At 44.3% G+C, this 144,179-nt stretch overlaps 4 protein-coding genes across 9 annotated transcripts in view; 2 read left to right on the top strand and 2 right to left on the bottom strand.

Moving 5' to 3' along the window:
* Positions 1–853: 853 nt before the first annotated feature.
* PTCHD4 (patched domain containing 4) lies at positions 854–50,438 on the top strand. Of its 2 annotated transcripts, XR_013983528.1 has the most exons (4): positions 20,513–20,598; positions 21,088–21,568; positions 36,505–41,640; positions 47,697–50,438. XR_013983528.1 is itself a non-coding variant. In XM_080997373.1 (3 exons), the coding sequence occupies exons 1-3, from the start codon at positions 881–883 to the stop codon at positions 38,136–38,138; spliced, it is 2,664 nt and encodes an 887-aa protein (XP_080853499.1). In that variant the 5' UTR covers positions 854–880; the 3' UTR covers positions 38,139–44,739. The 2 variants fall into 2 exon arrangements, 1 of the variants encoding a protein (XP_080853499.1); XM_080997373.1 differs by lacking the exons at positions 20,513–20,598; positions 47,697–50,438 and adding an exon at positions 854–1,429 and having other exon boundaries at positions 36,505–44,739.
* A 5,355-nt stretch (positions 50,439–55,793) lies between these two features.
* Positions 55,794–77,584, bottom strand: OPN5 (opsin 5). Of its 2 annotated transcripts, XM_080997479.1 has the most exons (7): positions 77,355–77,584; positions 70,100–70,252; positions 64,279–64,398; positions 62,856–63,026; positions 58,212–58,546; positions 56,893–57,137; positions 55,794–55,991 (listed from the first exon to the last, which is right to left on the bottom strand). In XM_080997479.1, exons 2-7 carry the CDS (start codon positions 70,227–70,229, stop codon positions 55,916–55,918), a joined length of 1,077 nt encoding a protein of 358 aa, XP_080853605.1. In that variant the 5' UTR covers positions 70,230–70,252; positions 77,355–77,584; the 3' UTR covers positions 55,794–55,915. The 2 variants fall into 2 exon arrangements, with proteins under 2 accessions (XP_080853605.1, XP_080853604.1); XM_080997478.1 differs by lacking the exon at positions 55,794–55,991 and having other exon boundaries at positions 56,368–57,137.
* A 21,833-nt stretch (positions 77,585–99,417) lies between these two features.
* On the bottom strand, positions 99,418–138,255 carry CD2AP (CD2 associated protein). 4 transcript variants are annotated; one of them, XM_080997403.1, is made up of 18 exons: positions 138,122–138,255; positions 130,950–131,110; positions 125,247–125,400; positions 123,282–123,382; positions 120,812–120,932; positions 120,258–120,403; positions 118,446–118,554; positions 116,917–117,011; positions 116,670–116,774; positions 116,232–116,268; positions 115,597–115,659; positions 110,447–110,606; positions 109,494–109,636; positions 108,348–108,463; positions 107,987–108,076; positions 107,090–107,277; positions 104,710–104,773; positions 99,418–102,924 (listed from the first exon to the last, which is right to left on the bottom strand). In XM_080997403.1, exons 1-18 carry the CDS (start codon positions 138,123–138,125, stop codon positions 102,883–102,885), a joined length of 1,899 nt encoding a protein of 632 aa, XP_080853529.1. In that variant the 5' UTR covers positions 138,126–138,255; the 3' UTR covers positions 99,418–102,882. The 4 variants fall into 4 exon arrangements, with proteins under 4 accessions (XP_080853529.1, XP_080853527.1, XP_080853528.1 ...); XM_080997401.1 differs by having other exon boundaries at positions 120,258–120,445; XM_080997402.1 differs by having other exon boundaries at positions 120,258–120,445; positions 125,247–125,396; positions 130,946–131,110.
* A 204-nt stretch (positions 138,256–138,459) lies between these two features.
* Positions 138,460–144,179, top strand: part of TNFRSF21 (TNF receptor superfamily member 21) — a 32,575-nt gene continuing 26,855 nt past the window's right edge. The window contains exon 1 of the mRNA XM_080997406.1: positions 138,460–138,499. The gene's annotated coding sequence lies outside the window, so the exon portion shown is untranslated. The remainder of the gene's footprint in view (positions 138,500–144,179) is intronic.

Genomic DNA, 144,179 nt, shown 5'->3' on the forward strand with positions numbered 1-144,179 from the left:
TTTATAGAATTCATCGCCACAAGGAAGAGTGGTGTCAGCAGACATAGATAGCTTTAAAAAGGATTAGATAAATTCAGGAAATTAAGAGGGGGTTATAAGGACACAGATTTCTGGCACTTTTTGCAGAGCTTGTGAAGAGTAGCTGGGAGAAGTCAGTACTCCAAATGTTTGGCCTTTGCCATCTATACTGAGTACACGTGTGTGAGTACCGATTTGTGAATACTGCATGCGTCGTGTGCTTCTGCAAACATACCACATTGTTCGTTCATTTTACTGAAACACATTTATTTGGGCTGAAATTGGGCTGGGGAAAGCGGAAACACGGAACAGTCCCCAACAGCGAGGAAAGAGCGAAGCCGCCGGGAAGGGCCTCCGAGCCCGGCGGATCCTGGGGCGGCGAGCAGCGGGGATCCAGCCCGCAGGCAGGCGGCGCCCCGGGGCAGCAGCCCGGCCGGAGCCTGGCCGCCCGGGATGGGGCGCAGCAGGAAGGCCCCGGCTCCCTCCCCCCCCCGAAGTTCGGAGCGGCGCTGGGCCGAGCCCGGCCGAGTCCCTCGATGGCTGGGCAGGATCGCCTCGGGAGGGCCGGGGGGGGGGGCTGCTGCAGGATGCTGGTGGGGGATCCGCGCCAGCGGGCGGGCGGGCGAGAGGCAGCCAGCCAGCCAGGGAAGCCCTGCCCTCTCCCTCCCTCGCTCCTTCTCCTCCGCGCTGCTGCAACTTGCTGCAGTGTTTGAACGGCGCGGGCGCGCGGGCGGGCGGGGGGCGGCGGAGCGGGGGCGCGCGCCGGGCGTGCACGCGGCAGGCGGATCCGGCGCGGAGCCCCGCGGAAGGTGCGCTTGCCCGCTCGGCGCCGGCAGCCTGGCGCCGGCTGGGGCGGAGGAGGATGCTGCGGCAGGCGATCCACAGAGGGCTCCGCTCGTCGTGCCACCAGCTGGGCTTGTTCGTCAGCCGCCACCCGGTCTTCTTCCTGACGGTGCCCGCAGTGCTGACGCTCATCTTCGGCTTCAGCGCCCTGCACCGCTTCCAGCCCGAGACCGACCTGGAGCGCCTGGTGGCGCCCAGCCACAGCCTGGCCAAGATCGAGCGCAGCCTGGCCAACAGCCTCTTCCCGCTGGACCGCTCCAAAAGCCGCCTCTACTCGGACTTGCACACCCCGGGGCGGTATGGCCGCCTGATCGCCCTCTGCAAGCCCGGAGGCAATATTCTGCATCAGGCAGAAGGACTGCTGCGCATCCACCGAGCCGTGCTGGAAATGAAGGTGAACCACAAAGGCTATAATTATACTTTTTCCCATCTGTGTGTGTTGAGAAATCAGGATAAGAAATGCGTGCTGGATGATATAATTTCAGTGCTAGAGGATCTGAGGCAGGCTGCCCTCTCCAATAAGACAACAGCCAGGGTGCAAGTGAGCTATCCCAACACTAAATTGAAGGTATGCTCTCAACTGCATGCTTTTGCCCGTTAAAGAGGCAGCACTTCCTTCCTTGTCCTCAACAGCAAAGAGAAGCGCCGTGGTCATTTCTGGGGTAGTTTTCCAAAGACGGCACCCAATGACATACTTCTATGGGGGAATCCGGGGCGGGGGGCGGGGGCGGGTAGATGTGGGGGTGGGTGGGAATGGTGTGGAGTGGGAAATTGTCCCGTCTGCAAATAAACTGAGCATGGGGTAAAGCTCTGCAACGCTTTTCAGGCAGAGGTTAATTCATCACAGGAATGTATATGGGAAATGTCACATTTTTTGCACTCGTCATGAACTCCGCTTGGTACGGGAAGAGACCTTTGATATGGTCCAGAAGAGGCTTCCCTCGGGTGTATTTTAGGAAACCTGTGCTGTAGTGTGCTGGTGGCAGAAGTATTGCAGTAGTGATTCTAGGAATTGTGTTCGTTAGCTGCATGCCTAGGGTGGCAAGTCTGATGGCCAACCTTGCCACTGGTTATGATCTGGCATATAGGATTGCACCATCAATGCAATGCTCAAGTAAAGGCAAAATGGTGGGATATGGAAAGTTTCTGCCCAGCTAACCCTAATATTTCATATCCCAAGGCAAACAAAGGTTCCCTACCTGAATCTAAAAAATGCGACTGTGGATATGAATGCTTGGCTCAACAATTTCTCCACTGGTAGAAATTTTATTCTAGGATTCTTCTTGAGACTGCTGTGTTGCATGGCAGACAGAATTTCAGGTATAACCTGCAACCTTTTGTTATCACTGACACCACTGGATGTGCAATTTAAGCCTTAGCCACGTAGCTCAGAAACCATATCTTATTGTTATCCCTGACACCCGCCTTTAGCCCAAACATCCATTTGGAAACCCACAAAAACTTCTTATTTTTCTTCAGAAAAAAAACCCATTCATTTTTATGGTTGTGACCTACATTAGTTCAGGCTGCAGCCCTAATAGTGGGTTCTCTTGATCTACCTGGAAGTTATAAATATGAGCACAATGCAGCAAAACCTGGTCACATCTAAGCCCTACTGAGATTAAGAGGGCTTGTTTAGCACAATTAAGGCTGCAATCCTCGGCACACTTTCCTAATAGTTAAGTCCTATTGAAAGCAGGGGGACTTACTTCCAAGTAACGGTGCGCAGTGCTGTGTTGCATGTCCCATCCCATCCCATTGTTGCCAGAAGAACTTTGCCAGCATTAACTTTTGCTGAATTATACCTTACATGTTTCTTTCAGCTATTTGTGTGTGCGCGTGAATGATAATGTCCTACATGGGAAAATATCCATACTTGAAAATCTGCATGAAGTCTACCATAAGCCCTAAGTGAAGTAAGAAAAACACACTGTAGTAGTTCATTTTCTTTCACTGAAATTATTTATTTTGTGTGGGAAAGATATGACAGATGGAGTACATAATAATAACAACAGCAGCAGCAGCAGCAACAACATATTCATATGCCATAATTTATTATTTATCTACCATCCATCTGACTGGGATTTTTTCTGATTTCTATAACTGAGGGGCATTTTATGTTTATTTCTGATTCATATAAATGACTTGTCTTTGTTGGGCAGGAAAACGGCTTTGAAAACTAACAGTCAGGGAATTAAACTTTGTTCCATGCCCTTAGTGAATCTTTCTCCATGCTCAGAAACACCTAATAGACGTGCTGTAACTTTTTGCATTCTGAGAAGCCCCTCAGTCTAGAACTGTGAGTCTGCCCCATTATGTGGCAGGTCGTCCTGGATGTTCTTGACTTGGTGGAGACGGGGTCAGCTGGAACTGCGGGAGTTTGCCATTGCCATTGCACCACATCCTGGGGTGGTTTGGGCCTCCAGCTGCTGCTGTCCACCATAGGAAGAAGAGGTCAATTAGGTCCCACCCTAAAGGTTGATGGGATCTAATGTGTTCCTTTGGGCTCTCAGGGAATTTCTGGCTGGCATGGTTGGTGCTCCTGTGGAAGTCCATGTTGCTCTGTGGAATATGAAACTGTGCATTAACACCATAATTTATTTCCATGTCTCTGTGCACAGCTATTAGGGAATGAAATCTTTAGGTTTAAAGGTTCTCTTCCATAGGCCCAAGATCAGTTAACGTGGCCAAATATTGGTTAGCTTTTCACTTGCTCCTTCTAGTTGTAAAGAACCTTGAGACTCAAGAGATGCAGCTCCTGCTACCCTCTCCTTGGCTGCACTTTGGACCGCAGCTTCTTTCAGGGAGAGTGAGTTGACCCAAGGCTGGCCCTGCATTCCTCCCCTATGAAACCTTGCCAGCTCTCTGCCCTTGTGTCCCAGGGGCAGGCCAACCAACCAAACAGAGCAGAGTCCGTGTTTTGGTGATGAAGGTAGCACCTTCCTTGGTTGAGTTCACTTTTGACCAACCACCGGGCAAGAGGCCAATTCTACCACATATATGACACCCACAAGCCAAACAGGCCAAACAGAAAACATCCAAGTGCAAAAAAAGGACTTCAATCAAGGTTCAACACCAGTTGCAAGATTTATTACCACCCTGAAGATTTGATGGATTAAAAAAATATTGTGTTTAAAAAGGAATGTTATAACCTTGTAACAATGACATGTATGTTAGTTTTTCTGTCTGTCCATGTAGCAAGACTGCCACATATAACATCTGTGCATGATATACAGATACTTTTACCATAGAAATGTGTGTAAAAAAGCATATAATGTTTCTAATTTTATTGCTCCTGCATATTTTAAAATTCCCCTCATACCACTAATTGTAAATATATAAGGAAATTGTAAGAAAATCCAAAAAAGTTGCTAACCTGAAAAGAACAAAACAAATACAAAACAAGAGCTGTTTTGGACTGTGGAGGAGGGCCTCTCCTTCATTTGGTAACCCATTTGTGGGGGAGATGGTCCCAGAAGAGGAGCAGAACGCTTTGGTCCTTCTCACATCAGCCTGCTGCATGTAGTTCTTTGTTTTCTATGGATACCTTCTAAGTGCCCAAAGAGCAGACTGGGCAAGGCCTTTGGTGTGATCCAGCAGCGCTTAGCTTAAGGCACAAGAGGCCACTGTGACCTTGCTGAAACTCCTGTGTCTGGTCAGTACCTGGATACCATATATATACCAATCTGGGTTCCATGAAAAAAGAAAAATGAGACAGAAATTTAATATACAGTATAGACACACACAAATATGCTGATAGACATGGTTGTCATTCCCTTTTAACACTTTCCAAGTTGATGGCCATCGCTACATCTTGTGGAAGCAAATTACATCGTCTAACTTTGCGCAGTGTAAAGAATCATAGAATCATAGAATCCTAGAGTTGGAAGAGACCACAAGGGCCATCGAGTCCAACCCCCTGCCAAGCAGGAAACACCATCAGAGCACTCCTGACATATGGTTGTCAAGCCTCTGCTTAAAGACCTCCAAAGAAGGAGACTCCACCACACTCCTTGGCAGCAAATTCCACTCTCGAACAGCTCTTACTGTCAGGAAGTTCTTCCTAATGTTTAGGTGGAATCTTCTTTCTTGTAGTTTGGATCCATTGCTCCGTGTCCGCTTCTCTGGAGCAGCAGAAAACAACCTTTCTCCCTCCTCTATGTGACATCCTTTTATATATTGGAACATGGCTATCATATCACCCCTTAACCTCCTCTTCTCCAGGCTAAACATGCCCAGCTCCCTTAGCTGTTCCTCATAAGGCATCGTTTCCAGGCCTTTGACCTTTTTGGTTGCCCTCCTCTGGACACGTTCCAGTTTGTCAGTGTCCTTCTTGAACTGTGGTGCCCAGAACTGGACACAGTACTCCAGGTGAGGTCTGACCAGAGCAGAATACAGTGGCACTATTACTTCCCTTGATCTAGATGCTATACTCCTATTGACGCAGCCCAGAATTGCATTGGCTTTTTTAGCTGCCGCGTCACACTGTTGGCTCATGTCAAGTTTGTGGTCAACCAAGACTCCTAGATCCTTTTCACATGTACTGCTCTCAAGCCAGGTGTCACCCATCTTGTATTTGTGCCTCTCATTTTTTTTGCCCAAGTGCAATACTTTACATTTTTCCCTGTTAAAATTCATCTTGTTTGTTTTGGCCCAGTTCTCTAATCTGTCAAGGTCGTTTTGAAGTGTGATCCTGTCCTCTGGGGTGTTAGCCACCCCTCCCAGTTTGGTGTCATCTGCAAATTTGATCAGGATGCCCTTGAGTCCATCATCCAAGTCGTTGATAAAGATGTTGAATAAGACCGGGCCCAAGACAGAACCCTGTGGCACCCCACTAGTCACTCATCTCCAGGATGAAGAGGAACCATTGATGAGCACCCTTTGGGTTCGGTCAGTCAGCCAGTTACAAATCCACTGAGTGGTAGCATCGTGAAGACCACATTTTACCAGCTTCTTTACAAGAATATCATGGGGCACCTTGTCAAATGCCTTGCTGAAATCAAGGTAGGCTACATCCACTGCGTTCCCTTCATCTACCAGGCTTGTAATTCTGTCAAAAAACGAGATCAGGTTAGTCTGACATGACTTATTTTTCAGAAATCCATGCTGACTATTGGTGATCACAGAAACGCTTGGCTTTGTCTGCGCCTCTTCCCCGGAAGGCCCTGGGTTCTGGTGTTACTTTTCCTACACCACACATAGTTTTCTACAGCAGTATCCCAGCCTCCCTCCTTACTTGTCTCTCCCCCCTAAACTAAAGAGCCCCAAATGTGGTAACTGTAGCCCACAGAGGAGTTGCTCCAGCCCCTTAAACATGTTGGTCACCCCTTTCTGCCCCCTTTCCAGCTCTATAATATCCTTTTTTGGGGGTGCATGGGGTGTTTGGGGAGGGGCTCCAAGAAGCTGTCAGCATGCCCTGAGAACAGCTTTGACTGGCCAGTGAGCGGAGCTGATGGGTCTCAATCTCTCTGTGAGTTAGGGCTTCCCCTGCATTCAAAGACAGGCTCTGGTGGATTGAGTGGATGAGACCAAGAGTGGGTCCAACAGTCAAGGCGGTTTCTGCACATGCCGTAGAGTGAAGTGAGATGGGGGTTGTCAGTCTAGGAAGGTAGCCCATCTGGCCCATCTAGGAGAATGAAATCTCTGATCCTAAACCTCTGCTGCCTTGTGGGATATCTTCAGAAGAAGAAAAGGCTCAGGAGTAAACCCTTCACAAATCCAGAGTGGAGTCCCTAAGGTGGTTGGATGGCACCTGGTGTGCCTCCTTCCAGCAACTCCTGCAGATGATCTTGTGCCAAACATCTTGCTCTGCTTTCCTGTGGACCCCATCAGTGAGGCTGAGAAGGGGGTCTTGTTGTCTGGGCAGCCCAGGACCTCCAGACACACTGCCCAGGCTTGTGCCCCAGGAGAGGTCACTTTGGTGCTGCTAATGCAGCGGTTTTGCTTCACCCCTGGAGATGCACTCCATTGTCTCTCAAGACAGACGGTGGCCAAGGCCAAGGCAGTCAAGGCCAAAGTGGCCAAGCCCAAGAAGAAGAGGCTCCCTGGACCCACTGCTTGCCCTCGGCACGCGACCCCAAAGACTCTTTTAAGAGCCACCAAAAAAAGAAAGAGAGATGCCAACAATGCCCTTTTTGAGTTGTGGTTACCAGAAATGTACACAATATTCTACACATAGCCACATTTATAAGCATTTTGATTTATGATATGAAGGCATTGTGATACAGACAGTTTCATTTTCTATCCCTACCATTAAATTCACCCTTTTCATAACAGTTGCACACCAATGCAACATTTTCATCAAACTGTGACCCCAATATCTCTTTCTTGGTCAGTAACCACCAGAAACTTAGTATATTTGCCCCAATGTGTAACACTTTACTCTTGTTTACATTGAACCACAACCTGTTGCAACCCCTTTTGTCTTTTACCAACCTGAATAATTTGGTGTCATCTGCTCAATACTAACTCCAGGTCATTCATTCATGAACAAATTAAAAAGCATTAGTTCCATCTGATCCAACGTTTTGCATCACCATGTGCTTAATGACACACTAAAATAACTCTTAAAAAATTTATTTGGACAGGTCTTACCTTTTCAGAAGCCATGCTGACTTTTCTCTGTGCTTGGTAATTTTATTTTTAGTCATGCTTTCCATCAGTTTTCCCAGAACAGATACAAAGCCAACTAACGTATAATTTCTTGGACCCTTTAAAAAAACAAGCTACTGTACATATGTTTATTATTATGATGTGAACTATGGGTGAACTGAGATCTATGGATGTGAACTGTGATCTATAGATGAAGGACAATATACTACTACTGCTGCTGCTGCTGCTGCTAATTTCTTAGAGGACCAGAAATTTCACATTTGAGTTCTTTAAGAACTTTTGGATAGATGCCACCTGATTTTTAATTTGGGAGGGGGCGTCTGCTGCAGCTGTTGCCAAAAACTCCACTCCCACATACCAGTTAGATTTTTAAAAAACTTCCTATTGGGTCTAAGTCTGTTTCTTTCCTACATACTTCAGAAAATTTGTCATAAGAGCAGTTGAATTAGATCAAAATGTTTCTTTCTTTTGTGGTAGAGGAATGGCGTAGACTTTTAAGGAGCATAGCTGTCAAGTTACAACTGTAGTCTGGAAACTGACTTGCAGAAATCCTTGGTTCTCTATTATAGAAATCAACACATTGGCAAGCTGAACTTCAAAATGTTAGGTAGGGCAGAAACAAGAGTCAGACTTGATTGCAACATGTTGCCCAGTCAGGAAGCAAGGTATGAAACTCAAGATAAGGCTGGATCGCCATCAGGCAGAAATGCTATTGTTGCATCCTGCACAGAGCCGAGGTTTGGACTAGGTGACATCCAAGGTCCATTCCAGTCCTATGACTCTATTCTATGGGACACTGGGGCAGGGGTAGAACAAAATAACACATTCACACGCTTGTGCACATTTTACACAAATTTGTGCACTATTTAATCCCTGACTCCTCAGCTGTCCATGACTGTGGTCAACATGTATTATTAACTATGGGGAAATGTTGTGAATGCTCCCTTGTTTTAGGGTTAGGCTAATGTTCTGGATGTTAATGCCCTAAGATGCTCTTAGTGTTTAGTGCAGTTGACTTTACCATCAAAAACCAATATTTTTGACATTCTGTGGTTATTGAGAACTTTAACATGTACAAAGGTGAAAAAGACAGGAGATGCCATCGCTCTGAGGCATTTTCTTTGTGACGAAGCTGCCACATACACTTATTCTATATCTAACTCTCACATGTTGTTCCAAGTGCTATTCAAATGTCCTTCATCGTGGGCCCACCACACTCCAGCTCTGAACTCGCTTCACTATTGCAGTGACAGGAATACCTCAGCATGAATTTATGCTAGATGATTTCTTCCGCAGCTGCCCTGGGACCACTCTATGAAATCTAACTTACATATTTATGGGAAGAGGGAATTACCCCCCACAGAAGGAAGAGAAATTAAAAGTCAGGTTACTGCAAAACATATTGCCTGACTTTGGCAGCTTGTAAAATCGGGGCTGCTGTGACATTACGGAGTGAATCTCAGGGGAGTCGATGCACATTCCAGCATTTACTGAGTGCCATTAGCCAACCATGTATATACACTTCACCAGGTGCTTCTAAAATGACCTTTAATAGCTTACAACAAGGCCAGGTGTCCTGCCAAACTCATATTCCCCAGAAATAGAACAAAATCAAACAAATGTAGTGAAGATTAATCCAGATAAGACTGTGGCACTGTTTGTGGGTGTCTCCCTAGACTGGATGGGTGGAGCGTCCCCTACTGTGGACGGGATTAAATTCCCTCTTGAGGAGCAGCTATGTATCTTGCGGGTCCTTCTGGATTCCTTGCTGTTGCTTGAGGCTCAGGTGGCCTCCGTGGCGCAGAGTGCCTTCCATCAGCTTTGGCCAGCAGCCCAGCTATGCCCCAATTTGGACAGGGATAGCTCCACTTCTGTTGTCTGTGCTTTGGTCACCTCTAGGTTAGATTACTGCATTTGGAGACAGTTTGGAAACTGCAGCTGATGCAGATTTCAGCAGCCAGCAGGGCTGACCAGGGCAGGACAGTCTGAACATTTAGCAGCTATCCTGGCTCGACTGCACTGGCTATCACTTAGTTTGCATTGCTGGTTTGACCTACAACCCGTGATACAGCCTTGACATATAAAGTCTCAGGACTCCAATGCCTCCAGGGCTGCCTCTGCCCACATAAACTAGCCTGGACACTGCAGCCGCCATCTGAGCTCCTCCTTCATGTGCCCTCTCTGAAGGAAGTGTCAAAGATGGCGGCATGCGAATGGGACGTTTCAGTGGTGGCTCCCCACCTGCGAAAGGCTCTTTTCCAGGAAGCACATCTGGGACCATTGCTGGGTAAACTTATTTGTCCAAACTTAATTTGGAGGGTCACTGAAAGCAAGGGTAGGACTTGTTCTCTTTAAACATATTGTCAGATGAATATTTTAGTTTTTTTGCTGTTTGCATCTGATTTTTATGACTTTGTCATTTTACTTTTGCTTCCCTTGATTGCAAAAATCACTAAAAATATAATAAAGAATAATAAATATAGAAACATCATATCAGTGCTCTAGTATCTTCTCTTCATCAAAACTCTGTGCACCTTACTTAGCTCCCCATCAGTGCATATAAAAATAAAATACAGACCTTAGGTGTTTTCAGTGTGCTCTAGGTCACTTGGCTAAATGAGATTTACCTTTAATACTTTTGCTTTTTTTATGCATGACCTACTTAGCTTATGAGCAAAAATGACTGAAAATGTTAGGTTGACTGCGAACAGCACTGCTGTAGAAGTTTTTCCTCAGTTCCCTTTTAAACTGCAACCTCCTTAAGTCTGAAGTAAAAACATTTCTGGTATGGAATATACTCTGTATTCCTTATAAAATACCTCTTTGTCACACCCTAGCACGGCCAAGAAACACAATGTGGACATTCCAAGAGGAGGGACATAAGAGACCTTTGAAGATGACGCAGTGCACATGTGTACTAATGTTCTCCACAGCACTAAGAAAATTAGCTTCAGGGTGACAGTGAACTCCATGACATGTTTGCTATAGAGAGCTACCAAATGAAAATTATGCATGTTATCCGATTTTGTTGATGTAAGCTCACGTTGTTTCATATAAGAGGGTTCACTATACCTTGTCAATAGACCACTAAAATACAGGAGTGGGCCTACAAGGCAGGAAGCACAAAGCAGCAGGTCCTTCCCATCATGCCACCTTCAGCCAGGCAATAGTTGCAAACTCCTGCTCAGCACCGCAACTCAGGGTGGAGAATGGGCGAAGGCAATGCAGGTGCCCCCCGGGCAACTCTAGCTCCTGTTTTAAGCACAAATGCTTGTTTTCTGGGGTGAATCCTACCAACCCTAGCTGTGCAAATTTAATCAAGGAAGCAATTTTGGATTAGCTGTCGCAAAATAAAAATGTCCAATTGCGCATACAAGTTCTGTGCTGGTTTAAAAAAAGGTTAAGTGGTCACGACCCTTTCTGTTTCAGTTCAAGACTGACAGCTTCTAAGTGGCTCTTTACTGGCTGTGTGTAAAGAAGTGAATTAGTACATCTAGTTCCTTACCTCTCAGAGCAGTAATGATGAGGCAAGTGCACCTGCCAAATTTCTCCTCACTCCTAAAGACACAAGAGTCGCCTCTGGGCCAGGCATAGAACGTCCCAGGCAGTGCATATGGGAGAACTGAATCGCCAAATAGGAACACATTTGTGTTTCTTTGTATGCCATCAATTTAAAGGGTTCTCACCAAGTTTCCTCAGAGGTTTGTTCCACTGGTTCCTATGAGCTGCTTCCCATCTGCTTCTCACTTAGGGACACTTTTTGTCCCAGAGAGCTGTTGTGAGGGTGAGCATATATTATGAGGTTTTTGGTTATTCCAGTCTCCAAATAATCACCTGGTAATTAGAAACATGAACATGTTCTACCAAAGAGAAGAAGAAGAAGAAGAGTTTGGATTTGATATCCTGCCTTTCACTCCCTTTAAGGGGTCTCAAAGCGGCTCACATTCTCCTTTCCCTTCCTCCCCCACAACAAACACTCTGTGAGGTGAGTGGGGCTGAGAGACTTCAGAGAAGTGTGACTGCCCAAGGTCACCCAGCAGCTGCATGTGGAGGAGCGGAGAAGCGAACCCGGTTCCCCAGATAATGAGTCCACTGCTCTTAACCACTACACCACACTGGCTCTCCAGTGTGAGAGAGATTGACTTAGATTTTTATTTTATTTTTTTCATAAAATTTATGCACCGCTTGAGTGTAAAAAACCTCAAACAGTTCACCAAAGACAAAACAGTAAAATCAAGAAAAATTCATAGCCATCCTTTAAAACATACAAAAGCTAAAATATTAAAACAGATTAAAATTATCTCAACATTCTCAATGTCTGGGTAGGCTTACTTAAACAAGACTATTTTAGCTAGTTCCGAAAAGTGTGTGGTGAAAGTGCTCATTTGATCTCAATAATGACACAAAGAGAATGGTTGTCGTTGCTGCAGCAGCAGACCAACATGGTTCCTCCTCTGGCAACGGAATAATGTGTCCTCAGTCTGTGCAGGGTGCCAGTTGTGCCACTGTTAATCTCCCTTGCTCCCTCTGGAAGATTTGGCGAGTTTCTCAAACGCTCCTTTCCCGTGGTGTATCCCGTGTTGTGTAAGATAAGTGCTCCTGTTGAGGGCTGGAGCTAAGCTAGAAGAGCAGCGCTCCTGGCCTCAGGGCTTCATCAGGGACTCAGCTACACAGCTGCAAATAAAAGGTTTTAAATGTGTTGTAAAGTGTAGTATACAAATGTGGCACTAGGTGGCAACAGTGAGCTATGCCAAATTCAATGTATTTTTCAAAACATTTTGTAAAAAAGCATTTTTACAGCTTTTTTTATATGTCTGGTAAAAATAAAGTAAAAAATATTGGGAAGGAAAGAGGACAACAGCAACAAAAAAGTCCCTCCCTTTTTGGGGGGGGATGGAAAATGTGTTTTTAAGTAATATATGGATGTAATGGTAGTAATAGTAATTTAGTGAAAGGGCTGAAGACTTAGGGAAGTGGGAAAGGAAAAAAGGGGGGGTTAAAAAGGGGGTTAAAATATATGAAAGGGGGAAAGTTTTATATATTAAAAAATAGAGGATAGAGTTAATGGTAATAATATAATATTATAAAAAAATTATATATATTTAAAAAGAAGAAAAAAATAGTATAAAAAAGGAAATAAAGAATAAAAAATAGAAAAAGGTGAGGTCTTTTCCCAGCAGGTTTCCCTCTGGGTTCAGCCTGCTTCTGGTGCACTAGCCGTCCGGGTGGCCGGGCGTCCCTCTCCCCCTCTTCCCCCGGCGCGGCGGGGTTGCGCGGCCTTCCTCTTGCTTCCTCTGCCTGCTTTTGGCGCACTAGCCGCGGGGGGGGGGGGGGGGGAGGCTCGGGTCGGGCTCAGCCGCGTGTCTTTTCACGGCTCCCCTTGCCCTCCCGGTGCTCTTTCCTACCTCTCCTCCTTTCCCTTCTCAGTGGCGGCGTTGGGGACAGCAGCAGCAGCAGCAGCAGCAAGGTCGGGGCTCCGTGTCTTTCTTTGCCCACTGTTCCTCTCTCCTCTCTCCTCTTCTCGCCTGCGCCGGCTTCGGGCTCTTCTTGGTGCCAGGGTGTCGGCCGGGTGGCTGGCTGGGTGTCCTCACTTTCGTTCCCGGCTCGGCCTGCGGGGAGGGGTTGGCAGCTCCCTCGGTTGGCACACCGGGCGCCCCCAGTTCCCTGTCAGCAGCAGCAGGCCCTGCAGCCCGGGAGCCAGCCCGGGAGCCCACTTGGTTCCGGCTGGCTTCAGGAGCTGCTCACTGCCCTGGCGTCTGCCATGATGCCTCACCAGAAGACGAGTTTTTTTCCTATGTATATAGATTCCACCCAGGAGACACCTTCCTCCACCTCTCCGTTTCACACGAGGAGGGGAGATGCTAAACTCGACTTGCATCTCTCGAACCCTAATCATTTCCAAATTAATTTATTTCTATCAGGGACTTCATCAAGCTGTTTTCCCCATAACCTGTTTTCTTTTTTCTACACCCTCAGCATCCCATATCTCCTCCTTAAGCTTGCTGGGGTGAGGTGGGCTGAGTCCTTTCAAATTTACAAGCACCTATTTTTGAGCTTGCTTAGGGGGTTCTCCAGGTGTGACGATACAATTGTCTTGTCAATAGGCATAAAACCACCAAGGCTGAGATTAGAAGGAACAAGTTAGAGGCCTGTGAGAAATTGTGTGTGTGGTGCCTCTGGGTGAACTGCTGTGAAATCACTTCTTATCAGTGGCGTAGCGTGGGTTGTCAGCACCAGGGGCAAGGCAAGTAATTTGCGCCCCCTAACCCGTGGATTTTAGTAGGGGCAGAGAGCTGCGAGTGCGAGCGCACCCCCCCAGATGTTGCGCCCGGTGCGGCCGGCCCCCCCGCACCCCCCCGCTACGCAACGGCTCCTTGTAGCCCAAATGGATGAGCTCCCAGTGTCAAGTTGTGAAGCTAAGTGAGCAGGATGCACTGGCGGAGGAAGGCGGATGCGGGGGGTGCAGTGCGCACCGGGTGTCAGCCGTGAGGGCGGGTGACATTGCCGCACCCCCACTCCCCGCTTGCTGCGCTGGCAGCTGGCAGGGCTTCCCCTGGCAGGCAGATAGGGATGCTTGCCGTGCGGGTGGCTAGCCCCGCCCCCGCCCTGCTCTGGGTGCCAGGGCACATAGTTCCGCCCCTGGCAGGATGCTGCCTATGTGGTCTGGAACTAGAATGGATACAATGTGAAGGAGGTTATATTTGTGGGAGAGTCTCATGACATGGATCTCTGGCCCTGCTTTCATCTTTCCTCCTAGACAACAGAAATATTGCCAGGGGCTAAAAGAGAATTTGGAGCATTTCCCCTCTGCTCCTAATTCATCACCCCACCAGGAGTTGACTGTTAACTGTATGTATATATTGCACAGCTCTTGGCTCAGCTTCAAAGAGGTCAGGCCCTTAAAAGTTCATTACATTTTGGACTGGTGGGAATTAGGGCAGGGAACTCCATTTCTCACCCTGCACATTCCCCAGCCACAACTCCACACAAACCCTCCAGGATATTGCAAGTTACCAGGGGCTCAAGCAGACCATTGTGTGCCCTCCTACTGCCCCCCCCTTGGAGAACAATGAGCATGTTGAGTACTTATTGGGCTCTTATTTGTTTGTTTACAGAATCATACTCAGGAAGCCCTCGAGGGACTCTTCTCTCCATGTGGTCCTGCTTTGGTGCTCTGCTGATAGATAACTCAATAATTGTGTTCCTGCAATAAAATGTTGCAGTTTATTTCCAGCTTCTAATAGAGAACAGTACACCTGCTCAGGACTAGCATGTTTGTTTGTATGTGGAGGTGGGGGTAGAGAGATATTTCATCCAGAATTTTCCCCTCACTGTAGCAATAATAGCCCCAAACTTGAGCACCTTCATAAAATTGTAGAGTTGGAAGGGATCCCAAGGGCTATCTAGTCCAACCCCCTACAATGTGGGAATCTCCGCTAAAGCATCCACGACAGATGGCCATTTAACCTCTACTTAAAAACCTCCAAGGCAGGGCAGTCCACAACCTCCCGAGGGAGACCGTTCCACTGTCCAACAGCTCTTACTGTCAGAAAGTTCTTCCTGACGTTTAGTTGGAATCTCCTTTCTTGTAACTTGAAGCCATTGGTTCAAGCAAGAGAAAACAACCTTGTTCCATCTTTCATGTGACAGCCCTTAAGATATTGGAAGATGGCTATCATATCTCCTCTCAGTCTCCTCTTTTCCAAGCTAAACATATCCAGCTCCTTCAACCGTTCCTCATAAGGCTTGGTTTTCAGACCCTAGTTGCCCTTCTCTGCACATGTTGCAGCTTGTTAACATCCATCTTAAATTGTGGTGCCCAGACTTGGACACAGTATTCCAAGTGTGGTCTGACTAAGGCAGAATAGAGTGGTACTATGACTTCCCTTGATCTGGACACTAGACTTCTGTTGATGCAACCTAGAATAGCATTAGCTTTTTTTTTGCTGCTGCATCACACTGTTGACTCATGTTAAGCTTGTGGTCCACCAAGGTCCCTAGATCCTTTTCACATGTACTGCTAGTAAGCAAGGTGTTCCCCATCCTATATTCGTGCATCTGCTTCTTCCTACCTCAGAGAAGAACCTTACATTTATCCCTATTGAAATTCATTTTGTTAGCTTGTGCCCAGTTCTTCAGTCTGTTAAAGTCCATATTGATTCCTGATTCTGTCTTCTGCGGCATTAGCTATCCCTCCCAGTTTGGTGTCATCAGCAAATTGTATGAGCATCCCCTCAATTTCTTCATCCAAGTTGTTTATGAAGCCATTAAACAACATGACAGAACCCTGCAGCACCCCACTGGTCACTTTTTATAGTGACCACCCTTTGGGTTCAGTCAGTCAACCAGCTACAAATCTACCTAACAGTTACCTTGTTTAACCCACATTTTATCAGCTTTCTCGCAAGAATATTGTGGGGAACTTTGTCAAAAGCCTGACTGAAATCAACATACACTATGATCCGCCAAGCTTGTATCTACTCCATCAGTTACAATGTCTGGAGCTGCTTTAAAGAGTGTGATCTGGGAGGGACCCAGCATTTAAAAAACTCCGAGGACTTTCCATAGCCTGTAAGTGGAATATTTCAACACATGCTCATCATGCAGAACGTCCCATGTCCTGTCTCTGGCACCTACAGCCAAAATGATCGAGTGGCAGGTGCCACAAACACTTCTCTCTTGAGAGCCTGGGAAACTGGTGCCCACTAGAAGTCACAACCCTAAATGGGCAATTAGTGTCAGACCGTTCCCTAACGGAGCCAGAAAAACTGCAGTTTGTCTGGTAAAGCTTGCAAATATGGTGAGAACCCCAGAAGACAGACAGCCTGATAACGGCTTTGTAGAAAAACGGAGTCTCTTTGTAACCTACTGCTCTAGCAAGATTCAAGGCAATATAACCCATTTATTAAACTCATAACTTTACTTTGATTTTTGAAACCTACAGTAACACACACTTTGGTCTAATTTAAAATCTCCATCTTGCCATGTTAGAGGGTTAAAAGCTTAGTTGCATCTGCTTGAAAATGATTCCACATTTGCATTTCACTTGGCTTTGGTTTCAAGAGAGTGATGGAGATGGCAATTTAATTAGATTTATGCTGGCTGCAAACTGCGGTTTGTTCTATGGTGGGTAGGATCTCTTTTGGTAGAAGTTCATAACACACCAACAGAAAGGATCAGGTGCTGTACAAGGAAGGATATAACATCAACTGCAATGTTATTAAGCACTTTAACAACCCTGATTATACAAAACAAATTGGTACATTATTTTTGCATTTAATCTATATTCCACCCGATTAATAAAATAAGAGTTTATACTGCTATTCTGCTCAGACATGTCAATTATATATTTTTACAATTTTCTAGATAATTTTTAATTTTCTTCATAAGTGGGACAGAATTAAGTTCTAAAAAGTTTATTTAGATTTTTAAATATGCTTACTCCCAGGTACTGTATCTTATTATTTTGTTTATTACTGGCAGCTGTCCAGTCCTTTACTAGTTTTTGTTCTGCTTCTGAAAGTGCAAAACATAATTGTTCAGACTTTCTGTAGTTAATATCCAGTCTTGCAATAATCCCATATTCATTAGTCAATCTAACTGTCTCAGGTAGTGAGTGTTCAGGCATTGATAGGGAAAAGATTGTATTGTCTGCAAAAAGTCCACACTTATATTATTGACCATGAAAAGAAATACCTTTGATTGGGTTATTATCTATTATATGGGCCAAAGGTTCTGTGGAGGAGGCTTGTAGAAGAGGAGATAAGGAACAACAGTGTTTGGTGCCCCACTCCAGACTGGAAGAGTCTGATATTGTTTACTCTAAAACTGGCTTTATTGTTTTTGAGACATTTAATGAAAGAGTAAGATAAGGAATTATTATTATCATTATTATTACATAGTACATCAGATTCAATGTTTTGCATATAGGAGCCTCAATATGCTTAATTTTGACATCCCTCCCATCAGTATATTTGGCAGCCCTTCTATGCAAGCATTCTGCCAAGAGGCTTGTCAATAACTTGGCATATCAAACTTACAGAATAAGCTGAATCAGCATCTCCCTAGGTTTTAAAAATCACAATTATTTTAGGCATCTCTGTAGTTTGTCCTTCCATCATTTCCCCTAGCAACCAAGATGCATTCCCCCAAGGTGGGTTTGTCTAAGATCAGGTACTCCCTAGAAGTTATTTTCTGCAACTTCTTCTACTCAGTAAATGTAAGTGTATGTTAAAGATTCCCCCTCTCCCCAAAAGCCAAATGTGAACATTTTGCAACGAAGCTAAAGTAAGTCTCCAGCTGTGCAGCAGTTAAGGGCAAAGTTCTCACTAAAAATTCACTGTATAGTTAACTTACAGTACAGTGTCTGCTAAATAGTAAAACTGTGCTTGATGTGGCAACCTGGACTCTGGTTCAGAGTCGGCATTGGGGGGAACCAGGGTTTGTGCCTTTAAGAGCTGTATGGCAGACAGAAATCAAACAAGTTAAGCCTTCTATAGGATGGAAATACATTGTGGGGAAAGCTTCACCGTGATTTTACTCCCTCTAATTTTGTGTTTTGCCATGCCCCTGCTTGACACCCATGTTTTTAAGGACCTGCCCCCATGGCAGCCATTTTGTGACTGGCACCCGCAGCACTCTCTCAAAATTCAAAATGATTTGGCCTGAAACATTTTGGAAGCCACCTGATTTGCTTCAAGTCAAAATCTGAATCCCAATTAGAAAGTAAAAACAAAGGATGATATCCAGTGTTGATTATTTTAATGGATCTGGTCAGAGTATGAGTAGATCATACCCATTTCCTCTGCTTAGGCAGGCGTGGCCAAACTTGGCCCTCCAGCCATTTTGGGACTACAATTCCCATTATCCCTGACCACTGGTTCTGCTAGCTAGGGATCATGGGAGTTGTAGTCCCAAAACAGCTAGAGGGCCAGGTTTGGCCATGCCTTGCTTAGAAGCTCAAAAGAGCTGTCCCTCCCCCCACCCCCCGGCATTTCTTCCTTGTTTATATGACAAGTTTGGGGGACAAATGTTTCAGTTTTTGCAGACACACTTTCTGCATGGTTTTCAAATGCCCAAATCACTTAGGAGCCCCTCCTTTGGTTAGGGGTGCTGAAGAGAGATTCTGCTTTGGCTCAAACAGGCCTCAAATCTGCCCCAAGCAACCCCCTTCAGATTGCAGTTTGTCCGAATCCACTGCTTACCCTCATTGCAGTGCTTTGCTTAGCAAACTGTCACATTTGAGGAATGTTCTAAAAGAAAGAGGGCTTCTCTGAATACTCTGAAACTCATTAAAAAGTGAAAACTGTCAGATCTGAAGAGTAAAGCAGTGGGAAGCTTTCAGGATGTTACTCCTTTTTAAATTGTTAATAAAATGGACCCCTCGTCCAGTATGTCTGCTGTCACTGGTGGGGAACAATTCAAGTTTAATCCCATTTTGATGGAATGTGCTGTAATGAATGTAAGAATGAAAAACAAATGAGACATCAAATGGGAAAGGAAACTAAAAATTTCAGGTATGCATTGCTGTATTCAGAGTGATGGGGAAAATACAATTGATTAGAAAATGAAAATCATTTCATTCAGCAATGGCTAAATTTCATGGTGTTAAGTTTTTACAGGCAACATTTGGGAGAAAATATTCATGAAAAATAAATATCTATATTCTATTTTAGGTCTTAAATATTTGAATTTTGAATAAATACTCTTTCAGTCTGTTAACTGAATCACAGAATTGCAAAGTGGACACTTATTTATTTCAACTTCAACTTATTATGATAAAATGCAGCAGAGAATAGCAGCTCCGTCGACAGCCAGTTGTAGCAATGGCATAGAATAATTTACATGCAAGAAGAAAATGAAAGAGACGGTGTTCCTAAACTTAATTCCCTGGGTCAACAGGGTTTTCTAGTGTGCAGCCCCTCCCTTCCTGCTTTGGAAGACTGACCCATTTCTGCCACATTAAGCCACCGAGGCTGCAATCCTATATGCACTTACCTGGTAATAAGCGCAGTTGGACTCAGTGGGATTTATTTTTAAATATCCACAGGGGCGTAGTGTGGGTTGTCAGCACCCGGGGCAAGGCAAGTAATTTGCACCCCCTAACCCGTGGATTTGCGCCCCCTAACCCGTGGATTTGCGCCCCCTAACCCTAACCAGTGGCGTAGCGTGGGGGGTGCCAGGGGGGCCGGCCGCACCAGGCGCAACATCTGGGGGGGCACGCTCGCTGCCTCCGGAGTCGCCGAAGAGCCTCGGGCGCAGGCTGTAGCAGAGCCCCATGTCTCGTGGAACCGACGAGCTGTGCGCGCGCCCGGGCTGAAGGCGTCCGGCAGGCAGCGGCTCTCAGCCCCGCGCGTCAGGGCCGCGGAGGACGTGCCAGGCAGCCCCTCCTCACAGCCCCGCCTCCGCTGCTGCTGCTGCAGCTGCTGGGCCATGTTGCATTTTCCTTGCCTCTCTGCCCCCCTCCTCCTCCGGGCAAGCGGCGTGGTTTGGGCGGCAGCGCCAGCAGCAACTCGACTCAGATCGGCAGGTTAGGGGTTGGGGGGGGGGGCAAATTACTTGCCTTGCCCCGGGTTAGGGGGCGCAAATTACTTGCCTTGCCCCGGGTGCTGACAACTCACGCTACGCCGCTGACCCTAACCCCCAGATGTTGCGCCCAGTGCGGCCGGCCCCCCCTGCACCCCCCACGCTACGCCACTGAATATCCATGTATAGGATTACACCGCAAAAGGATGATAAGGAGAAGGACACATTGTGCAAATGTATCAGATCAGCACAAAGATGTCAGAGCAGGGAAGTGCCACACTTTCTCTTTATCCTCCGGTGGCCCCCCATGAAATTTTCTTTAAATGGGGGCATATAGAGACACAAGTGTTTCTTGGTGAGCTTTGCAGACCTCATCGGAGGCTGGCTCAATCTATGGTTGTGGCTGCACTACAGGTTTAAAGTTTTTTAATCAAATTGCCTACGTGTTTGGGGAAACTAGAAAGACTGTAAGACTAAACACATTTACAACTGTTGGGCTTTTCTAAGGTGGAGAGTTCTATGGTTTGGGTTAATGGGAGGAAAGTGCAGCATTCTAACCAACTTCTAGTGATGCTTCTGAAACTTGACATTGAGCAGTTTGTAAGTCAAATCTAGTATGCTTACAGTTCTTGAATGTATGGCAAGCTCTTATTTCAATCCAATTATTCCAATAATCCAAGAAGATTCAGATTATGTGTTAATTTATATGTTATGTGTCTGCATTGTTTGCATGTGTGAGAGTCGGTGGTGGGGCTTCTCAGTAAACTTGCAATAATACAAAGTGGCCCAAGGGCTCTTCAGCCATTTTCTTCCTTATTTTCGCCTCCCTGCTATGTGCACAAGTGGCCGCAGCTGCACTTCCTGTCCTCTCTGAGAGGCTCTTACCTCTAAGCAAGCGAACCAAAGAAGAAAATGGTTTAACAGCCCCCAGACAACCTCATATTATTCTAAGTTTAAAACAGAAGATACTTTGAACTCTCATAACAATGGGACTTTTAACAGAATTTTATGGCATGAGTAAATTGCAAATTACTGTTGGGTTGGTTCACTTACCACTTCTTTTGCTTTTTAAAATACTTTCTTCTTCAGGATGGAAGAAGCAGTTTCATCGGCCATCAGCTTGGTGGGGTCATGGAATTGCCAGGCAGCAAGGACCAAAGGGTCAAGTCGGCCAGAGCCATCCAAATCACTTACTACCTCCAAACCTACCATTCTGCAGTACAGGACCTCATTGGTGAAAAATGGGAGAATGAATTTTGCAAACTGATACACAAACTGCAGCTGCACCAGGAGGACCTGCAGCTGTATGCTCTAGCCTCCTTCAGCCTCTGGAGGGACTTTCACAAGACCAGCATCCTGGCCAGAGGCAAGATTTTGGTGAGCTTAATGCTGATTCTGCTGGCTGCCATCCTCTCAAGTTCCATGAAAGACTGCCTGCGCAGCAAGCCCTTCCTTGGCCTCTTGGGAGCGCTCACGATCTGTATCTCCAGTGTCACTGCGGCAGGGATATTTTTCATTACTGATGGAAAATATAATTCGACTCTGTTGGGAATTCCTTTCTTCGCAATGGGTAATTATTTATCTTCATAATAATAGGATTAGCATGGCTTAATGACAGGATTGTAGAATGTGTCCTGAGCTACAAAGATGCAGTGTTTAATTTATTTATTTACCTTCAACTTTTTTAGCCTGTTAAATTGCTCCATCCACTTACAAAGGGGGGGGGGATGCCAAACAAAGGAAAAGGGTAAAACGACTGTGTTTATAACCTCGGCCAATATGAGAGATGTGTTTTATTGATCCAAGTTACAAAACGAAGGAGAAATTGTTATTGAAAACTAGTCTAGTCAGCAGAGAAAATGAAGACTTGCTGAACAGACTTTGATGCAGGACTGGGGAGATGGGCCAAAAAAGGGAATCAGAAAGACTTGGAAGGAGGCTTTTTAAAAGGGGAAATGTGCACAGCATCCTGTCTGGCATTCCTGCCCCCCCCCCCCCATTTACATAGAGGGAGAATAATGTAATTTGGAGAGGAAATCAACTTTCTGTTCCTATAAAGGTAGATGTGGAAGATAGTTGTTCTGAGTTTGGTAGGATTTACTCCTTGACAGTATTATCATGTGCATGTTTACACAGAAGCAAATTCCCCAACACTCCAAAGTGAGTGTGGGCAGGATTGAGACCAAAGCCAGCAGTCCTAATGACCCCTGCCCAAGTTAAGTCCATTAGCTCTGCTCTTGACTGCCGCCCACTGAAACGAGTGACGCTTCCTTTGGAGTAAATGGGCCATAAATGCCAAATGTTTGCAAGAATGTAAACAAAGGGACGTTACAAACCTTGCCCTAATATTTGCAAGAGACTGCAGTCTGGTGCCATTCATTCCACCTAAATAGCAAGCATGATATTTTTGATAAAGTGAAATTGATTTGGGTGAGTTTTCTTTTGTATTATTTAAACTAATTGATCACAAGAAGTAACTAAACAAAATGTTGATTCTAATCAGAAGAGTGGGTTTTCTAGATCCTTATCCTTATTTTCAGATGTGAACGAGGTAGGTTTGTATCCCAGAGGCTACAATATCCACAATATCCTTGTGGAGAGGTAGCCAGAATTTTGCACCGTATTCCAAGTCTGGTCTCCACATAAGCAATGCTAAAAACTGATAAATGAACACTAGGAGCTAAATGGCACCTTAAACCTAGGTTATGGGCACAACAACGAAATGCCTAGGCACACTTTTTGTAACAAAAATACAAAGTTGAAAATGAATGAACTGCAGTTAAAGTATTATGTTCATTTTTCACATGGTCTAGTCCTACCCCTGCCCACCCCCCTAATATCTGAAGAAGGTTTCTTCTCCAGTCTTCAGAGAGTAGCTGGAGGCAGAAAAAGGTCCGCCTTTCCTTCCACTCTATAGTTTTAATCTGAAATCTTAGGCGCAGGACTGCGCCCAAAGCTCAGAAACTGCTCACGCTGAAGAAATTCCCTGTCGCAAAATGCACCTAGAACAATGGGAGTTTTGAACACTGCCCATAGGTTTCTATTAACAAGCCTACGGTTAGCATTTGTATTTTCCTAATGATCCCAGGAATGGAACTAGGCATTTTCTCAGCTGCCACATGCTGGGTCAGCATTTTCACTGTGCTTTCCGCTGTGGCCACAAGGTGTCATTCCTGGCCATTTCAGACTCTGTGAACGTATTTATGAAATTGAGATTTTGTTTTGCCCTGACATGCATCACTTTATTCTTGTTTATAATGAATTGCATTTACCATTTTACTGCCCCTTCATTCCGTTTGAAAAGATCCCTTTAGAGTTCTTAACAATCTCTTTTTGTTTAAACCACCCTGATCAACTGGGTATCATCAGCAAATCTGGCTACCTCATTTCTCACCCCAAACTTGAAATATTTTATGAACAAGTTAAAATGGCGCTCTTTCCTTGCTGCTCCTATATTCACACATGAGAAAATGGAATACTGGTGCCTTTGTGTAGTATTGTGGGGACACAGGATTCAGGCAGTTGCTGATAGGAAGAGGAGTATCTAGCCTGGAAATACATAGCCTTGGAAATACACTGGGATAATTTTTTTGCAGCGTTATTTTGTACATAGCAGTTTGCAATCGTACTCAATTTCACACAACAATATAATCTAAAACAGCAGCTACTATCCCTGTTGTCTGTACACACAGGTGGACACGCTTTCAAATTAGTGCACAATGTGTTATTCATTCCCCTCCCCTCATCAGACCTTAAAAAAAAACACCACAAAACATTTTTTGCAGTCTTGTGGTTGCTTTTTACTTGTGCCTCTATGTGGTGGGGGTGGGGTGGGGGTTGTAGTACTTGCTTCTCAGCACAGTTGAAGGTGGTTCTCTCTCTCTCTCTCTCTCTCTCTCTCTCTCTAGTGCTGCTCTGTGTTTAAACCAAATCTGGGAGTCTACCTGATTCCAAAGATTCCCAAAAGAAAGTTAGAGGGTTCCTGGTGACAGAAATTAGAATGTGCTGTATTTGTTGTGTTCAGATATACTCAAAGTCTGGTCTTATTTTTGTACTTTCAGAGATGGTGTGTATTCCAGCATCATCAATGCACATGACACTGATAGAGTGCTGTGAGCAGAGCTTGATCCTGCCTCAGCACTCTGACGGTGGGATCCGCTAACAACGTGAATGGAGGCAGAATGCCTTTTACTTTATTCATTTTAGCTATTTGTATCAGCAACTTTCTCCTGGCAGTCATGCAACTAATCAAATAAGTATAGCAATCAAACATATCTGATTTTGGCATTCCTTGTGTGCTCAATTTGTACAGCAGTCAAAACACTATATTGCATTGTGTTTTGAGAGGTAAATGTACTTTGCTCTGCATACACATCTCCCTGTTACTTGGGATATTCAGACTTACGAAAATAGGATGTTGTCCTTGCTTTTCTCCAACCTAGGCTATGCAATTTTTTGTTGATCTGTTTTCTTTAAGTAGCTGTCCCAGATCAGCTGCTACTCTGGGGTTGGTTTAATTTATGAAAACTGTCACCCTTATATTTAAAATGTAGCAGTGCATATCATATTAAGCACAAATTCATTTAGGCTGAAAGGAGCATGCTTCACAAGAGGGATGATATAGTATTGTATGCACATCATCCTTTGTAGGAGACTGCCAGATATAGCCATGAACTCTTCCAAAAGCTAGCAATTCCGCAGCAGATCTTCAGGACACCAGAAGATCTTGTTGCATTGGGCCAGAGGCATTCTGCTCTCACCATGGCCCACCAGATACCTATGGGAAGCCGACAAGCTTCCTTATGGTGGCAAAAACAGTTGCAATAAGAGGATGAAGAGAAGCCTCTGCTGTTCATTACAAATGAAGTCCTTCAACACTGAAATTGGAAATGTTTTGCCAGCCCACAGAAAATAGTGGCTGTCACCACCTGCTTTCTGTTCCCTTCCTCTACATCAGGGGTCAGCAAACTTTTTCAGCAGGAGTTCGGTCCACTGTCCCTCAGACCTTGTGGGAGGCCGGACTATACATTTTTTTTTTGGGGGGGGGGGAAATGAACGAATTCCTATGCCCCACAAATAACCCAGAGATGCATTTTAAATAAAAGGGCACATTCTGCTCATGTAAAAACACGCTGACTCCTGGACCATACGCGGGCTGGATTTAGAAGGCGATTGGGCTGGATCCAGCCCCCGGACCTTAGGTTGCCTACCCATGCTCTACATATATGGTAAAAAGTTCAGTTTCGAACTTTTGACACAGCACTAGGAAATGACATCATTCATTGTAATACATCACCCAGGCATACAGCAATGCCCTCTTAGTTGCCAAAAAAAAAGAGTGGCAAGCCTATACGAAGCACTAACAGGTGGCCAAACAGACTCTTCGGTCATTGTTTTCCCTAACTCAATACTTGGTATGCTGATTGTCCATTGTTCTCAAATAATTTGGAATTTAATTGGGGGAGATAAGTCCTCAGAGAATTTGGAAGAAATTACAAACTCGCTGCCAACAACCAAAAATGCTGTCCCTGGAAAACTGGTGGAAAGTATTGTTAAAGGTAAAATAACCAGTCTTATAGAAGAACAAGGCTCACTGCAGCAGAGTCAGCATGGCTTCTGCAAGGACAAACCTATTAAGAGTTCTTTGAGAGTGTCAACAAGCATATAGATAGCGGTGATCCAGTTCTTGGACTTTCAAACGCTTTTGACAAAGAACCTAACTGGAAACTCCTGACTAAGCTTGGCCGTCAAGGAATAAGAGGAGAAATTCTCTTGTGGATCAGGAATTGGTTGCAGGAAGCAAAGAGTAGGCGTAAATGGACAGTTCTCCAAATGGAGAGAAATAGAAAGTGAATCCTCCCAAAGACTTAGCTGGTCTAGCCTGAAAACTGCTTCTTTCCATTCTGCTTGTTGTGGCCATCACATACTTTTAACTCGCAGCAGCAGCCAAGCTGAAAGAAGAGGGCTGAGAAAATGCCTCTTTGGTCTGAGCCAGTCGAGCTGTCCAGGAAATGAATAAAGGCTACACAACTGAGGAGCAGAGGTCCAAGAGGAACTGAGAAAATATCTCCTTGCTTCTGTGCATGAACCATAAGAACAAAATACTTGAGAATGATTTCCACAGACCCATTTCCAAAGAATTTGTGGAAGATGTTTATTAATCTTTTGAAAATAGTAACAGTTTAGGGGGCGGGAACCTATGGCACTCTCATTGTTCTTCACTGGATTGATGCCCTGTGGCAGTTTTAATGTTCCTGTTATTATAATCCGATGGGATCCAAATTATACAGAAGAACACTGCAAGCTCATCATTTAATGAAGATAGCTGGTTGCCAACTATATACTCAGCCCAAAATTGTGATCAGCATTTAAAACAAACCTATTCTAAAATTAAAACAAAGTTTGTACACTTGTGGAAGCTTGCTACCTGTCATACATTTCACCTATTCAATCAGAAACAAATACTTCATTCCCATCCTTTGTTTCTCATTGTAATCCTTAGCTATATATTAGCATTCATTTTCCAATAGAATAATGGCCTGCTATGGTACACTGCCAGAAAGCTTCAATATGTTTCCAACTTAATTTTGTTAATATGCCGTAGATTGATGCCAGCAGAGCCACCATATTGCCGTCAACTTCTGTGGTTTATATCCAACTCAGCTGCCAGCAAAGCTTCCATCAGTGAAATGGGAAAGAAAGCAATTTCTGGCAGTTCCTCTTTACCTTTCAGCCTCTTCCTCCTCCCCATATATAACCAACGTGCTTAAGTCTAATTAATGCATTAAGGGGTTAATACCATATAGTAAGCTGTCCTGCTAGGCTTAGTGAGGTCACTTCCCCTTACTTTGGGAGGAATGGGTAATGAAGCCTTTTGGCCAACTTCTAGTCTACCTGAGAAATGTGGCATCTAAAGAGGTTTGACCTGGTTGCTCCAGCTCAGACTGCCTGGCTCTCACAAGCTACTCTTGAGTTCCTACACCAATAATTTAGGGACTTTTACCACTTTGTAACTAAGCCAAGTTTTACTGCCTGTGAAACTTTTTCTGAATGCTCTGTGGAAAATGCAAACAATGCCTAGGTGACGCCATCACACCCAGGGCTGGCCCAAGACATCTGGGCACCTGGGGGGGCCCCCCCAAATGGCTTCTTCCTGCCTGCCAAAGAAGAAGGGGTGAGAGAAGATCTACATCAGGAAAAAGGAGGAAGAAAGATTGATTGATATCGGGGTCTGCTGCCTGAGGTGGTCCCCTCACCTGCCTCATGCGTGGGCCGGCCTGATTACACCTTTTAAGGAACCTTTGATCCCAAGACAAGCCAGTCTTAGCAAATTAACCCCACAATCCCCAAACTTGCAATAAGTACAGTACGTCCAATACAGTTCAGAGCATTTCCTTCACAGGCGACATTTCCATTTTACCTCAGTTTAGTCTATCATTATATTTATCATTTATTATTATTAGCAATAAATCCTTTGATCATTCAGACATTTTGTTAGCCCTTATATTCATTGTTAGGGTGTACATGCATTTTATTGAACTAATACGTGCAAATGGGAAGTAACTAAAGCTTTGTAACAACAACAACAACAACAACAACAACAACAACAACCAATAAATTTATACCCCGACTTTTCCCCTGATGGCATTCAAGGCAGCTTATAGGTAAAAAGAAGGACCATTACAAGCAGTGGGCAAAAAAGAAAAAAGGGGGGGCTGTTTAAGGAGGAGAACCCGTGGGACACATCTTTGCACGGAAATGCTGGAAATGACAAGGAAGGGTAGCTTGGAGGTGATGTCACCGTATACGTGAAAGATGACAGAGTCAAACCAGCTTGAAATCCCAGAGGGGCAGACTATATTAGGGAATAAGATAATGTGCAAGAGAAGCAAATGTCTTATAAACCAGAAAGGGAAGTTGGGGGAAGTCGTGGGGTGGGGGATATTTTGAAACTTAGTTTGGGATTATATTATCAGTAGTGATTGTGTTAAAATTTGTTGTAAAACCTAATAAAAATATTTTTTTAAAAAATCCCAGAGGGGCAGAATCCAGCACATAGTGTTTTTAGTAGCGTGGCAATAGACATTTCGAGGATACACTATCACCCCCCTGACCCAAATCCCCAGAGACAATCCTGAGATGGAGAATAAAGTTAAAGAGGCGTCCAAAAGAGAAGAGTTGTTGCAAAAGCTGAGTTCAGCTACCTTCACATTGACTGGGTGTTCCTGTTATGATAAAGAGGTAAAACTTACAATCTAAATGAGCATGCCCCAGAAGAGCTGCTCCTGGAACCTTCCAGAGGACAAGTAAGCATAGAAGTGGATCTGGTGCAAGATGGAAGTATTTGTGGAACTGATTTGGAAACTTGAACCAATTCAGCATGTATGTCAGAAGACAATCGCCAGCAAAGTCAAACACAGTCACATTTGACTCCCAAAGAGAAAAATTCTGAAAAAAGGAAGTTGAAAAGGAAAGTAAAATCTCTCCAAGCCCCAAGAGGATGCCAGCACAGGTAACAAGCAAAGTCAAGGATGCTCTTAGGAGGCAAGAAGGCAGCTGTCAGAAAATGGAAATCTTGGCCAAGTGAGCAAAACAGAACAGAACACAAACCTTGGCAAAAGAAATGCTTGCAGACAATAAGAGATGCTAAAAATAAAATACCAAGAGTCATGTACAAAGAAGCAAGTCCAAAAATAAAAAAAACCCTTTAAATATTTTGGGGTTAGGACAGGGAAAGCTCTTCTGCCCAGGAAGTGATTGAAGTTGGAAACCAGTATGTAGAAGTTTATTCCCCTCCTTGTGGGAGGCTTCTGAGAAACCTGGGAGCTTGGATTGCAAGCCAGGCTCAGGTGAAGTGCTGGTCCATCTCTAGCAAGGTTTAAACTCTTCAAGCGTTGCTAACAAAATGATGTTACTATCAATCTTTTTGTTTGGGTGTTTGGCAAACCAAAATGCAACTTTTAAAGGTTGTAACTCTTTGTAGGCATGTTGGCTCAATTCTAATCTCTTTACAGGACACATTTACTTTTGTGTATCCCAGTGTGTGTGTGTGTGTGTGTGTGTGTGTAGTATCTCCTGCAAACCTCTCCTTGCCATCTGTTCCTGTGTAGATAATTCCTGTTAAGGTGACACCGTAGAATCATAATCCAGAGTCTCCTTTTTACCTCTTTGTGTTTGCTAAGCCTGTTCCTCAAACAGTCAAAACACAAATAATCTTCTAACTGACAACTAAGGCCTCACAGCTATTCCCAAAGGAAAAGCTGCAAAAGTTGCATCCTGGCACACAGCCCACAGGAGTGTGCTGCAATTGATGTGGAAAAGGGAAGCAGGAGATGTGTGTGTGTTGTGTGTGTGTGTGTGTGTGTGTGAGAGAGAGAGAGAGAGAGAGAGAGAGAGAGAGAGAACATGACCCTACTCTTCTTTTGAATGCCTAGCAAAAATAATAATAATAAAAGAAACAGTTGGGTAAGGGGCAAAAGAAAATGAGCTCCACAGTATCAGGCTCCACAGAACAGGGCACAGCAGTTGCAAGAGCAGCCCTAGAACTAGAAGAGTGGAGCAGGGTATACTTTTCAGGCTGGAGGTGCCCCATTCAAGTCCTGAAAAGCATTTTCAGAACCCACACTATCAGAAGACACAGCGCATAGGCCAATAGCCCAGTTCCTTTGTGGACCCTCCAACTCTTTTGGCGCACTCATACCCCTGGCAACCTACGATTCCTTTGCCCCTGTGTTGTCTGCTAGGCCAGCCCTTCTGGTTAGCATCCAGGTGAGCTCAAAACCTCTTCTCCTCTTTCTGCCCTTTTATACCTTGGCAGCATACCTTAAGGATGGCCTCTCCCCATACAGACTGACCCAGACCCTGTGCTTGTCACCCAAGGCCCTTCTCTATGCCCCCACCTGCCTAAGAGGTTTGGGGGGGGGGTCACATGAGAATGGGCCCATTTGTAAAATGCTCTCCTCAGAGGCATCATTGCATGCCTTTAGGCACCAGGCGAAAACATTACCCAGACCTTCGGTTATTAAACAATTGATGGCCTTTTAAAGTGGAGGGGGGGCTGTTATGATTTTCCCCCTGCAATTGTTTCATCATCATCATCATCATAGGCCATAGCACCCATCCCACTTGGGAGCTCTGGGATGCCTGCCAGCTTACAGTTCAGGCCATTGGCCCTAACCCTATCAAGCCCACCCCAAGGCCTGGTGTTTCCAGCTTGTTCTAGAATTTCAATGGCTTTATTGAACAAGCTCTGAGATGGAGGTAACCCTGAAAGGAAAGGAGCCCATAAAAAGCTATTCACGATGGTTTATTATTGGATAACTGCAGGTATTTCTCCTATACATTAATACACTTTTGTCTTAATGTATTACAGATGAGAAGTGGTGGCATTTTTCGATAATCTTGTGTTTCATTCAGGAGATGCTGTAAATTTAGTTTTAATCATGATGAAAGCATGATTAAATCAGGAACACCCTAAATCAATATAATCCAGCTTGCAAAGCTCAAGGATACAGATAGAGTCCACTCCACATGTACTTTGCATTTGAGAGTGTTTGAAAGCTGCTTTCTTTTCTAAAATATCTCTCATTAATATTGTAGCCCTGACCAGCATGAAAGAATTAATGAAGAATTCTTCAAGAGCTCATCAAATGTGAAGGATTTTTTTTAAAAATGCTATAACAAAGGAGAGCCTTTACAGTAGAATAACAAATCCTCTACAGTGGTACCTCTGGTTACGTACTTAATTCGTTCTGGAGGTCTGTTCTTAACCTGAAACTGTTCTTAACCTGAGACACCACTTTCGCAAATGGGGCCTCCCGCTGCCACTGCGGCGCTGCCACATGATTTCTGTTCTCATCCTGAAGCAAAGTTCTTAATCTGAGGTACTATTTCTGGGTTAGCAGAGTCTGTAACTTGAAGCGTATGTAACCTGAAGTGTATGTAACCCGAGGTACCACTGCATAGTTCTCAAAGCCAACTTCCTCCAGAACTAATTAAGTGGAACTAAGCCAGAGAAGATGGTCTGGGCCACTGAATTTTGCTGTTTTGCATGATGCTGTAAGCTTAGGGCACTTCATTTTTGGTAGACTTACTCTGAATTTTCACAAGACGAATTGTAATCCTTATTCTTTTGCACCAATCCTTCCTTTTTTGTTGAGAACCTGCTTTGCCTAATAAATTTCCTGTTTGCCTTGAGGGTACAAAAAAACAAATGTTCTGAGGTTCTGTTTGTTTAAATTATGTATTTTCCTCTTAATAGAATTCCTGTTTGGGAACTCCCTAGTGCATCAGGCTAGAAGAAGAAGAAGGTTCCTTCAGCACAATTCAACTCAAGGGAAAAGATGCTCCATTTATAGTTGTTGTTTTCCTTTCTTTCCAGGGAGGCAGTCTGTATTCAGAGTACTTCCTCCAGCACTTTGTATACAAACTATTCCCGCAGAGGAGAAACTGCTCTGCTTTTGTGAGCATCTCTTCATCTGCTTCCTGTATGGACAATCAAATGATTGTTGGTTGCACGGAGCTTCTTATTTGAACTTTGACAGGTTTCTGTCATCTGATGTTATTATAGCATGCGATTGACAGGTGGGCAGGATCACCAACCTGTCAAAGTTTTCCTGTGAGGGGAAAAGGATCTGGCCTGCTGGTCACAGAGGCACAAATGCTCCCTCTCTTAAGAGCTTTCCTTAGTGCATCTCTCACATAGGTAAGTGCAGGCGCAGAAGAGAGGCCAAGGTGCAGACAAACTAGTACTCTCTCTGCCCCTCCCCTTCAATATTTCCAAAGAGCATTAAAAAAAACCCTTTTATTTAAATTGAACATTTAAACATGTTGCACTTATTACAAAGGCATTTTTAAGGACTTGAACCACAAGTGGCAGTCCTTATAATTTATTATTATTAATTAATCTCTTTCCCATCCTTCTTCCCAAAGGAGCCCAAGGAGCCAAACACCAAAGTGGGGAAAAATACAATTAAAAATAAAATTAAAACATATTTTAAGACATTGAGAATATTAAAAAAACCAAACCCATGTCACATACCCGGTCACATACTCTCACAGCTAATAATTTCAAGGTTGCCAGGAACCATGTATTTCAGCCATCAAATGCCTGGATAAACCTGAATGAAAGTTAATAAAGATGTTATGCACGTTTCATGTTGCGCTTCTCCTTGACGCCTGCAATTATTAGTTTAATAATATCTTTCTGCTATATTGTTAGCACTAAGAATATAATGAAAGGACATCACAAGAGCCTTCTTGGATTCGACCAAAGGCCCATCATGTGCAGGGTGTTGTTTCCACAGTGGTCAAAGAGATGCCTGTGGGAAGCCCACAAGCCACACCTCAGAGCCACAAGGCAATTCCTGCTTAGGGTCCCCAGTCCATGGTGCTCAGTCCCCCCTCAGCCAGGTAGCCCAAGGCCAGTCACTGCCTCTGAGCCTGGCCCACCTCACACAGTTGTGGGGGGGATAAAATGGGGGTGTGGAGCCCTTTGAGCCCCTTGGAGGAAATCAGTCAGTCAACATCATGACTAGCGACTGTAGATAGCTTTGTCCTCGATGAATTTGTCTAGTCCTCTTTGAAGGCCATCAAGGCTGGTGGTCACCCCTAAATCTTAAGTAGTTGAACTATGAGCTTTGAGAAGCTTTGAGTTGTGTCTGTTACCTGCATCTGGGTAATGACGCCCCATCCTCACCCCTGCAGTTTGGCTGCAAAGGCTTTCTTGAGCAGGGCTGGGTTGAGGGATTTCACTCTTCAGGAAACGGGCAGCGGAGGAAGGCAATGTTATCCTCTAGCAAGGTTGTTGCAGCCTCAGACATCCATCATTCCTTTGCTTCTGGACACAGCGGGATGTTGGCTCTCCAAGGAGATGCCATTTATAAACACAGCAGTGTTTGTGTGATCAATCATTAGGTGACCATTTTTGCTGTCTCGAGAGATGGCCTAGAGTCATGCACAAAGGGCCAAAGGAGTGTACCTTGCAGCAACACCTCCACTGCCCTGCCTCCTGCCAGGTGGCACAATGGGTCTGTGCATCTGGCTGTTAACCAGAGGGTTGGTGGTTTGACCTCCCCAGGGACGGCTTGCAGGGGGTTGGACTAGATGGCCCTTGGGGTCCCTTCCAATCAATTATTAATTAATTGAAAAGCCAGTCAAGGAGGCTGGGCTAGGCATGCACAATTTGCAGGTGCTTTATAGGTTGAAAAGTAACAGCCTTCTCTTAGGCACATAACCAATTGCTTTGTTTGTACCCACTCCTCTCATTCCTTCTTTTTGGCAAGTATAAGCACAGCCTCCTTTTCATTTCCTGCTGTTCTCTTGCTGTGCTTGTTGGCCTGGCAAAAAGCAAAGTTAATTAGAACACCTCCCCAGGCACAATGGGAACTGCATTTAGACAGAAAGCAGGAAAACGGAATGCTGCAGGCTTGTGCCTCCTGCCCTGTTCCTGTAGACATCGAGAGCCAAGCTCCTTTAACAGAAGATTGCAGCCCTGTGTGTGTAGCAGCACAGACATGGCCAGTAGATTAAAATACAGCTTCACATGTTTCTTGGTAAATAGACTAGAAATATTTAGTTCTTTGAGAGTCATCAAACAGTCCACTTTGCTGTGCCTTGTGCAAGTTCTGTTTAAAATAGTTTGCATTTATTTGTTTTATTTCATGTTTTATTTCAGAGTTATTGGCTGATGTTTCCTTTCTGATTTTTAGAGGGAAGTGGCGGGGAGAGCTCAAATACAACATTTAAATTATACAACATTTATATTTTTAGTATAAAAGCCAACATTTAGGAAAGTATTATTTTGGCCAGTAAGATGACCACTTTAAATTCCCCAGCCAATACATTTAATTTTTTAAAAAACGAAGCATTAATGATGTTAAGTTGTGGGTGAACATATCAGACGACACAGCGATTCTCCAAACAGCTCTTGTTTATTCAGAGGCCAGAACAGAACTGAACTGAAGGGTTCAGCCAGCCTGCTTATATAGAGCTCCTCTAGAACGCAACAGTAACCATTTTCTGTAACTATCCAATCACTGAACATCACTTTCGATCCCTTATTTGCATATGTGGACCTGAGTGAAAACTATCTACAGTATCCCCCTGCTGGCCCAGGGTGAGAACTTCAGTACATAACAAATGATATTTCCCCCCAACATCCAGTCCTTTCATACCTTTCAACATTTTTTTTGCATGAGTTCTTATAGGCTAATCTACTTTGATTCACTTCCACATGCTAAATCACTGAACCTCTCTGCCAATGTTCTGTGCTTTATTTTTTATTCAGAATTCATTATATACAAAGAAGGAAAAACAAAACAAAAAAGGTTAGCACTTTGATGTTCATTCATTGCATTCTTTTGATGACCTAAGTCCCTACCAAAAGAAATGGATTAACTCGTACACATTCTTAAACCTTGAACTTCATATGGCTGTAAGGAATGGAGCAGGGGGTTAAATGCCAAGTGTATCACGGCAGAGACTGTTGTGCTTTAAGAAACAGCACAACTGTTTACACCTGCAGGGAGGAAGTGCAGATCTTACAGTATGGCCCAAAGCATTGTGGGCAACCTTCCCTCTCCCCTGCCAAGATGGATCTCAGCCCTTCTTCCTCCTCCTTTTTCCCAGGAATCCCTGCTTCCAAACTCCCTTTTCCTGCCCCCCCTCAAACAAACACACCATCTCCTTGGTAACATCTCACTCCCCAGGTGAAAAGATTTCTCTCCTCTAGGCCCTTGCTTGGCCACGCTGGTTTGCATCATCTAGCCCAGGAATTCCCTGTCTGGCACAGTTCTGCACTTCAATCCATATCCCAATTAATCAGAACCCTGGCATTTATTAATTTAGAGGGTTTACACCATGTTACTCCCAGATATGTGGGCACAGGAGGGCAGCCTAGGAGGCTTTGGTTTAGTGTTGGCATTAGGGGAAACAAAGTTCTTGTTCTTTTCACACAACATATCTCCACAGCCAGGAGCAGCAAGAGAGAGTTGACTGCCCATGGGGATCATGAAGTTGTCTCTGGGGGCAGGACCAGCAAGGGCTAGACTCTCTCTAATTTTATGTTATGCTTTGCCCACATGGCAGCCATTTTGTAACTGGTGCCCACAATGCACTCTCACAGTTCCAAATGTGGCCACGAGTCCCAAAATGTTGGCAGCTCTTGAGTTCCATGGAAGCACTGAGTGAGCTCACTGGGCAATTTGGACTGGGATGACCTCCGCAGGCTTATCACACTGCACTCTATTTCTCTGTGTCATATGAATCAAGTGAGGCTGTTCAGGTTCTGGGATGGTGCTTGTTTAAAAATGTAGAACTGCTACCTTGAATCAAGGTTAGGATCAGTTTGGGGCACAGAAATTACTTGGTTGCTCTGTATGATGACCTCTGACAGAAGAGGGATGTGTGTGTGTCCGCCCTTGTCAATCCTCCTTGATCTGTCAGCAGGTTTCAGTACCATTGACCTTGGTATCTTGCTGAAATGGCTGTCCAAGTTGGTGGGCAGCGCCACTTGGCAATGGTTCCAGTCCTGTTTGGATTACCATATTCAGAGATGTTGTTTGACCTTGTGAGCCCTCAGCATAGGAGTCAACTCCTAGGGGCCATGGGCGCTTTGGCCCCCACAATAATATATTTGAGGGGGCTGGGCCCCCACAAAGTTGATGGGCGTTCCAATTCAAATAGTGGTGTGTGCATTGTGTCATGTGATTGATTATGCAGGGCAGGACTTACCTGGGCCCCCACAATATTCTATTCAAGTTGTCCCCCTGGCCCTCAGTGAGCCACAGGGTTTGATCCCCCCTTGCCCCCCCCCCGCTGTTTAACATCTACACGAAACCACACTGGGGTCATCCAGAGTTTGGGAGTGCAGTGACAGCAATGTGTAGTTCTGTTTCTCCTTTACATCTGCAGGGTTTGCCGTGGATGTGCAAGACTAATGTCTGACCTCAGTCATGGACTGGATGAAAACCAACTGACTGAAGCTTAATCCAGATAGAGTGAGACATTGTTAGTGAGTGGTTCCCTAGATCAGATGGGTGCAGAGGTGGACTTTGATAATACGACACCCTGTGCGAGGCTAAAATTTGGCATCCCCCAATGGATCTTCTCCATTTTGCATCCCCTCCAATCAGCACCCTTGATGGGGAACCACCTGTACTGCCCTAAATCTGGTGCTGGGTGGGTGTGGAAGGGGTGCACTGCCTCTTAAGGAGCAGCTGTGTAGCCTAGACCCACTATTGTCACTTGAGTAGCCTCAGTGGTGGTCCTGCTATGCCCCTATCTGCACAAGGATAGCCTCACTTCTGTTGTCTAGGCTCTGAAGCTCAAGATTAGATTTCGGCAATGTGTTCTGGAATATAATAAACCTAAATAAATATATTCTGTGTGACATTTTGCATCAGTTATATGTAGAGATATCAAGATCATTCATAAGTACAGTTAGAGAAAGAAATGTGATAATCAATGAAAAGAAATTAATAGATGGCCCTGTTGTCATTGCTATAGGTCATGGAACCAAAGGAGTGTTTGAACTTCTGTCAGGATGGCGCCGGACCAGAGAGAGCCTGCCGTTCAAAGACAGGGTTGCCGACGCCTACTCTGATGTGATGGTCTCCTACACCATGACAAGCTCCTTGTACTTCATCGCCTTTGGCATGGGTGCTAGTCCTTTCACCAACATTGAGGCTGTGAAAGTCTTCTGCCAGAATATGTGTATCTCCATCCTGTTGAACTACTTCTACATCTTCTCCTTCTTTGGTTCCTGCCTGGTCTTTGCTGGACAGTTGGAGCAGAATCGGTACCACAGCATCTTCTGCTGTAAAATCCCCTCAGCAGAATACCTGGAAAGGAAGCCTATTTGGTTCCAAACCATGATGAGTGATGGCTACCACCACTCTTCTCACCACGAAACTGATCCGTACCAAAACCACTTTATTCAACATTTCCTGCGGGAGCATTATAATGAATGGATTACTAATATCTATGTTAAGCCCTTTGTGGTGATACTGTATCTCATTTATGCTTCCTTTTCCTTTATGGGCTGCTTGCAGATCAGCGATGGAGCCAATATTATCAATCTTCTCTCCAGCAATTCTCCAAGTGTCTCCTATGCTGTCGTTCAACAGAAGTACTTTAGCAACTACAGCCCAGTGATAGGGTTCTATATCTACGAGCCCCTTGAGTACTGGAACGGCACCGTCCAAGATGACTTAAAGAAGCTGACTGAAGGTTTCAACACCCTGTCCTGGATTCAACAGTATTACCAATATCTGAAAGCTGGGAATATTAGTGCCACCAACAAAAGCTATTTCCATAGCATCCTGCAAAGCTCCTTTTTAAGAAAGCCAGAATTCCAGCACTTCAAAAATGATATCATTTTTTCCAAGGCTGGAAATGTTAATAGCATAATTGCATCCCGCATGTACCTTGTGGCTAGGACTAGTGAAAAAACACAGAGAGATGTTATCGAGTTACTGGAGAAGCTGAGACCCCTGTCTCTGAAGCAGAGCATCAAGTTCATTGTGTTCAACCCCACCTTTGTCTTCATGGACCAATACAGCCTCTCTGTAACCATGCCGGTCTTGATTTCAAGCTTTGGCATCTTACTGGTGTTGCTGCTTACCTTCTTCCTGGTGATCCATCCTCTAGGGAACTTCTGGTTAATTCTCACTGTCACCTCAATAGAGTTGGGTGTTCTTGGCTTGATGACTTTGTGGAACGTTGACATGGATTGCATTTCCACACTGTGCCTTATTTACACTTTGAATTTTTCCATAGATCACTGTGCACCCCTGCTTTACACATTTGTACTAGCAACTGAGCACACCCGAACTCAGTGTATCAAAAGCTCCCTCCAAGAACACGGAACAGCAATTTTGCAAAACGTTACTTCTTTTCTTATTGGGTTGGTCCCCCTCCTTTTCGTGCCTTCAAACTTGACCTTCACACTGTTCAAATGCTTGCTGCTCACTGGCAGTTGCACACTTCTGCACTGTTTTGTAATCTTACCTGTCTTCCTAACATTTTTCCCACCCTCCAAAAAGCACCACAAGAAAAAGAAACGAGCCAAACGAAAGGAGCGGGAAGAGATTGAGTGCATAGAAGTTCAAGAAAATCCTGATCACGTGACAGCAGTCTGAGTCACGCAGAACTATATGGTTTTTAATTGCGAAAAGAAATGCTACACTGAGCTGGAGGGAGAGCAAAGAGCTCCGCTGCTTGCGCTGGCCCACACGAAACAAGTCTAAGGAAGCCCAAAAAGGAGTATTTGTGGCACATGGAGGTGAAAGTGTTGTTAAATAATAACCAGAGGTGTCCCCCCTTTTAATGGTAGAGGAGGAAAACAAGCCCCAAACTTCCCCTATGATCCTCTCAATTCACTGAGGGAAATGTTCCACAATACCCTATAATACAAATGGAAGTTTCTGGGTAATATCTGTTGGTGTCCCTCTGCTGATGGAAGACACCCCTCAGTGGAATGGGAAGAGAGGCCTTTGGGGCCATTTCCCCTCCCCTGCAGCCTTTGCTAAATCTGCTGTGTAGGGTTGTGGGGCTCTCTAGAACAGATACAGGGGCTGGGCAAGGGGCTGAAGGGGGAGGCAGAATAATGGACTAGAATCCCGCTCTCCCACTGATGGATGTCTTTCAACAGCACAGAGACCCCCCTGGGCACCACTCCATATTGCCAAGTTCCATTACCAATAATTTTCAAGCCAGAAAAGGTAACAAAAACAGAGGGGAAGTAGTTATGGTCATAATAGGGAGCATGTTTATTTTAAGAGATTGGTCTAAGTAAAACCTATGCAGTTGGAAAGAAAATGTTCAGTAAATCAAAGCCAAAGTACTTCCCTATGTGCCACCATGAAAAACTGTGCCATTTGTTCAGAGAGTAAACCTATGCTCCCCTAAAATTAATTGGAGAGAAATTGGCTAAGCAGACCTTTGGCGATACTCCCAGGGCACTTGAGACCATCAGAGGCAGCCCCACGGATGTCAACCTGAATTCTAAGAGAGGCTCCTGGCTGCGCCACCTGTAATTTTTGCAGTGCTGTCCTTTGGCTTCCCACACATTCTCTGTACCAACATTAGATCAGAATACTAATTAGGCAGATGTGTCCACCGTCACATAGCTCAGGCTCCAAAGACACAGCATGGAGATCACTTTGTGCCTGAATCAGAAGTATTGAGCACAGAGCAAAGGGAAGCTCCACTGGTGAAGTTCAAAGTGAAATACCATTTCCCTGCCCTGAAATATTCTCTAAACTGCGCATCTTGTGTTTCACATCTTGGCAAACTGATCAGTTAATGATGCCTTTTGCCACAAAATATAATAATAATGAGAGTTATTAAACATAAAGGCACCAGCTGCTTGGAAAATGGGTTTTTATGCAGCATTACTATAAAATGCCTGATAGAATGTCTGAGGCAAAGCAAAGCTTTATGGCTGTTGAGAATTATAGATGAACGCAGTAAATTTGTCTCTTACTGCATGAGATTAGAGTTATACCATTACAAAAGGGTAGTCTCTGCTTTACAAAGTATACAAGCTTAGAAGTGCAAGAGAAGGAATGGAAAGAGAGTGAGCCAATAATACTCAGAGAGGGTGATATTTTGCCCTGAGTTAAGCCACGTATTTCTCTCTTCCAAAAAGCATTCTAGAAAGTGTTTGCTTCCTGCATTCTTGAATGCAATCTAGCCTTGCATAAACAATGTCTTCCTGCAATATATTCCATATGTTACAATCACTGTTTAAAACAAATGTCAAAGAGAGTGTGAGGAAGGGGTTCTTCCCTTTCGAAGGAGGTTCAGACCGCCTGCCCAGTCCTTCCATGCATGTGGCTGTGTTTGTAAGAGGGGACTGACACACCGTTCAGTGGAGTCCTCCCCTCCTTCCCCAGCTGCCCCTTCAGTAAGGTGGGGTGAGTAAATCCTAAGCAAAATCCTGGGGATGAGGTGGAAGTGCTCACGATTCTCCCACGGAAAGTAATGACAAGCCCAAATATTGGCAATGCAGGGGAGAAAGAGGGCTTCCATGGCCCACATGCAGCCACATCCCATGTTCTTGGTTGTAGCTGCTATCTTAACTTCCATGACACCAATGCTGTAAACAGATTCTGATTAGCAAATGTGTCTGATCCAAAGCCATATTCTGTAAAAACACACACCATATTATGTCATATTGAGTCAGACCATCTAATTCTTATTCTGACTGATGGTAGCAATTTAAGACTGAAGGCAGATTTCCTTTTAACTGGAGATGCCAGGGATTTAATCTGGGACGTTCTACATGCAGAGGATGCATTCTAACAAAGCACTGTTATGTCTCCACAGCTAAAGTGTTGTGGATAACTATTACCCTGCTTATACATTTTCCATCTCCATTGATTTTATTTTATGAAAAGCATATCCTAAAAAAAGGTAACTGCTCTCAAAATCCCCATATATGCCATCTGCTGCCACAAAATGCTAACATTTTTCACTTATTTTCTCTGTTGTCAACATCAGTATCTGAAATGTTTAAATCCAAACAGAAAAGTTTAACTTAGTGTGGAATTTGTCTGCTCTTAATCTGGACGTTCACCATTTGGTTGACATATTCTCATTGGCAGGTCTTTGTCTACAGCATTTGAAGACTCAAGTATTCTCATCTGGTAAATCAGCATTTTAAATTATGAGCAACACCTTAATGTCACATTTTGGTACATCAAATCTTTTGAAACTTGATTTTGTAACAGGCTACATTTTAAAATCTTGTCATGCCAAAATCAGGGATGGGTAGGAAGAAGATGGGCATTGCAGCATTTGTCGAGGACTCACATACTCATTCATCACAATCTCTTGTCTTCCTGAACCCATTCAGATGACAGCAGGTGAGGTCCAAGCATGGTGAGAAGGGAAGAGAGGATACTTTACCTGAGGCCGGCTGGGGGAAGGCCAAGGCTACTTGATCGCCCATTTGATTGCCCTATGGAAATGATCAAAGTTATGTGTTAGATGCTTTAGGTGGCACCTCTCCTGTTCCATCCCCACCATCAGGCCTCAGTGCCCTTCACCTGTTGGAGGTTGAAGGTGTGCAGCAAGGAACCCAGTAAACTTGTGCGGTCTTCCAGCATGATTTAGATGATTGACTCTGCAAGGTTCTTGAGCACTTGGAGGCTTTAATGGGGCCAAGAGACAAGGATGCAGCTCACGGCTATCGAGCATCCCTGCTTTGCCTCTCTTTGTGCCGGGACAAGGACAATTGGACAGAGTTTATATTGTTCTATATCTTTATGGTGATATTTCCTGGAGCCAAACAGAAGTAGTGTTAGAATGTGTATGCATGTTTGTGTTTGTTTGTTTGTTTGTTTGTTTGTTTGTTTGTTTGTTTGTGTGCCTGTGTGCGCGTGTGCAGATAGATAGGTAATGTGCTTGCTTGGGCAGGAAACTCTAGGAACTGTAGATTGAAAAAGTGGTACACCTTTCCATCTCTCTCTTGTGACATAATCTGTCAAGCACTAAAAGAGATCCTTTGTTCTTCATTCATTTCCTACATTCATAGGCAGGAGGAGACTGCAAGGTATGGTAGTAGGAATGAGGGACTAGCACCATAAGAATGTGGTAAATGGAGGGCCAAACTACAAGTGTTCACACTTAAATCGTGTGAGTATATTTTACAGTTACAAATAGCAGCCTCCCAGGGAGAACAGGGTTAAGGCCATTGTGCCAGGGAGGAGGAACGAAGAGCTACTACCACAGTCCCAAAGAAAATCTCCCCTGAAGCTGCTGCTTGAATTACAGTAGTAGGAATCCCACTGCTACCGAAGGGTGCTTTCCTCCCAATGCAAACAGCAGCTTGCGGGGAGACAGTTTGCATGAGAACCATGGCATGGGAGGACTGGATTAACTCCCCTACTACAGGCCATGGCCCTAGTCATAGTTGCAACTACTGTTTGCAAAAAGGTTATCTTGCAAGTTCTAAAAATCCAGGAGGCCTTCTCTCTCCTTCTCCTCCACCTCTTTATCTCTGTCTCTGTTACAGTTTTTTACTGAGCCCATAGAAATGAGCTTGGGCACTTCACACAGAAAGAGGCAGACACCTCCTACCTTGCAAATCATTCATTATACAAAGACTATGCCCATTCTCACCTGTTTCCAGGCAGGTTCCTTCCACAGTGCTTTGAAGGCAGGGGCGTAGGAAGGGGGCCGGTGGGGGCGGACTGACCCAGATGTCATCCCAGAGGGGGGAGACAAAATCCCCCCCCCCGGGCAGATCACCGCCACGCCGATCACTGCCCTGGGCGGATCGCCCGGCCCCCAGGTGCACGGGGTGTGCGCTGCTCCGGGTGCCCGAGCGGCTGGCTCTGCCGCTGTTTGAAGGCGGTTTCTTTTCTTATGCCATGTGATAAAGGAACAACTATAGAGACAAAAACAAACCCCTGTGTTGCAATACAGAATAATCTGCTCAAATGCAGCTGCAACACGTGGCTAATGAATATAGTAAATGTGTTATTATTAGTAGTAGAATGTCATCCAGAATTACAATTCATCAACTTCAAAATAATATATATATCAGTCCATAACCAAGAAGCAGTCGACAAAATGAATTGCTGGCGGGGAACACCATGATGCCTTTCAATGGATGAAGTCCAAGATAGTATATCCGGATTGAATTAATTGTTTCAAAGATGAATCTTCTTCAGCTGATGATAAAATTGAATACATCGCATACAATGAATGACTTCTTGGTTACGGACTGATATATATTGTATACACTGGAGCAGCCTTTGGCTATAAGCAATAAACTTGACTGACTGACTGATATATATATTATTTTGAAGTTGATGAATTGTAATTTTGGATGACATTCTACTACTAATAATAAAACATTTACTATATTCATTAGCCATGTGTTGCAGCTGTATTTGAGCATGTGATAAAGGAAGGCAAGAGGAAAACATTTTGAGAGGACCTGAAATGCCCCTTTCAAGATACCACTGTAGCTTATCAATGTATTCATTTTTTTGCATTCATACTGTATCTCTGTTACACACCATTCTTGATCTGTCCTTTGGTTACAGCAGAGCTGTAGTCCATAGACCTTAGTCTGCAGGAATCAGACTAACTTTGGAGACAACTTTGGAGAGTTGCTATGTTCTTTTGCTGTTTGTGTTAGCCACCCAAGGAATACATGTGATTTAGACTAGACATATATAGTAACAGTGAATATATAAATGTCTACTCAGAAATAAGCCCCAGGATAGCAATTCTATGCTCTGCAACTAGGTCTGGAATGATAACAACAATTTTTGGGGTGGTAGGGGCAAGAATAAGGGGGACATCAAACCCCCCCCTTGTTTTGTTATAAAAAGCACATCAGAGATGGTCTGCATCAAAATGTGGCTACAAACCAATATTTAAAGAGCTCAAAAACAATTATATATTTTTCTTTGTTTATCAGTCAGCCAGTAAATACATACTTTAGTAATTACCTTCAATATGTGCAGATGTAAGCAAATATGTTCATCTCTGAGGTGCTACTTCATGCTATAAAAGAAGGGGGCGGTAGAAATGGTAGCTGTTTGGAGGCTTGGTTGTGAGTTTGTTTGTGGGGGGGCATGTGCTCAGCTAGAGTGCATGGTATGAGTGGGAGGGGCTACTGCTGAGAGGAAGCCAGGCTGGAGGAGGAATCAGAATTGTAGAGTTGGAAGGGACCCCAACGGTCATCTAGTCCAACCCCTTGCATTGCAGTAAGTGAGTTGTGGAATGATTTAGCAGCCAGCAGCAGCTTGACTTAGCTGCTTGCAGTCTCTGGGAGCTCGTGACCAGGACACCTAAGCAGGGGCCTTGTGAGGGAGAGGGCTGGAGTGTGGTCTCGTGGTGGGCATAGGACCAGGAGACTGGGGGCTGAGGGAGCTGCTGCAGCGCCCGGAAGCGCCGGTGCCGTGTTTGCCTTCCTGCCTGAAAATGTGCAAAACTGCACCTGCATCAAGTGCAAGCACTTGCAGTAGGAAAAGGCACAGCAATTGAGGCCTTCCTATCTGCACTTGGCAAGATAGGGCAAGTTGAGGGATTTCTTGATAGAGCAGAGCGGTCTGTCCAGGATGTGTGCACTTGTGAAGGGATCCGTGACCTGGAGCATAGAAGGCAGATGGAGAGTACAGTGGTACCTCAGGTTACAGACGCTTCAGGTTACAGACTTCACTAACCCAGAAATAGTACCTCGGGTTAAGAACTTTGCTTCAGGATGAGAACAGAAATCGCACAGTGGCAGCGGGAGGCCCCATTAGCTAAAGTGGTACCTCAGGTTAAGAACAGTTCTTAACTGGATCTCCAGAACGAATTAAGTTCTTAACCCGAGGTACCGCTGTATATGGGTAAAAAATGTAGGAGAGAAAAAGACCAGTGACCTTATTGTGGGGGTCTGCTATATAGACCTCCAAGCCAGACTGAAGACTTGGATGATGCCTTCCTACAGCAGGTTACTAAACATTCAAAAAGGAGAGATATAGCAGGCTTAGTCATTGTTTGAGGGCTATTCCTGCCTCCAAGTCTGGTCCTGACCGGAAGGATACTGGAATCAGCAAGGGAAACCCACATGACCTGAAAGTGTTGCTGTGCAATGCCAGGTCAATGATGAATAAAGCCACTGCCATTCACGACCTGATTGTGGATTTGACCTGGCATGTGTGACAGAGACCTGGTTGGATGAAGCAGATGGGCCTGACCTTGCCACTGCTTGACCCCCCCCCCCAGGTTTCTCTTATGCACAGCAACCCAGGTCATGTGGGCGGGGAGGGGGCGTTGCAGTGATTTTTAGGAAGTCATTAGTCTGCACCAGGCGTCCTATTGGGAAGACCCAGTTTTCTGAGTGCATGTTCTGGAAGTTGGGCAATAAGGGCAGTACAGGATTCCTATTGGTGTACTGACCTCCCCGCTGCACCAAGGATTCCCTGCCCGAGCTGCTTCAGGTCATGGTGGATGTTCTCCTGGAGACACCTAGTTTGGTTGTCCTAGGGGATTTTAAAATCCATGCCGACACGACCTTACAAGGGACTGCTCGGGACTTTGTGGAAAGCATGGTCTCCATGGGGCTGTTGCTGAATAAGTTTGGTGATCTGACACTAACTAAAAGTGAAACAAAAGAAGTGCCATGGTGAGATCACTTCCTGGTGCAACTGGACTTCTCTGCAACCCTTCCCCTCTGCAGGGAGGTGGGACCGATTCGGATAGTCCGCCCCTGCTACTTAATGGATCCAGTTGGCTTCCAGAGAGTGGTAGGGGATGTTTTATCCCAAGTTGATGGCCTTTCAGCTGATTCCCTGGTGGCCCGCTGGAATGCGGAGTTAACCAGGGCTATTGACTGTCTGGCTCTGAAGCGCCCTCTTCGATTGCATGGAGCCCGGACAGCCCTGTGGTTTTCCCCAGAGCTGAGGGCGATGAAACAATAGTTGAGACGGCTAGAGTGCCGGTGGCGGAAAACTCATTCTGAATCAGGCCAGACACAGGCTAGAGCTCAACGTCGAGCCTACCAAGTGGCAATGGCGACGGCGAAGAGGGCCTTCTTCACCGCCTCCATTGCATCTGCAGAAAACAGCAGCAGGAGACTTTTTCAGGTGGTTCGCGATCTATCAGAACCACCTGCACCACCAGGGCCTGGTAGGGACCCCAAGATCTCCTGCAATGCTTTTGCAAAGTTTTTTGCAGATAAAGTCGCTCAGATTCAGAAGGAGGTAGACTCCACCGTGGGAGCAGGGCCAGGGCGGGAAAGTGCTAGAGTTCTGTCTAGTCCTGTTACATGGGATCAATTCCAATCTGTTACCTCCGAGGATGTGGACAGGCTGCTTGGACAAGTGAAACCAACCACTTGTCTCCTTGATCCTTGCCCGTCCTGGCTGATAAAAGCGAGCCGGGAAGGGCTGGGCAATGGGCTCTGCGGGGTGGTGAATGCTTCCCTCTGTGAGGGAGCCTTCCCAGACCCGCTGAAAGAGGCGGTCATTAAACTGTTTCTTAAAAAAACATCTTTAGACCCGGCCAACATGGCCAACTATCGCCCAGTCTCAAATCTACCATTCTTAGGCAAGGTGATTGAGCGGGTGGTTGCTAAACAACTCCAGGAACGCCTGAAAGAAGCAGACCATTTGGATCCCTTCCAATCGGGATTCAGGCCTCACCATGGGACTGAAACTGCCTTGGTCGCACTGGTTGATGATCTCCGTTGGGCTAGGGACAAAGGTGAGAGCTGTTTCCTAGTTCTGATGGATCTCTCAGCTGCCTGTCGACCATAACATCCTTCTGGACCGTCTTGAGGAGCTGGGAGCACAGTGGTTCTGCTCCTTCCTCCTGGGCCGTGTCCAGAAAGTGGTGTTGGGGGATGAGTGTTCAGACCCCTGGGCTCTCACTTGTGGGGTGCCTCAGGGTTTCGTCCTCTCCCCCATGCTTTTTAATATCTATATGAAGCCGCTGGGAGAAATAATCAGGGGGTTTGGGCTGGGTGTTCATCAGTATGCAGATGACCCCCAGCTCTACCTCTCCATTAAATCAGACCCAGTGAAAGCGGTGAAGGTCCTGTGTGAGTGCCTGGAGGAGGTTGGAGGATGGATGGTGGCTAACAGATTGAGGTTGAATCCTGACAAGACAGAAGTACTGTTTTGGGGGGACAGGGGCAGGCAGGTGTGGGGGATTCCCTGGTCCTGAATCGGGTAACTGTGCCCCTGACTGTCTACCAGCTCCACCTGGTACGCAGGCTAAGACCCTACCTGCCCGCAGACTGTCTTGCCAGAGTGGTGCATGCTCTAGTTATCTCCCGCTTGGACTACTGCAATGCGCTCTACTTGGGGCTACCTTTGAAGGTGACCCGGAAGCTGCAATTAATCCAGAATGCAGCAGCTAGACTGGTGACTAGGAGTGGCCGCTGGGACCACATAACATCGGTCCTGAGAGATCTGCATTGGCTCCCAGTACGTTTCCAAGCTCAATTCAAAGTGTTGGTGCTGACCTTTAAAGCCCTTAACTGCCTCGGTCCTGTAAAACTGAAGGAGCATCTCCACCCCCATTGTTCAGCCCGGACTCTGAGATCCAGCGCCTAGGGCCTTCTGGAGGTTCCCTCATTGCGAGAAGTGAGGTTACAGGGAACCAGACAGAGGGCCTTCTCACTAGTGGCACCTGCCCTGTGGAACACCCTCCCTTCAGATGTGAAGGAAATAAGCAGCTAGCCTGTCTTTAGGGAGGTTTTTAATATTTAATGCTGTACTGTTTTTAACACTTGATTGGGAGCCACCCAGAGTGGCTGGGGAAACTCAGACTCAGCCAGATGGGTGGGGTAATAATAATAATAATAATAATAATAATAATAATAATAATATGGGGGACTTCAACTTCTCCAGTATTTGTTGGAACTCACACTTTGCCAGGAATGTAAGGTCCAAAAAATTCTTCCATTGCCTCACTGACAATTTCATTTCCAAGAAGGTGGAAGAAGGAACAGGGGGATCATCATGTTTTGGACCTGCTCCTCACCAACAGGGAGGAACTGATTGATGAGGTGGAAGTACTGGGAACCTTGGGAGGAAGTGATCGTGTTCTCATATTTGCTTCAGTGTCGACATGGTTTTGGGATGTCAAACCAATGGTACAATCTCAGGCCACTTTTATACTAACATCTTCCGGTACATTTTTTGAAGTTGGTGGAATTCAATATCCATTGTGTTCTCTTCCAGCTCTTCCTTGAGGGTTTTCAAGGAAGTATAAATCAGGGATGGGGAGCCTCCATCTATACTATTGATGGACTGCTTCCATTAGTGACTGCACAGATGTTTTCATCCATACTGCGTACATTTCTCAGAGAGCCATCCATCCCATCTCTGCCGCTTTGAAGGATGTCAATTTTGTAAGTACATTACGAATATTGGCATGGGACGTCCATGAATTTTTTTGCCTAGCGTCATAGATGTGTCTAACATGTCATAGCCATCTTCTGGGGAAATCACTGTGCTTGGTCTGTTTCACAGGACTACATTTCCACTGGAATGTAGCTTCATGGAGATTTTTCTGCGTGTAGTCAACTGAAAGGTTCTGAAGAATATTTGTCCATTGCAAAATAAATAAATAATAAATCTTTGCAGAATGGGATGCACGGTGACTGTGTCAGTCTTCCTGGGCTGGATTGCCTACAAAATTGTCTTACAGCATTTGCTAGTGGGCTCATCCATGCTTCAACTTGTCTGTCCCACTGCTTCCCCCCACCCCACCCCAGGGAAAGCAGCTCTTACTGCTCATGCAGAGCAAACGGCAATTTGGGTTTTCTCTGGATTGCTGTTTGTTCCAATTTAGAACTAAAGAATGAATTTTCCATTCCATGGGAAAGGAGTGAGGCAAGGGGGAAACCGCTCATGCCTAGGAAGGGTGGGTCAAGTGGGAAACTGCTTGGTCCCCTGCTTTCTGGGCTTGGGAGAAGCAGCAGTGTGGACAAAGATCTTAGAGTCTCATATCACTCTTTCACTCAACCCAACTTGCCTTTACGGGTGCCATCTTGATAGCAACCTCTCTCCCATGATGCCTTGTGCCTGCTGATGTGCTTTGATGCGCTGCCTGTATGCATGCTCAACATGATTAGGCTTCTCTGCTATGGCATAAAACCTATGCATGGGCACTAGGACTTTCTATAAGACTTCCTTCCTTCCTTCCTTCCTTTTGGATATTAACATTTTAGCAGAAACAAATAATAGCTGTTCTGCTTTACACTGTAAGTGTAATGCTTCATACACTCTGCAGCCCTGTGGACAGTCCTCCCTTCCCTTTGACCGATCAGGATTTCCTCATCAACCATCATAGGCCAACTACTCTTTTGGAAATTGTGCAGCTAGCTGAGGTCTGAAAAATAACAGGAAGTGAGGTGTTTTCTTCAAAATGAGTGAGTGAACAAAGAATGTGCCTGCCCAGGAAGCAGACATTGTGCGCAGTCAATATCCAGCCTTAAAACTTTTGTCTGGCTCATATTCATCCAAGTCAAATGTATGGAGGCCATTGATTTGCAATTTATAAAGAAATGTTACAAAAACATGGAAACCCCCCCTCCTTTCCCCCCCATCAACTTAGCGGGATAGCTCAGTTGGAAAGAGCATGAGACTCTTAATCTCAGGGCTGTGGGTTCGAACCCCACGTTGGGCAAAAGGATTCCTGCATTGCAGGGGGTAGGACTAGATGACCCTTGTGATGCTTTCCAGTTCTACAGTTCTATGTTTCTAAGGCTAGACTAAAGTGATCAAGCATAAAGGAATATCATCCCATGTAAGGGAGAGATTGACAGCTGTTCTGAATGTCCAACTCACACCACGGCACTTGCAGATGCCAAACCATTGCAGGCAGACATCTTCAAGAAATCCATGCCCCAGCATTGCATCACAAATCTCCCTTGGAACCCCACATGTAACCATCTATTCCATGACTAGCAGAATTGCTGCCTAAGAAAATATATAAATAAAGGTGCAATCCCCGCAGACTGTTTTGCTTGCCAGACTGGCAGCTCTGCCTGCAGGGTCTGGATGTGAGGTCCCACCTGGCTGTGCAGCAACATCCGCGGTGCCCTTGGAAGTGGGGCGGAAGAGGCCCCTTTCTCATGATACCGCCTTAGGGTGTGCCTGAGCGTCCACATGGCAGGGCAGGTGAGGACGCTCCTCCACAACCAGTTTCTTGGACTGCATCTGCACTGCCATAGTTTCTTCTATGTGTATGTAAAATATATTTTGTATCTCTGTGTGTATTCAACTCAGCTATATTTGGGGCCTGTGTTGTTCCTTTCAGTATCTAAATCCTTGAATGCCATTTATTGATTCACGTGGCCCATTCTTTGGCATTGTTTCTGAAGCTACCATTTCATAAGGACATGTGAACATGGATACATGATAACTCATGAAAAGGTTTGTGCAGGAAGCTGGTTTTGGTAGCCAAACAGGTTTGGGGGCTTCTTTAAAGCCAAGAAGCTTTGAAAAATAACACTAGCTACTGTTACCACCAATATGATCTAGTGAATGTGCTGGCATAGCGGCAGCAATAATGAGACCCCAAGAAACCTGGAACCAGCACTGTTATTTCAAAATGCCTTTTCTCCCTCAAATATACATTTTGAAATACACACACACAAACATCAAATCAGCACGAAAACATTCAGGAAATATGGAAGCTGGTGGCTAGCTAAGCAGCTTTGGTCCAGGAGGTGACCCTCAAGTCAGGTCATGGCCTCTTTGGCTAGGATTACACAATTGAGCAGTCCAGAAATCATTGCCTTCGAGTTTGTTCTACACAGGTTTTCTTGCCCCAGTGAGAGCAGCACGCAACCAAATCAAATTGCCTATGCAACATCACATTCAGTACAACCCCTATGGGCTGTGAGAAAGAAGCCCTGGCCTGGGAAAATGGCACTGAGCAGCATTAGCAGATATGTTAGTGAGTAGCAAGTGGTCCCTCCCTCCCTCCCTCCCTCCCTCCCTCACACCCACCCACCCCCCAAAAGTGAACGTTTTCTTAGTTGGCTCCCACTTCCAAAACCTGGAAGTCAAAGTCCTACTTGAAGTTAAAACTGGTGCCAGTAAGTAGCATAAGAGACAGGAGGCAGGGAGATAGTTTTATATTTGAAGGCTGCCTTTCCAGTTTAAGGTTATCAAGGGCAGTAACACCCCTTCCCAATAAGCGTCAGAGCGTCTGAAGGGTTCGAAGGCAACCTCCATGTAGAATAATAGAGAATGTCGGGAGCAGGAAGCGGGGAAGAAGCACATTCAAGTTGACTTACACGAGGTTGAGGGAGAAACTACTCACTTCACTATTTGATGTTCCAAAATCAGGAAACGGCCTCAGAGGAGCAGGTGGCAGCGATGTGGCCACCAGCACTCTGGCCCAGTTAGTTACATTCACGGGGACTGGACCCTCATAATAATTCCTATGCTGCCTTTCCATGTCATTGAACAACAAGAAAACTCCACATTGGATGCAAAGATTGTGGAAAGTGGATTGCTAAATTTAGGTTCCTAAAAAATTCATTTAAGGCTGAATTATTTAGGCATAGAAATGTAACCTGAATTTCAGAAGTGTTCAGCATCCTGCAGGTCTTTCTGACTATTTACACGTTGCTTGAATATATATATATATATATACACACACACACACACACACACACACACATATATATATATATATATATATACACACACACATACATATGGAGGGGGAAAATAGGATGAGGGAAGTTAAGGGGAGAGATGGGGGGGGGGGGAGATAGCTTCCTCCATGCTTCCTACCAACAGCTCCCATCAGCTTCTGTACAAGGGAGGTGGAATCTCTTGAGGGCTTGTGAGAAAGGCTGGTAATTACAAATACATTTACATCTCTTGGAGGTGTTTTCCATGTTGCTTCTAATTCCTGGTTCCAATATAAACTGAGCAGTGGTATCAGAAATACTTATGTGAGGTGGCCCTTTTGAGGTGGATGATCACACATTTTCTCTGAACTCCTGATGCAGATGGAACATGAAAAGTCATGGTAGTTTCCCCTAGTGTTAACTTCAGGCACAATAAAACACAACTGAAGAGAGGGAGAGGGAGAGAGAAAGAAAGAAAGAAAGAAAGAGAAAGAAAGAAAGAACATTACATAAAAGAACTAGGACATTGTTAATATGTTGGTTAATATGTTTGTGGGATAGGTTTTTAATAGCTGTGAGTTAAATTCAATACAGCTGTAAAACCACCATTGCTGATAAATTCTGATAAACTATTATTATTACCATCAATTCATAATCATAGGGAATAATAGTTTCTGTTGGATTGGAGGTTTCCACAAAAAGGACACTGAGTTTGGAAACAATCAGCCCCACCTTCCATTTTAAAAATATGGGTTAGAGAAAAAAGAACATGCAAAGGCAGCATTTTTTAAAGCCCCCCATTAGCATAATCTGCATAAATTTGTAGCCAACTAACTTTTACTCAGAGTAGGCCCAACTGTTTACATCCAATTATTCTTTCAGAACCTCAAGGTGGTGAACATGATTCACCTCTTCCCCAGTTTATCTTCATAATAATCCTGTGAGATAGGTTTAGGTTAAGAGATTATGACTAGCCCAGGGTCAACCCGTGTGAGTTTCATGGCTCAGTCGGGATTTGAACCCTGGTCTCCTGGGTCTTAAGTCCTGCTGAGGGACTTAAAAATATTTATTGACATGGAATGTGCAGCAGTGTCTTCTGCAAAAAAATAAGATCCTAAAAATCCCACCGCATAACTACAACCTGCAGACATTTCAATGTATAGCTATGCTGTTATTTTGTTGCTGTTGTTGTTGTTTAGTCGTCCGACTCTTTGTGACAATTCATATGATTTTCCATCAGTTGAAAGGAAGCTGAGGTGAAGGCCATATTTCTCATTTAGGGAACAACTGGAAGTACCTATAGGTTGAAACTGTTGGAGCATCACAACAAAGCTTGGACCTGAGGGATTCAGCACCTTCTCATTCCTCCATCCCCTGCCAACCCAGAGACCTAGCGGAATGAGCTTTCCTCCTATTGTTTCCTAAACTTGATCTTGGATTGAGAAGAGATCCTCCCATTGTTTCCAGTGGGACAGAAATCACCCACTTAAAAGCCTGGAGAAAGAGAGCTGTGCTAGAGGGCAAACCTGGCTGGGTGTTGGATGTGGTGCTTCGGCTGCCTTCCCTTCTTTCCCTTGAGGACGGCAGACGAATGAGAAACGTTCATTTAATCCTCACTCTGTTCTTAACAAGAGAGTATCAAATATGCTATGCAAAATGAAATGCAAACTTTACATTCCATGTTGTTATTTCAGTGCTGTTGTTCATTATACGGAAACAAAGTAGAGATTTAAACTTCCTCAGACTTTTATTTAATGCCAGGCTTTTACCACCAAAACTGTGATCCTGGGAAGCCCTTTCTAAGTTGCTTAAGGATGCCTTTTGCATTCCTTGCCATTTGCAGAGCTGCCATCACAACCAAGCCATAAACTCCACCATCTGCACTGGGGCAGTGCTGGTCCTGGGGGCGGTTCTGTGGTGCTGAATTTGAGGAGATGCAAAATATTGTGTGTTTATCAAAGATAGCAATTAGTATTCAGTCCAGTTAATGGGAGATACTACTGTAGGCTTCAATATTGCCATCTGTTTCATGGAGCATTTAAGTGTATTGTAATACACTTGATCCATCAAAAACTTCTTGCATTCATTACAGTGGGATTTGGAGGGGAGAGTTGCAGGTTCCATAAGAAACTGAGAACTCTGGAACAGCAGTGCATTGAAGTCCCCCAGACCATTTTAGGGACTGAAAGAGAGCCCACTGGATCCAATATTTATGTGAAGGTTGTATTTCACCAATTTGCATGCTCTTCACATTATAGCACAACATAACATACCAGCACATACTCCAGTACAAAATTACGGAATGGGCCGTATGAGTTATAGTGTTGATTAACTATGCTAATCGGCACATATTTACATTATTTTACAGGGTTCATTGTATTAGGATTCCTTATACAGCTTTATTATTTTGTTGTAACCATCAGCTGTTTGGCTCACTGAAAATTGTCAAGGAATCCAGATTATTAGTATTGTCCTATATGCAGTTATTCGTAGGGTGGTAACTAATATACATTTTATATTAGAAGTGTAGATTGGGCGATGATAACCTGATGAATGCTCTCAATTATTCTGAAGTTTTGTTATGTTTATCTTCTGGGGGGAGGGCACTATTCTCAGTATCTTGCCAAAATTTACCAGCTTGTGTAATTTTGTATCAAAAGAGAAAACTGATTTTTAATTAAACTTCTATAAAAATAACAAAATGTGTTACTTTTTATTTCTTATGCGGTTCTGTTAAACAAATGCAACATACCATAGCTCATCTATGTGTTTCGTACAAGATATCAGGGGCCCCAAGATTGTGGGGTGGAGGCAGGAGACCAGGAGTGACCCAGGAGAGGGGACCAGTGATGGGGGTGGGGAGTTGGTGCTGCCTGACAGAGGAGGACAGGCCAGATGTGGCAGAAGAAGAAGAAGAAGAAGAAGAAAGGGTATCTTAAATTTTGCTAACCTTTCACTGCTTAGCACAGATGTTCATGGGAACATCAAAGAAACGCCAAAGAAAACATTCGTCAAACGTGTTCTAATTTCTTTGAGGACCTGTTTTCTTAAATGAAAGTTTTGGCAAAGATGGCAATAAAAGAACCTTCCCACATCTGTAGTAAATCTGGTGAATGCTTTAACATGTAAAAGGTAAATGTAAAAGGACCCCTGACCATTAGGTCCAGTCGTGGCCGACTCTGGGGTTGCGGCGCTCATCTCGCTTTATTGGCCGAGGAAGGTAAATGCCGTTTACCTTCCTGCAGTACCTATTTATCTACTTGCACTTTGATGTGCTTTCGAACTGCTAGGTTGGCAGGAGAGGAAGAAGAAGAAGAGTTTGGATTTGATATCCCACTTTATCACTACCCGAAGGAGTCTCAAAGCGGCTAACATTCTCCTTTCCCTTTCTCCTCCACAACAAACACGCTGTGAGGTGAGTGGGGCTGAGAGACTTCAAAGAAGTGTGACTGGTCCAAGGTCACCCAGCAGCTGCATGTGGAGGAGCGGAGACGCGAACCCAGTTCCCCAGATTACGAGACTACCGCTCTTAACCACTACACCACACTGTCTCTGGGACACCACACTGGAGCAGGGACCGAGCAACAGGAGCTCTTTGGTTTAACCCACAGCGCCGCTCGCGTCCCTTGCTTTAACATGCAGTTACCTTTTAAAAGAAAGCCATCTAATAACACCATTTTCACACTATCTGCCTTGCGGTAATAAATCATCCATACATGGTGCTGCAGTCTCAGCAATCTACGTACCTAGAGCAGGAGGCAATCAATATTGCTCCAGATCTAAAGTGGGATGTGGTTTTGAGAAGGAACTCTGAAAGGATGGATCCTTAGCCCTCAATCCAGCACCCTTCTGATGTGCTGCCCCGCTTGCATGGCGCACAGCCCAGAAGCTCCAAGGGACTAAATGGCCATCCCCTCAGCAGCACTTTAATGCACAGAGAGACCTCTTTCCTGGACTAGAGAAAAGTACTTGCTGCAGAAGGCATGGGAAGAGGCACACAACAACAAATTTTGAACCACTACTTCTACTCATATCTTGAACATGTTGCATTGCAATTTTCTTATTGTTCTGCAAGTACATTTTCATAGATATTATATATTTTCTACGGCAAATGAAGACTATGACTATGTACACACCACCAGCTTAAAACACAGTGAAGTTGGACCTTTCCTCCCCTTTGCTGTGTCTCTAATCTCATGTTCTGTTCACGTCAGCGGGTGAAGAGGGAACATAGATGTCCTTTTCAAATTGGATCAAAGGTGGTAGGACACATAAAAACACAGTAATTCTCAAGGAACTACCAGTTAGAAGTGAACTGTGGCTGATGTCATGTGTGCCCAGCAACACAAATGACTGGCGGGAGCAACCGGATGCCCAGTAAGTGGGAGTGAGCCAACAGCCCACACAGAGAGACACCCATTACTCTTGCAATTCTGTGTAACAATTTTCAACTCAATAAGAAACACACATCGTAAACAACCTTTCTGCGGGGGCTGACCTTCAGTCATTTGCCCAATGAAGTCTGCTGCTTATGTATGGCTGTTGCTGACCAGAGTGAATATATTTTAATGAATGAAAGCAGAGCAGAGCAGATGTCAACCTTGTCAATGGCAAGCACTTTGCAAGAATGAAGCTTGTGTTTACATTCTTATACACAAACAAAATGATTATTTTTGGGGGGGATCTTTCACTTGGCATGGAAAAATGCATGCAAACAAAAACACAGCAAAATAGAGCTAAATTAATGTTAAACGTTGTAAAGGAAGCAATTAAGAAAAGAGTTGCTTGGTAGGTTAAAATTACTGTTTACAGAGTTTCTTCGCTGTCCAGTTGAGTTTCATTAATTACTTCAGAATTGTTATCAGCAGAAATTGTATACGGCCTATGGGAAGAAATAAAATAATGTCATATGACCTTGATGTCATATTAATCTTGATTAATGTTAAATAATAAATAAGGTGTTCACCCAGACTTTTCCTCCCTCTTTAGATTGCACAACTGAATCCCAAGTAATATCTGAGTACAATCAAGGAAAATGAGTGTGTATTTATCAAATGTCCCACAAAACTGCTATCTTGAGACACCTAAAATCTGAATAAATGTTAAAACAACTAAAATACAGGAGTATCTCATGTAAATACAGCATTTCCATATGTTAAAACACAGAACTCGAACAGAATTGGGTAAAAAATTAATGCGGAATACAAAACCCTCCTGCCCATAAGATTAACTTACTTTCTACAGCTTTTGTTGTTGTTGTTAAGCACTTTTTCCTCCTCCACTGATCCTGATACCAGAAGTATATTCAGCTGGATGAATAGTGCTTGGGGTGGAGGAAGGAATATGTTGGGGGGGGGGGTATGTCTGCATTCCTTAAATGCTAATCCTCACCCTCAATATATGAATTATTGGGCCTTCCATCACTTCAAGTTTGGTCCCCTGGCTCATATTGTTGTCATGTTACATCCCCATGTATTTTCAGAAATAGGTTTCAATCCCACAAGTCCTACACGTCTTTGGAAAAGTACTGTTTCATGCCACCCCAGCCTCCGAGCAGTGAGAGATTCCAGGGGTCCTAGGCCTTTGCCTTCCTTGGAAGGAGGAGATGGGAAGACTGTAGCGTCTTTATGCTATTTGGGTTATTCCTACATATATACAACCCTTACTGGATCCAGGACCCGTAATCTAGAAGGGACTCAGGTTTCAAACAGACTGACCCCCCCAAACTCACACCAGTACTCTGACAACAGCATGCAGAAATTGGCCATTTCTGAAAAACATACTGGGATCTCTTTAAGGAGGTTTTCTTCTGCAGTGGCTTGAGAGGACATGGCCAGCAACAGGCAGATTTGCAGTCAATGACTTGGTAAATGACAGGGTTGTACATAGCGGCAGACTTTGCAAGTAAGGTTGGGATCACAGAAACTTTGATGGGAACTGAATTTGGCCTTCCAAACGCTGACCACACGGAGACAACTGCATAGGGTATCCAAGCAATTAGGAATCCTGCACAGATCAACATCGCCACCTGGTGAGAAGATTCATTTCATGAAATGATGAGGATAAAACCCCACTTAGTATAATAGACATGTGAATATACTGTACATTGTGAGCTGTATAACAAAAGGCAGTTACTGTGAATCAAACAGATTTTGGTTTTTTTCACATTGAGAAAACCAGAACACATTTATTTAAGTTTTGACATTTATATTCAGATCTATTTCCACTTGGTATAACACAGACATTATTTTGGCAGACATCTATGCTTAAGGTTAAGAATAAGATAAAAAATATATATAACAGAGGCAAAAATTAGAATGGAAGGACTCCACTGAAGGTTAGGGCTAATTCATACAATATTGCAACAGCCTCTGTCTTCTTCCATGATGCTCCAATAATAGGCAGGCGAATCACATGGATGTGGCAGATTGTATGATATTTTCCCACCCACCCATCACCCTCTATGGGGTACGGATGGGAGGGAGACATACCGTTCACCCCATGGATGGTGAATAATCCACCAGTCAGGCTTGGAGAAGGCCCTCTGAAATCCATGGACACGGCTAGCCCAAGTCGAGTGACTTCTATTCTGTGTGTGATTTAGGTAAAGGTAAAGGGACCCCTGACCATTAGGTCCAGTCGTGGACGACTCTGGGGTTGCAGTGTTCATCTTGCTTTATTGGCCGAGGGAGCCGGCGTACAGCTCCCGGGTCATGTGGCCAGCATGACTAAGCCGCGTCTGGCGAACCAGAGCAGTGCGCGGAAGCACTGTTTACCTTCCTGCCGGAGTGGTACCTATTTATCTACTTGCACTTTGTGCTTTCGAACTGCTAGGTTGGCAGGAGCTGGGATCGAGCAATGGGAGCTCACCCTGTCACAGGGATTCGAACCGCCGACCTTCTGATCAGCAAGTCCTAGGCTCTGTGGTTTAACCCACAGTGTCATCCGCGTGATTTAGATGGATACAAAACTGTGATTTGGACATAACAGCGCACAAAAATATGCCTATGCTCTCTGGGTGAGCAGGCAAAAGTTTGATTGAACTTTTATCCTTCAGTCCAAGCAGATGACTTCCAAAAACCACTGGGAGTCCTGTACCCACCTTAGTTAACTTCATTTCCAGCACATGGGTTTTTTGAATCCTGGTGTCATAATGAGCTACTTCTTTTGTGGATGACTTGACCTTTGCTATTATTTTAATATAGGAAAACATGATCACTGCAGTTGGGAATAAGAGACAGAAGAAAAGGATATTCATAATAAAAGCCTGTCCAGCCACAGAACCTTGAGCTAGCCACCAGTCCAGGGTGCACGAGGTCCCAAATGGTTCTGGAGCATAATTTCCCAAGCCAGCAAATGGTATTGTTGCCCAAAACGTAGCATAGGACCAGATTATTCCCAAGCAGATAAAGGCGTGGCATCTCTTTAGCCAAGTACCTAGAAAAGAATAAATGTATTATTGCTAAGTAAATGCTAAAAACATGCCTATGCAATAAATATACAGTGTTACCTCGGGTTACATATGCTTCAGGTTACATACGCTTCAGGTTACAGACTCTGCTAACCCAGAAATAGTGCTTCAGGTTAAGAACTTTGCTTCAGGATGAGAACAGAAATCATGTGGCAGCGCCGCAGTGGCAGCGGGAGGCCCCATTAGCTAAAGTGGTGCTTCAGGTTAAGAACAGTTTCAGGTTAAGAACGGACCTCCGGAACGAATTAAGTACTTAACCCGAGGTACCACTGTACATGTACACATGTGAGTAATCCAATTTATCAGACCTTTTAAAAGTCCCTGGGAGAATGTTTAAATTACCAACCATGGAGGTTTGGCATAATTGTACGGGCCCCTCCCATTGATCTCGGTGCCCTCCTCATATGGCAGTGACCCCATGAAAACACAGGGCTGTAGCTGGGGGGGGGGGGAGGAAGGCCCCCACTAGGCAGGCGAGGGGCGCGCGCACAAAATGGGCTAAAATATGTCCATAAATACATCTATAAATAAAAATATTGATTAGTGTGTGAGCAACTGAAGTGTGTGAGGAATTGAATGGATGGAGAGGGGGGTTGGAGGAGAGGCAGAAAGAAGAGCTAATTTGTCCGTGTCTGGGAGGCGCAATCTAGATGGTTCTGCCAGGGGCGCAAGATCACAACCCCCACACATTAGGCTCCTTCCACATCTATTGTGGAATTGCTGCTCTTTGCATACTTGCACTTTACAGGGAATCTGCATGACATTATGTTGTTGAGTCGTTTAGTTGTGTCCGCCTCTTCGTGACCCCCTGGACCAGAGCACGCCAGGCACTCCTGTCTTCCACTGCCTCCCACAATTTGGTCAAACTCATGCTGGCAGCTTCGAGAACACTGTCCAACCATCTCATCCTCTGTTGTCCCCTTCTCCTTGTGCCCTCCATCTTTCCCAACATCAGTGTCTTTTCCAGGGAGTCTTCTTTGTGCTGGTCCCGGGGGGGGGGGTACCATGCGGCGTGGTCTGAGTCTGGTCCTGGGTCGAGAGTATGGAGGCTGTCCATCAAGGGCGAAGCGGGGTCCAAGGCCAGGAGCCAGGCGTGGTCAGGAACTCTGGAAGAGCAGGACAGGGTGCCAGCAGGAACAGGTTACCAACGATGTAGCTCCCGCAACCTGGGACTGGGCTGACTGGCCTTTATCTCTTCTGAGGCATAGGGCGGTCCTGGCCCACAGGTGACTCGCCTCTCCTGGCCTTAAGGCGAGCACTCCTCCTGCGAGAACTTAGTTCCCTCTGCCTCTCTGCCCTGAGCCTCTGCAGCTCAGGAGAGGCTGGAGGGTTACTGGACCCAGAGGCAATCTCACCTTCCCCTGACAGGGCTGATAGTGGAGCACCTGCAGGCAATGGGTCCCCGATCACCTCCGGAGCCAGAGTGGATTCAGCTGGTGTCTACTCCTGAGGATCCGGCACAGGTGAGGGCCCTTCAGGTTCAAGCCCCAGCCCTGGCTCAGCTGGCCCTGGCAGTGCAGGCTGGGGTTCCTCAGGTTCAGCCTCTGAATCCAATTCCCAGGCCATCACACTTCTCTTCTCATGAGGTGGCTAAAGTATTGGAGTCTCAGCTTCAGAATCTGTCCTTCCTGTGAGCGCTCAGGGATGATTTCCTTAAAAATGGAGAGGTTTGATCTTCTTGCAGTCCATGGGACTCTCAAGAGTCTCCTCCAGCACCATAATTCAAAAGCATCAATTCTTTGGCGATCAGCCTTCTTTATGGTCCAGCTCTCACTTCCATACATGGAATGGGATGGTTTTCGTTGCTGCCTCCTGTATAATGTTGAGAGCCTCCATCCATAGTTCTTCAGGCACTCTGTCCAGCAAATCTAAATCCTTAAACCTGTTCCTCACTTCCACTGTGTATTCATAAGGGATTTGAATACCGGCCCAGTGGTTTTTCCTACTTTCTTCAGTTTAAGCTTGAATTTTGCTATAAGAAGCTGATGATCTGAGCCACAGTCAGCTCCAGGTCTTGTTTTTGCTGACTGTATAGAGCTTTTCCATCTTTGGCTGCAGAGAAAATAATCAATCTGATTTCGATGCTGCCCATCTGGTGATGTCCATGTGTAGAGTCGTCTCTTGTGTTGTTGGAAGAGAGTGTTTGTGATGACCAGCTTGTTCTCTTGGCAGAACTCTATTAGCCTTTGCCCTGCTTCGTTTTGAACTCCAAGGCCAAACTTGCCAGTTGTTCCTTTTATCTCTTGACTCCCTACTTTAGCATTCATTCCAATCCCCTATAATGAGAAGAACATCCTTCTCTGGTGTCATTTCTATAAGGTGTTGTAAGTCTTCATAGAATTGGTCAATTTCAGTTTCTTCAGCACCAGTAGTTGGTGCATAAACTTGGGTTAAGGTAAAGGTAAAGGTACCCCTGCCCGTACGAGCCAGTCGTGTCCGACTCTAGGTTGTGCGCCCATCTCACTTAAGAGGCCAGGGGCCAGCGCTGTCCGGAGACACTTCCGGGTCACGTGGCCAGCGTGACGAAGCTGCTCTGGTGAGCCAGCACCAGCACAGCACACGGAAACGCCATTTACCTATTTATCTACTTGCACTTAAGGGTGCTTTCGAACTGCTAGGTGGGCAGGAGCTGGGACCGAAAGACAGGAGCTCACCCCGCCGCGGGGATTCGAACCACCGACCATGCGATTGGCAAGCCCTAGGCACTGAGGTTTTACCCACAGCGCCACCCTGACAAACTTGGGTTACTGTGATGTTAAAAGGTCTGCCTTGGATTCGTATCGAGATCATTCTATCATTTTTGAGATTGCATCCCAGTACAGCTTTCGCCACTCTTTTGTTGACTATGAGGGCCACTCCATTTCTTTTACGGGATTCTTGCCCACAGTAGTAGATATGATGGTCGTCCGAACTTAATTCGCCCATTCCCGTCCATTTTAGTTCACTTATGCCCAGGATGTCAATATTTATTCTTGCCATCTCATTTTTGACCACATCCAACTTACCCAGGTTCATGGTTCTTACATTCCAGGTTCCTATGCAATATTTTTCTTTACAGCACTGGACTTTCCTTCCGCTTCCAGACATATCTGCAACTGAGCGTCCTTTCGGCTTTGGCCCAGCTGCTTCATCAGCTCTGAATCTACTTGTACTTGTCCTCCGCTCTTCCTCAGTAGCATGTTGGACGCCTTCCAACCTGAGGGGCTCATCTTCCAGCATCATAACTTTTATATGCCTGTTGTCTTTGTCCATGGAGTTTCCTTGGCAGGGATACTGGAGTGGCTTGCCGGTTCCTACTCCAGGTGGATCACGTTTGGTCAAAACTCTCCACTATGACCTGTCCATCTTGAGTGCCCTGCTTGGCATAGTTCATAGCTTCTCTGAATTATTCAAAGGGGGCATGACATTATACTGTAAGCTAAATGTGGCCTCTCAGGTTTTGCCCCTTTTGCTTCCTCTTCTTTTCAGAGCTTAGGAAATCTGCCTTCTTAAACTGGAGGGTTAAGGTGAGTCAGGGCACAGCTATCCCATTGCTAGAGAGTTGCTCAGACATGGGCTCTATAGATTTCCGATCTCTATGATCTGTCTGTCGCCTTCAGGTAACATTGCCTTCACACCCTTTTAAATATTCTTTTAAATCAGTTGCATTGCATCCAAATCAGGATCTGGACCAGCAGTGAGATGAGTAGCAGTGTTTGGCCCTTTCCCTAATGCCAGGATCTCTCTCTCGTGCACGCATGCACTCGCGCTTGAACAAACACATACACAGGCTGGAGAAAAGGCTCAGAGTGGAACTGCTCAGAGTTTCCACGTGGGTGGAAATAGATCTGGATTGTGTTTTATCTGGGTCTGTGATATTGTTGGCCAGATATTTTCTAAAAACTTTTTAAATCTAAGATTTAAGAAATCTTTTCTAGTTTATTATGCCTAACTGTATAGTTTTTGGATTTCTCGTCTGCTTTTTAATTTCTACCCATCTTATCCAACTCATAGCAGTCACTCAAAATTCTAATTCTAAAGTAATTATAACACTACAGTTATGTTTAACTAACCATCTGACTATTCAAATGACTTTAGACCTCCTGATGTTTTCTACATCAATTTTATGAGCACAAAGGGATTTTTATTAATTCTTGCCCATTTACAAGGACACAATTCTTGGATGACATTCCTCTGAACAAAAGTTTGCGGCTTAAATTGATGGAAAGAGAAATTTACTCTCTAGTTTCCAAAATAAAGGAGGGACATTAATCCTCCCCACCCCACCCCACTTACCATACGATAAGTAGCAGATTTTGAAATATCTATCCAGGCTGACTGCTGTCATGGTGATAAGACTTCCGATGCCAAAAAAGAAACCTGCCCATCCATACCAGCGGCAGGCACTCCAACCAAAAATCCATCGATGGGAGAAAAAGGCAATGATGCTGAAAGGCTTTCCCAGCACTGGAATGGAAAGCACAGAGTTCAATGATCTTGCAGTGCCGCCCTCAAAGCAGCACTTCAAGAAAGAGATGCGCGAAAGTGAACTTTTCAAGCAGCGCAAAACAGCATCTTCAAAAACAGAATGACATGGCAGGATTCGCAGAGTATAAACAGATCTGCCTTTTATGCAAATAAATTACTGAGAAGAACAACAACCAAAACCAACAACACTTCATGGATAATTATTCATTCTCAGGTCGAGATTAGTAAGCTAGAATGTTTTGCTGACATTCAGCTATTACGTAATTTCAGAACTCTGATGCTTGAATTCTAAACATTTTAATTTCCAAAACACATTTGACCAAGATGGGGTTCCAGGTGCAAGGTGGTATCTGATATCATTACCAATAAATATTTATTTATCCCTAGCAGGATGCAAGGTGCTGTATAGCATACGGACAATGGAGAGTTCAGGGGGGAACAGGGGCAATGGAAGACAGCCCAGGCAAGGTCATGGAGACTGAGAGAAGTCTTCATGAAAGAACTGCAATGCAGGAAGGAGCTGGAGGTTAGATAATTATATCTAACTATGATATTCCTAATACTGCTTTGCCAGAACAAATTTGCCTTCAGATATGAACCATGGCAGTTCTAGCTGCTGTTTTTGTTTTGAAAGTGTGAATTATGTGATTTCAATAAGTCGCCTGAATATTAATGTAACTTAAGTGATATAAATTATTTCATTATTCTTGTTAAAAAAAGGCTACATTTCTTCAGAACTGGATTTTTTTAAAATGAAAAATGTCGCAGAATGATGTCATGAGAACACACACTGTAGCTATCAGAGTGAATATGTACAGTGGGTTCAAGGAAGCACAGCAAATTTTGGTAAGAACATCTAAATTTGCAGGATTCCTCATTTCTGCTGTTTGTGAATTTCTCTCTCTCTCCCCTCTCTCTCTCTCACACACAATTTTCAATGTTTCTTAAAATAATAAATGATTAAATATAAGGCTAAAAAGAAAACAAAACTGTCATGTTTAAGCAATCAATTTAACAATGTTGATCACTTATATGTTAGACCAAGTAACCTGGGGAAGTGCTAAACGTTTGGGCCTTTGAATGTTGCTAATGATTTTCTATAATCATTACTCAAGGCAGAAATGATGCCAACCGAAATCTGAATGTGAAAACCATGTAGAGTCCATGCCTGTCCATAGGAACAGGAACTATGGTAATATTTTCATTCTCAGCTCAGCTCAAGTTAAATTACCTGAAATACCCAGGTCGCACACTGCTAGATTGACAGTCATTATTTCAGCAGGCCTCAGCTTCTTTTTCCGTTGTGTAGACATATAAAGGACATATCCATTGCCTAAAGTGGACATAATCCCTGTAATGAAAAATCAAACAAAAATGGTGTCGGTGTACTCAAAAGAAACTTCAAAATATTTTCCCCAGAACTGAATTAATTTCTGCTCCACTTGCATACACAGCAATGAAAACGAACTGTAAGATTCTTGAAATGAACAAGACTAGGATAAAGAGCTGGAGAGCTCAGCCATTGCTGTTCCCTTGACATTCTTTTGCCACAAGATTCACCCCATGGCGCAACGAAATGAAGCTTCTTCACCATCATCACAGTATGGGCTCCAAAGGCCACATCAGATGTGACATCAATCTGTGCATGTCTAAAAATGCAAATGCTGTTGTGCAGTTGGAGAGGAGGGGGGTGAACGCCAAAAAGGAAGTCCCCTTGAGGTACCTTGGGATGTGGGGGGGGGGCAATAATTTTCATTGGAATGGCAGGGTGTGAGTTAAATACTAACCCTTTTGCCCCATCCACTGCGGTCCTGGACTGTGCCTCTCCCACCCTCTCCAGGACAGCTCTTTGCACTGGAAAAACAGGGCATGCAAATTGCATCTACACAATTAGCACTGTATCAAGTGTGGACAAAGAGATGTCATCTTTGATGTGTTACTAATTTCAAGTCCCCTGAGGAAGGAGGTGCCCACTTCATTCCAGAAGAAGTTACACTAAAGACCTGTGTGAAAATCAGATTTCTGAAAGAGAAAGAGCCTCCTTCACAGAAGAATACTTTCCTAGGTTGTCTGGGTAAAGAGAGCTATTATCAAACCATTTTAGATCTATGATGTAGATATGTTCTTAAAAGCTGTAACTGGCTCATATCTTGAATGTAACCATGGTGAGAAAACAGTATATGTGTATTTACACATAGGCAGGTCACAGTCCTAGGGAAAAACTACTGTTGCCTGCCACCCCAATCTCTGAGCTGTGCAAGATCCCAGGGGGTCCAAGCGTTCCCTCAGGGTCCAGGTTTCCTTTGGGACAATGAGACACGGCGGAGACAACGGTGTCTGTATGATATATGGTTTATTTACAAATACTGGTGTTCCCCCACTTGCACGTGGGTTACGTGCTAGGCCCCTGAGTACCTAAGCAAAAATCATGTGAGGAGCACCCTCTGAAAAGCCTCTAAATGCCCATTTTTTGTCCTGCTTCCCAGCTTTCTCTCCCCAATCCAGACCAAAATATCTGGAGTTGAAGCTCTGGGGGCAGCTGGAGGCTGGAGGGTGCGCTGTTAGGCAGGGAGGCTGAGCAGCCTAAACAAAGCCTTGCTGTGCCTCTGGTCTCTTTGGGGCTTCCTCTGCCCTCATGGACGTCCTCATCAGGTTTCAGCGAGGGTCTCTTTGTGAGCCACAAGGACTCTCCAGCTCTCTCCCGCCATTTCCAGGTTTGACTCTTTTTATTTAGCGCATATACATGGTTGCGTGCTATATGATCACACGTAAGGAGGGGGGCACCTGTATATACAACCTGAGCCTGCGATGGAGGGGTCCCCAGTGTTAACACCCCAAGAAGGTCCTGCTTCTCCCAGAGCCACAGCCTTGGGTCCCAGCAGAATTCAGGCCTGGCTCTGTCTCTGGCTTCCCAGGCTGCTGCTTTTGCCTCCAGCTTCTAGCTCATCTCCCTCCCCTCTTGACTCTGGCCTTTTGTCTTCCTAACAGACAGTGGAGGGGTGCACCCATTTGCCCTCTGGCACAGAGCCACTCCCTTTCTTTCCTTACCAACCCACACTGGGCAGGAAATTACCATGCTGGATCGAGGAATTAGAAAGGGGCTCAAGCATATAGCCTAACCTCCTCCCCACAACTCATAACACTATTAATAAAATCATGAGACATAAAGCTTTTTGACCCTACAATGGATTCAATGGTAAAGTGTTCACAGAAGAAAACCTTGACGGAAAATAGATTCACACTAATGGAAAGGCTGCTTAAATGAAAAGCACCCATTTTTGTTTTCTATTTTCATTGTGTCAAAAATTCATCCACAGAATCAAGAAACCATTAATCATCAAGAAACCGTTAATATTCCAAGAGATAATATTTAAATTCAGCAATTTTTATTAGTTTCAATATTCAAAGACGTGCAATAGAAATATATGGATTTGGGCTGTTTGTTGTTATCACTCCCCTCCCGTGGCCTCCAGTGTCTCTTCGCTTTCCTGTGATGCCTCTCCCCCCCCCCCCCCAGTTCTCTCTTATATCTTCGCCAGAATTTCGAAACTTCTTCAACAGATCTGAAGGTCTTCCTCCTGTCTTTAAATGTAAAGGAAATCCTCTCAGGGAATTCCCATTTGTACCTTACATGATTGCTCTTTAAGGCCTCTGTTATTGTCCTGTAATTCAGTCTCTTTTTAAGAAGTCTTTTTGGTATTTCTTTGTATATATTTCTCGTCAATCACCAGTTTCCTTTTCTGCAAAATTTTATCTTTCAGCAGTCTTGAATTCAAAAAGACCAGGCAATCTCCTGGTCCTTTGGTTGACTTGTTTGTTTTCCTGATCTTATTCTGAATATTTTATCTATATCTTGTAGCAATTCATCTTTTTGTACTCCTAGCCAACTGGTGAGCTCTTTTGATAGTTTAGCTTCTATATCTTCATCTTGAGTTTCTGGGTCACCTCTAAAGCACAGAATGAGTTCTCTTCGATGCATCCCAAGATGTTTCCTCCTGCACACTCTTTAATTCCGCCGTTTCCTCCATGATTGTATTCTGGACCCTCTTCAGGTCTTTATTCTCGTTATGGATCTTCTTAGTTATTTCTTTTGTGAGTTCCTCATGCTTATTAGTTCTGGATTTTAGATCTTGAACAGTTTTCTCTGTTTCCATGTTCTTGATAGTCAAATATTTTAGCTGTCCAGATAGATCCATTATTAATTTGGAATTCTGTTCTATCTTGCTGCCCATATTATCAAGTTTGTCATTTATTGATTTATTCATTCCTATGATGAGCTCTCTTTGGTCTACATTGGTGTCTAGTTCAGCTGATTGATGTCTTGAGGCTACTGTGGAGGTCATTTGTGTGGTTTGATTTTTCTTATTTGCCATTATGACTGTCTCTCTATGTACACACAAGTATAAACTTTGTCCCAGTCTTAGTTGACTCCTTTTGATTATTATTTACAGTTTTCCAACAAATATAATGAAATAAAATAAAAAGATTAAGAAAATATATAGAATTAAAATTAAAAATGAGCCTCAGTATCTTACTTCCTTATTTTAGAGAGAACTGGGTGGGACTTGGTCAGTTAACTATCCCCCATTTGGGGTTACTAGATCTTAAATTCCAAATCCTTCCTTTAACAATGATAACTTGTGGAGCAATATATCACACCCCAATTAAATAAAAAGGGATTAATTTGTTTCTGTAATTCTATTTGTACACCTTTATATCCGTTAAATTGCATAATAACAATGTATCAGATTTATCAGTTTATCAAATTATATCACTTTACAAACTTTGAGGGACCCATGCAATCAATTGCTTTTTATAGCATCAATGGTGCTGGAGGAGACTCTTGAGAGGCCCATGGACTGCAAGAAGATCAAACCTATCCATTCTTAAGGAAATCAGCCCTGAGTGCTCACTGGAAGGACAGATCCTGAAGCTGAGACTCCAATACTTTGGCCACCTCGTGAGAAGAGAAGACTCCCTGGAGAAGACCCTGATGTTGGGAAAGATGGAGGGCACAAGGAGAAGGGGACGACAGAGGACGAGATGGTGGGACAGTGTTCTCGAAGCTACCAGCATGAGGGAGGCAGTGGAAGACAGGAGTGCCTGGCGTGCTCTGGTCCAGGGGGTCACGAAGAGGCGGCATGACTAAATGACTAAACAAGAACAAATAGCATCAATATAAATCAACAGGCTCTTTGAATTCATACAGGTTAGTAAATGCTTATAAAATTGATTAATTGAGCAGTCTTGTGGAATTGAATAGTAGATTCTGTTGTTGGGATGGATGGGATACTCCTATAGTCGTGAGGCAGATGGTATTGGTCTATATATATATATAAAAAACCAATTTCTATCTTTGGAGGTGCAGTTGCCTTGTCCCTCCCCTAGGTGTCCTTGCCATCCTGGTTGTATCTCTTCACTCTGGCCTTGTCTTGGCCATGAATCGAAGTTTCTTCCTGTTTTTTGTTTTTCTGTTTTACAGCCAGCCGTGAGGAGGAGGAGGAGGAGGCGATGACTCCGCTTCTTCTCACTGCCATTTTCCTTCCCTTTGGCTCGCTGCTGGTCTCCCTTCCTCCCTGTTCCAGCCCTTGTCCTCTTCCCCTTCGCTCTCTTGATGCTCCTCCGCTCCTCCGCGCGACCGACTCAGCCCGATCTTCTGCCGCCGCCGCCGCCCTTCATCCCGAGGGGATCCTTCGCTTTCCCGCTTCGTCCCTCCACGCCGCGCTTCTTTCTCCCGATGCTTTATTTGCAAGGATGTTTTCTGTTTTTCTGCCTTTAATTCTGATATGGGGGGGGGGGGGTTCCCGCCTGGTTTCCCTTCCCCCTCTTGCTCCCGTTCCTTTGTCTTTATGCACAATGTAAGTTGCAATAAAGAATTTTTCCGTCTCGGCTCTCTAGATTCTGATGAAATGTCTTCAGTCTTATTGTAGTGTAATTGCTGCAAGGTAATTTAAATTGCAATTTGAACTGACGAGTTCGGGCGGATCTCCTGAGTCAGCTTTCTGTTTTAAGGTTTGGATATAGCCTGGTGCTTGTCCCTATTGTCTTGATTTTCGGAGAGTTCAGCGCTACTCACTCGGGTCTTGGGGCGCCCCGGGACGGGGATGGCGGCCCTCTCTCTTTTTCGCCCCGAGGCTCCCAAGCCGATTCCTTCCTCTTCGCTTCCCTTCTTGGGCTCAAGGTTCTGGAAAACCAGGAAGCCAATAAAGGGGCCCCTGCATGCTTCTGACGCGGCAGCCCCTCAAGCCTTGGAGGGCCAAGAGCACAAGCCTCTTCCGCCATACATGCCCCTTTCCATCGTTTTCATGGGAGGCCTTTACATGGGTGCCTCTTGTGGATCAGGGCTTCCCATTTGAGCAAAGGCTTGAAACCCTGGCATGTCTTCCTACAGGGCCGAGGCCACGGGACTCCTCATCTCAGGGTTGCGGGTTCAAGCCCCACCTTGGGCACAAGATTGCATTGCAGTGGTTGGACTAGATGACAGACTTTGGCTTGCATGACAAGGTTTCCTTTTCCTCTTCTTCCCCCTGCATCCCTCTGTGCAGCTCAAAATCTGCCCCAGAGGGTTGGGCAGATGCTCTAGGGCAGATTTTGGAGATGCAAAGGGGGCTGTAGGGAGAGGAAAAGTATGCAAAGCTTTGCTGCACAAGCAGAGGCGCCTCCCCCGCAGTGGTGAATTCTACCTGTTATGATTATTTGTAATTTCCCCCAATATGTGTTCTGTTATATTTATTGTTATTGATTTGACATAATGTGAGCCACCTTGAGGCCAAATTTTAACAGATGAATGGCTTATGAAGCGTCCATTCGCAATACATTTTGGAATCCCCATAACCATCTAATAACAGGAAAATGGCTATCATGAAGCTGCCAAAGGGGGGATAAAGGGGGGTGGGGTCCCCCATCAGATTAGGGCGCGATGGAAATCAAAACTAATATTATCCACCCACACTTTATTTTCATGGTTGATATTTGGATATATCTAGTTCCTTTGCAGACATCCAGAGATAGTACTATACGGTATATTCACGGGAATAATTTGAAAATCTTACCAATTATTAATAAATAAAATCCAGCAACTATGTCAGCTTCTTTTGAAAGTTTTGATTCAAAGGGGTCTTCATGTTGCTCATAGGGAGGAAGAGAGCCATCTTCAGATGAGATATTTTGTTTTGAGTCCATTTCAGTCAAATAGAAATTAGTACCTGAGAAGTAGAATAATATTAATGACGCATACCTGGCACAATGCTACAAATCTAGAAACCTTTTCATTTATAAAAATGGGGAAATACCAAAACCTTATTCCTATTTGATGGAAGTATTTAATGTGAAATGGCCACCTCTGATTTTGTTGGCTGCACCAACAGGGCACTTCTATGCACACTTACATGGGTGTAAGCGTCATTGAATGTGGAGGCTTACTTCTGAGTAGGCATGCTAAGCACTGCCCTGTTAATGGTCTGGTACTTAGAAGATGTAACCACGTAACAATTTTAACGCAAAATTTATTCTTATAATTATTCATGTGCTGGGCAGGGGAATGGTCAGCTGGGGCAAACAAGCCTAATAATTAATAATATGGAAGTAAATGCAGTGGTACCTCGGGTTACAGACGCTTCAGGTTACAGACACTTCAGGTTACAAACTCTGCTAACCCAGAAATAGTACCTCGGGTTAAGAACTTTGCTTCAGGATGAGAACAGAAATTGCACGGCGGCAGCAGGAGGCCCCATTAGCTAAAGTGATGCTTCAGGTTAAGAACAGTTTCAGGTTAAGAACAGACCTCCAGAACGAATTAAGTTCTTAACCCGAGGTTACCACTGTAGTAGCAATAATACTGAGAGCTGCAGCTGCAGGCAGAAGGATGGCCCTCCCTGCCTGTGCGCTGTGATTTCCACACCTCAAACATCCCTCCCAGGACACCATTGGGCTTCTGGAAAGCCTTCCGTGGGGCTTAACTGGAACCAGAATGGAGGACTTGTTTGAGGACAGATGGCTAAAGGTTGCGCCTCAGCCCACATTCCTTGAGAGTGCCAAGAGGAAGGAATCCCTGAAACACCATCAAATATCTTCTTATTTTTTATTTAGGGTGCAATTCTACAGCTGCCCAAATGTATAAGGAACGCATCCAAGAAATTTTAACGTTTTATATTGCTGTAACCTATTCTGGGACCTTACGGTGAAGGGAGGGTAAGAAATTGAATCTATGTACTACTCAGAGTCCCCTTCATGGATCACTGTCTTGCCGTGGCGAAGGGGCTTGAATAACTCAGAGAAGCTATGAACTATGCCAAGCAGGGCCACCCAAGATGGACAGGTCATAGTGGAGAGTTTTGACCAAATGTGATCCACCTGGAGCAGGAACCGGCAAGCCACTCCAGTATCCCTGCCAAGAAAACTCCATGGACAAAGGCAACAGGCATATAAAAGTTATGATGCTGGAAGATGAGCCCCTCAGGTCGGAAGGCATCCAACATGCTACTGAGGAAGAGCAGAGGACAAGTACAAGTAGATTCAGAGCTGATGAAGCGCTGGGCCAAAGCCGAAAGGACGCTCAGTTGCGGATATGCCTGGAAGCGAAAGGAAAGTCCAATGCTGTAAAGAAAAATATTGCATAGGAACCAGGAATGTAAGAACCATGAACCTTGGTAAGTTGGATGTGGTCAAAAATGAGATGGCAAGAATAAATATTGACATCCTGGGCGTCAGTGAACTAAAATGGCGGGAATGGACGAATTCAGTTCGGACGACCATCATATCTACTACTGTGGGCAAGAATCCCGTAAAAGAAATGGAGTGGCCCTCATAGTCAACAAAAGAGTGGCAAAAGCTGTACTGGGATGCAATCTCAAAAATGATAGAATGATCTCGATACGAATTCAAGGCAGACTGTGATGGCCTGGGAATCCGATTCAGAGGCTGAACCGGAGGAATCCCAGCCTGCACAGGAGTCCCCGCCTCCAGGGCCGGCTGAACTGGGGCAGGGCCTTGATTCTGAAGCACCTGCACCTGTGCCGGATCCTTAGGAGCAGGCACCAGGTGAATCCACTCTGGCTCCGGAGGTGGTTGAGGACTCAGTGCCTACAAGTGAGTCTCCCCCTGGGTCCAGTAACCCTTCAGCCTCTCCTGAACTGCAGAGGCTCAGGGCAGAGAGGCGAAGGGAACTGGTTTCTCCCAGGAGGAGTGCTCGCCTTAAGGCCAGGAGAGGCAGGTCTCCTAGGGGCCGGGACCGCCCCTGGCCTCAGAGAAGATAAAGGCCAGTCAGCCCGGTCCCAGGTTGTGGGAGCAACATCGTTGAAGAGCTGTTTCGGCCAGCACCCAGTCCGGTTCCCCCAGAGTTTCTGTCCTTGCCCGGCTCCTCGCTGTGGACCCCGCTTTGCCCGTGGAGGACTGTCTGCCGACCCTCGACTCAGGTCCTGGACCTCGCCCCACGGTAACCTTCCCCCTGGACCAGCACACAGACCTTTTAACATCACAGTAATCCAAGTTTATGCACCAACCACTGGTGCTGAAGAAACTGAAATTGACCAATTCTATGAAGACTTACAACACCTTATAGAAATGACACCAGAGAAGGATGTTCTTCTCATTATAGGGGATTGGAATGCTAAAGTAGGGAGTCAAGAGATAAAAGGAACAACTGGCAAGTTTGGCCTTGGAATTCAAAACGAAGCAGGGCAAAGGCTAATAGAGTTCTGCCAAGAGAACAAGCTGGTCATCACAAACACTCTCTTCCAACAACACAAGAGACGACTCTACACATGGACATCACCAGATGGGCAGCATCGAAATCAGATTGATTATATTCTCTGCAGCCAAAGATGGAGAAGCTCTACACAGTCAGCAAAAACAAGACCTGGAGCTGACTGTGGCTCAGATCATCAGCTTCTTATAGCAAAATTCAAGCTTAAACTGAAGAAAGTAGGAAAAACCACTGGGCCGGTAAGATACAATCTAAGTCAAATCCCTTATGAATACACAGTGGAAGTGAGGAACAGGTTTAAGGATTTAGATTTGGTGGACAGAGTGCCTGAAGAACTATGGATGGAGGCTCGTAACATTATACAGGAGGCAGCAACGGAAACCATCCCAATGAAAAGGAAATGCAAGAAATCAAAGTGGCTGTCCAACGAGGCCTTACAAATAGCGGGGGAGAGAAGGCAAGCAAAATGCGAGGGAGATAGTGAAAGATACAGGAAATTGAATGCAGATTTCCAAAAAATAGCAAGGAGAGAGAAGAAGGCCTTCTTAAACGAGCAATGCAAAGAAATAGAGGAAAACAACAGAATGGGAAGAACCAGAGATCTGTTCAAGAAAATTGGAGATATGAAAGGAACATTTCGTACAAAGATTACCATAATAAAAGACAAAAGTGGAAAGGACCTAACAGAAGCAGAAGACATGAAGAAGAGGTGGCAAGAATACACAGAGGAATTATACCAGAAAGAAATGGATGTCTCGTATACCCCAGGTAGTGTGGTTGCTGACCTTGAGCCAGACATCCTGGAGAGTGAAGTCAAATGGGCCTTAGAAAGCACTGCTAATAACAAGGCCAGTGGAAGTGATGATATTCCAGCTGAACTATTTAAAATTTTAAAAGATGATGCTGTTAAGGTGCTACACTCAATATGCCAGCAAATTTGGAAAACTCAGCAGTGGCCAGAGGATTGGAGAAGATCAGTCTATATCCCAATCCCAAAGAAGGGCAGTGCCAAAGAATGCTCCAACTACCGCACAATTGCACTCATTTCACACGCTAGCAAGGTTATGCTTAAAATTATACAAGGCAGGCTTAAGCAGTATGTGGACTGAGAACTCCCAGAAGTGCAAGCTGGATTTCGAAGGGGCAGAGGAACCAGAGACCAAATTGCAAACATGCGCTGGATTATGGAGAAAGCTAGAGAGTTCCAGAAAGACATCTACTTCTGCTTCATTGACTATGCAAAAGCCTTTGACTGCAGCAAACTATGGCAAGTTCTTAAAGAAATGGGAGTGCCTGATCACCTCATCTGTCTCCTGAGAAATCTCTATGTGGGACAAGAAGCTACAGTTAGAACTGGATATGGAACAACTGATTGGTTCAAAATTGGGAAAGGAGTACGGCAAGGCTGTATATTGTCTCCCTGCTTATTTAACTTAAATGCAGAATTCATCATGCGAAAGGCTGGGCTGGATGAATCCCAAGCCGGAATTAAGATCGCTGGAAGAAATATCAACAACCTCAACATCAAAAAAACGAAGATCATGGCCACTGGGCCCATCACCTCCTGGCAAATAGAGGGGAAAGAAATGGAGGCAGTGAGAGATTTTACTTTCTTGGGCTCCATGATCACTGCAGATGGTGACAGCAGTCACGAAAGTAAAAGACGCCTGCTCCTTGGGAGAAAGGCGATGGCAAATCTAGACAACATCTTAAATAGCAGAGACATCACCTTGCCAACAAAGGTCCGTATAGTAAAAGCCATGGTTTTCCCAGTAGTGATGTATGGAAGTGAGAGCTGGACCATAAAGAAGGCTGATTGCCGAAGAATTGATGCTTTTGAATTATGGTGCTGGAGGAGACTCTTGAGAGTCCCATGGACTGCAAGAAGATCAAACGTATCCATTCTTAAGGAAATCAGCCCTGAGTGCTCACTGGAAGGACAGATCATGAAGCTGAGGCTCCAATACTTTGGCCACCTCATGAGAAGAGAAGACTCCCTGGAAAAGACCCTGATGTTGGGAAAGATTGAGGGCACAAGAAGAAGGGGACGACAGAGGATGAGATGGTTGGACAGTGTTCTCGAAGCTACAAACATGAGTCTGACCAAACTGTGGGAGGCAGTGGAAGACAGGAGTGCCTGGCGTGCTCTGGTCCATGGGGTCACGAAGAGTCGGACACAACTAAACTACTAAACAACAACAACAAAACTACTCAGAGTAGACCTATTGAAAATAACAGGTCTTAGTCATGTCTGTTGCAAGACCTGAAGTGGCTTTCCTTCCCATTCACTTCGATGGGAGCGATTTTTATTTTTTTAAGGGAGACACTGAAACAAAATGGGGGGGAAAGACCTGCTTGACTTTCACCCTGGCTGGAAGTGGTGCTTTTCCACCAGGAAATCTTCTCTCTGCTATTTACCAAGGGTTTCCATACAGAGAAATAAAAAAAACTTTCCAGCAGAATTTCGTCTATATGTTCAATCATTTAATAAATAGTTCTCAGTTCTACCTCTGAACGATATTCCAACTTGGGTGGAGGCAGGCAGACCCTTAAAGTTGATGGTAAAACATGAGAAGCACCAGCTCAAAGATATAATCAAATAATTATTAATTATAATAGTGAAGCCATGGATTTTATTATGCAGATGCAATTACCTGGCCATATCAGGAGACTTACATGCAAGAAAGTATTTTAGAACTCTTTATTTTATACTAAGAATGGTTTTGTTGAGTTTTCTTTGAAAACACAGTACACCCTTTTGAGCTGTGTCCTAATTTGCCTGAAGAACTTGAAAGGGCAATGTAGGCAAAAACAAAACACTAAGTCCCAGTCCTGAAGAGCTTTCTGTGGTGGAGGAGAAGACGCAACAAGCAGAACGGAGGGAAAGAAGGGTGTCAGCGGGGGATGTGAGCCAAGGAAGCCTTGGAAAGAAATTCCCCGACACTCTGCCCTGCATCTAGCTGTCCTGTATTAAAGATATTTAAATATCACATCCCAAGTTGGGCAAGGGAGGAAGCATGGTGAAAAGCTTAGATGTAGTATTTTACAAATATATCGTGACAGCAGAAGGTAAATGCCTGTACCATCTCTGGAGGTTTAGGGTTTGTTTGTTTTTTACCTTTTCTTATACAGTATCTACCAAACAAATGGCAGATTCTGCTGGTTTCTGTGGGTCAAGCAAGAAAGAGTGACAGGATGGACTTATATTTGAATGCAATACAGAAAAAATGTGAGAGAGAAAAGAGTGGACTCAATGGGTGGATGGCCAGCCTTGGACTCCCTTTCGCTCAAAACAATTTAGCCCTGCGATTTAAGTAATGATTTTATGAATTCCACCCCACAGGATTTGGGTGGTTTTACAGTCATATTGGACAACTTTGGAAGAGTTGAGTTGAGGACCACAGTGCTAGATTGCTGTCAGTGTCTAATAGGACAGCCTTCATCAACCTTTCCAGACCTGCCATTCCCATTTAACTCCCATCACCAGATACAGGAATTTTTATATTTTAGTTATGCATATTTGCCTTTTTCATTCTCTCTCTTTCTCCTGTTAAAGTGTAAAAAGACAAAGAAAAATAGTGGTTGTGACATGAATAGGATCCACCATAATTAGACACAACTGAATGGTCACAACCCTCACACTAAAAGCTTATAAACTAAACTAAAGCATCTCCTTCACTTTCTTTATTGTCATATATTATTCAAGTTGCCTCCTGCCTAAATTATTGCCTGAAAAGGAAGAGAAGGGAATACCAGAGTAGCTCTTATTAACTTGAAATGCTGCTGCTAGCATTCCGATTGTACTGTGGATCTTCACCTGGAATTCTTACCTTTTCTGAGAGATCAACAAAATAACATTTTGGTTCATTTAAAATTGAAAGAGGGGCACAAAATAGGACCTTTTTTTGCACCATCATCTTCTTTTGGGAGTATGTGAAGCTCTTCAACAGGTAAAATGGATAACTGGTTTTCAGTTAAAGCCATTTGAAAACCCCTAAAAGTGCAGGTGTTATTGTCAGATTAATGCTGCTGTAATCCAAATCTTTTGTACTTTAAATAAATATAGCACATCGGCAAGTAAAAGATTCTAGACATGATAGCTGCAACAATCTGAACCCCCTATTAGTACATTATCTTTATTTTAAATAAGCCAATCAATTTTAATCTCAGTCTCTTGTTTTAAAGGTGCCTTGCAAGTTTCTTAAATCTCGTTTACTGAAATCACATTTCCTTGAAAACAATGGGAACTAAATTTGACGGGATGATGCCCAAACTTTGTAAATGGGGAACACCGATTCCATTGTGGAAGCCTAAAGGAGCATTAATAAAGGCCAAGGATTCCTCAGCAAGCTTTCTATTTAGACTTGCAGCTCCAAAGATGTGACACACTGTATTGTGCAGATTGCAGCTGTACAAAAGCCCCTCCTTCAACTATGTATTCTCTTGTGGAGCAAGGCATTACCCAGACAACAAAAGTTATTCTTAAAATGACCTCATATTTCACACACACACACACACACACACACACACACACACGTGCAGAACCCTCAGATATACCCTTGAGCAAAAATGTTCTTAAAAGTTAGAAAAGAATTCGGAAATACCTGTGTCTTGAGTTTTGCACAGTACATCCCTCCAAGCTCTGCTCTTGGTTTCCAGATCAGAAGTAATTCCTTGACTACTGTCTATGCCGAATTGTGCTCTTTTCAGCGGAGATGTGGCAAGTGGTAGTCAAGAAGAGGAAAGGGCTTCCTCACAGCCTGGCAGGATGTGCTGTTCCCCATGGGCTCGCTGCTCCATCCCACCCGCCTTCCCCGCTTCCCGCATGCTGGGGCTTGAGAGTCTGGCGTTTTAGCACCTGCTTGGAGCTCTTTCTCCGTCTGGAGCAGCCCCTCCCCTTGGGAACCTGCCCAGTCAGAGCTCTGAGGAGCCAATGAGAGAACAAGAGGCAGGGAGAGATGCTGGGGATGCTGCTTCAGTACTAGATTTTGCCTGTGACTGGGGTGAAATTCCACATATAAATACTGGTATTCTCTTTTGCTGCTAGCTGCAAAATTGATGCAGTTTTACTATGTCAAATTCAATAATTATTGGAAGGATCATGCAAATCTTTTTGAATGAATCGTCTATTTTTGACTTATTTTTATTTTCAGGAGTCAAAATTTCACAGATCTTGTCACCTTTCAAGCCAGAGGTTACGTGTTTAGAGACATAACCAAAACAACACATAGATTTCCATAGACCTAATTGAAAAGGCGAGGATTTTACATAGCCTGAAAGAGCCTCCCTTTAGCAGCGACAAGCAACACTGATGATTTGTCTACAGTACAAAATTTTCCTGTGTCCATAAAAGAAACAGAAGCTCTGCGAACATAGTTAATTAATGCAAGTGCCTGAGCTAATAATGTTCATCATGTAGGGTATTTTTAGTTTATTGATGGTTAAAGAGGATGAAGAAGGTCTACTTTTGCTGATAAGATAAACTCAGGGGGCAGAATTGAAAAAAGAGAATGAAGACAGATGTGTCCTTGTGTACTCTAAGTAATTTTATTTTTGTCATTGAAAATCCACTGTCCAAGAATGTAAATGTTTAAAAACAATCTCTTAACTTTAGGTAGTATGGATTGTGAAGTCTGGGACCCCACCAAACTCCCAACTGCCTTCACCAGATAATACTAGATAACTGTGGTCATTTGGAACCTTTTTCATCTTCATTTTACTGCTAACAGATGGAGACTTGTTTGCTGTTAATTCTGGAAAGACTTTGAGTAAAACATTCACTTATTTGCATAGCTAAGATTCTGCAATTTATTCTAGCCTAGCTGAAGCATTTTTGTGGGGAACAAATCTACACAAATTTTCATGTGCTTGGAGCAATCACCATTGTGCTTATCTCAGCTACGAGAGAGTAAGAAATCTCTCTTCCAAACCTCTCTCTCTCCAGCCTTGACCTGCTGGTCTGCAGGCTGATCCTGCCCCTCTCCAAACTTATTTCTGTACCCACCCACTTGAATTTGGTGGCGGGATTGGTGGAGGATATTCAGGCCTGCAAACACTGGACTTTACATGCACCTCCTTGGCAAATCCAGTGTTGCCAGGTTTGCAGCATCCATTTGCTGGCCCCAAAGAAATGCGTGTCCTCCTTGACTTAACAAGCTAAGGCATCTTCCATCACAGCAGCAGCAGCAGCAGCCCTTCTGGCCTTGTACACGATGACTGGATTGCTGTTGTGACAACAAGAGGCTGGAACCAGCAAAACAGGGCAAAGGAATCTGCAGCTCTAGTAAAATACAAATTTCTCACATTTTTGTTCCTGCCTAGAAGAGAGATGGCTGAGGTCTTTTGGGCCTTACATGGTGACTGGCTGAGTGGTGCAGAGAGCTGACTGGCTGGGGAGTGGGAGATTGACAGAAAAATCCAGGAGTCTCTCAAAGTTCGAGTGAAAGGACTTGAGTATGGAGGGGGCAATAAAAAGTGTGGCTTTGAGATTTGGGGAAAACTATAAAAATAATTGCTTGGCATTTCCCTTGGTGGGACAATGCCCTAATTGGGCAGCCTCCGTTGCCAACTTCATCAGACCAAAGGCCCATCTCACAGGGACCAGTCAGAGGCCTCTGGGAAACCTGGGAACATTTGTAGGTGTGTGCCAACATTTGTGGGATGCATCTGCATGTAGTGTGTGCATGTATTTCTGTCTGTGAGAGACTGTCAGGTAGCCATGCCCACTTTTGGGGCACAAGTCACTGCTCACGTTTGACGCCTCACACCAAGAGATTGCAGCAGGGCGATGCGGCTCTCTGGGTAAAAAAAGTTTAGCAACCCCTGCACAAAGGCATCTTCTCTTGTAGAGATAGAGGGAAGACCAAATAGCCATTACTCAATGGGACAAAAGGGTGAGAGAGCATTCATCACTTCCATATATCTGAAATACTTATTTATTTCTCATATTTATATAACATTATTCAGAATGGTTAAGCAGTTTGCATAAAAAGTTTTTGAAAAATGTCCACATGCACTGGCAAAGTTCGGACCATTATTGCAAGACTATGGGAGACGATGGACAGCAGAACTACAGACTTCTTTAAAACTCAGAGACAGAAGCCCCATCTGTCACTTTCTGATTCATTAACATATGCTAATTGATTTAGATGATGATGATAATAAACTTATTGTTTCTACCCTGCCCATCTGACTAGGTTGCCCCAGCCACTCTGGGCAGCTTCCAACATATATAAAAACATAATAAAACATTACCCACATATACGCATTAATGACGCTGTGGTATTAGCTACAGGCAAGAAGCAACTTTGGGTGCAAATATCACTTTAATAATACAGCCTCTCAGGAAACAAGAGCTAGAAAAATAGCAGATAGTTATTTTATGTAACAATTGATAGTTCAGCACTTACAAGCAAGTAATAGGTAGCCAGCACAGTGTATTTATTTTCATTCATTTGGTATATTTATAATACACTCTTCACCATACTAGTCCCCAGTCCCCTTGCAATACATAAAGTCCACAACATCACATAAAATTAACTAATACAATCAAAACTGCAATTCAACAGAGCATATTGGATAAGACTGAACACTGCATTCACATTATATCTTGAAAGGCATTTATTTTATTGCATAACAGGGAGGCAACAGAGGGAAAGGGTGGTTCGGCAAGGTTTGTGAGATTTAGCCTTATTTCCCCTTTCAGAACTACATTTCCCCAGAGTTTATTCTGGGAACATGATGGTCAATGATGAACCAGTTTAAGGTCTTTGCTGGATACTTTACAGAAGTTTTAGGTTTGCAAGTCAGATGCTTTGACGCAGCACTCATCCAGAGTAAAAAGCTATGCACTTTTGTTGTTCTATTTCATGAAAGGAGAACACACTGGAGACCTGAAGAGCAAAGTTATTAAAGAAGTATGGAGATTTGCAGTCATTTTGCATGTAGGAGATGGTCACATTTTCAGCTCTTTCTGGTTGTTTTTCGTGGTCCAGAAGGACCATGGCACAGAGACACACAGCAATTCCTTAAATATTGGATTTGATGGAGTAAATATCCTCTGTGAACTGCAAAGTTTGCACTGTGTTGACAGGGAGGTGTGATCATATTTCAGGAAGCTGTTGCCATTGATTGATATCTGATAGCAGTTGTTCTTGACAACAGCTTGAAAGAGTCACCTGGCTGGAAGAGCACACCGAAAACCTCTTCTTCCCAGGGTCCTTCTATGCACATGATTGTTGGCCTTTCATCCAACCATGTGTTGAAGTGGAAGGCCACGCCTGTGTTATAGCACACTAGATCAACTGTGCTTAAATTCCACCAGTGGAGAGATGTTTATTGATGTTAGTTAGTCTTCTATGCACACCCTGTCATGTGACAAAGACACATGAGAGCAGAAGCAGCAACGCAGGCTGGGAGGTGCTGGGACTGCACAATCATTTGGACCTACTCAAGTTATTCAGGCCTAACTGGTAACTGTGGAGTCCCTCTGGCAGGGGACGTGGCAGCCATTTTCTCTGTGTTCTCTGTAAGATTTCAGTCAGAGTCAGTCTGCCTCAGTTGTGATCAGTATGTAATCTCAGTCAAACTGTTTGGAACCATGTTGTTTATGAAGAAGTTTATTTTAATTCAGTAAAGCTTTTATTCTTTAAAACTCTGCATTATTAGTTTACGCTGCGCATCACACCCAATGAGCAGCAAACAGATTTTTTTCTTTTGTCTGAAAAAACTAGTGAGTGACTTTTATCTCTGAGCTTTCTGGATAAGCCCTGTCCTTTGCTTCTGTGTCTGCTGGGCTCCAAAGTGTTTGTCTTCATCTCCCAAAGCCTGTCCCAGTCATAGCTGGGCACTGAAGGCACAGGCTTGAGGAACAAGACCCAAGGTAGAAGGAATACTAGACATTCATGCGACTCATCCTGGTTCAAATCCCCTGAAGAAGTTCCTGCAATTAGACTAACCTGTCACAAAGGCTGTTGGCAGGCAAGTGCCCCAGATGGACCGGGTTCAGTGAGGCTGGTGGGGCAGGATTCCAGGAGCTCAGCAGTAGGTGGCGGTAGAGGCGATGACAGGCAAAACCAAGTGATTCTGGGTTTCCTTAAATCCTCCTCCCTCTGCTGGCTGAGTTCCAGGACTGATAAACAAACAATTTTTCCATGTAGATTTGCTTTCTGGAGTGAGATCTATGAATGCAGATTCCTTGTCTGCATTGCAGGGCATAGATATTTTGCAGTGTGGAACCACTGCCCTGCCCACTTCCTCAGGCTACCGATAACAGCAACCGATAACAGCATATGATGAGCTCTGGATCACAGCCACTGACTTTTTCTTTCGCCTCGCGTGGCCAGGGGGCATGTGGTGCTGTTTCTTTATCCTTACTGAAGGAATTGACGAAAACTGCACACACAAGTGTTCTCTTGTATTAGGAAACCAGATAATGCTTAGCAAAAATAAGCGCAATACACAAGATTCCATTTGCTTTCCATTGAATAATGAACAGAGAGGAAAAGGGGCTTATTTGAGTAAACGTGTTTGTTTAATATTGTTCAGCATCTGCATAAATGCATCACATAAAGTTAATACTGTGAAAGCTGTCTTTTTTTTAAATGGTCAGATACCGTCATGGACCGGTTTGCTGCAGAGGAATGGTGGGGGGAACCAGCAGGAGAACCCCCAAGGCAAGAAGGCTCAGAGTCCAGGGTGTAGTGGTGGGACAACAAGGAGTGGTCAGAGGGGGAAGACTGGGAACAAGAGGTGTCAGGAGGGGTTAACGGGTCTTCATCAGCTGGAAGACTCTGGCCACGAGAAGTCAATAATAATAATAATAATAATAATAATAATAATAATAATTTATTTATACCCCGTCCATCTGGCTGGGTTTCCCCAGCCACTCTGGGTGGCTTCCAGCAGAATATTAAAATACAATGATTCATCAAATATTAAAAGCATCTCTAAACAGGGCTGCCTTCAGATGTCTTCTAAAAGTCAGACAGTTGTTTATTTCCTTGACATCTATTGGGATGGTGTTCCACGGGGCAAGTGCCCTCTGCCTGGTTCCCTGTACCTTCGCTCCTCACAATGAGGGAATCGCCAGAAGGTCCTCAGCGCTGGATCTCAGCGTCCGGGCTGAACGATGGGGGTGAGCACGCTCCTTCAGGTATACTGGACCGAGGCCGTTTAGGGTTTTAAAGGTCAACACCAACACTTTGAATTGTGCCCAGAAATGTACTGGGAGCCAATGCAGATCTCTCAGGACCGATGTTATATGGTCCCAGCGGCCACTCCCAGTCACCAGTCTAGCTGCCGCATTCTGGATTCTACAGTTTCTGAGTCACCTTCAAAGGTAGCCCCACGTAGAGCGCATTGCAGTAGTCCAAGCGGGAGATAACCAGAGCATGCACCACTTTGGCAAGACAGTCTGCGTACAGGTGTCTGTGGATGGTGTCTCAGCCTGTGTACCAGATGGAGCTGGTAGACAGTTACCCTGGACACAGAATTGACCTGCACCTCCATGGACAGCTGTGAGTCCAAAATGACTCCCAGGCTGCGCACCTGGTCCTTCAAACATCCCCTACCACTCTCTGGAAACCATTTGGATCCATTAAGTGATTGGGGTGGACCATCTGAATCGGTCCCACCTCCCTGCAGAGGAGAGGGTCGCAGAGAAGTCCAGAATCAGAAGCCGAAGCTGGGGGGGGGGGGGGACCAAGAGGCAGAGATGAGTCCTGCAGGTGAAGAGTCACAGGTGTCTCCCCCTCCTGCTGCAACTAGCTCCCCTCCCCTCTTGTCTTCCAGAACTAGAAGAGGGCTGAAATGGGTGGAGGAGAGGTAGGCTGCACACAAACATAGTTTCTGATTGCTTGGAAAAGGCCCTGCAGAGGAGGGGACTTAGACAGTTGTGGGGAGGTGGGGACTTTCAGTCTCAGCAACTGATTCATGGGGTCAGACCTGCTGGGGATGAGCTGCTGTGCTCATTAGGCCTGACACTCAGCCAAGTCTGTGAAGATCGTGCTTCTGCTACTAAACAGTGTGATTTACTGCTGGCTCGCTCTGTGACAAATGCCTTGGGGGTTTCTTTGCAGAGAAGTACTAAGTTAAACTGCCTCAAGTTATGCTGGGGAGACTTGAACCAGTAAGTTGCTTGGGTAGGGACTGAGACATTTTCAACCCTCCATCCCCAGCTTCTCTTTGGCACAGAATGGAAGCTTTGAATGGTGGTGAGTTCTTCACTGGAGCTGTGGTGTGGTAGAAAAGGGTTAATTCCTATGGCCTTGTCTCCCACTGGGCACCACAGCTGCAGAATGCATGCCACACATTTCAGCATTTGGGCCAGGATGCTGGAATCTCTACAGAACTTCTAAATGCATTATAAATGTTGCCAATGGTTCACTTGAATAGTGAGAAAAAGAAGAGTCGTCTGGGGAATAAGCCACCCAACACTTCTGTGTGAAGTGTCAGTTTCTGAGATTCTTTCACAGGTTTCGTAAAGCCTAAAATCCCCACAAGATTTGTGATAACATTCTGCACTCAACTTTATAAACTTGTCAACTGAACTGAATCTTAAGATGATGCTGAAACACCCCCCCACCCCACGGCACAAAATTTTGCCAGACCCCAAACTAGCAATAGGAGAAACGAAATGGGAGAAACTGACTTCAAGGGAAGAGTGGGCACTGCATGCCAGCGCTGCGCCCAGTGCCCCCCGTCATGTCTGCTCTACCCTGGACCTTCCTGGAAGGTCTGCAAGGAGCTTGAAGGGAACCCTCCCCCCCCTTTGATCAGGAACTGTGCTCACCTTGGCAAGGGTGGGGCTAAGAGGTGCACATGGGAGAGAGCACCTTCCCACTCCTTCCTAGCTGAAGCTCTCACATATTCTTTAGAATCCTTGAATAGAAGTATATATTAAATAAAAACAGGTTAACTTAGATTCAGAGTCCACTCAGCTCTTTTCACACTACCTGCAATACATGGCATTTCTCATCTTTAAATGGAAAGACTTACAGAAGAAGTATATATCAGTTTTGCTACAGATTTTTAAAAATCAAGTAGAATTAATTTGCTATTCATCTGTTGGTCAATTTTCTTAACAGAAGGCATCCATTAAGAAACAAATAACTTCTGTGTGCTGCCTTGCTTGGTTGAACAAACTAGGGAGCGCTTCACACAAAGGCCTCTGCAGTCAATTTTCAAATTCCCACAGGGTCAATGCAAACCGTCATGAAAAGAAAAACTGCATTACAGTGAAATGACAGTTTGCATTACATTTGCACCTTCCGTGGCTGTCTGGAATAAAATGGCACAGTGCAAATGCAAGGAGAGTGTTGACTTTGCGTAGACCGAAACTCCCTTTATCAAGGTCACAGGCAGCTCAAACTTTTAATGATGAATCCGTAGAGCTGGTGTTTCCTTCTTTATGTTTAAGTACTGCATTACTTAGTGACTTAGCCAAGTTAAGCGAAGGAAATCATTGGAAGGAACTTCTCCACTCCCCCACCTCCAGCAGCCTTGGGAACAATATTCTGGGGGAACTGTTCAAATCTGTGTTTTTTTGTTTTGTTTTTATATAATTTTATTAAACAAACATTACAAACATAACATACAAAAAAGCAAAAAACAAACTAATAGTACATTAGATATTCCTAGATAGTTATTACAGTATACATAATTGAATTGTCAAGAAACCAAAATAAATATGTATTATATAAAAGAAGTAAAAATAGAGAGAAAAGGAAAAAGGGAAAAAAGAAAACTGAAAAATTAACAAAACTACCTATTAAACAAAAATCAATATTTAATTAATTCAAACCAGTACCAGGGTATTCTACTCACAAAGTCCCTCATACTGCATTGAGTCCCTTTTTCAATTTGTTGGTTTGTTGACTTCCGTCTACTCTTTGCAGCTTCAGTTCAGCCACTTCTTTTTTTGATCTGTATTTAATTATTTGTTTCAGTCTTGGGGTACCTCTATCTGCGAAATTAATCTAAACACAGCCAAGTGTTATTGCTGGAACCATATTTATTCAAGTAATTTTTAAAATATTCCCATTCTTTCTTAACCTTATCTATCAATTGATTTCTTATCAACTGTCATTTTAGCAAGTTCTAAATACTTGCATAATTTTAATTGCCATTCCTCCCTTAGTTTGTTCTTCCAATATTTCGCTGTTAAGACTCTTGCTGCTGTAACTGCGTAGAGGAACACTCTTTTAATTTTGTTTGGAATGTTTATTGTGAAAATGCCCAATAAAAATGCTTCTGGATTTTTTTTGAAATGTATGTTTTAGCATTTTTTTTAACTCTTCATAAATCATGTCCCAAAATAATTTACGGTAATTTTGGGACAGGTCCACCTGCTGTTCCTACCTGATGTTTACATCTCCAACATTTGTTGTTGTTGTTGTTGCTGTTGTTTATTTTGGCTAATTGTGATGGGGTTAGGTACCATCTAAAGGTCATTTTCATGAAATTTTCTTTAATTAGATAGCACGCTGTAATTTTTAAATTGCTTTCCCACAATTCCTCCCATTTTTGTAGTTCAATTGGGTATCCGAAATCCTGTGCCTTCACCATCACATCTTTAACTTCTTCATCTTTCAAGTTCCAGTCCAGTTGTACTCTCTATATTTTTGATAATATATTTCTATTGTTTGTAATAATTCTTTGTCTAAATCCAATATTTTGGTCTCAAAGTCCTTCATTTTTTTGTCTATTTTAAAGATTTCATTTAAATGGTAATTTTGTAACCAAGTCATACCTGTCTCTTGGAGTTCCTCTTTTCCTTAAGTTTCAGTTGTTTGTTTCTTCCTCTAGTAGTTCCTTGTATGTTGGCCAGTTATCTTCCATATATTTTTTTTTTTACTGCTATTGCCTCAACTAGGGACAGCCACCATGGCGTTTTAGGTTCCAATAGTTTTTTGTTTCGTTCCAACACGGTGAATAATGATTTTCTAATTATATGGTTAAGGAATGCTCCGTGGTTTTTAACTTTATCATATCCAAGATAGCCGTGCCATCAGAATCTATTGTCCCAGCCTTCAATATCGAGTATGTTTACATTTTTAAGAGTCATCCAATGTTTGAGCCACACCAGGCATGCTGCTTTGTAATATAATTTAAGATCTGGTAGCGCAAACCTGCCTCTATCTCTAATTTCTGTTAATAATTTGTGTTTTATTCTTGGCTTTTTACCCTGCCAAATGAATTTTGCCAAATGAATTTTGCCAACCTTTGAAACAATTTACTCCACTAATTATTGGTATTGTTTGGATAGGAACAACATCTTCAGCAGCACGGTCATCTTAACTGTGGATATCCTTCCCCAAAGGGACAAATTTAACTTTCCCCAGATTTCCAAATTTTTTTTTTACTTCTTTCCATGTTTTTACGTAAACGTTGTAAAGATTTTTATTTTTTGTCGTGATCCAAATTCCTAAGTATTTCGCTTTATTGGTTATCTTTAACTCCATCCTGATTTCTAATTCTCTCTTTTCTTCTTCATCCAAATTTTTCACTAACCATTTTGTTTTATCTTTATTCACCGGCCTGGGTGATTTCCCCATTTTTGTTTTGATTTTATTACTTGTCGTAATTCTTCTGTACTTATGGGCGAGTTTAAATACTTTTGTTCCTCTTCTGTTATTATTGGTAATTTATTTTGATTCAAATATTCTACTAGTTTAGTTTCTTCTTTTTCTTCAGTTTTATATAATATTTTGTAATAATTTATGAAGCTCCTTTTAATTTTTTTCTGAATCCTCAATCTCCTCCCTTTGATTATTTATTTTCCCTATTATTTTATCTTTTTGTCTTTTCTTTAGTAACCATGCTAACATCCGCCTAAGCCATTTAATTTTGTTTTCTATTTCTTTGTTAATTAAATTCGAAATGTGTGCTTGTAGGATCTTAATATCTTGTCTGGCCTTTTCATTTTTTGGTGGTTTTGACCAAGTCTTTCTCACACTGTCTGATCTGTTTTGTTATTTGCTGTATATTATTTCCCTCTTTCCCCCTCTTTATTGCTGTCAAATCTGTGTTTGGATATTAAAACAGGTTAAGTTAGAAAGCATCACAGCCATTTCCCCCGTACCCCATACCTGATTCCACGTTGCTCAGGGGGGGCTTCTTGGCTGAGCCCAAGTAGACTTTCCAGGGAGATGAATATCTGAAGGAGGAAAGAGGGGACGAGAAACCTGCAATCCGTCAATTTCTGTGGGTGACAAGGGTACAGCATGAGACACTTCAACTCAGGGTCATGTGTTTGAGTCCCCCATTGGGCAAAAGATTCTTGCATTGCCGTGGGTTGGACCAGATGAGCCTCGTGGTCCCTTCCGACTCTACAGTTCTGTGATTCTGACTTACATCCAAATCACAAATCATGGATGAGGATGTTTTTATTATGGTCCAATCTGAGGGCTTAATGGATGTGCTTCCTTCAAGAGGAGAGGGAGGGCTGGACAAGGAACAGATACCAAACACCCAGGTCTCTGCCCAAGATTGCACTCCTGAAATTAGAAAACATATTTGAAACCCCCTGGTACCTGCCCACCCATTTTAGCACCATCATTCAGCATTACCATATACAACTGGGAGATCAGGGCCACAGATGAGAAGCTCCGGGCTAGCAGTGTGCACATCCCACCCTCTCAGGAAAAAGATAGTAAGTCTGCTTCAAGTCTTCCCCCACCAAGGCAAGCTTCCCCTCTGCCAGTCTCTCTCCCCAGGGTGTCACAGGACCGTCTCCCATTATGCCTGGCCTACAATTCCACGGCTGACAGTGGGGGGCGCCCTCCCCTGTGACTGCCACAGGTGGTGATCCTGCCACAGCAAAGTCAGGCCCCAGACCTCCCACCCCAGCGATATCCATTCAGCCAGCCACCAAACACAGCCCCCCCCTGCAACTGCACCCAACACTCTCCTACCTCCAGGCTGGTATCTCAAAGGGCAAACAAACTGATGCGGGCCAAAGACATAATACTATTCTTGGCTGGGAGAATGGGGACCAGGATGATCCCAACTAGCCTCTCCTGGCTTAGTCCTCTGCCCTTGGCTACTATTCTTATAGGCAACCACAACCACAAGGTACCAGCAGAATAGTTGCAGCAAAAGCACTCTAAAACATGCTTTATTGTGGTGTTTCTGCACTCACATTTAGGAATGCCACTCCAATGGACCCCCCCCCCTTCTATAGCCACTTGTATGCCTTAAGGACAGCATTTTGTAACTTCTGAGAAAATGGCAGGCCACTAATTAGAACAAAAACTTCTAATTATCAACACTCTGCAAAGTTAAGACAAATCAGGCTTTTGCTTACATTGTGTACTTTTACATTCAGCCAGATATATTGACGCTCTAGGAGCATTGGGGCCAACTTAAATCATGGTAACATTCTGATAAATGAAAGAGATAACCAGGCAACACAACCTTTATCCTTTCCACCCCAGAGGGAAACTCATAACCAAATTCAGATTGTGAAGAGAGCTGTAGGGGAGTTTTACATTAAAAGTGTTACTTCCAAGAACGAGCATCTGACTGATTTATTTAGTGTTAGGGATTTAATTAAGAACCTATGCACTCATATAAATAGTGACAGAATAGGTCGGAAGATAGATTCTAATTTTATATTTCCCACACGATACAAAATGTCCTCAGGCGGTGTCAGGGATCAGACTGGGGAGTCCTACTTTGGTGAGGAGTGGTGGGAGCCCCCTCCCCCCGCACCGAACCAGGATCGTGGGGCTCTACAGGAGCAGGAGAGGAGGACTGACCTGGAATGATGGTTTGCTGAGGGGCACAGATCGGAGGACGGGAGCTGGGCAGAACTGAGGCAGAACGGAAGAGGAGAGTTATGTTATGTACTGAAATTCTCACCCTGGGGAAGCAGGGGGATACTGTAGATAGTTCAGGTCCACATATGCAAATAAGGGATCAAAAGTGACATTCAGTGATTGGATAGTTACAGAAAATGGTTACTGTTGCGTTCTAGTGGAGCTCTATATAAGCAGGCTGGCTGAACCCTTCAGTTCAGTTCTGTTCTGGCCTGTGAATAAACAAGAGCTGTTGAAGAATCGCTGTGTCGTCTGATATGTTCACCCACAACTTAACACTGGTGACGAGGATGGGATGGATGGACAACAGAGCACAGCCAGATGCAGCCACCCTCTGAGCAGAGCTGAATCACTGAGCTGAAACACCGAGCGAAATCACTGAACAGAACCAATTCAGAGCTGACCGCTCTGGCTAGAGCACTGTGTTCCATCCATCGCCCTCTACGTCGGCATCGGAACCATGGCTTCACTTGTGCCTCTATTGCCGTTTGCCCCAGCCTCTGAATCATGGGACTCCGGCCTTGCTCAGTTCGACTGCTACCTCCAAGCCAACGAGCTGACAGAAGTGTCAGAGGAGAGTAAGCGGGGCCTATTCCTCAGCCTCTGTGGGCCCAAGGTGTTCGAGACGGCCCGAGCATTGGTTGCGCCTGTAGCAGTCCAGGCAACACCATGGGACACGATCCAAGAGAAGCTCCGCAACCACTACGCACCAAAGCCGTCCAAGATTGCTGCCCGCCATGCGTTCTACCACCGGAACCAGGCAGAGGGGGAGTCAATCAACAACTACACCACTGCCCTCCAACAAGCTGCAATGCACTGCAAGTTCCGAGACTTAGACGATGCCCTGATGGATCGAATCGTCTGCGGGGTCCGGGACATCCGTCTGCAACGGTGTCTCCTCATCAAGCCAGACCTCACGCTGCAGAAAGCCCCTGAGGAGGCCGTGGCCTCAGAAGCTGCTGAACGCTCCGCCCAGGAGATCCGCAAGGCCAGCAGCTCGTGTCTTGCGAGGAAGCCAATTCCAGTGCATCACAAAGAGGCCAGCAGTGACGAGGCATCCTCCAGTGAAGACGATGACGTTCACCAGACAAAGCGGGAGCGCATGAAGTTCCAACAGAAGTCCAAGGGCCAATTGGAATGTGCCAGCTGCGGAGGCAACCATTCCCATGCCAAGTGTCGACTCAGAGATGCCATCTGTCGGGCGTGTTCCAGAAGGGGCCACATCGCTAAGGTCTGCCGATCGACTCCATCTGACAACCCCCTTCACCGACTTGCAAGTCCAAGTCTTCACTCCAGTCTGCCAAGGAAAGCTGTTTCGCTTTCACCAACTGCCGCTGCCCATCTGGAACCACGATTGGCCAAACCGACTCGCCTACGCGACGCAAGCTGAATGTCACGGTGCTCATTGAAGGAGCTCCATGTGACATGGAGATCGACACCGGGTCTGCCCTGTCCATCGTGTCTTGGAGCACCATCAAAAGACTGGTACCCAGAGTGTCCAAAAGGCAACTCGACTCTCACCGCGTACACCTGAGAGACAACCAGGGAAACGACATTCCCATGGTAGGCGTTGGCCGGTTCCGGATCGCCTTCAAGGATTTTTCGGGCCTGCTCCGACTGGTGGTGGTCGAAGGTCAGCAGCCAAGCCTCCTAGGGCTAGACTGGTTTTATGCCCTCGGCCTGGAAATCACCGGCATCAACTGCATCTCTAACGCAGAGACTGAAGGTCTGGTCAAAGACTTTGCCGAGGTTTTTGATGGCACTTTGGGGCAATATACAGGTACGCCCATCTCCTTTAGCCTTGATCCACAAGTTGCCCCCATCAAGCTAAAGCCACACCGGGTTCCCTTTACTCTCAAGGCTAAGGTGGACAAACAACTGGACAAGCTGATCGCCCAAGGAGTTTTGGAGCCGGTTGACCACGCCAAGTGGGAAACCCCCATCGTCACGCCTGTCAAGCTGGATGGGTCGGTGAGAATCTGCGCCGACTACAAGTGCACGATCAACAAGGCACTTCAGCAGCACGCTTACCCGGTTCCTGTGGTCCAACACCTGCTGCATTCCCTGGGTGAGGGTATGATCTTCGCTAAGCTGGACCTTGCCCAAGCCTATCAACAACTGTCCATCGATGATGCCACCGCTGAAGCCCAGACAATCGTCACCCACCGAGGGGCATTCCGTTGCCGCCGCTTGCAGTTCAGGGTGAGTGTGGCTCCTGGCATCTTCCAAAGCTTTATGGAGCGTCTCCTGCAAGGGCTTCCAGGCGTGGTACCATATTTTGATGACGTCTTGGTGTCCGCAGACTCACACCAGCAGCTGTTTGAGCGCCTCCGCACCGTGCTGACCAGGTTCCAGGAAGCCGGGCTCAAGGTAAAGAGGGAGAAATGCCAGATCGCCGTTCCACAGGTGGAGTTCCTGGGCTATTTTATCGACACATCCGGCCTTCACCTGACCACATCCAAGATCCACGCTATCCAGCAGGCTCCCATCCCAAAAAACAAGACGGAGTTGCAGGCATTCCTGGGACTGCTGAACTTTTATAACATGTTCCTGCCCCACAAAGCCACAGTGGCTGAGCCTCTTCACCGACTCGTCAGCACGAAGACGCCTTGGACCTGGGGTCATCGGGAGACGGCGGCCTTCAACGCGGTCAAGGCTCTCCTTTCATCAGACAGTGTGCTGGTACAGCACAGTGAAGCCAGGCTGCTGGTCCTTGCCTGCGACGCCTCACCTTTTGGCATCGGCACTGTCCTCAGTCACCATTTTCCGAATGGAAGAGAAGCACCGCTCGCCTACTTTTCCAGGACGCTATCTCCGACTGAACGGAATTACAGCCAGCTCGACAAGGAGGCACTGGCACTTATGGCTGGAGTGAAGAGGTTCCATGAATACCTCTACGGCAGGACTTTCGACATCATCACCGACCACAAGCCACTCCTGGGCCTCCTCGCCGGTGATCGACCAACTCCACCGGTCCTCTCACCGCGCATGCTGCGATGGACTGTTTTCCTGGCTGCCTACCACTACCGGCTCGTCCATCGCCTGGGGAAATCGATGGGCCATGCCGACACCCTCAGCCGTTGCCCTCTTCCAGCGTTTGTGGAAGACCCGGCTCCTGCTTCATCGCTCCTCCTGATTGAGGATCTTCCGGCAGCGCCTGTATCGGCTGCCACTGTGGCCTCCGCATCTGCCCAGGATCGCACCATCAGCCGTGTGCTCAACTGGGTGTGGAGTGGGTGGCCACAAGGGCCTTTTGCATCGGAGTTTCAGCCGTTCGCAACCAGACAACACGAACTCTCGGCTCATTGTGGCTGTCTGCTGTGGGGAGACCGTGTCGTGATTCCCCAAAGACTCCGTCAACGTGTCCTTGAGGCTCTGCATGTTGGCCACCTGGGATTGGTCAAAAGGAAGGCATTACATCTGGTGGCCTAACATGGACGATGCCATCACTGCCTGGGTTTCCACCTGTCAAGCGTGCCAAGAATCAAGGCCTGCGCCACTAGCAGCTAAGGGACACACCTGGGAGACGCCCAAGACACCCTGGTCGAGGGTGCACATCGATCTGGCCGGCCCCTTTCGCGGCTGGACCTTTATGGTAGTGGTGGACGCCTATTCCAAATGGCTGGATATGGCCCTGATGCCCTCCACCACTACCTAGGCAGTCATCCGGGTGCTGCGAGGCCTTTTTGCAATGCATGGGTGTCCTGATGTCCACGTCTCCGACAACGGACCGCAGTTCACCTCAGGCACTTTTGAGCGATACCTTTTGGGACTGGGCATCCGCCATGCCCTAACGGCACCATTTCATCCATCCATCAACGGGCAAGCGGAGAGAATGGTGCGCTTAGCAAAAGAGGCACTGGCGCGTCTGGACCAGGGAGCTAGCACTGGCGCGTCTGGACCAGGGAGACTGACACGAGTGGGTCGCCGAATACTTGTTCGTGCAACACATCACCCCTCATGAGGCCACAGGGCGGAGTCCTGCTGAACTGCTTATGGGCCACCGCCTCAGATCTCCGCTCGACCGGCTGCACTCGGACTTTGCCGTGGCCGAATCCCCGGGCTGTGCCAACACGCCACGGTCCTTTGTTCCAGGAAACCAGGTCTTTGCCCGGAACTTTGTGGGGGACATTCCTTGGGTGCCAGCCACAGTAGTGGGAGTCACTGGACCTCGCTCGTACCAGGTGGCACTCGAAAACGGACGTTTGTGGCGCCTGCACATAGACCAGCTTAGGCGCAGGGTTGGGGACTTGGACACTACCACAGTGCCCCCAACTGCGCTCGTGGCTCTGGAACAGACACTTACAGATGGCGAGGCTCCACCTACGCCTCTCTTGCAGACTGCGGGCATGGAGCCGAACCAAGGCACTTCAGAGGGTCTGCCGGACTTCCCACAGACTCAGACCACTGCCGTGTCTGACATTCCGCCAACTCCACTTGCGGAGGTTCCACCCACAGCAGTGGATCCCGGGGACTTGGTTTCAACGCCACCTAGGGTTGCACCACAGCCTCAGCAAGAATTCGGTAACCCCCCAGACATGGGTACCGGTCCCCAGTGGTCCCACAGAGTTTCCAAGCGCCCAACTTATTTAAAGGACTATGTTGTTGGACATGTAACACTGTCGGTCTAATGGAAGTAGGTGAAATGTAACCGATATGCTTTTGTGCCTAATTGAACCATTACGTGTAGTGCTGTATATAAGGAAACCATTACGATTGTAACTAACGCCTTATCTCAGTGGGGAGGGGTGTTATGTACTGAAATTATCACCCTGGGCCAGCAGGGGGATACTGTAGATAGTTCAGGTCCACATATGCAAATAAGGGATCGAAAGTGACGTTCAGTGATTGGATAGTTACAGAAAATGGTTACTGTTGCGTTGTAGTGGAGCTCTATATAAGCAGGCTGGCTGAACCCTTCAGTTCAGTTCTGTTCTAGCCTGTGAATAAACAAGAGCTGTTTGAAGAATCACTGTGTCGTCTGATATGTTCACCCACAACTTAACAAAGCACAACTTCAGGCAATACCAATGAGACGGAAACATGGAAGGTACCTAAAGAGGCCAGGGTGGCTATCTAAAGAACTTTTAACTGAGTTAAGATTAAAAAAGGATGTGTACAAAAAATGGAAAAGGGGGGAAACCACCAAAGAGGAATTCAAACAAATAGCCAGCACGTGTAGACACAAAGTCGGAAAAGCTAAAGCACAGAATGAACTCAGGCTTGCTAGAGAGGTTAAAAGCAACAAAAAAGGCTTTTATGGGTATGTTCGTAGCAAAAGGAAGAACAAAGAAACAGTGGGGTCACTCAGAGGAGAAGATGGTGAAATGCAAACAGGGGACACAGAAAGGGCTGAACTCCTCAATGCCTTCTTTGCCTCAGTCTTCTCCGATAAAGAAAACAATGCCCAACCTGAAGAATTTGGAGCAAATGATTCAGCAGAGGAAACACAGCCCAGAATAACTAAGGAGATAGTACAAGAATACTTGGCTAGTCTAGATGTATTCAAGTCTCCAGGGCCAGATGAACTGCATCCAAGAGTATTAAAAGAACTGGCAGATGTGATCTCAGAACCACTGGCAGTCATCTTTGAGAATTCCTGGAGAACAGGCGAAGTCCCGGCAGACTGGAGGAGGGCAAATGTTGTCCCTATTTTCAAAAAGGGGAAAAGAGAGGACCCAAATAATTACCGCCCAGTCAGTCTGACATCAATACCAGGGAAGATTCTGGAGCAGATCATTAAGCAAACAGTCTGTGAGCACCTAGAAAGGAATGCTGTGATCACCAATAGTCAGCATGGATTTCTGAAAAATAAGTCATGTCAGACTAACCTGATCTCGTTTTTTGACAGAATTACAAGCCTGGTAGATGAAGGGAACGCAGTGGATGTAGCCTACCTTGATTTCAGCAAGGCATTTGACAAGGTGCCCCATGATATTCTTGTAAAGAAGCTGGTAAAATGTGGTCTTGACTATGCTACCACTCAGTGGATTTGTAACTGGCTGACTGACCGAACCCAAAGGGTGCTCATCAATGGTTCCTCTTCATCCTGGAGAAGAGTGACTAGTGGGGTGCCACAGGGTTCTGTCTTGGGCCCGGTCTTATTCAACATCTTTATCAACGACTTGGATGATGGACTCAAGGGCATCCTGATCAAATTTGCAGATGACACCAAACTGGGAGGGGTGGCTAACACCCCAGAGGACAGGATCACACTTCAAAATGACCTTGACAGATTAGAGAACTGGGCCAAAACAAACAAGATGAATTTTAACAGGGAGAAATGTAAAGTATTGCACTTGGGCAAAAAAAAAATATGAGAGGCACAAATACAAGATGGGTGACACCTGGCTTGAGAGCAGTACATGTGAAAAGCATCTAGGAGTCTTGGTTGACCACAAACTTGACATGAGCCAACAGTGTGACGCGGCAGCTAAAAAAGCCAATGCAATTCTGGGCTGCATCAATAGGAGTATAGCATCTAGATCAAGGGAAGTAATAGTGCCACTGTATTCTGCTCTGGTCAGACCTCACCTGGAGTACTGTGTCCAGTTCTGGGCACCACAGTTCAAGAAGGACACTGACAAGCTGGAACGTGTCCAGAGGAGGGCAACCAAAATGGTCAAAGGCCTGGAAACGATGCCTTCTGAGGAACGGCTAAGGGAGCTGGGCATGTTTAGCCTGGAGAAGAGGAGGTTAAGGGGTGATATGATAGCCATGTTCCAATATATAAAAGGATGTCACATAGAGGAGGGAGAAAGGTTGTTTTCTGCTGCTCCAGAGAAGCGGACACGGAGCAATGGATCCAAACTACAAGAAAGAAGATTCCACCTAAACATTAGGAAGAACTTCCTGACAGTAAGAGCTGTTCGAGAGTGGAATTTGCTGCCAAGGAGTGTGGTGGAGTCTCCTTCTTTGGAGGTCTTTAAGCAGAGGCTTGACAACCATATGTCAGGAGTGCTCTGATGGTGTTTCCTGCTTGGCAGGGGGTTGGACTCGATGGCCCTTGTGGTCTCTTCCAACTCTAGGATTCTAACCAAATCTCCCACACTGGAAGGTATACAGCCTCTTAGTCCCAGGGCTAGGAGACTGGATAAGGTAACTTCACAGAAGGCTAATTGGTTGAGATTGGGTAAATAAGAGACCGGGGGTGGGGGGTGGAAGCGGGAGGAACTTATTTGGGAGCACCTGCACTGTGAAAATGGACGTTTGTTTTTTTGCTGCATTCATTAAACGTTTCTGATGCTGGCAAGAGACTGCTTTATCTTGCATTGCTTATCTACGGTCCAAGTGAGAAGGAAGCTGGCCCAAAGCCTGACAGGCATCAGGATTCACAGGGGCAGCAGATCCAGATGTTGATCTTTCTTCCTGCCTTGTTCTGAAGGTAGATCTTCCCTCCCATCTTCTTCCCTGGCAGGGAGTGGGGACACCATTTTGGAGTCTGCCCCAGGTGCCAAAATGCTTTGGGCCAGCCTTGCACACAGCAGCCCCAGGTGGCAGCATCACCCCATTGGCAATTTCTTTTAGTGAAGTACTGTATCACTCACACATAATCCCAGAATATGTTGACAGAGCTTTAGCATTCACATGGCAAGTTACTCATCAATGACAAAACTAAGGTAATGGTATTTAAGCATATGCCTGTATTGCAAAGCTGATTTGAACAGATAGAAAAAGCTCAAGGGAAGATGTCCTGCTGGTGAAGAGTCTAAAAGGCAGTGTGCTGGAGAGTAGACAAAGATCTGCAAGATCTTACCCCCTCTTGTTCTCCCAAAATGTCTGCCAAAGGAGCCCCCAAGTATGCCATCTTTGGAGCTGGCCACAATTTACCCTTACTGGCAGGTGGGCAAATGTTTTCCCCAGCCTTATGAGGAACGGTTGAAGGAGCTGGATATGTTTAGCTTGGAAAAGAGGAGACTGAGAGGAGATACGATAGCCAATTTCAAATATCTTAAGGGCTGTCACATGAAAGATGGAACAAGGTTGTTTTCTCTTGCTTGAACCAATGGCTTCAAGTTACAAGAAAGGAGATTCCAACTAAACATCAGAAGAACTTTCTGACAGTAAGAGCTGTTGGACAGTGGAGTGGACTCCCTTGGGAAGAGGTGGGCTCTCCTTTCTTGGAGGTTTTAAGCAAAATCTGTAATGGATGCTCTAGTTGAGATTCCTGCATTGCAGCAGATTGGACTAGATGACCCTTGGGGTCCCTTCCAACTCTACAATTGTATGATCATGTAGCAGGAATAATTAGGAACAGCTGAACTGTTTGGCATTTATTTAAAATGTCATCCAAAGGAGAAAATCTTAGTGTTTTATGCTCAAAGCAGCTTTAAGGGAAAATAGTGCTTTGACAACTTCTGTGCAAAACTATCACTGGAGAATAAATTCAGCACACAGGATTTCCCCCTATACTGTGGTCGGGGAAGTCGGAATACCATAGCAGAACAACTGGAGCATGCAGATGAGCCCCAAGCCATGCCTTGTATGATAATGAAGAGGAGAAAGTAAAAAAAGCTGGGGGGGGGGGGGAGACTTCACCTCGCTCACTGGCAAGTATCTGTGGGCTCCAGTTCACTATGATCTGAAGGGGCATTAACCAATCAGCTCCATTTGTGATCCTGCAGTTATCCACAGAGGCAATAATAATAATAACTAAAACAAGTAATTTTAAGCACAGTAAAAAGGATGACAAATAATTATGTATATCACTTTACCAAGGAAGTTTACAATCCAGAAGAGCTCGAAGAGCAGACCCAGCTCCACTACTGGAAAAGTTCCCATTTATATTACACGACAAATGGAACAATGATGTCTCTTGGCACCACGAAGAAAGGGCAAAGGCCCTCACCGGTTTCAGCCAAGGTGTGAAATAGCCCCAGCCGCTTCCTTCTCACCTGCAGGCACCTTGTCCTACTCAGCACACATCCCTTGCCCCACATAGCCCTGTCCGCAGCTGCTGCTCTTCTCTCCAGAGCTGCCACGGGGTGTGTGAAGGAAGTGCCAGCGGAAAGACGGGGCAACATCCCCGGATGCCCATTTCTTTCCAAGTGTACAGTGCTGGTATTGTTTTGTATGCTTGAACCGCAGAAAGGAAGACATGAGAGGTGAAATGTATCTAAAGAACAGATTAAACATTTTAATAGGCTAACGCCATTTGGTTTTAAGAATATACAGTAAAGGATATTTTCTAACAGTCCCCAGTAGAGCTGTGTTTTTCAAGCTATTACTTTATTATTATTGATTGTTGTAATCAACAATCCCCTCAAAAGAGAACTTTCTCTCCACTTAAAATCTTGTCGTATAGAATTTTTTGTTACATTTAGATTAGGAAAACATGCATCTATATTCCTCGTATACAAAAATGAAGGGGCATAAATATATAGCACCACCCTATAGACATCTATGTCTATGGGGAAAGATTTCCAGTTTTGCAGCTAGGTGTATAAATTTGGATTTTTAAAGAAACCCACAAACAAGAATCCCACGTGACATTGGATTGTCTTTTCCCTTCTGAAAACAAACTGTATGGAGGGCTGGAAATAAGTGAAATGAAAAGAACTCTCACTAGGGATTCTGAAACACCCCCCCCCCAAAAAAAGTTGCACTCAACTTTCTATAGCTTCCAAATGAGAAGATTATGGCAGTTAAAAAGGGCAGAACAAAAGAGAACCATAATAGCCATCACCTCAATACAAATAATGAATATCAGTGGTAGCAATATGGTTGAATTATTTCCATATTGCAGCGTGGACTCTTTAAAGCATGGAAATATTTTGTTCTATGTTACATCTAGCTGAATTACATCTAAGGGGTCTGAATGTTTATGGAGGGAAAATCACATAACATATTAACAGCATATAATTTTATTGTGGAGTTTCAATAGCATGCATAATTTTACAGCACCTGTGAACAAATCAGTGAAGCATAACTGCTTGAAATAACTTGCATTCTTTGGAATGTCTGCATACGTTCCCTATTTCCCATTATACAAGATTAATTTAAGACATATCAGTGAGACCTCTATTGCTAAAAATACTCATAGCAGCATCTTTTAGAAGATTTTTATTATTATTATTATTATGAAATCAAGTCATTGCACTTCATCATTTATTGCTGCAGCAAAAAAGGCCATTTAATAATTAACACGTCCGATTTCATTGATTGTCAGGTCCTATCCATCTGCTATGAGCTTCAAGGCAGACAAAACTGTCATACAACAACTGATAATTAATACCATTTTGCCTTACACTCTGAATTTTATGTGAAGACCACATAAAAGAACTTTTTTCCAGTAGACTCACTTCTTGTTCTGCACAAGAATAAAACTTCAACAAGCTGGGATCAGAGAGGAGCTATTTCATTGCCCATTTATCTGAGAGAGCACAGACTAGTATTTGTGATGCAGCTGAACTCCCGCCAGGTTGTAAGGACTAGAGGCAAGGGCCCCTCGCCCAGGGCCATGCAAAACGGGTTGGGGGCCCAAACCAGACAGGACAAATGTAGGCCCCATTTCTACACCTATCTATTTTTATCTGCATTAATCTCTTCTGAATCTTTTTAAAATATTAATATTTTGTGCCCTTGACTTTCTTTACAATACCAATTATCTTTACCCAAGGGTCCTCCTTTGCCTCTGCCAGTGGGGCTCAGAGGGCATCCCTTCAAAATCAGAGGCCCAGACCAACTGGCCCCTCTTCTGTTCTGGCCGGCCCTCACCCCAAGTCCGGCAGGCATCTGTGCTTCCACCAAAAGTTCTGTTTGTGGGGAAATACTTCTCCAAGAAAGAACATAAGGATAAGGTGTTTTGCCTCCTACAAATTGGGCTTCTGTTGTTTCTTTTTTCCCTTTTTATTTTTTTAAAAACCTTTTAGCACCTCATGGTAGTTTTCTGCAAAAACCCAACAGAAATGGAGAGAAACTGTTCCTCTTTTCTTTTCCACAGAGGGTATTTTTTTTGAGAGGCAGTAAAGAAATGCTACTCCTAAAAATTCTTGAAAAGCCTTTTTTATGGCAAAGGAAAGCAGCTGCTGTTTGACAGGAGATAGTAGGAGAGTGTGGCTGGTGTTTCTAAAAAAGCCCAACTTGCAGTGCAAACAAAATCACCTCCCTTTTCCTTCATGGAGAATAGAGAAGAAAGGAGTGGCAGTTTCAGTCCTGCAAACTGTGCTTTTGTAGAAAGCTCCAGGAGCAAAGTACTCCTTTAAAAATCCCAATGGAAAGGAAAGAAATGGCCCCTTCTTTTTTACATGAACCAGGGCGGTGGAAGAGATGGCTTCTTGCTCCCCCTTTGGGCTTTTCAAGGCTGCAGCAAAAGCACAACTTGTAGGACGGCAGTCACCTGTCTCCTCCGCTTTTCCTTGAGCTTCTGCAGCAGCAACGGCAGGAAGGTGCCGTTTGAACCTTCTGCAGAAAGTCCAACTCTGGGGCAGATACCCTCCTCCCCACGTCCTCTGCACATGCCAGGAGACTCAGTGGGAGGAGGAATCAATGGCAACACAAGTCACAGGTCTGGCTAGTAAGACAAGACAAAAGTTGTTGACCAACAAAAATTATGAATTAGTATCAGATTAGGTTTCCTAGATCTGCCTTTCTTAACCATGGGTCCCCAGATGTTGTTGGACTACAACTGCCATCATCCATAGCCAGCAGCAGTCAGGGATGATGTGAGTCCGGCAATATTTAGGAACTCAAGGTTAAGAAAGGCTGCACTAGACTGATGGTTTGACTAGTAAGTGTGAAAATTGGCAACAAAAAAAACCATTAGCAACTGATTCATTAGATGTTTGTCATTAGTTAAGCACCAATATGGTAACCAAACAGGCATTTTGTTTTTAAACACCCGTTTCCGTTCCTACATTTTAATCCACTAATTCACAAGTGATATACCTGCAAGTAGAAATTCAGATTTCTGCACTTGCTAACAATTAATAATTGTTGGTATTCTTACACAACTATGACAAAATACTTATGCCATCCAAGTTTTGTTTAATTAAAGGAGAGCAGATAAACATGAAAACTACTGACACGGGAAAAGTTAAGATTTCACATTATTTTAATTTGGTTAACTAAAAACCACTCTGGAAATATTGCCTTTTTATACTCTTTTAAAAAAGAAATGAAGGAGAAGCAAGAGACAGAATGGGTTTTGTATTTTTAGCATTGGCTTGAATGCAACGTGGAGCCTTTTTAGTTTTCCTCCTTTGTAGGAAGAAATGGGGAGAGGCAAAATGACTCCAAAAAGAAGTCTTTTCTTCCAAACAAAATCAATTCCTTTCATTTAGGAGCACATTGCAGTACTATGATGTACACAAGAATCCAGTCTCCATGAATCCTCTTGTGCCTTAGTGTAGGTAGCAGCAGCCCCGGCAAGATTGCATGTCGTCAACAGGTGGGTAGCTCTAAACACTTCACTGTCACATGAAGATTTTAATAATGCTATTATGATTAGTGCTAAAAATCTGTATGAAGCTGTAAGATACTGTAGTGTTAGAATAAAATTTATGAAAGTGAAGAATTGCTTAGCATGCCATGTGCTGCAATATTTAGGCACAACAGGGTGAATTACAAGACCATTTCAACCTTATGCCCACATTCCCTGTGGAAATCAAGCATTGACCTGGGTGTGGGGGATTGTGTGGGGTCCAACCCCAAGTCCCTTTCATGACTCCTATAGTGCAAGTGACAGAATATTCTTCTCAAACTATTAAGCAGTTGTGACTTTTCTGCTCCATAGCAAGAACAAACTCCCAGCATCATCCTGAACTATAAAACAGCATATTATTAATACTCTCACTGCAGACAGGCACAACAGTGTAACCCTGGGTAGAAATGCAAAAAAAATAATTAAAAAAATACAAACATCATATTCCCTTTAGCACTGTGGGGAAAGTAGTGGCTATAATAAGTACAAGGGTGGACCAGGTGCCTCCCTAGAGGCTCCTTTACAGAGTTTCTTTGCAAAGATATACTGCCTTATATATATAGTACAGATCTCTTAAAAATTAGACTATAGATGCTCAATAAAAATCTAATAAGAACCCCTCTTTTTATACAGATTCAGTAGTATTTTCAAGCAAACCAAGGAAATAAAGGTCTGCGATTCCAGCACAGTAAGAAATAAGGCCCCTCCTATATTGGTAAGAAACAAAAAAGCGGTTCATTTTCTTCTCTTAGCTCACTAAATAGAAGATTATATTCATTTATCCTTTTTTTATGGAATGCTGCCCATTCATTGGTTTGAAGTAAAAAAAGAAAAGTCAAGTTAGCTTCTTTTTTTTTTGACTCTGAAATCCTGGCAAGGTCTATGGCTCTTTCATGTCGTTATGACAGCTTTCTTCAGCTTCTCTATTTCCACCTGTGGATGAGACACATTAAAACTTTTAATACAGAAATGAATAACTTTGTCTCTATTTTCCAGTAATGCTTAAATATGTGCTACAACATCTTTGGTAGGAAAGCTGATCACCAGAGCCGGGATGGGGGAGCCTGTGCCCCCTCCCCAGATGTGGTCAGACTCCCATCTGCCCCAGGCAGCCTGGCCATCGGTCAGGGAGGAGGGGAGTTGCAGGCCAACAACATCAGGGGCCCACAAGTTCTGTATCTTCTATTGTAGGGCTAGGGAAAAGCTTAAGAATTTCAATTGTATTCATTGAGCCATCCAGCCATTGAAACATCTTTGTGAAATTAATGTGGATCTAACCTGAGTTAGGTTTTGTACCATAAAACACTCCAGCAGATAAACATATTTGCTCACAACTGAATGCGTTGAATACAAATGTGTATTGAAACTGTGGTTTAAAAAATAATAATTCTAAAGCTTTTCACTAGCACAAATGATAATAATTTCATGTTACTCATTATCTGCTTCTAGACTAATTGCAACTGAGGCTACTTAAGCTTAAGGTGTGATTCATAAAGAAACATGGCAGAAGCATGGGCTCATCCCCTCAATATTTTGGCACCTAGCATTGTTGGCAGAGCATGAGACTCAATCGCGGGATCGTGGGTTCAAGCCCCCACTTTAGGCAAGATTCCTGCCTTGCAGGAGGTACTAGATGAGCCTCATGGCCCCTTCCAACTCTACAATTCTATGAAAAAACTGTTCCTTAATACAAACCTACATCAAAGTGATACAGTATAAAATTATGATTAATTTAGTCATGAAGAGCTGCTAAACAATCTTAAATGAGGTATATACCGTATTTTTCGCTCTATAAGACGCACCAGACCACAAGACGCACCTAGTTTTTGGAGGAGGAAAACAAGAAAAAAAATATTCTGAATCTCAGAAGCCAGAACAGCAAGAGGGATTGCTGCGCAGTGAAAGCAGCGATCCCTCTTGCTGTTCTGGCTTCTGGGATAGCTGCGCAGCCTGCATTCGCTCCATAAGACGCACACACATTTCTCCTTACTTTTTAGGAGAGAAAAAGTGAGTTTTATAGAGCAAAAAATACGGTATATACCCAGTTTTCTAAAAAAGGTTTTAGCCATTTTGAATGCCCCCCTTCCTGCTCTCAAAACAACACTCGTGGAAATGGCAACACCTGGATTTCAACCTAAGGACTGGGAGATATCTCAGGAAAAACAATGCTCCAGTATTGTTCCCCCAAGTTTCCTATCCAGTCTAGTGTCTCTACTTTGTATTTGGGGGAATTCTTCTTCCCATCAGCAAAACAATAAAGTCAATGTGTGAAGCATTTTTTAGTGGCAGAGTTGAATTTAGGACAGAGCGAGCCATGCAGTCACACTGGGCATGCAGCCGAGGAGGGCACCTGCTCAAGGCCCAGTAAGTGCTTGCCTGTCTTTGGGAAGGAGGTGTGAGGACTCTGAGAGGGTCCTAGAGTCCTCTTGCTTCGTTCCTCAAGTTGAGCAAGTATTTACCTGTCTTTGGGAAGGAGGTAAATGGCTCTAGGACTCTGCCAGAGCCCCACACCTCCTTCCCAAAGCCTGGCTCTGCAAGGGCAGGGGGGAGCGCATCAAATGACCTTGCACAGGGCAGCATATTGCCACGGTCCACCCCCTCCCACCCCAATAGGGGCTGCTTTATTAAACAATAGCCCCTCATTCAACTTCTAAAAATAATGGAATTATGAAAAACAAAGCCTCCTACTGCTTCAAATAACTTATTCAAACACATTACCTCTAGGAAACTTCGCATCTGCTTCTCTTTCTCCAACTCCCTTTTCAGTTTTTCCAGTTCCTTCCTTTAAAAGTTAAAGGCAAACGTAGTTAAATTTTGCCATGTGAAATTTTACTTTTTTTGTGGTTGAAGAAACATGATAGTATATAAACTATGCCCAGACTCAAAGCAGAAAGAATGGCCACAGAGGAAAGTTGCGCAAGTGCTTTGCCTCCAGAATTACACAGTATGGATGTAAATCAGCAAGAACATCGGCTGGTTTAAATCCATCTCATTCATATTGCTTTATATAGTTCCTAAACAATCGTGCAAAATCTGACCACTAAACTATGTTCATTTGCAACTAGAGAGCATTATTGACACTCATTTCATTTTTTATAACTGGGCCTTGCACCATAAACATTTCGACTGCTCCCTCCCCTTTTTTTTACCATTAGAGGGAATGTCTTTAAAATATTACCCTACAGGGTTTCTCATACAAGTAGCACCCATGACAGTTTGTTAGTCAAAAACAATCCTATATATGTTTACTCAGAAGTAAGTCCTGATGAGTTCAAGGGAGCTTCCTCCCAGGTAAGAGGGTAAGGGATTGCAGCCAAAGTGTGGGAATACAGGAGCTGGCACACTGGAGAATGGCTTGTCTTCTTTCTGAGGCTGCCCCTTCCTGCTTTCCTCTGTTTTGGCTCAGACCCACCCTCAGAAAAACAAAGAAAGAACTGCCACCACCAACCAATGAAACAAGAAACAAGGAAAACAACCCATGACTGATGGTTCAAAGGAAGGGCTGAAAGGTATAGAGCAGGCTACAGCACGGTAGAATCACATCACATGCAGGAGTTTTGTTCCAGAGGCAGTGCAAAAATGCTTAACGCCAAACTTCTTGGCTGCTGGCTGGCAAGCAGGGGGCAGCCCTGTGTGAATGTCCTACTTGTTTCTCCACTGCCTTCCCTCAGTTCTCCACAACTGCTTTCCCTGCTCCCTGGGTTGTTGAGGCAAGGAGGAGAGAGTGCCAATAGGCAACCCGGCTCCCTTGGAGAGACACTGAGACAGAAGGGAAGCAAACCCTGAGAAACGCAGGCAGAAGAACAGGGCAGAAACAGGTCTGCAATGGAGCTGCACCTTCGGCCTGCATCCCTGTCTTCCTGCCACTCCTCTGCTGCAACCATTGCTTGGAAGGCCACCACAGGAACCAGTCACCCCACCACTGCTTCTCTGCTGGCTGTCCCAGCCATGGGAGCCAAGTTCCTGCTCCAGACTCTGTCCTCCTCACTGTGACACCCCAGAGGGGAGGGGAGGGTGCAGAGTGGCACCCGGCTTCCTCGGCTGAAACAGTGGGAAGCAGCAAGACAAAAAGGGAGCTGGAGAGAGACCCAGGCAGAAGCTGCACTTCCATTCCAGGCTTTTACTTCTGCCTGGAGATCAGCTCGAGCCCAGGAAGTTAAGACTGAATTTGAACAAGTTCAGTGCATGTGCGATGTGACTCCACTGTAGTATAGTTTCCTCAAGTCTCAGGGTATCATCTGAAGGCACATGAGACCCACACCTTAAAGCTAAGGACACCTGGGTCTGCTCAGTGTCTCGATGGAGAACCTTAGAAAAGGCCTGCTCCCTTGCAATCCATAAGGGAGCAAAGGTGGAACATTGGGAAGTATTTAAATGGAATGAACAAATAAATGAATAAAATGCTGGCTAGATAAAAGCTGAAGCCTAGCAGGCTAGTGCTTAAATCTTGGGTGGTCATATCCACACACACATTCCAATTTGTCCATTTTATTAAAAAAATGCAAGATAGATTCTTTTTTAAAACAAACAAACAAACAAACAAACAAACAAACAAACAAACAAGACCTTACTGCCCCTGCTGATCCCCACTTGATGCCAACCCACTCCCCACCCTGCCCTTTAAACATCATATAATATTAATACAGGAGGCTATGCTAAAAATCCTTGCACAAAAGAGCCATGACATAAATCTGCTGTATCTTTCATCTACAAATCCAGTGAAATTAGCACTTAGAATCATAGAATCATAGAGTTGGAAGAGACCACAAGGGCCATCGAGTCCAACCCCCTGCCAAGCAGGAAACACCATCAGAGCACTCCTGACATATGGTTGTCAAGCCTCTGCTTAAAGACCTCCAAAGAAGGAGACTCCACCACACTCCTTGGCAGCAAATTCCACTGTCAAACAGCTCTTACTGTCAGGAAGTTCTTCCTAATGTTTAGGTGGAATCTTCTTTCTTGTAGTTTGGATCCATTGCTCCGTGTCCGCTTCTCTGGAGCAGCAGAAAACAACTTTTCTCCCTCCTCTATGTGACATCCTTTTATATATTGGAACATGGCTATCATATCACCCCTTAACCTCCTCAACTTAACTTACCCATGTTCTTTCTTTAGTGTTTCTACGACAGCTAGCAGGTCAAAAACCTGTGACCTGAGGTCTTCCAGAGAAGGCTTCTCCCTTTCATCTATTTCCTGTTTAAGTTTCATTTCCCCAGTAACAGCACCGAGTACAAAAGAATTTGGTCTGGGTGATGAAGACAGAAGTGGCTGAGCAAATAGAGATGGCTGAAATAAGAAGGAAGTCATCTAATAAGTAAATGTACACTATGCAAATAATGCAAGCTGTCAAAATTGTATATTGAAGGACAAGCAAAGTCTGCTTAATTGCTGCTGACCCCCACCCCTGCAAAGAAGTGAAGCTTGAAATACTTCCAGTGACCCCTGGGAAGACAGCTGCCGGGGGCAGGGGAGGCTCTCCTGCGGCCCTTAGAAGCTGAGGGACTCCCTCCCATCAGCCACTGACAGCCTGCACAACAACCAAGGGGGGTGGAAGTGGAAGTGCAGCAACATTTGGAGGGCCACAGGCTCACTCCTGCCACTCGAAAGTGGCTTAAAAAGCTGTTTCTTGTATTTCCCACACAGTGGAAAGCCAGGCTTATTTCAGTGTTTCTTAAAACTCTGTCCATCTGACAAAGAGCATCTCCACAGAAGCAACGTATCAGTTATGACCCTCATTACCTTTCCCAAGCAATCTTCTAAGCAAGTTTTAAAAATGGATGTTGCTAACAAAGTTAGTGCTAATACTCTGAGGAAATTTTACTTAGAACAGCAGAGAATACATTCAGCTAAAGTGACTTTTTCTATGAGCCACTCAAAATAAATGTATACCCCTTTTCTGTATAGAATCATATTACATGAGTGGATACAACAAAATTATGACCTGCTATTATTAGATTTCTTATTACAACTAACTGAAGCCATCTCAATTCTGTACCTTTTTAACTTCGGGTGGCTTTACTTTGGCACTTTCTTCCTCCTCTTTATGCTCCTTCCCACTTTTCTCTATGCTTAAATTCTGAGTAGTCTAGAGGAAAAAAGAAAAGGGAAAAATCTGCATTCTGTGTGAAGCAAACCCACCTATTTTAAAAGCTAAAAGCACACATTTCCATCTATTACTCCTATTTGTAATATGCATCTAGTACATTCATTCATACATACATTAGACTTGTAAGTGAAAGAATTATGAAACCTGACATTTCTATGTATTATTATTATTACCTATTATTGATTAAATTTATGGTATACCCCCCAATACACAGAAGATAGACAGAAGACACACAGTTCCCTGTACTCACAGAATTACTGCCGTTGAAGCGAGTGGGAAGCCTCCTGCCAGGCATCTTTGGCCGATTAGCAGTGGGATGTGATAAATTATCTGAGGTAGCTATTATATGATCAAAACTTGAAATTTCTGGAAAAGATTTGAAAACAGAGGTCACAATTAAAGCTCAGAAAACAATCTTAGAGGAGAAGTATAAAATGTTGTCAAAATATATGACAAAAACCATCAACACAATATGACAGCTGGGACAGCTTGGTCGGTAGAGCTGGAGACTCTGAAGCTCCACGATGGGCATTGCAGGCGAGTGGACCAGATGACCCTCGTGGTCCCTTCCAACTCTACCCTTCTATGAATCTATGCTTCTACCAATATCAGTGCAGAAAATAAAGATTAGAGTGGCAATTAATATGCTAAAAGAGGACTCCATATTAAAAATAAAGGTGACAATGAAAATTGGGAGCAAGACACAAAACTCAACTGACTCTGTAACTTTCTGATCTCTTTCTCAGAATAAGATTGCAATTAAACATTTAGAAAACCATATACAGCTACAAGTGTTAAGTAAATGATTCTATGCGATTAAACAGCTATTCAGCCACTCAAGTCTCAACTTACTGTATCTGTAAAGCAGCAACCTGAGTAACAAAAGGATGCATGAATGTATGTATATGAGCAGGGTTGCCAAGTTGTGAAAACTAAGCGCCTTGAGGAGTTCATTTGTGTAAAGCAGGGGTCAGCAAACTTTTTGTGGCTTGGGCCTGTTCACGGTCCTGCAGACGTTGCGGTGGGCCGGAGTGTGTATGCGCGCATGCGCAAATGCTATTTCCGGTGCTCCTTCCGGCGTGGAGGAGGCGTCCGCAGCTTCCCATTGGCTGCAGCCAATGCAAAGCCAGCCAGCATCGTGGAAGGCAGTCCCCGCTCTGCTCCGCACTGGTTTAGCCAACTGAGCGGGCGGCAGGGGTCCCCAAGCGGCAGTAAGGGTCCATGTGGCCCATGGGCCTTAGGTTGCCGACCCCAGGTGTAAAGTCTATGTGTTAACCTGCTGCAGTAAAAGCAAGCATCGTACTATGCCACAGACTAACCCACGCATTTATGTCATTAGCTTTCCTGAACAGAAGATTTGTCCAGTTATGCTTCTTCCTTTCTTTTTAAAGCTTACCTGCTTCTTTTAAGTTCTTTATTGCAACTGAATCTACCTCTACTGATTTTGGTCTCAGTGGTAACTGTTCAGAATCTAACTTTGGTTTTGTTGCTGGTTCAATTTCCGATTTTGGTCGCCAGGAAACAACATCCCCATTTGTCCTGTGTTTGAAAGAGAAAATGATTTAACATTAGGTATTACAGCAAAATAGGGAAACAAAAACCCGCCAGCATAATTTTGACAATTTAAGGCTTATTTTTTGATACACATGTTCATAAAAATAGGCTCATGAATCTAGTTCTCCAAATCTTGGTTTGGAGGCTCAGGAGTGGATCTGGTCCCACCTGCTTCAGTCTCTCCTCTTGCGCATGGATTCTTCCCTTTCATCATCCTTCTAAAATATTCTCTCAAGGAGAATTACACACAGAATAATTTAAAACAGGTAAAACAACAACTACTACTACTACATTTAAAGCAAGACTGAAACCCTAACAAATGGATACTTGTGGTAAAGACCCATTTACCCAGCAGGGAAAAGCCTTTGGGACAAAAACATCTTCAAGTGCTTCTGGAAAGAGCAGCTGGCAGTTGCTTGTCATATCTTGACAGAAATGCTGTTCCACAGAACAGGGGCAACCACACTGTAAACCTGCTGAGTTACTGCAGAGGGGGCTTTGGAGAGCTTAGAGCTTGCAGGAGGAGCTCTCCTACAGACTGAAGCGACCTACTGGGTAGATAAGGAATAAGGCAGTGTCTTCAGTAATTGCTAGTTATGACAGCCACCTCCAGGATCAGAGGCTCCCGTCTCCAAATACTGGCCACTGGAGAACAGTGGAAGAGGGCAGTTGCCCTCCTGTTCTACCTGTGGGCTTCCTGTAGGCATCTGGTTGGGGTTGGACTAGATGATCCTTGGGGTCCCTTCCAACCCTACAATTCTGTGGCTTTCACATGTAAGGAAAGGGCATACTTACTTAGATATTGGTGGTTGCACAACTGGTTTATCTGGCCATTTTAAAGGCGAAATCCCAGATCTCAACGCATTATTTGCCTTGTTTGGCGGGATAGGCTTTTTGGGTGGTACTTGAGGAGCTGCTGGTTTAGATATTTTCTGATCCAAACTTGATTTTTCATCTGGCAAATAAAACAGAAATATCTGTCAGTAGTATTTGGGTGACTGGAAGAAAACGACCTTCTACAACTACCATTAGCTATTTCATAAGCTGACATCATACAAACAATGCAGTTACAATTTATTAGGAGCTTCTCCCAGATATAGGGTGTTCTGAGCAGAGGGCCACAAAATGTGTAGCCCTGCTAGGAAGAATTCTGAACAAGGCTGGCTGTGAAAGAAGTAGAGAAAGCCAAAACTGGATTAAGGCCTAAAGCAACAAACTACTCCCTTCTAGTCAGTATTCTCAGATCCAGAAAATCCCATGGGGACTGAAGCTGGTCTCCAGAAAGTCAAGAACTGAAAAAAGTTACACTTCTCAAACATCAACATTCATGAACATTATTAAGTTCTCTAAATCAGTAGGTGGGTCAACAAGAGCCCTAGGAAAGGAAGAGCCATCATTTCTAATGGACTCCTTGACTTTTAATCAAAAGATAAAGATGTGTACTGTAAGAATTTCAGAATGATCAGAACAATGAGGAAACTCAAATATATATAAATAGTATCTATATAATACTTAATATAAATGATCAAGAACTTTTTTTTAAAAAAAACAACCCACTCATACGAAATATCCAACAAGGAATACTATGAACCACCAACTACAGGTACCCAGTAAAAAGTCAGTTTCAGCTATGAGTCTCTCTCAAGTTTATACAACTGATTGATGGCTTCTAACTTCTTAGGAAATGCTCTTTATCACTTTTCAGCTGGAATCAACAGCCGTAGTCCTTCCAAAATGGTTGTGTAATATGTACAATTCTTCAAACTTACTGCATCGCTCTTTATACTAAACGGTTTCCTAAAAATGTAATTCTCTCCATAATAATACGCTACATAATATTAGAATTAGAAATACTAAAACAAGTTTCTTTTTTTAAAAAAAATAATCTTTATTGCTTTTAAAACTTACAAGAAAAGAAGAAAGAAGAAAATAGGCGAAAGAAAAAGACAAAATAGAGCAAAGCAGAAAAAAAAGAGAAAGAAAAGAAAAAACAATACAATACAATAAACAATACAAAACACAACCTTAACACACTAAACTAAACAAAGCAAAAGAACAACAATTTAAAAACATATATCATACCATTTCATTACTCTATCTTTCATTCCCTTATTTCATCGACCTCCTCTCACCTCCCTTTTTGTATTCCACTTCTATTACTTGTTTCAGCAATTCCTTTCCATCTTTCTCTATTTTTATCATTATGAATATCTTAACATATTTTGTACCTTATTTTCCATTAATACTGAAATACTTATTTATACCTAACTCCTTATAACATTTCTGCTAAAGCCATAAAATTTCATTCCAACAATTTTCTAACACTCATTAAATTTACAATATTTCTATATATAAACTTTAAACTTTCCCAATCTTCTACCACCATCTCTTCTCCCTGGTCTCGGATTCTGCCAGTCATTTCCGTCCATTCCATATAGTTCATCAACCTGGAGATCTTCTGTCCGAGGCTCTTAAATCTTTTCCAAGTCCCTTCTGCAGTTTTTCTTCATATTCTTTGATGCTGAGGGTGCTGAAGCGCAGGTCTTGGGGGGGCCCCGACCCAACCATGCCCCCATTCCCTCTCGACAGACCAACCAACTCTCCACAGCTAAAACCAGTGTCCATACAAAATCTCAAATCATGTTTCAAGGCTCCACCAGATCCAAAGGCCCCCACAACTCCAATCACCTCCTGACCCAGATTCAGGACCCAAAGGTCAGTAAATCTCTGCATGAAAGAGTCTATCCAACCTTCCTTCTTCAATCCAAACAGGGCTCCAATCTTCAAATTCTGACTTTTTCTATATTCATTCATAAAAGGCCTCCACTTATAGTCCTCAGTTTGCCTCTGTAAAACTGGGGCTTCCACTTGTATTATTTTAGGTTTAACAACACCAACATTCTCCTTCGTCTTCTCCCCAGTTTGTCCTGTCAAGGTAGGTTCCTGTGTCAAATCCTGAACAATTTCTGTATTAATGGTCACTTTTTGTTCCAAATTAGTCACTTTTTGTCCCAAGTTCTCAAGTTTGGTATTCATAGCGTCCGTCTTCTTGTGGAGCTGTTCCAACGAATAACTTATCTTACATAATACAGTCGCTAAGGCTCCTTCTGTCAACATTCTTAAAGTCCAAGGTCGATCTCTATTTCACACAGTTCTTATCTTGCAACTGGAAAACCCCCAACTCCACTCTTGTAACTGTTTCAAAAGCTCCCTCTAGAGGGAAACAGTCTCCACTTGTATCAATCCTTTCAAACACAGTTTAAACTATAAAGATAGTTTTTTTCCCTACTTTTTATACGCAGATAAGTACAATGGAAACAATATATTTCTCTTATTGCTAGCTGTCAAAAAACGTCACTCTTTCTGGCAGCCCGTTTCCAGGTTCGGAGCAGTGGTAATTTGGTTTTTCACTCTCTCCTCAAATTTTCCCCCCTCTTCTCCTGCTTCCAAGGGGGGTTTAATAGTTTTAACCAATGGAGATTTAATCCTTTACAAAAATAAACTTTCCAAGGCTTTAACTTGCAACTTCTTTGCTTCAACCTGTTTACAAAAAAGGAAGGCGGACGTCCTGTTTAGAACCTTCCTGTTTCGATGCCAAATTAATGAATTTAAGGATCTAATTTTCCGTTCTACTCACGGGTAGTTGTTTAAAATCCAATTGTCCACAGGAAAAAGTCAGCACTCTCCGGCAACAGCGATGCGGCTTCACTCCGTGAAAGAAGCAGTCAATTCGAAGCACCGCACCACTCACCCCACTTCGCTCCGGATCCCCAAATCAGGGTTTCCCCGCGAGTAGGGGAGGCGCAAAGGGTGCCAGCCGAATCCCAAGTTCACAGGCTTCTCCCGCCTGTGATTTCAGTGGGTCTCCGCCTTCGCCGTGGCAGTCAGACCCTAATTTCCGTGGAGCAAATTCCTCCCGATCGGAGGAACTCCGCCATTGCCTGGAGGCGCCAACCCGGAAGTCTGACTAAAACAAGTTTCACATCCAACATACTTGTTATCAACTAGACCTCCATATAAAATGCAAACTGGCTGAAAATCAGTCTTAATTCCACAACCCTAAGGAAGAAAACTCACCCCAAATGTATCTCATTTTACATTAACTGCAACATCCTTAAAATGGCATAGTCTCTATAACAGACATGGCTATTTATTTATTTCCTTTGCCTGTCCCCCTACTCCTGAGTAGGTTGGTGAGGGTCCTGCTGTCCCTGAGGAGAGCCAGGCAACAGCAGAATCCTTGCCAAGGGGCTTCTTCCCTTCTAGGTTTGTGCTGAAACGGGTGGACATGGTTTATGACAGGCAACGTGAAACAGGCAGCAAGAAATGAGCTAAAGAAGAAGAAGCCATAATCTTTCTCTTATAATGCTTTATAGGCAATTTCTCTAAATTTCAAAAACCTGAGTTTTGTAGTTCTAAAAGCTCTTGGGTCTCCCTAGCTGCTTTGGATACTCACCTGCTAGGAAAGAACAAATCAATTTGCTAAGTGCCCAAAATAAGAGGGTGGAATCTTGTAACTTCTACACGCTTTTGAAATCTCTCCAAGGTTCAGTTTACAAGCTGGCTTGCAGAGCAAAAACAACCCATAGTTTCTTTGTTTGCATGAACATCAGACAATATATTGCCACCAAAAAATACATTTGAAGTACAGAGCCTGCGTGAAGGGGGAACATGCCAGCTCAAGGTTCTTAAGTGTTTGTTCACATAATGCTTTGATGCTGTGTTTTCATAAGTCCACCATTTGCCAGTCTTGACATATGTGGAGCCCTGAGTTACTATCCTGCCCTTCCTCCCAAAGGAGCCCAGGGTAACAAACAAAGCAGTAGAACACCACACCACACACCGTGATGAAAAATAAAATAAGGAGAAACATTTAAAAATTGTACGAGCATCAAACAATAAAGACTACTGCATGCCCTTGTAGCTAATACTGTAATCCCACAGTTGCCAGGCTAAGTCTGAGGTCTCAAAGAGAACTTGCCCCACCTTCTGGGAGCTACAGTCCAATGGAGCTAAGGTTGGTATGGCAAATAGCAACTGTATCACCACAAAAAAGAGGCATCTATCTCGCCCCCCCCCTCTCTGCCCTATTGTAATGTTAGATGACTGGCACGTGGGGGCGGTTTGCCCAAAACACATGGCAGGGTTTACTAGACCTGCAGATTCCCCACTGTTGCCCTAAGGCTCACTTCTTCTCTTATGACTGGTTTTAGAATTGGTTTATTCCAGTTTTAGTAATTAACCTTTAATTGTACACCACTGTGAGCATTTTTCAACAGAGTGGCAGACTATAAATGTTTAAATAGAGTAGTGTAAAGTAATTCCATAAAATTCTCAGACCTCTGTATCACAAAGTCTCTATATAAAATAAACTCAGCATGCTGTAAATTAAAATCCTACTTGGTTGCATCTCCTTTGACTGATAGATAGCCCAGAGTTCAATTAAGAACTTTATTCAAGAGAAGCATTAAAAGGGGGTGGGGGGGGCGAGAGAAACAGTGAGCATGTGCCAGAAGAGGAAAATAAACCACACTGGATTACCGGTCTTCCTAGCTCTGAACTGGATAAACCAGCAGAGCAAACTTCTCCCGGTGTTGCTTCTGCAGTTGGCAGGCCCTTGAGATGGTTGACAGAGGAGTGACAGAGCATAAAGACAGAATGGCATGTTTTACGAGGCCCTAGTGAGGGGGAAGCCCATGCAGGCGGCGGAAGCACCAAATGTTAAGAATTGGCAAAGATGCAGTGAAGGTTTCCCCGTCAGTGAGCCCTGTGGATGAAGAAGGAAGGTTTCTTGGGGAGTGTAGAGTAGCAGTCAACTACAGAGAAATTGTCAGGTGTGGCAGGTTCAGAGACACGCCCATGTACATTTAAAAAATTTTTTTTTACAAACTACTGTGTCAGTCATTTATTGTCTTGATGTGATCAGGGATCAAACTGGCCTTTACCTTTTTCTTCATTCTTAGGAAGAGGAAACTTCTTCTCTGCCATCAGAAACTCTGGCTTTAAACCTGAATGCAAAGCCAATAATTAACTTAGGAACTATGTTTTTTTCTTTTTGGGGGGGGGAGGGAGGAAGGGAGAATCAGAATCCTTATAGTTTTTAAGTTTATACAAAAATGGCAGGCAACACAATAAAGTAGAAGTATTTCAAAATGTGTGTTAAGTCCACAGTCCTTGTAAAAATAAATTGAAATAATTCCATCACATGGTCATGGAAAACCCTTTATACTATTATATGCATTGCTACAAAGGGAACAGTAGGAAAATGCTGGATACATAACATTCAAGGTATCACATGAAAGCAACTCATGCAACACACTGGTATTTATGCTTACATACACATTGCGAGTTAAGAACTCATACAATCTCAGCCATAGCAAGATTTCCCCTATGATCTTTAATACTGGTCAACTGTGTTTAAGTATATTTTAATGTTGGACCACCTTGAGCACTATTTTAAACTAAAAGGCAGGGCTTTAAAAACAAACTTGTGTATCTCCAATAGAACAGTGTACCAGCTCCAAATCAATTCTTCTTCTTTTAGTCAAAAGTTAAAGAGATAAAATCTTGGTTTGCATACCTGGACCTTTTGCAGGAGGTGGTGGCTTCTTTGGCTTCTGCAAAGGGGACATGATATCAATCCCACTGAGGGTCAATTATAATGCTGAATGCTATATGCTGACTTAGACAACGGTCCCCAGGTGTACCCAGCAAGTCCATTTTCTTTGCTGTAGGTTAGCTGCACTTGGATTAAGGACACCTCTGGTTTACTGGATGTACCCAGGGACAAACTGTGCCATTACTAGTCTGTAAAATGCCACAGGTATTGTATAATTTTCAAGAGTTGCCTATATTTCTGTAACTTAAGTGCTATGACTAAAAAAGTAATTTTTAAAGAAATTAATAATGAGGCCTAAAGAGTAAAAATGACTAATGAGCTAAATATGTTCAGTATTTGTTCTATCTCTGCCTTGAAGTAGGGGTACATGATTTCTATAAAATGATAGTGAGAACTTACAGGAAAATCTTTATCTGATTCATAAATCTGAACTGCGAAGTTATCTGGAAAAACTCCTTCTTTTCCACCAAGCTCGCCTTTCCACCACCCAGCCTCTCCAGTATCCTAGAACAACAAACAGTTCTTTGTAAAAACAATTTAAAAAGCATTCAAAACTTAATTTTACTGGACAACATCCAAAAACTTTTGAAACTTCACTTTGGCATGCCTAGAACTAACAGAAAAGGAACATGGATTAATGTCTTACCTTGCTTATTATTTGAATAATATCACTTTCTTTAAAACTAAGTTCATCCTCATTAGTACCTTCATAGGCAAATAAGGTCTTGCAATATTCCTTAGCTGAAAAAAGAAGTATAAATATTATGCGCGCCCAGTGCACTCCTGTTGCATGAATGCCAGTGTTTAAAGCTCACCAGTAGGACATTGGGGAGATGGATGGCAACAAAATAGCTAGTAAAAAATGCTGAATTTACAGTAATTGAACACAAATGTACTTTTAAAATCCGACATGTAATTGCCCAGAACGAGACCACTGTTTAACATTTAGCTGGCAACAATGTGTTGGTGGTTCCTCAGAACATCAGGGATGTGTCCACAAGACTAGTTAGATGGGCAAATAGCAGTGGGAGGGAGCAAGGATTGGTGAGCTGGAGTTGGCGGCGGGGGCGGGGGGGGGGAAGTCCACTGGTAGCAGAAGAGCAGCAAGTAAAATATAGTCAGCTGTGGCTTCAAATTCTGAGTCATAAAGAGAAAGAGAAGTATAGAGGAAGTGAGCTAAAAGGATAAGAAAGAGAACAAGGAGGATAGACAAAGATGCAACATGTGGATTTTATATACCGTATTTTTCACTCTATAAGACGCGCCAGACCACAAGAAGCACCTAGTTTTTGGAGGAGGGAAACAAGAAAAAAAATATTCTGAACCCCAGAAACCAGAACAGCAAGAGGGATCGCTGCGCAGCGAAAGCAGTGATCCCTCTTGCTGTTCTGGCTTCTGGAACAGCTGCGCAGCCTGCATTCGCTCCATAAGACGCACACACATTTCCCCTTACTTTTTAGGAGGGAAAAAGTGAGTCTTATAGAGCAAAAAATACGGTAGCTACCATGTGCTTGCATACATTGTCTTGCAATATTCTCTGTCCTTGAAACCATCATAAAGCAGAAATGCTGCGTTTGTGTGTGGGTATTTTTCTGTCACCCATAAGCTTTACTCAACCCCTGCCAAATTGGTATGGAGACCATGGCGTATGGGGCCCAAGAAGGTGGGCAGCTGCAGGGCTTTTTTTTCAGTGGGAACTCACTGGAACTCAGTTCCGGCACCTCTCAGGTGGGCACCATTGTCATTCGAAGAGAACAAGGGAGTCCCAACACCTTTTTTTCTAGAAAAATAGCAGTGGGTGGCTGATGGATGGGGGATTAATATGGCAGCAGGAAAGCAGCGTCTTGAGGGAAGGGGTGACAGAAGAGGCAGAATGCTAAACCATAAGCCGAGAGAAGCCTCCCACGATCAAGGTGGCAGGCTGGGAGAAAGCCTCCCGCAGAGCCTGGGGTTGGAGGGGCTACATTATCATGCTGGTAGTAAAGGGACAGAGAGGTAGACTAACAGCCGGACAGGCTGTTCATCCGTCAAATGAGGAATTCGTGGAAGCGTCTGAGAAAAACACTGGCTTGCTGAAGTTTTGCACAGCCTTAACAGCAAACCTTTCAATAATGGCTTCTACTTTAAAGATTTAACATGAAGATCACAAAACAACATGAAAATATAAAACAATACCTTTCTGTTTGCTTTCTGTTTCTGTTTTTGCTACCTCAGTTGCAATTTCTGTTTTCGTTGCACCAGGAAATTGGGTTACTTTTGGTCCAGATGGATGAGTAAATATTGGCTACACAAGAAATGTGAAGGTTAAAAACGGTCCCTAGGCAAGAGCCAAATATACCTGAATTTGCAATTGAAGCTCCTGCCCATATGATCAACAAGGTGTGGAACAAGCATTATAATGTAATACATATGGCAAGAATTTTATTCTTGTTTGGAAAATTATTACTTAAGTTTAGGAACAGTAGCAATGTTTCTGACTTGGAAACAGTCACCTGCCAACTAAAATGCTACCCCAGTGGTACCTCTAGTTACCAACTTAATTTGTTCTGGAGGTCCGTTCTTATCCTGAAACTGTTCTTAACTAGAGACGTGCTTTCGCTAATGGGGCCTATTGCTGCCGCTGTGCCACTGGCACATGATTTTTGTTCTCATCCTGGGGCAAAGTTCTCAACTCGAGGTAACTCTTCCAGGTTAGGGGAGTTTGTAATCTGAAGCGTTTGTAACCTGAGGCGTTTGTAACTCGAGGTACCACTGTACAGGAATCAAAGCAGTGTTCCTTAAAGGTAATATGCAGACATTTACACAATTTGTACCTGCTTTCTGTGTCAAGCTACCTGGATTTGCATTTATATTTCTATGGCTGCTAGTTTAAGAATTAATCCTCTCCAAATGGAGCACACGAATGTGCTTCCTCCAGCTTGGTCTGTGTTCTAATGGTGCACTCTCTATCCTTAAGAGCTGCCAAGGTCTATGATGAGGCTTCAGCATTCCCAGAGGGAACAGCAGCATTGGCGAATGACAGGTGGCACCACCAGAACCAAGGTAAGCGTCGCATATAGAGAATCATGCAGAACAGACAGCTCTCCATTCACTGTCAAATAGCAGAGCAGGAGAAACCTCTATACTACCAGAATGGGATGATGAAACACCCACAGGGGAGAGAGAGCAAACCTCAACTATGTGAGGGGGTCTTCTCAAGGCAGCTTTGCACCTACACTTACCACATCAGAAATCACAGCTGCTCACGTGTAAAATGCACACATACAAAAACTGCTTTACTACCAAGGAATTCTGGGCATATGGAAAGACTGCACTTTCTCTTTCAAAAGTAAGCCTGGCAGGTTACTGAACAATATACTTCCCGAGGTGAATCTGCCTATTGTGATACGTGTATAGAAGAGAAACAACAGCTTCTAATGCGGCAAGTGCCCACCCAAAACTGCCTTGAGAAAAGCACAGCTACAGCAGGAACTGATTTTATCCAAACGTGTTTCAACAGGCACACTTAGAGGACCACAGACTCCCTACCCTGACTCGTACCTTGACTATCAGTGGACACAACAACACCATTCAAACGGGAGGCTGCTCTGCCACCTACAGAAGGGCATTTTTCATTTCATGTAATATCTGAGAACATTTGGCCGTGACTAGTTGATTGGCATCCCAACTTCAGATTTTTTTAAACTGTCACATTTTCAAACTTCTCCCTGTAACGATCAAAGACTAGAAACTAAGGATGTTCCTCTCCCAATGCAAAAAGTGGGATACTGTGCAATTTAACAATTCTGTGCCTGCCACTGCTCTACATAAAAGCCGCCAACAGTAACTGTTGCAGAAGGTTGTCTGTGAAGCAGCAACTCTTCAATAGAATAAAAATCTTCAGCAAATAAGTTACAATGCTATTAGACGCTTAAGATGCTGAGTAGTAACTAATGTTGCTGTTTTGGAAAAGATGCCATCACAAATTACACATGGAAAATAAAATACCTTATCTTGCTTCTTCTCTTCTGAATCATTACTGGGTGATCTTGTCTTAAGCTTCACAGAACCTTCTTTAAAAATATCTCCAAACCCAACTCCTCGGATTTTCTTTGGCTGTGCTATCAGTGCAGGCCCAGACTCAGTAGTATTCCCTGGTGGGGTTACAGGTGAGAGCGGGTCAGGAAAAACAGGCTCTGTGTGGAAATGTGTGAAAATAGTTAACAAGCAATGTTAAGGAGGAAAATGTCTTAATACGTATGTGAAAGCCTGCTTCTAGGACTTGTTTCAAGTTTTACTTTTTGTTTTAACTTGGTTTAAATTTTTGAACTAAAATAGAATTACAGTTGACGGTTGACACCTTCATACATTACAACAGCAAAAAAATCTTGCAGAAATTGTTACATATACCGAGCAACCATTTCCTCAGAAAATAGCATACCTTTTTCCTTTAGTCTATTAAAATACTGTTTTTATAACTGACCCATTTTGCACGAGTGAAGATTGGAGCTGCTGCCCTCTTCTCCTACCATATAACTGTCTGCAAACACAAGATGCGCTACCTGCATCATCCGGGTCTTCATGGGTTTCTCCGTCATCTATGACCTCCAGCTCTTTTACAAAATTAGAAGGAAATAGTCCTAATTTGCCATTTAGTGTTCCGCTCCACCAGCCTTCTTCCACCTGTAGAAAGGATGATCACAAAGGCAAAATTAACTCACAGCTTTTGTAATATGCCAATTAAAGAAGACCGTCAGGAATTCAATATTGGATAATATGTATCCAATATTAGCACTGGGGGATCAAACAGAACACAGGTTGCTCACAGCGAGGGTTTCTCCTGCCTTGGTACAGTGGTGCCTCGCAAGACGAAATTAATCCGTTCCGCGAGTCTCTTCGTCTTGCGGTTTTTTCGTCTTGCGAAGCACGCCTATTAGCGGCTTAGCAGCTATTAACGGCTTAGCGGCTTTAAGAAAAAGGAAACAAACTCGCAAGAACTTGCAAGGCATTTTCGTCTTGCGAAGCAAGCCCATAGGGAAATTTGTCTTGCGGAACGACTCAAAAAACGCAAAACCCTTTCGTCTAGCGAGTTTTTCGTCTTGCGAGGCATTCGTCTTGCGGGGCACCACTGTATTCAACAATGGCTTAATATCCTGCCCTTGCTTAGGAAGGCAGCAAATAAAGTAGTCTAGCTTTCTCCACTGCAGATTCTGCCATCCACCACGACCAAGCTTGAGACAGAATGAGGAGAGAAGAGAAAAAGAGAAAGAGCCTTAGCAGGGCAAACCACATGCAGCCCTCGTGAATGGGCTAAAGCAGGAGTCGGCAAACTAAGGCCCGCGGGCCAGATCTGGCCCAATAGCCCTCTGGATATGGCCTGCGGATGGTCCTGGAATCGCTGCTTGGATCAGCGTGATCATTCAGGCTGTGCCATTTTGGGGGCATTTTTTTTCCGGGCGTCGGTTCTTGTTTTTTGGCCATTCCCCCCCCCCTCACACACACCGCGGTGGCACCTCCTCTCTCCTGGCTTCTCCCCACCCTGCAGAGGAAGGGAGCTGGGCTTTGATTGGTGCCAGCCAATCTGAAGCCTGCAGCCCTCGCGCTGAGGCGCGGCTCAGAATCACCACCCACCCGCCGACCTCTCCGTCCATGTCTGCGCTGTGGGCATCGTGACGGGCGTTGTGGGGCTTTGGCTGGAGCTTGGGGCGCCATCTGGCCCCGCGCCAGGGAAAGCTGGCCTGAAAGGGAGAGGCGCCACCACTGTCGCCAAAGCGCAGGCAGAGCAGAGGAGGAGTTAGGAAAGCAAGGGGGAGGGGCCGGGGCCGGGGGAGAGAGAAGCCCCCCTCCACCACAAGGTCTGAGGGACAGTGAACCGGCCCCCTCCTAAACAAGTACTGACCCCTGTGCTAAAGAGTAGCATCAAAGGCCCATTTCAAGTTGTTATGTGGCGGGAAGGAGTCTCCACTTTCACCCTTTCCAAGCTGGATACTGTAACTAACACACACCAAACCCGTCCCCTGTCCCTCCATTCACGTTACACCAGACTCGTTCCAGCAATACCTTGCCACAACTTGTATGGGGGAAGCAAACAGCCAGGTGCTGGGGAATTTCAGGCCGACGACCAGACGTGGTCCTCCAGGCTGCTCTCTCTGGGCCTGGAGGCTTTCCCTAGGCCCTGCCTCCAGGCTATGGCCCTCGCAGGGTGCCTATCCTACTCTGAATGGGCCTTGACCTGGAGCAGGGGCTCTTGTTTGCATGGGGGGAGGAAGACCCTGGAGCTACTAGAAGCTGTATATTCCATGTGGAGGCCCCAAGCCTGTGCCTCTCCCTCTCTACTAAGATTAAACAAGGACTTTCCTTGCTGAACTTCAGGCACACAACTAAGGTTGTATTGTTCCAGCAGGAAGTTTAAGCTAGTGTTCATTTTCATGGTAAGTTTGTGTGTGTGATTTTCTGTGAATTGTTTTTATGCAAAGTGCTTAGAAATATGAATAATCAAGCAGTATATAAATGTCTTAAATAAATAAAATAGATAAGCCTGAGGTTTTTTGCAGGGTTCCAATTCATCTTCCTGAGGATGTAGAAGTGGAATTATCCAATCTGGTGATTTTAAACAGATCACAAGTGCTTCCTGCATTTTGTCAAGTACTTGGAATCTGTCACGACTGAACACTAAGCAAGTTATTTCCATTATTTTCCCATGACGTTTTATATCCCGAAATGCATTTCAGACAAAACCGCCTTACCACCTTCTCAGTCAAGTCTATTTGTTTTATAAAATAGGCAGCTTCACATCCTCCTCTTATCAAATCTAGCTTCCTCATTATTTCACTATGTATACTACATACTTCCAAAATACTCTAATCCTCTAATTTCTAAGTATCTATTTCTAGGTTATCTTCAACTGTCGACATCTTCATTCTGACTATCCCATTTGGTTAATTTCCCAATGTTTATGTGGATAGTTCAGTTATTTCTTTCTGTGAGAAACAACTTTCATTTTATCCCCCATAATTCTGTAAAATGGCTTACCTCTTCATTAATGTCTATAATATCTCCAAGCTTGAGCTCCAACTCATCTTCATTCTGAGGAATATACTCAAAAAGAACTTTACATTGCCGCTTTTTCGATTCTGTTGAAAGTGAGAAACAAATTAACTCAAAGTGAAGTTTACCTTTAAAAACAATTTTATATGTTACATTTTGGAATTAAGCCATTAAGATATGCATTCTTATAGAATGATCAAGGACTCTCATGGCAGCTTAAAACCTAACATATTGTTTATAGCACAGGCTTTGTGGTCTATATGTACACCATGGCTGAATGTTAAGTGAACAAGCAACAGCAAGCCTTAGGGTTCCTGTCCTAAACTAACGGTGATTTGTCATTATGTCCCCAAAGGATGAATTGTTCTTTTTGCGTGCAATGATAAACCAGTTAGTTAAAAGCAGGAAGCAGGTGCTTGTAAACTCTTCCTTGTAGTGACACCCTCTGGAAATTATCCTATATATATGCCTTCTTTCTGGTTGCCTAGAACAAGCAATTTTTGTGTGGATCAATTTGAAATTCATTTGTGAATGCTGAAATGTAGCACAGGTGTTCATTTTAGTTTCATTACTCATTTCTAAACATGAAAAACTGTTGAGAATTGCAAGGGACTCTCAATTCAAGATGGTGGCTAGGAGACATCTTGAAATTGATGGGGCATTTAACAATGAAAGGAACACTGAACTCATTCAATCAATTGTGTCCTGACTTGCATTTGGAACCAAAATTAAACAGATCTGTAAAAGAAACTATACTTATCATTGCACCTGCTGAAGCTGCGTGTGAACAATGGTTCCTAACTGCAGCTATTCAAGTGCAAATACAGGAAGTGTTATGTGTTGGTTTATTAGTGAAACACATAAATATTTTCAGAAATGGGTGTCCTTAAAATCATTAAAGATGAGTTAGCAGACAGCAGTTTCAATAGAAACTGAGTAAATCCACATGAACAGGCAGATACTTGCAGCACATAGTATCTGGTTACAAGGCTCCATGATGTAGAGCATAATCCATGTATCTGTTGAAAATGGAATGAAACAAGTTCATGATCTTCTAAAAGTGTGCCTACAAACATGTTTGTTTGGGATCCCTCTAAGGATCTGCACAAACATACTGCCAAAGGGGAAATTTTCTACCCTCTTATTGCAAAGTTGTATGTCATGTGAAGATGCATTCATTCAGTGAGCCATATTTGTGCATCATCATTATCCTCTAGTCATGAGGCTCTGGAGGAAGGCATTTCAGAACAATGTTGAGAAATACCTCCTGAAATCAGCACTAATACAGGCCAAATGCAGATATTTGAAGGGATATTTGTAGAGACATTTGGGAAACTTGCTGAAGATCTCTTAAGGACTATTCTCACGGCACCACACACACTTAAGAGAGCAGAAGGAGTGGCATGGAAGAGTTCTGCTAACGGTTCAATAGAAAACATGATGGGAAAAGCAGATACCCTTGCTGGCTGCTGCCAAGCAGATGGAAAATGACTGGAGTCTAGAATGTAAGAAGAGACTGCTGTATCAGGCTAGGAGCCCATTTACCAGGATCCTGTTAATGATTATCTAACTACCAGCACGTACAAAAGGTTTTTCCTGTAGTAACTGTACATTCTAACAGCAGTGGGGCATGGCTGTTAGAATTTGTGATCAGATTTCAACTTCTTCCACCAGCTGAATTCAAAAAATAAATGTAAAAAACATGTCAACATGTGAATAAGAAAAGTATGACAGTATTTGAATTATAATGGTTTGGGAGGGCAGTATAATACCTGCCAATGGAGTGACAATGTTATCATATATTAAACAGATATCCTTGCATTATTATTTTTTCTGAAATAATTTAGGAAAACAACCTGCAAGACCTATTTGCACATGATCTGAGAGTACCCCAATGATATCACCACTTAACAAGAGATTTATCTAGCTATCAAGGAAATGATTACATACTCCTCTTGAAGCTTTTAGACTGGGAAGTGGGCAGGAATCCTCCTGCTGGAAGCCCGTAAGTGCTCATGCGCTGAACAAGATTGGCAACATTTCCATGCCTTTCCTTCTTGACTGGCAAATCATCATTCTGAGAGTCCGTCTCTTTCTTAACTTCCTAGTAAAGATAAGAACAGGGGGGCAGTGGGGTGAGAAGAGAGATTGACTACAGGAGCCTAAAATATTCATAACAAGCTATAGCCCTGCACTGAAGGAAGGGAAGCATCAGACAGCTTGCTCCCTCCTCCATGGAACAGCCCTGTAGATATCTGAAGATGTCTCTCATATCTCCTCTCAGCCTCCTCTTTTCCAGGCCAACATACCCGGCTCCTTCAACCATTCCTCATAATGTACCAGAAAAGGGTCATTCCTGGTCCAAACCATTTATTTAAACCTCTATATAAACTCAGAGTTATCTAAGATTTGCTTTGCCATAACAAATATAGGAGAGATTTGATTTGAAAACACTTTAAAGGACTGACAAAGGCAAAACCACATTTAAGAACTTCTGCACTGACGATAAAAGTAGAGAAGTAAAGTTTTTCCTTACAGCAACTGTCACATTAGGCGCAAGAGTTAAGGAAATAACCAACAACCAGTGCCTATTTGTATTTTAAGTTTAGAAGACAGCACCAAAGCAAAATTGTACCAAAAAAACCAGTGCAAGCCTTCCTGAACAAAGCAGGAACACTGTGAGGAGCTCCACTCCCCAGTATGTAAATTCAGATGAGCTGCATCTTCATGAGTTCATGAAAAAAAATATTAACAACTTGCCAAAAAATTAAAAGCAGCATCTGAATCCAAGCATAATAAAATTGAACTATACTAGGCAGTTATGTAAACCTAGGAAACTTCACATAATTTACAGACATTACATCAGACTAGGTCATGAAATTAAACATTCAGCTTAATTGTTTCTAAAAAATCAGAGTACAATAACAGTTTAACCAGGTTCAACCCACTACTCACAAAAGGTTGTGATCCTCATACTATATCACTGCTTTTAACAAGGGAAAAATGAACTTACTGGTTCTAAAGACATATTTGCTTGAACACACCCAGGTAAGTCTGTGAGTATTGTGTATTTTGAACCAAGTTTCAAGCCAAGTTCTTGCTCTGGCCAAAGTTCAAGTATCAACTAGCAAGCTTCCTGGTTCATACGATGTTTGTAGCAGCAGCTGCTTCTGCACAAGGAAATCACCAACCTTTTCTCCAGCAGCGAACTGGAGCTCCAATCACAGCTCATGAGCACAAACAATTAAAAATTAAGAAGTTTTAAAATAAATAAATAAAAAGCTCTTTCATTTGCCTAAGTGCCTTGAACAGATAATCAAAGTAACAGTTCAGTCTGCAATATTAATATCAGAAATATTTATGCAAAAGATTCATTTACTTGATAAACTGCTTCACAAAGTCAAAATAAATATTTTTAAGAGTACTAGCAGAAAGAACAAATGGTGGGGTGTTCATGACCTATTTACTGGAAAGATAAAGGTTGCAAGTTGAATCCAATGCTGTTCCTGCATGAGCAGAAAAGGTCTCCATTCGCTCAACAGGACTTCTTCTCACAGCCCCCAAAATCTGCTCTGGAGGCTGGACTGGGTCTTCCAGGCCTTCAGTAGCTTCTGGATTACCTGAGGGACCACAGAGATGTTGCTGGAATGGGGTGTGGAGGGGCAGAAATAGGAATATAATCCATAGTTTACAAAGAATGACGTTATGCAGACAGAAACATACTCTGTGTTGCTGCCTGATAGTGGAAGGAGTACAGGCCAGTAATCTTGCACTGGGTCTGGGTTAGAAGTGGTTTTTTTTGGGGGGGGGGATTGTTGCTGTTTTGCAGGGTTTTTTTGTATCTGTATTTTAGATCTTATTATGATTTGTGTGGAAATGGTTCAATTTGGCTGTGTACTTTTTGATGCTTTATTTTAATGGTGACTTTTGTTGTGTTTGTAATTTTTTATGTTGTAAGCCTCCTTGAGCATGGTTTAGACTATGGGAAGACAGCTTACAAATACCTAAAATGATGTATGTATGCTGTACGTAATCTTGGCAGCGATTGAGAAATCAGAATAGGTACTGCTCTTCAGATGTTCAGCTTGTGAGTAAAAAGTGGCAGTTTTACAGGGCTGAACTCCCAGCAGTCCAAAAGCTGCTTTCTCCAGAAGTACTCACGATAAAACAATGTGTACAGCGTGTGGCACTCAGGAAATTCCAAGGTGAAACTCCTGCTTATGTGAACCTTCTTGCTGCAGGAGGAAGCAGGGCAATAATGGTAATGTGAAAATGCTGGTGGGGGGGGCAGGGGGACTAGTCAGTTTCAATCTGGAAATGAAATGATGGGGTGGGGGAGGGGAACATGCTAGGGCTTCAAGCTGGCTTGTTTCTAACACCCAGTTAGAACTGGATTGGCGTTCTGATGGTCAGAGTCAGTGAAAGGCAGTTTTATAGGGTACGCTTTAGCCTCTCTGAAATGCTCTTCCTTTGCAAACTGTAGCTCTGTGGCAGAGCAGCTGCTTTGAGTGCAGAAGGTTAAACCCCCAGCATCTCCAGGAAGGGCTAGATCTTAAAGACGCTTTGTCTTGTGCTACAGACTTCAGTTCAAAAAGCAGACAACACACATTCAGTAAATCTCACTCACGGTCACAAGTGGGCAGGACCAAAACCCAGAATGGTTTTGTTATCTATTTCAAGATATAAGAATATTTATTCCACTTACACTCTTCTCTCCATACCAAATACCATCAGATACACAAAATCAAACTTCAGAATGCACAGGTAGGGCATCCCCCCCCCCCCGGCAAAAACCCTCTTTTTGTCGTAATTTCCAGTCTGCTCTCCCCACCCCCATGCTCAGCCTGCACTCCTAAAAAGCAAAATGATGCAGCAGAATTCAAATAAAGGGGGGGGAAACCATTATTCTTCCTGGCAAGCCAACAAAAATATAATTATGAGAAGAAATGAAGGAAAATGCAAGAAAAGAGGCCCTTGCACTCTTGAAAAGCAAGATCACCATGAGAAGCCCCTTCAACAATCAACCAGCTCATGAAAGCCTTACAAGTAAAACTTGCCAGCCACAAGGTGTCTCACCCTGAAAGACTGTCTTCAGTTGCTACCTGCAAAGTTCTCAATTTAACGGGAGGTTTCGCCAAGAGAGAAGCAATCCATTTAACCACATTCACAGCTTGTTTACTTATGCAAATCATACCACAATGGAAAGGGTCCCTCCTCAGCACATCAAAAGGCTTCCTGGGAATTTCGAGCACTGCCCATCTACTGATGCTAAGGGAGAGTGACCCTGCTGAGTTGAAGCACTGCCAAAGTGGGGATCCAGTGCTAAGCAGGATCACTCTCCCTTCAGTCAGTGCAAAGGGGGGTGAGGCTGCTTGGCACTGGGCTCAGGCACACAATCAGCTGGTGCAAAAGAGAGGGATGCCCCCTGAAACTGGGTCCCAGCTTTGTGCAGCGCTTCAAAGGCTCCTGACAAACAGCTGGTTGCCAGGCACTTTGGGAGCCGCACAAAGCAGGTTTTGGGCAAGCCCCATCCTCACCTGTATGATGCCAGGTGTAGGGCAGGTAGGTGTGGCTTGCCTGAAATGGCCTCAGCGGACAAACGTGGAGAAGCCTGAAGGGGCACAAGGGGCATGCAAGCTGAAGGTTCCTCACCCCTGAGCTAAACGAAGCTTTTGGGAGAACAAAGAAAGCCCACTGCTGCTAAGTTCATTATTTAACATCACCTCACCTGGCAGCTGAGGTAACTTACACTCTCATTCTGACAGGCCAACAACAGCTCTAGAAATTCAAGTTTTAAAATACAGTAGTACCAAATGTGAAAGCAAGATTTTTTTAAAGTGTAGGTTAAGGTATCTGTACTGTAGAATTGTTGAGGGTATTCTGAAGTCCATTACCCTTCTGAATCCATTACATTCCTAATACTTGGCAGGCAATTTGTTTCAGTGCAACAACATCAACAGCATTTCATTACTCAGAATAGGACATCAAGCATGTCATCCTGCTGTTGAGAAATTGTGCCCTTCAGCCCTGATGAAAAATATTCTACATACATCCTGAAAATGTGGAAGTTTGGCTTTGTTTCCTTATTTCGAATCCTTTAGCTTAGGGATGGAGAAACATCAGCCCATGGGCCTGATGAGGCCCCACCAGCAGTCCCAATCTGGCTTTCAGTTTTGTTTCCCCAAACTATAACATCTCCCCCATCATACTAGTGTAGAATCAGGAACCTTAAATTGAGCTCCTGTTTGTGCTTGGGTAAAAGAGGCTTGCTCTTACTGCCCATCAGCTGACTGGCAGTAAAAGGGAGCTAGTTGACATCAGCTGTGCAATCCTTGAAGGGGCTTGCACATTATGGAGCAGGGCCCTTTGCAAGCCTCTTGCTCCTTGCAAAGAGCCCTGTTCAGCTCTTTGAAGCACTAACAATCAGCTGGCAGGTGGTGCTTCAAAGCACCCAGCAAGGCTCTTTGCATGGTGCTTTGAAGTCCCAGCAATTGTCAGGACCCGCCAAAAGGTCCCATCATCTGACATCATGGCCGTGTCAAGTGACTGGCTGCCCACCTGCTCATCTGGCCCACAAGGGGTAGAAGAGATCAGGATCTGGCCACCTGGCCAGATCCAATTCTCCAATTCTGTTTTAACAGCTCTTTTCACCACACTCAAGTCATGATATCCAGGGGATCAGAATCTTCTCCATCCCATTTCACCACCAGCTGTTTCTCCTTTTAAATTTATATTATATTATGAGATTTCAAGGAGTCATTATGTTAGGCAAAATAACAAGTAACTCATACAATCCAAATTGCAGAATGTCAGATGGTGGTTGCAAACAACAAAGCAGGTAAATATTCAAGAAGGATGAAAACTTCTATACAGTGCAGAAGAATCCCTGCATTGATTGAGAAATATCTTGGCCACAGATATTCATTTTTTATAAAGTCTTTGAACTTTAGCTCCAAAACCACTCTGTACAAGCTTCTGTGCAGAGAGAAGACCCATTCAAATGGAGAAGTGAGGGAGACAAGACCCAAACCCATTTCTGGACCAAAAGCCACTAGTGAGGTACCAAACATAAATGACTCTGTACACTATCCATTTTCCATCCAACTGCATCTAGTACACCATCTTAAAGTCATTATATTGGTACAAGCTAAATCAGACATAAAGGCTGAGAAGGGGGTAACTAGATGCAGGGATACAATTTTCATCAGTCACCCGTAATGTCAAGTTTGGCCCACTGTGATGCAATATGCATGAACCTAGTAACTTTTTCCTTGCACATTTGTTATGTCAGTTGCAGCGAGGAATACAACTGGCATTAAAGAATAGAATGGGTTCCAATTCAGAGCTTTTGCAAGTTGCAACCTTAAGAAGAAAATGCCATAAAATATAAATAGGGAAAGTCAATAGTAAGCTGCAATACGAAAGAAAACAAATCACAGCCTTAAATTTACAACTCTTCAGAATAGTCCCAGCCAATTTCTAGAACTAATCAAGGTCTTTCTTCCTACAAAGGTTTTCGCACACCACTCTAGAATTTCAGCTGTATCATTATTGAAATAGTTCTGATCTCCAAGCTTAATGTCAAGTAGTACAGGTATGATTTAATGTTTGAAGTTGCACAACTGTTATAGTGAAGAATTGCGATGAACTTGCCTTAACAAAGTTGTCAGGAAACATGCCTCTTCGCCCACTGAGCTCTCCTTGAAGCCATCCTTCTTCTTCTAGTTTTGCCACATTCCTTATGATTTCTCCAACTCGAATAGTTAGCTCGTCATCATGCACTGCATCATAGTCATACTCCACAACATACTCAACTAGGAGGGAGAAGAGAAGAGTCAATAATAATAATAATAATAATAATAATAAATTTATAGCCCACCCATCAGGCTGGGGTTCCCCAGCCACGCTGGGCAGCTGCCAACAGAATATTAAACAGAATAAAACTTCAAACATTAAAAAACTTCCCTAAACAGGGCTACCTTCAGATGTCTTCTAAAAGTCAGATAGTTGTTTATTTCCTTGACATCTGGTGGGAGGGCGTTCCACAGGGCGGGTGCCACTACCGAGAAGGCCCTCTGCCTGGTTGCCTGTAACCTCACTTCTCGCAGCCCTCAGAACTGGACCTCAGTGCCCGGGCTGAACGATGGGGGTGGAGACGCTCCTTCAGTTATACTGAACTGAGGCAGTTTAGGGCTTTAAAGGTCAGCACCAACACTTTAAATTGTGCTCGGAAACGTACTGTATGTAATTCAGGCACATGGAAGTACAAGCCCTACTTGTGTGTGTTTTTACAAACTGCTTTAATACTCATAACACTCACAAAACCAAAGAAGAGCAACATACCAAGGCTGTAAGTTACAAGAAAGAGGCTCAAATGAGAGGGTAACTAAGTGGATATTCAAGATTGCGAAGTGTGTGGCTTTGCCTACATCTGTCCATGCAAGGGTTTGATTTCCAACCCACACCATTCCTGAACCTGCCTTTGCCCTTCCAATCTTTATCCCTTTTAGGCTCCACGGCCCATCAAAGCTACTGCCACCTGAGGAAGCCACCCTGGCAACCAGTGTTAGCGTTGAACCCTGTGCAGACCCGAGGTTTCCTCAGATGAGGAGCTGGGCCCTCCAGCAGATATCCACCATGGCCACAGTCTTCATTCCAAGAAGCCATCAGATATGTCTATCTGATGAGGAGAAGAGGAGACTAAGAGCCAGGCAAGAACTTCAAAGCCGCTGGCGAAGTGTCCACCAGCTGTGCATGGGGCTCCTCAGGAGTATGGGAAAGCACACAGTAACGCTTGCTTGGATCAGAACCCAACTGAGAGCCCCAGTTCCTATAGAAGCTCCCAGACTGAAGCAATTGCTCTTATCAAAGCTTCAGTCTTCCTAACCTGGGAAAACAGACACCCAAATAAGCAGACCAGAGGTTTTTTTAGCACTGGCAGGCAAGTCAATACAAAACAAAATAAATCACTTATCAACTAATTAACGGCTAACACCCCCCCCCCAAAAAAAACACACACATCACCGATGCAGGACTGCTTAGTAAACACTGGACAATGGGAATAGGAATCCAACATGCGCCGGAGGGAGACAGAATAAGTAATATTCCTGTTCACCCAAGGCAGGGTGCTAGCCCTCCAGTAGGCCCTCAGGCCAATAAAGCAGCAAAAAGAAAAGAAGAAAAAAAGGCGGGGGGGGAGATAGAATAAAGTGCACTCAAGGAAGAAAAGAACCAAACAAAAGAAAAGAGAAAGCAAAAGAGGTAAAGGACAGGGCAGTAAAAGGGAGGATGAGCTCTCTGGATGAGGAAATAACTTGACAATAGTGCTCTTGTGGTGGCCAGAAGGGAACTTAATGGGAAGATAGTAATTCCTGCCCCTTGAGTCTTGTACACTCTCGGGGGGGGGGGGGGCAGGAGGCCTCTTGTACCCAGAGGTTTGTAGCTCCCTTCCAAATATTGCTTTGTTCTGGTGTGGCCACACAAAGGCCACAATGAAGAATTTAGGTAACAATCCTGTGCATAATCACATGGAAGTACCATATATACTCGAGTATAAACCGACTTTTTCAGCAGATTTTTTATGCTGAAAAGGTCCCCCTCGGTTTATACTCCAGTGAGGCGGGCGGTGGCAGGACGAGCGGCCCAAAAGGAGCCGTTTCGGGCTGCTTGTTCTTCCTGCCGCCACCGCCACCAGGTCTGTGGTGTGGTGAACCAGCTTATGCTCGAGTCAATAAGTTTTCCCAGTTTTTTGTGCTAAAATTAAGTGCCTCGGCTTATATTCGGGTTGGCTTATACTCAAGTATATATGGTAATCTTCATTTACATAGGATTAGGGTGCAAGTCCAGAAGACGGGTTTTGTTGATATTTTAGTTTGCTTGTTTTTTTAAAGTCACAGATTTAGACCTGAAGGTTACAAGCAAGTCAATAATCAAGAGTTAATTTTAGCCATTTTTGTGTGTCTGCTGTTTTTCCTGCGCTCTGGCTATAAATAGACTGATATAGCGTCACCCACACTACCACAAGCATTTTCTACATATGCCAGCATTTCCCATTTCAGCAACAGGCCGGTTTTTTAAAAAGAATAAAATGGGAAAAAAAGGCTTCTGGTTAAACAGTTCAAGCACAGCAATTTACATTTCAGTAACTTTTGGAGATAAAAATATGAATTATTAACAGTGGTCAAAAGTTTTTATTTCATTCTATGCACAAGGGAAATAAGGATTACGTTCTGCATTATTTTATTAATACTATTGCCTAATACAAGTTTGTCATGGCTTTTGACTAGAACAATAAACTTATGAGCTGAACTTGGCAAGCTGCTTTGCCACCACTACACGCCCCCCCCCCTCACCCCCGGCTGCTACTTGCTTATTTCTCTCTCCAACTTACGAAGTAACATTCAACCACTTTAGACTAGTGGAAAAGCTTTAGCGATGTTATACAATATGTATATGTATAACACATACATATACACATACTGCATGTTAAACTTTACTTTGTGCCCAAATGATTATAAAAGATGACTTTAAATTATGATAATCAAAGGAAACTTTTACTCAATTTTGCACAAGACTATTGTGGAGTAGATGAGATAAGTATGTTTTGAAGATGTTTCCTACTCATTACATATTTACAGATGTTAGAAGCATTCTGATGTGTCTAGGCATGTGACTATAGCAAAACATACTTTGTAACACACAGGAAATTCCTTCCCCACCTCATCCCAGTACAGTGGTACCTCGGGTTACATGTGTTTCAGGTTACATACGCTTCAGGTTACAGACTCCACTAACTCAGAAATAGTACCTCAGGTTAAGAACCTTGCTTCAGGATGAGAACAGAAATCGTGCAGCGGCAGCAGGAGGCCCCATTAGCTAAAGTGGTGCTTGAGGTTAAGAACAGTTTCAGGTTAAGAACAGACCTCCGGAACAAATTAAGTACTTAACCTGAGGTACCACTGTATCACAGCAAAAATCAGTGCACATTTGGGTAGGTAGGCTGTCCTAAACATCTGTTTGGTAGAGAAGATATAAGCATTTATAACACTGGGCAATAATTTTTTACTTTTTGAATGTTGTCTAGATTTCTACAACTGATTTAGGGTATTTTTGCACTGCTGAATCAGGAAATGGTATCCGTTTCTCTCCATCAGGTCAGGTTTACTGTAAACTGAATGGTGGGCATTGATAAAGGTAAGTACACGTAAATTGCATGTTGCTTCACCATTTTTCAAACTTCAGGGCTTGAACTTCCGTTTCTTGGAACTCCTGGAATGCTCAGCGGCAGGGAGGTCTCTCTTCAGAGTCCAACAGTAGTCAGCCATCATGACTGCGTCCCAGCGACCCTGATACCTGGTCTCCATCTCTTTCATGTCCTGATGGAATCTCTCCCCCTGCTCGTCACTCATTGAGCCCAGGTTCTCAGGAAACCGGTCCATACGTGAAAATAGGTAGTGCATCTTGATGCTCATGTTGCAGCCCAGGTTTCTGAAAGCAGTCAGCATGTTGTTGACAAGTTCTGCGTAGTTTCTGGCCTTATTGTTGCCAAGAAAGTTCTTCACTACCAGAACAAATGCCTTCCACGCTTCCAGTTCCACTTCGTTCATTGACTTTCCGAACTCTGGATCTCTGATGAGCTGACGGATCTGAGGACCATCAAAGATACCAGCTTTCAACTTCTCCATGGTCAATCCTGGAAGAGCCTGACACAAGTAAGTGAAGCAGTCACCATCCTTGTCCAGAGCCTTGGTGAACTGCTTGATTAAGCTGAGCTTGATGTGCAGCGGTGGGAAGAGTATTCTGTCTCTGTCCGCCAGAGGGTCGTTGATGACGTCCCTTTCTTTGCAAGGCACTAATTCCTCCCGCACAGGCCAGTCCTTCTTCGTGTAATGCTGAGCACGGTCCCTACTATCCCACATGCACAGAAAACATGGGTACTTGGTGAAGCCAGACTGTTGTCCCAACAAAAAGTTCACCATCTTCAGGTCAACACAAATAAACCACTTATGCGGATCATAACCAATTTTCTCCAGCACATACTTCACCGCTTCATAGTTCTCCTTCAGTGTACTCGAGTGAGCCAGGGGTATAGAGGCAAACTGGTTGCTGTTGTGTAGCAGAACACATTTCAGTGATCGCTTGCTGCTGTCAATGAACAGTCTCCAATATTTGGGTTCGTACTGTGGCACGAAGCTTGAGCAGAAGCTGCGCAATATCTGCACAGTACACCAAGTCCTTCTCTTCCAAGAAAAAACGGAGGTACTCTTGAAGCCTGTTGCGGAAGAAGCTGATGCGAGCACTGTCAGAGAGGAGTTTTTTTTCCTTCAATCTGGATGCCAACAGTTCGGCAGAGTCCTTTGACAAGCTGAGGTCGCGAACTAGATCATTCAACTCCTTTGGGGAAAATGGATGTGGAGCATCATCTTCAAGAACCACTTCTTCTTCTTCACGTCCTTCAACACTGGAGGCATCTTTGTCACTAATGTCAGGAAGTTCTCTGAAGATAGGCACTGGAATTTCATCACAATGAGCTACAGGACGACGTGCTGATTGAAGATCAGGATACTTGAGGCTGCTCCGGTTCTTTCTGTTGATCCCAGCTGCACCAATTTATGGAAGATTTCGAGGTTTTATGACTTCAAACTGATCCCTTTTCGACATAATCACCCAGAACTATCGGACCTGAATACTTCTTGTCATTAAAATAATCATTTCCAATCAAAACAATTATTCGACATGGCATTTTACCCCCACCAACTTCTTCTAAAATGCTCCACACAAGCATAAATGTGAACAAAAATGTAAAAAAATGACATGTGGCCATAGCTCAAAAACTTGACCTGATTGAGCAAAACCAATGTGATTTTTGGATTCAGCACATCAGATTTGTCCTAAATCAACTAAAAAAACGCAGACAACAAATTTGTTGTTGACCAGTGTAATATGCAAGAATTTCTGAATCAGAACTTCTAGCCTAGTTCACCTGTCACACTAAATCAAGGATGGTTAACCTTTTTTGGCCTCGCAGGCAGAAGGAAGTGATGGCTGAACAGTCACATGTGATTCAGGGACTTAGGAAAAAAGCTTCCCAAGTCCTTCTACCAAGCTGTGCGGGATGAAGAAAGCAGAACATGGAAGCCTGAGGCTCTTGTCAGCTTCCTCCTCCTCATCTTGTTAAACCATGGTTTAGCAAGACATGCAAATCAGGTCTTTTCATCTTTGAAAACTGCCCAGTTAGCAGGAAACAAAGGTAATTAAAATTATGCAAGAGGTAACGGACAACAAATTTACCTCTGAACAAAGAGAAAGGTGTAACTTGTAGACAGACAAACTCCAAAGAAAAACTTTTCTTTCTTACTAAGAAGTTAGGCACACAGTGCTTCTTTTGCTACACTATGTGATCACTGACAGCATATGCTGGAGTCTTGGGCTTTGCTTCAGTACTTTCCAATTTAGAGGTGGTCAAATGTAGAGCAAAGCCCATCAGCAACAGCATCCTCTTCCCAAGGAAGAAAAATAATCAAGTTTTATCAAGCAACATTACAATACACAACATATACCGTATATTATTTTCATATAAAAGAAGCCAGAATCACTGTTGAGCCACGTTTAAAGCAAGTGGTAATTAAAGAGTAAAAACAAGCCATTGGGCACTTCCTCCAGTTATTACATGGCATTTGTTACGTGGATTTTATTATTTTCAATAACTATATACAGTTGCTTTTTGAAATGTAGCCTTCTGTAACTTCCACTGCCACCTCCCAAATGTCTTCTCCAAAGAACTGCATGTCATTAGTTTCTCATTAAATTTTTCTACTCTCTGTGGCTCAATGAATTCTTTCCCAGCTAGCCTCCAACGCTACTCTGTCCACAGGTGTTCTTCTTTCACATGAATATCCTCTCCCTTTTACAATTTTGAAAACATGCATCATTTTGCAAGCGTGCTGTTCCTCAATATGTTCAGGGGGATTCAGGCTTTGCTGGTATCTTTTTGTGGGTTTATTTCCAAAACCATCAAGACATTCAACAAACACAAACATTTGTTTGGAATTAGGTTCCTCTGGATAAGCAATTATTGACTTCTAAATCGTACACAGGATCAGGTTACGTGAAATTTCCCAACTGTCCCTTGTAATTCCACTTTAATCTTAAAGGGAACTGTTGAGAGACAGTGGCCCTTATAGTCGACAGAGAAAACCGAACCATCCTTTAACTCCCCCACAGGCTGCAGCAACTTTGCCTGAAACTTTCATCTGAAAGCAAAGCGTGGGGTCAGAGGAGCACGCAGAATATTCCTCAAGTCTGGGGGCTGCTTGACAACAAGAGGCCTTTCGCACAGCAACGCGGCGCCAGAATCAGGCTCGGAAGAAGGACCTGGCCGGAGGGCCGGGAAGCAGCACGGGAGGCGCCAGGGGCTTCCCCGGCCCCGAGCAATGGGCGCCCACCTCTGGGATGAAGGAGGAAGCCTTTTGCCTCCTTCCAAAATGGAGGAGGAGGAGGAGGAGGAGAGGCTGCAAAGGGGCCGCCAAGCCCGGCCACTCGCTTCCCGCTTCGGAGGAAGCCCCTCCCGCTTCCCAGGTGGGGCGATCCCTCCGGCTCGGAATGCGGGGGGGGGGGCTGGCTGTGAAGCCCCTTGGGCGGCAGCAGCAACCCCGGGAGGGGAGCCCTGTCCCCCCCCCATTATACCCGGAGTGCGAGGCAAGCCGCCCTCTCTCTCACGCCGCCAGTCCCTGGTGAGGAAGGGAAGGCGGGGCGGGGGGGGGGGAGCGGGACCCGCCATTTCCATGAGGCGCCCCCTCCCCCCCCCGCCTCAGGGCGCCCCTTACCCATGCTGCGCGGACCCGGCCGGGAGGAGGCAGCGCGCCGCGCCGCTCGGAGCCCCTCGCCCGGTGCCCGACGCCGCTCAGGCCGGACGCGGCGGGTCGCGAGGCGAGATTGGCCGCCGCCAGGAAGCGAGGGAGGGAAGCCCGGCAGGCCCCGCCGCCGCCGCCGCCTCCGCCCTCCTGGGCGCCGCCTCCTCGCCCGGCCGGCGCCGCCCCCGACCCGACCCGCCGGGCCAGGCCGCGCCGGGGCTCGCGGGGGCCGCCAGGCCGACGGAGGGGGAGCCGCACCACGAAAGGGAGAAGGCGGCGCGGCGCGGACCCCCCCCCCCCCCGCCGCCGAGAGGCCCCAGGTCCGCGTCCTCATTGGCATCAGCGAGCCAGGTAGAAGTCGCAAATGTCTCCTCCTTTTTGCTCTTCACGCAGTAACTTATTAAAGGCACATTGAAATACAGTATAGATTAGAAATTATGCAAAGACTGGAAGTGTTACTTCATATGAAGTGTTTGAACTGGGAGACAATAAATAAACTAATACAGTAGTTTGTGAGGGATAAATGATTCCAAGCTATGCATATTAACTTTCTCATTAGAGGGTTAAAAAATGCAGCTGTTTCCACAGCAAGACAAGGGGAAGGAAAGTCTCCCTCCATAATTTTGCTTCGAGGATTGCTCAAAACCTCTTTAATATTAAAAATACACAAGCCCAGGCTTTACAAAGTCCATTCAAAAGCAGAAGTGGATGTGTTGGGTTCCCCTCCCAAAATATCTGGGCAGAAAACATGACCCACCAAAGGGGGGGGGGGAATCAAAGGTGACAAATCAAGCAATTCAGGTTATTTTCCCGTAGGAAGGTGGGTGCCTCACATTTCCAGGCCTTGTGGTGTACAAAATAAATGGATGCCAAACCACACAATGCCTTTAAGGTGTTGATTTACCTCTTAGTAGTCCAGAAATTATTGGTTAACTCCTCCAGAAGGGCAAAGGTCCCAAGCTCTTGCACGGACTGCCTCCTGTCTGTCTGCCTCCTTCCAATGGTGTGAAATTGTAAGATGGGCAGCCATTGACATAAAGTTTATCAAGTTACCGTTTTTGTCCATAAAAATGAAAGATGAGCATAGTTCAGGAGCTCCATTTACAGGTAGACCTCACTCAGCAGAGGCTCAGGTGGTACCCACTGCTGGCCGTTCCCACCAGAAGCAGCAGGGTTCCTCCAAACCCACATTCCCTCCAGCACAGCTGAGAGCTGGGTCCCATTATTCTGCAAAGACACACGGGTGTGTTGTGCTAGCACCAGAAGATTTTAACCACATTTGCTTGAATTCTAGCAGATCTAGAATGGAGGTGGTTGCCCGTGCCACAGCCTGTTCCCATTTATTTCCCTGTATCTTGTTCCCGCTTCATTTGATTGCTCCAAAGTCTGTTCACTCTCATTTTGAAGAGTGACTAGAAGCTCTGCATGGTCTCAGCAGACTTGTGCCTTGAAGGAAAACTCTGCTCTCTTTCACCTGGAGCCATCCTGTCATCTTCCACAGACCATTCTGGGCAGTTATGCTGTAGCCTTTCCTCAATATAATTGTCCTGGTTTTCTTCCCAGGAAGGAGCACCGTGTGCCATCATCTTCAACTAGGAAGCAGAAGCCCCATTTCTAAGGCAGTTTGGCTTCATGAAGTTAGAGACATCATCTGCTGAGACCAGCAATGTTCAGTGTCAAGGTTTCAGAGCTCACATCCTGCAATGCCAGTAGAGCTGAACCATGGGCGGTTGAGTTTTGACAGTCATAGGCTGCCTGTGCCAGTTTGTATTTGACACTGAACCTCTCAAAGGAAATGATAGCAACTCTGGGCCTGGGGGTAGAGAAGGATGTAGCCTAAGGCCCTTTATGCTCTTTCCAGATCTGAAGCCTTAGTAACCAGGTTCAAAAAAATTGCCACCGTTTTGAGAGCATTTTAGCAGCTCACAGAAATGCACCCTACCTTTCTGAAGGAAACTTTCAACTCTTGTTGGCATACCTTTTGAGCAGAAGACAAGCAGGCTGGCCTCTTATGGCACTTAAAGGGTAATACAGAAATCACGCTGGAGTAATCCAAAGGGCAGGGGAAATGGGCAGATGGGCAATTTTTAAATTTCATGTAGCCTTTTCTCCACCCATATTTATTGGTCAAAGCGGGGGGGGGGCAGCTTTAATAAAATATTGGGGGCCCCACTCTGCATAATCGATAACATGATGCAGTGCACGGACACCATTTGAACAGCAATGCCCATCATCTTGTTTGGCAGCCCCCTCAAATATTTTAAGGGGGGGGAGGCTAAAGGGACCTCAGCCCTTAGAAGTTGGCTCCTGTATATGAAGGGAACACCACACTTTTTTTATATAGAGTACAAAGCTGTTACTCTTAAAATTCTACAAGGAAGGCTCAAGCAGTATGTGGACCGAGAACTCCCAGAAGTGCAAGCTGGATTTAGAAGAGGCAGAGGAACCAGAGACCAAATTGCAAACATGTGCTGGATTATGGAGAAAGCTAGAGAGTTCCAGAAAGACATCTACTACTGCTTCATTGACTATGCAAAAGCCTTTGACTGTGTCGACCACAGCAAACTATGGCAAGTTCTTAAAGAAATGGGAGTGCCTGATCACCTCATCTGTCTCCTGAGAAATCTCTATGTGGGACAAGAAGAAACAATTAGAAATGGATATGGAACAACTGATTGGTTCAAAATTGGGAAAGGAGTACGACAAGGCTATATATTGTCTCCCTGCTTATTTAACTTATATGCAGAATTCATCATGCGAAAGGTTGGGCTGGATGAATTCCTAGCCGGAATTAAGATTGCTGGAAGAAATATCAACAACCTCAGATATGCATATGACACAACCTTGATGGCAGAAAGTGAGGAGGAATTAAAGAACCTTTTAATGAGGGTGAAAGAGGAGAGTGCAAAATATGGTCTGAAGCTCAACATCAAAAAAACGAAGATCATGGCCCCTGGTCCCATCACCTCCTGGCAAATAGAAGGGGAAGAAATGGAGGCAGTGAGAGATTTTACTTTCTTGGGCTCCATGATCACTGCAGATGGTGACAGCAGCCACGAAATTAAAAGACGCCTGCTTCTTGGGAGAAAAGCAATGACAAACCTAGACAGCATCTTAAAAAGCAGAGACATCACCTTGCCAACAAAGTCCGTATAGTTAAAGCTATGGTTTTCCCAGTAGTGATGTATGGAAGTAAGAGCTGGACCATAAAGAAGGCTGATCACCGAAGGATAGATGCTTTTGAATTATGGTGCTGGAGGAGACTCTTGAGAGTCCCATGGACTGCAAGAAGATCAAACCTATCCATTCTTAAGGAAATCAGCCCTGAGTGCTCACTGGAAGGACAGATTCTGAAGCTGAGACTCCAATATTTTGGCCACCTCATGAGAAGAGAAGACTCCCTGGAAAAGACCCTGATGTTGGGAAAGATGGAGGGTACAAGGAGAAGGGGACGACAGAGGACGAGATGGTTGGACAGTGTTCTCGAAGCTACCAGCATGAGATTGACCAAACTGCGGGAGGCAGTGGAAGACAGGAGTGCCTGGCCTGCTCTGGTCCAGGGGGTCATGAAGAGTCGGACACCACTAAACGACTAAACAACAACAAAGCTGTTCCTTTAATCCCCATTTTGGGATCCCAGAACTTTAGCAGCCTCCATTTGTTTAAGAGAATTAATAGGAACAAGTTAATCAAAAGATGTAGAACTGGTCGTGCAGTTAATTATTATACACAGGAAGGTGGGGTTTTCCTTGCATTGTTCAAAGCAAATATTTTTCTCCACAAGGAAATGCGATGAGATGTTGGTTATTAAGTGTTTGCCGCCACCTCCTCAGCTGTACTCAGGTTCAAGATAATCTCTAGAGCTTTAGTGTAGCAAGTTTTTGGAAATGTTTGAGGAATGATAGCTGACAGCTTTGGAGCCTTTAATCTTCAGCCCCCCAACCACACTCTTGACATCTAAATGGTGAATCTTTCAGCATCCTTGTCCATTGGGTGACACTCCTGAGATGTAAATAGGCACAGGAGACATACAAGACTCAAAAGTAGAAGCCTCTGACTGAAGGTCATTTCAGCTCTTTAAAATATGGCGAGTTGAGGACATGTTCAGTCGCTTCCAGTGAGAGGCTTGCTGGTGCGTTCCTGAAGACTGCCATAGCCTGTAAGAATGTTTGTGGTTTCTGGGCTGCTATTGCCACCTAGGGGTACTGTAAGAAATAAAACAAGTCACAGTGTTCTCATTTAGTAGTGCAGTTTCTAGCTAAACCGTTACCAGTCCTAGACCACTTCATTTTGACAGCTTTATTATATTGAGTAGTTTGCTTGTTTCCTTACATGTTTCTATCCTACTTTTCTTTATTGAAAAACAAAAACAAAGCAGCATACTAGATTTCCAAAACACACACAACAATCCAAAATCACTAAAAACTGTACCTATGATTAATATTAAATATCACTCAAAAGCATTAAATTACAGCACTCCTGATTTTAAAAGAGAGGGAGCAACTAACCCCTGTCAAAAAGGCCTTGTCTTGTGTCCCAGCCAATCAGTTGTTGTTGGCACCTGTCTCAAGAGACAATGGAGTGTGCCTCTGGAGGCGAAGTCAAACTGCTGCTACTTCAGCAGCACTGAAGTGACCTCCTCAGCGTGCGAGCCTAGCCAGTGTGTCTGGAGGTCCTGGGCTGCCCAGACAAGACCCCCCTCTCAGCCTCCCTGATGGGGTCCAAAGTAGAGCAGAGCAATATTTTTGGCAGCAGCGCATGCAGAAACTGCCTTTTTGGCCATTGGATCCACTATTGGTCTCATCCACTCAATCCACCGGAGCCTGTCCGTAACTCACTGAGGGTTTGAGACCCATCGGCTGCCCTCTCCTGGTTTAGCCGGCCAGTCAAAGCCGTTTCCCAGAGTGTGGCTGCTGTCGCAGGCTAACAGCTTCTAGGAGCCACAGGTGAGAGCTGAGTGCAGTCGGGGGACATTTCTAAATTTGTTTTATAACCCCCAAACCTCCCAAAAAGATTTATAAGCATCTCAGTTTGCCTAATGACTAAATTCCTTTTATGTGCTTTATCTCTCACTGGGTTAATAGAAAATTAGGAAAGGTGTTAAGTTTCACAACTTATTTGCAATTACCATTGTGAACATTTCTTTAAGCCAGTGGTTCCCAATTAGCTAATTACTGAGGACCCCCAATTTTTCAAAAGCCAATCCAACCCCTACTTTTGAAAAAAATTTGATAACTCTATGGTGGTTACCTCTGCAAAGCAATTTTTTGAAAATGTGGGGTAGCCCCTGATAAGCAAAGGATTTTAGTTATACAGTGGTACCTTGGTTCTCAAACACCTTGGTTCTCAAACACCGAAAACCTGGAACTAAGTGCTCTGGTTTTCAAATGATTTTCGGAAGCTGAACTTCTGATGCGGCTGTCAGCTATTGTTTCCGGGGCATCTGCACCAATCAGAAGCTGCACCTTGGTTTTCGAACATTTCGGAAGTCAAACAGACTTATGGAACAGATTACGTTTGGTGCTTTTGTTTTTGCTATTTATTTTGCATTTTTGTTTTTGAGGCTTTTTCAGTTAATTTGTTTTTGTGACTGTGTGGAAACCAGTTCAGCTACTGATTGATTGATTGATTGATTGTGCGACTGCGGAAATGGATAAAAGCCCCCATCTAAACAGTGACTATCATCAGTGCAGCTAAGAAAAAAAATTAATATTAATTTTTATCATCTACAATACTGTCTTATTTATTTTATAATACAGTACATTGATTATTGCTTTCATTTTATGGATCAAAGGTCTCGTTAGATAGTAAAATTCATGTTAAATTGCTGTTTTAGAGGTTGTTTTTAAAAGTCTGGAACGGATTAATCTGTTTTGCATTACTTTCTATGGGAAAGCACGCCTTGGTTTTGGAACGGACTTGCAGAACGGATTGAGAACCGAGGTACCACTGTACTAAAAAACAGACTAGGGCTGATTGATATCTGGTTTTCAACATTGTGATGTATTAGCAGCTAAACATTGCAATATTC

The sequence above is a fragment of the Podarcis pityusensis genome, assembly GCF_964106645.2.
Source record: "Podarcis pityusensis genome assembly, chromosome: 3".
Lineage (NCBI taxonomy): Eukaryota > Metazoa > Chordata > Lepidosauria > Squamata > Lacertidae > Podarcis > Podarcis pityusensis.

Bases quoted from the DNA above. Each gene is read 5' to 3' on its own strand.
- OPN5 (XM_080997478.1), bottom strand. From the start codon at position 70,229: ATGGACTCAAAACAAAATATCTCATCTGAAGATGGCTCTCTTCCTCCC. The intron at 58,547-62,855 runs GTAAGTGGGGTG...ATTCTTTTCTAG, and splicing joins AATCTGCTACTTATCGTATG to GTACTTGGCTAAAGAGATGC. The intron at 57,138-58,211 runs GTGGGTACAGGA...TCTTCTCACCAG, and splicing joins TGGAAATGAAGTTAACTAAG to GTGGCGATGTTGATCTGTGC.
- CD2AP (XM_080997401.1), bottom strand. The intron at 109,637-110,446 runs GTAAGTATGCCC...TTTCAAACACAG, and splicing joins GTGCAACCACCAATATCTAA to GACAAATGGGGATGTTGTTT. The intron at 104,774-107,089 runs GTAAGTTAAGTT...TAACTTTTAAAG, and splicing joins ACACTAAAGAAAGAACATGG to GAAGGAACTGGAAAAACTGA.
- PTCHD4 (XM_080997373.1), top strand. From the start codon at position 881: ATGCTGCGGCAGGCGATCCACAGAGGGCTCCGCTCGTCGTGCCACCAG. The intron at 1,430-21,087 runs GTATGCTCTCAA...TTTCTTCTTCAG, and splicing joins ATCCCAACACTAAATTGAAG to GATGGAAGAAGCAGTTTCAT. The intron at 21,569-36,504 runs GTAATTATTTAT...TCATTGCTATAG, and splicing joins AATTCCTTTCTTCGCAATGG to GTCATGGAACCAAAGGAGTG.